At 39.2% G+C, this 122,562-nt stretch overlaps 1 protein-coding gene across 1 annotated transcript; it reads left to right on the top strand.

The window, feature by feature from the left end:
* Window positions 1–37,981: 37,981 nt before the first annotated feature.
* Window positions 37,982–90,271, top strand: LOC127573510 (actin-binding protein WASF3-like). The gene is made up of 9 exons (XM_052021798.1): window positions 37,982–38,126; window positions 65,744–65,902; window positions 68,647–68,781; window positions 72,993–73,146; window positions 75,587–75,704; window positions 83,790–83,965; window positions 85,964–86,218; window positions 87,678–88,060; window positions 90,006–90,271. The coding sequence occupies exons 2-9, from the start codon at window positions 65,770–65,772 to the stop codon at window positions 90,161–90,163; spliced, it is 1,512 nt and encodes a 503-aa protein (XP_051877758.1). The 5' UTR covers window positions 37,982–38,126; window positions 65,744–65,769; the 3' UTR covers window positions 90,164–90,271.
* Window positions 90,272–122,562: the final 32,291 nt, after the last annotated feature.

Below are 122,562 nucleotides of genomic sequence, written 5' to 3'. Positions count from 1 at the left end.
ACTGAATTCCAAAAAATATCTTTACCTTCTGTTGAAGATTTTTTTCTCATCTTTGCCCTGAATGGCTGATTCCTTATCTACACACAGTTACCCCTAGTTCTAGTCAACTCAGCTACAGGAAACATCAAATCTGCATCAGCCCTAGCAGAGCCTATAAGAACTTCAACGAGATCACCTCTCATATTTCTAAATTCAACAGGGTATAATTCTGTTCTGCTTAATCTCTCCTCATTTGACAAACCTGGCATCCCAGAACCTGGTGAGCCCTTATTTATCTGGTGAATTCTTGTCAATCTTCACTGCACTCCCCTAATTACAAATACTGTATATCCTTCTGTAGGTAGCAAAACCACATCTGCGTACAATGTTCCAGATGAAGCAGGGGATCTGCATAATTGGAGCAAGACATCTCTAATATTCAAATTCTCTTGTAATAAAGGCCAACATACTATTTAGCTTTCTAATTACCTGCTGACCTACATGTTAACTTGCAGTGATTTGTGCACAAAGACACTTAGGTTCCTCTGAATACTAATATCTTCCAATCTCTCACCATTTAAAATTATTCCACTGTTCTACTTATTTACCAAAGTGGATGACCTCACACTTTCCCACATTATATTCCATTTGTCAAGTCCTTGTCCATTCACATATCACATATTCATTCACGTATCCTGTCTATAGTCATCTGAAGTCTCTCTACATTCTTCCCACAACCTACTCTATCACTTAGCTTTGTATCGTCAACAAACTTGGATATGTTACACCTGATTCCCTCATCCAAATTATTTACATTTCAATTCAATTCAGAGCTCTCACTCAGAAAGAAGCTCCGATATTATCTAATGAATCTGTGAGGTCATACCATCTAGTAATGCATACTGGACAGCTGTGGTGTTCTGGACCTTTCATGTTTCATCCCCTCAGTTGGCTTCTGGTTTCTTCCCTATATCAGTATTAATAGAAAGCATCCTATCCGGATGCATCACAGCTTGGTATGGCAAATGCTCTGCCCAAGACTGCAAGAAACTGCTCAGCTCAGCACATCACAAAAACCAGCCTCTCCTCCATGCCTCAGTAAAGCAGCCAACATAATCAAAGACCCCTCTCATCCCAGATATTCTCTCTTCTCCCCCCTCCAAGTCAGGCAGAAGATATGAAAGCTTGAAAGCGCGTACCACCAGGCTCAAGGACAACTTCTATCCTGCTTTTTTAAGACTATTGAATGGACCTCTTGTACGATAGGATGGACTCTTGATCTCACAGTCTACCTTGTCATGGCCTTGCAACTTATTGTCTACCTGCACTGCACTTTTTCTGTAACTGTAACACTATATTCTGCATTCTGTTATTGCTTTTCCCTTGTACTGCCTCGATGTACTGATGTGATGAAATGATCTGTATGGATGGCATGCAAAACAGTTTTTCAATGTACCTTGGTACATTTGACAATAATAAACCAATTTACCAATTTACGTACATTGTCAATAGCATGGATCCCAGTACTAATCCCTGCAAGACAGCATTCCAGTCTGAAATTGAACTGTTCATTGAAACTCTGTTTCTCTGTCCATTAACATGTCCTCAATCCACACCAGTATATTACTGTCATTACCATGCACTTTAATTCAGTAATCTCTTGGGTGACACATTTGAAAGATATTCTGAAACCCAATACATCACATCAACTCATTTGTCCTTATTTATTATGCTGTTTAAAACCTCAAAAAACTCTGGCAGATTTGTTAAGCATGATTTCCTTTGTTGGCTCTGCCAAATCTTAATATAATTTTCCAAGTGCATTGTTACTATTTTCTTAATAATAGATTCTAGCATTCTCCTCTCTTTCCTTTCTTAAGCAGTGGGTTTACATTTGCTACCTTGCAATCTGAGTGAACTGTTCCAGAATCTATGAAATGTTGCAAGATGACAACCAGTATTTCCACTCCTAGGGTATTTTTCAGCCAGAACCATTATTTGTGTCATTCAGTCTGGTGTCCACTCCATAATGCGCTTTCTCATCTGCTCCCTCTGTCCTTCCTACCAGTTAAAACTTGTTTCATTTCAAACTTTTCCCAGTTATAATTCAAGGCCATTGAACTAAAATGCCATCTCTATTTCTATCTCTAGCTGCCTGCTGAATACCTCCAACATTTCTGTTTATGTTTCACAAATATTCTTCCCGATGGAGCTGCCAAACCTGCAGATATATAGTGACATTCAAGCATCCATTCATAAGAGAACAAACGCAACTCACCACTTCAAAATTTGTTATCTTCTTTATCTAATCAACAGCCTTAGGATTCTGATAGAATTATTGCTCAGTTTGAGGATAGATGTGGTTGTAATAGTTCTCCTTTCAAACACTCACGCCAATATACTCTATCCATGTAATGAATAGGGAAACTGTTGGGGACTGCTATTTTTTCAGGTTATCAAAACTATGCTGTTGGCTCAGCCCACTGACAATGGTTAAAACCATTTTCAATATACTCTGAGAAAAGACAAAATAATATTGAGTGTAAAGTTTATGCTAATCCCAGCAATATCTGATGCAAATTGATACAAATCCTCAAGTGATGCACTGATAGTAATGTTGTGATATGATTCTTGCACTGAGTCCAAATATTGCAAGCTTCTTCTGAATGATTCTGTTTGAACAAACACCACTTTTAAAAGGAGTGGCAGATAGTGAAACTTAATGCTTCAGCTTCTATAACTAGACAACACTGCCATCCACTTGTGTTTGTTTGTTCTTAGGTTTTATCAAGTGCAGAAAACAGCCTAGGATGATTACTAGTTGTTCAGAATATTGTACGGGCAATGAATTGATTGTGTACGTAAAAATAACCCATCAAATTTCCTATTGTACAACAAATGCTGCAAAACTGTGATGATAAAAGATGACTGTGGGAAGGAAGTGAAAGAAACTAAAAACCACAAGACCAAATAAATATCCATTGTTGTTGAAGCTAAGAGGGTCTGTCTTACTTTATAATTCATGCTATTTCTGAGTGTAATCCTTGGTCTCTTTGGAAAATGTCATGAAAGAGTTGAAGTGAAACTCTCCCAATACACAGGACAGAATTTTATAACAAGCTTTGAACGCTAGCACTTTCTGCTACACAGCAGAGACGTGGAGATCATTTCTTTTTTATCAGCTTTTTACAGTGTGTAGGTGTTGTGTCCTCCCCTGGATTTCTCAGAGGGATAAAGAACAAACCATAAATCATGGAATAGACATTACACAAATAATGGGATAGCATCATGTGTCAATAGCAGGTATGTTCAGAATATTTTATGAACAAAATCCAAGTTGTTTTATTTTGATACAATAACTTTTGCTTAATTTGCAGTGTGCTCTAAAAAGTAAGCAGATTCAAAACATATTTTTAAACAATAGAATCCTGATGCAGGGTCTCAAACTGAAATGTCGACCATCCCTTTGCCTCCACCGAGGCTGCTTGAACTGCTGAGTCTTTCCAGCAGTGTATTTTTTGCTCCACATTTTACAAATCTTTTATGTCTTCAAAATAGGAGAAATGAAATTTTAAGTCTTGTTCTGTATTGGATAGCCAATTGGAGATGGGTCATGGATTCTAAAATCAGCCAGGATTCCTGCTGCAGATTAAAACATTGCGACCTTTGCTCAAAAGTGCATGTCCTATCTTGATCGAACCAATAATGGGTTTGGCCATAATATTTCTCTCGTAAAGATTTTCTGCTCTATTGAATACAGTCCTATTTTTTAAATCCTCATCATAACTATAACCTATCATTCAGGTGTCATTCCAGTGAATCAGTATGCACCTTCTTTTATTGCTTTAATATTCCTTCTCCATTGCTCATCTCCAAACTGCTTAAAATAATCTAGCTGTGGACTAATCAATATGTTGCCATTTTCTCATTTCTACTTAACTCTTGTGGCGTTTTCTGTCTTCAATCCTGCTTTTAGTGAACAGTGTATGAACCTGCACTCCTTAATCTCTCTCTTTTCTTCCACTCAATTGGTAAATTTATCATTTAAAATATATTTATAATCCCTATTCCTTCACTGAAAATCCGACAGAAACAATTATCTAGATCACCATGTAATTACCATATGAATGAACCACATTGATTAGTCAATGTCCTCCTTGTATCTATCCATCATTGCCATGGCCATAATTTCCTATTATCAATAAATTTTGATTTTAGTTTCTCTGTGATGTTCATTTATGGAAAATTAGGGCACACAGGTATATTTTGTCAACCTTTGTATATCAACCTTGGTCAATCTTCCATCAATTTACCCTCCAGTCTCTCAGGGACAATCTCATTCTGTACATTTGTACATAGTACATTCTGTACTACCCCACGAAACAAGGCAGCCTATTGTTACTACAAGGTTCAATAACAGTCATGATGACCGGATTGGCTAGCAAAGCACATGGAACTGTAGAGATATTCTTAATCAGATAAAGCATGATTAATTAATACCACATCAACTGCCTCGTCTGGCAAACATATCCACTGCTCTACAGGAAAAAGTAATCTTGAGATTTGTCTTATGATTTTGAATTCTCTACTTATTTTTGGAAGTTCCATTCCATGAATAGAAGTTAAATAAGACCTTGCATATGCCATCTCAGCACACTAAAATGAGAATCCCATTGCTGTTCAATATTCTCTTTGGAACTTGCTGCAAAATAATACTCAATATGTCTTCAAAAGGTTTACACTGTAATGATCAAATTAGGTCAAGTGCAGCCTTTATTTAAGTCTCATTGTAATAGCGTCTAGCAATATCACTTACTTTTATGATATTATTTGCTGGAAATTTCCTGCTTGTAAATATTGGAACTCTCTGCTTAAGTTATAAACATGATAGCTCATGATATTGCGATATTCAGTGCCATAGAATACTAGAATGTAAATTCATAGCCAACTTCTTTTCAACACGGTGTTGAGCTAATGAACACACATTCTGTCAGAGGCACTGAAAATAGATGTTCCAATTTCTTAGAGGTAAAAATCTCTGAGGTAGAAATTGTCAGCAGCTCATTGGCTTAAAATGATTTCAAAGCATTAATTTTGCAGAAGAATTGCTTGTGCCAAATATATGTAGTTTTAGTCTCACTGCTAAAACTTGGAAGGCACCACCAATCTGGGCTAGCAATTAAAAGCGTGTATTAGGCTACTCTGAAAGGAAAAAGTTGTTGCAACAAAAACCCTAAAAAAAGTTGAAAGTGTTAGTGCATAAAATGAAAGGTTTCCAAAATAGTCACTTGAAAACTACATAACTCTAGCACAGGTGTGCATGTATGCTCCAGTGAAGCAAAGCCACTAAAGCAAGATAATCAGTCATAGAGTTATACAGCACGGAAACAGGCCCTTTGGCCCAACTCGTCCATGCCTACCAAGGTGTCTATCTGAGCTTGTCCCATTTGTCTGTGTTTGACCCATAGCCCTCTAGGCCTTTTCTATCCATGTACCTGTACAAATGTCTTTCAAACATGGTAATTGTACCTACCTCTAGTTAATTAATCCATGAGTATTCAAGTTCTTGGTCTAACTCCACAGTTTTACTGACAGTCAAACTATTGCCTATGAAACTAAGTACACTGGTACCCATCGCTTAGATCTCAGGATGCGTTCCAAGAAACAAGAGCAATAATGGAATCAGTGCTAAACAGGGTAATTATGGCATTATATAAAGGCAGCATGGTGGTGCAGCAGGTAGTATTGCTGCTTCACAGCTTCAATGATCCAGGTTCAATCCTGACCTCTGGTGCTATGGGTGTTGAATTTGCATGCTTTCCTTGTGACTATGTGGGTTGCCCCTGGTGGCTCCATTTTTCTTCCATGTCCCAAAGGCATAGTAAATTGGCTGCTATAAATTCCCCTTGTGTAGGTGAGTGGTAGGAGAATCAGGTGGACTTAATGGGCATATGAGAGAAAATAGGCTACAGGTAGATAAAAGTGGGATGATACTAATGGGAATGCTCAGCAAACTGGCATAAACTTGATGGGCAATATGGCCTCCTTTTAAGTCACGAAAAATACATTGTGAAGGAAGTGTTACTGACAGTGCTATGGTTCTGGGAATCTAGTGCAGACTCCTGCCCTCTCTGCTGTTCTGTGCTGTTGTACTGGGAGCCAGGAAAGTCCTTACCCTCTCTTGTGCCAGTAAAATCCTTATCCTCCCTTGTGCTTCTCCAGCAATGAATTGCCCCATGGCTTGGTCTGGAGAAGCTGCCTGTGAGTGTTAGTGTGGGTTAATTTCCAGACAATTCATCTCTCTCTTGAACACAGAAATTTCTCCTAGCAGTAATGAAGGGATTGCTCAGATCAAGTAGTTTTGATTAGCCTCCCTTGCGGGCTTTCATGCTTATTCATTTTATTCTGTTTTCTATCCTGAAGGCACTGATGCCTAGAAATGGGACCCATTTATGCATGGTTTTGTGGTAAATTGCATACGAAACCCATTTTGCACACATTAGATAATAAGAATGATCATTCACGAATTGTTTAAGTGACCATCAGGTAATTGGCCGGGGTACTTTTGGATATGATTCATCTTATAGCATCTAAATTTGCCTGGCATCAGTCACGCATCTAATGTCATCATCTGGTGTGCAGTGGCCATTTCATATTTACCAACAGTATTGGGCATTAACAGTGTGACCTGTGATCTGCATTAACTCACAAACAGAAAGTAACAAATCCTGCAAGAAGATGTGATCTAAGGGGCTCTCACTGTTCCTTCAATGTATTGCTCTCTGTATCAGTCAGCCTCAGTTTTTTAATCATTCAGCATATTTCTAACAGCATTGCTGAGTGTGCCAGGATTTTATAGCAGCCCTGCTACATAAGACACTACACAGATATATGCTGTAATCTCTTTGAGCTTTATCAGCCCATGACTTGCAGTGACTTGGGACCCACTTGTGACGCAGGATTCAGTCTGTGTAAGCAAGTACAGTGGGAGTAGTTTGGGGAGAACACAGTGTGGTCAAATGCACTGAAGATACATGTTTGTCCTTCCCAGCGATATTTTCTGCAGCTGCTCTGTGGGTGGCCTGAAGAGAGGTTCCTTAAGGCTCTGAATCAGTTTTCGTGTTTCATAGTAGTAATGTTGTTGTAACTGTGACCAAATAACTGATCGAGCCTTTAAAGTGATGAGCTGTAGAGTGACTTATAAGCATATGAGAGGGAGGGGTTCATTAGCTATTGGGAAAAGTGACAAATTTATATTATTTAACAAAGCCAGATACCACCAGTTTTGTAAAAATAATTTCTTCCCCATTTAATTACACAAATTTTTTACATAAAAAAGGGACTAACCTTCAAACTGTTCTATTGTCCAAAAATTGCTGTGAAGTTGTCAAAGGTGCTATTTCAAAGTCTTTCTTCCATTCACTCTTCCTTTCCTCAACCTGAGGTGAATGGATTTGTGAACCAGAAGCACTTGCATCAGAATGGGAGCAGCAGTCTCTGTGGCATGTGTTATGCCACCCTGACATATGCATTCATTCTCTCTGCAGTCCTCTAAACCTCTTTACTTGAAGTTTTCCCCCTGTCTCCTCTCTGACCTCTTCATGCCCTCTACAGACTACGTCCCTTCAGTCCTTACAGTCCCCTCATCACTGCTGCACCTTCCCATGCTCCAGCTCTTGGTTCCCTTCCACACACCTGGCCCTGTTTTCTATGGTGCTCATTTGACTCCTTTCTCAGCAAAGTTCCATCCATCTACCAAACCCAATTCCTGGCCATGTTCTGTTCCCAGCAGGAGCCGCCCTTAGGGTTAATAGGAAGCTAGCTCTTGTGATTTGCCTTGAAGAACATCGGCCTTAATGTGCTTTCTTCGTGTGGGAGTATACAGTACGTACTGAGAATGAGGCTGTCTAGTATTGCCTGGGGCATGTGGCTAACGACAATCTAACTTCTATATTCATGCATTTTCAGAATGTATTTATCGGAAATTCCACATCATTTGATTCCAGGACAGGAATTCTGGCTTTTATTCCTGAATTCATGCAGGAATTTTCTGACGCAGGTGCTTCTGGTTCACAAAATCTATTCATCTCATTCAGCTTTGAATATGTATTCACCGTGTAATGAATTGATCTGTACGAATGGTATGCAAGACAAGTTTTTCACTGTACCTCGGTATAAGTGACAATAATAAACCAATACCAATACCAACGTCAGAACTGCAGGTCAGTCAGAACTGAGCACAAAATTTCATTTGTATGCAGCATGTCCATGTCGCTCCCCATGCAGCGAGTTATTGACCAGTCTTTCACACTGACTGCAAATGGGTTAGTTGAGCAAACTCTGGATATGCTGCATACAAATGAAATTTTGTTCTTAGTTCTGACATTGGTATTGGTTTATTATTGTCACTTGTACCGAGGTACAGTGAAAAACTTGTCTTGCATACCGTTTGTACAGATCAATTCATTACACAGTGCAGTTACATTGAGTTAGTACAGAGTACATTGAGGTAGCACAGGTAAAAACAATAACAGAATACAGAGTAAAGTGTCACAGCTACAGGGACATACAGTTAGTTCTGTAAATTCAATCATTTAAATTAACTTCTTGCAAATTTTGCAGGAAGGACCAGGTGTGGAATTCCAAGCACTCCTCAGTCACTTCACCCCAGTACGACTATTAGTTTACAGCATCATTTTTAGTTGGAATATGACTCAATGTGCCACCAGTGTTTGCAGCCAGCCATTGCATCAACTAGGCTCACCTCATAAAAAATAAGCCTGGATGACCAGACTTAAGAACAGCTTCTTCCCCACTGCTATCAGACTTCTGAACCAATCACCTCTTTCACATGCCCTTCCCGGTGGTGCTGCCACATTCTCCAACTCTTAATTCCACCTCTCTTTGTTATTCAGTTATTGTCACTTTAATATTTCTTTTTGCACTGCTTCAGTTTGCAGTACAATCTTTGCACCATTCTGTTGTTTTGCACTTGTCACTGTATTCATTGTTGTATTTATTATTACCATGTATATAGTTTACTGTGTGAACTTCATGCGAGTGAGGAATTTCATTGCACTCTGGTGTACATGACAATAACCAATCTGAATCTGAAATATAAATTATAGATTATTAAAACATCCATTTAAGTGTGTATTCCTTTGTTTGTTTGATAGACCAAATGATTGAGATTATCCTGGCAAGAAGCAAAAATTAGTCATCCTATTCATAAGGCTGTACTGCAGATTCAGTGTGGAACCACTGTTGCAATGTTTAAGAAGTGCATAAAAGGGGAGAGTGTAAGAAACCAGAACTTGCCATAGTCTGGTTTACAGTAGTCTGGTATCTTCTGTACTGTATATACCAGCCTCTACTACCTGGACACTTATATAATTTAATTGCTTACAACCAGATACATTTTTAAAAAACAATCTCAGAACATTGGTGAAAGATGGATATATATATTTTTAATATCCTTGGAAGTTATGTTTTGATCTTGAATGTTTATGTAAAAAAAAATTTGTGTGTTTTCCAACCTGTGAGTAGTAGCAGGTTGAGCTGCTTGTGGAAACAGTCAAAATGTGCTGCTTGACAATTTATTTTGTTATTGGTATTGGTTTATTATTGTCACTTGTACAGAGGTACAGTGAAAAACTTGTCTTGCATACCGTTTGTACAGATCAATTCGTTACACAGTGCATTGAGGCACAGTGCAAAGTACACAGTAACGTATATATGTTATATAAAATACATCTCCATGTTATAAAGTTGTGCCTATGCCTCTGTTTGGTTCACTTGGGAGCACTCTGGACCTGAAAGGCGTGAGAAAACTCATTGCAGCAACAGAGAGGCCCAGGTTGCTTTAATAGGCTGGAAGTGGTGCAACTTTACACAGTCCAGAGGCTGCCCAATGAGAGGTAAGTACAAGGTTTGACTGCTTGACTTTCCTGGTTGGGTTCCCATAGCTGGGCAGAGCGATTACAGCATTAATCACAGATTTCCATTTGCAGTCCGGAGTCCCATTAACCTGACTGGCCCCACTCTGCATCTTGTCATTGTTTGCACATCCCTGGTAATAAAAAATAGGACTGGGTCCCAGTGATGTAATTGGGACCAGACAAGGATATATTGTGTGGTACTCCAGTGGCTTTAAGTAATTTTCCAATTGTTCCAGTTCTCCTTGTGTTTAACATAAGCAATGAAGCAGGAGTTTTAGATGCTAGAAACCCCAGAAAACCCAGAAGTGAATGATCACAAATACTGATTGAGCAATTTGATTATTTTTTGAGACGTAGGCTTTGTTAGCAAGGCACCATTTCTTGTCTTTCCAAAAATTACTTTGAGTAGGTGATTGTGAGTCACTTTCCTGAACTGCTGTAGTTCACATCGGTAGTCCAGAAACAGCAATTTATTTCCAAGTCTGGGCGGTGCATGTCTTGCACTTGGTAGACTACCCATCCTCTGTTGCATATGTCCTTCTAGGGTGCTTGACAGGTGCTGAGGAAGAAGGTTTAGTGACTAGCTACAGTGTACTTTGTACAGGCAGTCCCTGGGTTTGGTAAGGGTTCCATTCCTGAGAACTGTCCATAAGCCAAGTTCTCTGCAAGTCAGAAATGTCTGTTTTCCAGAGCAACCCATACTGTATTGCTTCACATACACTTGCTATAATTCTTTCATTTCATTGAATAACATTGAATTTCATTGGATCACCAGCCATAACTAAATTATGGATTAAATACTGGTCATTAACGAATATCATGAAACAATTTATTATTGTTGTTACAAGCTTGAAAAATGTTTTAAAAATGTATGGGAGAATTTGTATCTGTAAGTCAGGTTATTCATAACCCAGGGAGCCCCTGTATATAATACACACTATAAAAATATTGTGCTGCTAGTGCAGGGGAATGAATGGGTTAGATGTAAAATCTGTTTGTAATCCACCCTATTACCTTGTCTTGAATGGTGCCAAGCTTTTTGGGTATTATTGGAGCAACACTCATCTGGGCAATGTAGAGTATTCGATCTCATTTCAGCAAGTGGGATCTGGGTTTTATAAATAAAGACATTGAGTGCAAAAGCCATGAAGTTACATTGAAGCAGTATAAAATACTAGTTCAGCACCAGGTGTAGCATCATGTTTAATTCAGGAGACCACACTTTAGGAAGGATGTGAGGGCTTCAGAGAGATTAAATGGTAAATTGGTTAATTATTGTCACATGTACCGAAGTACAGTGAAAAACTTGTCTTGCATACCGTTCACACAGACCAACTCATTACACAGTGCATTGAGGTACTACAAGGAAAACAAGAACAGAATGCAGGATAAGGTGCTACAGTTCCAGAGAAAGTGTAGTCCAGGTAGACAATAAGGTGCAAGGTCATAAGATTGTGAGGTCAAAAGCCCATCTTATCTTACTAGAGAACCGTTCAACAGTCTTATAACAGCAGAATAGAAGCTGTCCTTGAGCCTGGTGGCACATGCTTTCAGGCTTTTGTATCTTCTGCCTGATGGGAGAGGGAGAAGAGAGAATGTCTGACGTGGGTGGGGGTCTTTGATTATGCTGATTGCTTTACCAAGGCAGCAAGAAGTGTAGACAGAGTCCATGGAGGGGAGGCTGGTTTCCGTGATGTGATGAGCTGTGTCCACAGCCCCCTGCAGTTTCTTGCGGTCACGGGCAGAGCAGTTGCCGTACCAAGCCGTGACGCATCCAGATAGGGTGCTTTCTATGGTGCATTGATAAAAATTGGTGAGGGTCAAAGAGGACACGCCAAATTTCTTTAGCCTCCTGAGGAAGTAGAGGCGCTGGTGAGCTTTCTTGGCTGTGGCATCTATGTGGTTGGATCAGGACAGGCTATTGGCGATGTTTACTCCTAGGAACTTGAAGCTTTCAACGCTCTTGACCTCAGCACCATTGATATAGACAGGTGCATGTGCACTGCACTGCTTCCTGAAATCAGTGACCAGCTCTTTTGTTTTGCTGACATTGAGGGAAAGGTTGTTGTCATGACACCTTGTCACCAGGCTCTCTATCTTCTTCCTGCACTCTGACTCATCATTATTTGAGATACGGCCCACTGTGGTGGTATCATCTACAAACATATAGATGGAGTTAGAGCAGGATCTGGCCACACAGTCATGAGTGTATAGGGAGTAGAGTAGAGGGCTGAGGACGCAGCCTTGTGTGGCACCGGTGTTGAGAGTAATTGTGGTGGAGGTGTTGCTGCCTATCCTTACTGATTGCGGTCTGTTGGTTAGAAAGTCAAGGATCAGGTTGCAGAGGGAGGTGTTGAGTCCCAGGTCTAGGAATTTTGAGATAAGTTTGCTTGGAATTATAGTATTGAAGGTGGAGCTGTAGTTACTAAACAATAGTCTAATGAAGGTATCTTTACTGTCCAGATGCTCCAGAGATGAGTGTAGGGCCAGGGAGATGGCATCCACTGTAGACCTGTTTTGGCGGTAGGCAGATTGCAGTGAGTCAAGGTTGTCTGGGAGGCTGGAGTTAATGCGTGCCATGATCAGCCTCTTGAAGCACTTCATGATGGTTGATGTCAGAGCCACCGGGCAGTAGTCATTAAGACACGTTACCTTGTTTTCCTTAAGTACCGGGATGATAGTGGCCTTCTTAAAGCAGGTGGAAACCTCAGATTGAAGCAGGGAGAGGTTAAAAATGTCTGCAAATATCCCCACCAGCTGATCTGCACAGGATCTAAGGATACGGCCAGGGACACCATCCAGGCCAGATGCTTTCCAATGGGTTGACTCTCCAGAAGACGGATCTTACTTCTGCCATGATGACTGTGGGTTCAGATGCATTGGAGGCCATTGGGGTGGGTGGTGACATTCCAATCGCCTTCTGTCTAAAATGTCCATAGAATGCCTTAAGCTTGTCGGGAAGGGATGCGCTGTTGTTGGAATGCTGCCCAACTTTATTTTGTAGCCTGTTATAGCACGTAAGCCCTGCCACAAATGACGGCTGGTCTGGGACTTGATTTTGGACTGGTATTGTCTCCTAGCTTTACAGAGGTTGTATTTCAATTTCTCGGATGGGTCAGGGTCACCGAATTGAATGCTGCAGTCCTAGACTTCAGTAGAGAATGGATCTCCCAGTTCAACCATGGTTTACGGTTTGGGAACACCTGGGTTCTCCTCTTTGGTACACAGACTTGCTGATAAAGTCCATGATGGTGGTGACATGAGGTGACTACAGTCAAATAGATCAGAGAAGCAGGGGTTATTCTTCCAGAGGTGGCTTTAAAGGAGGCATATACAATATAATCATGAATGGTTGAAATAAATAAAGGGAAATTGTTTCTAATGGCTGATGGATTACTGATAGGATAGCAGAGATTTGAGCCAAATGGTAAAAGAGTTAGAGATGATGAGAAAATATTTTTTACATGAATAACTGGAATTTGAAATGAAAGTTATTGATAAAGGTTCAATAGTAACCTTCAAAGGAATAAATAGATGAAGGGGAAAGGATTGCAGGTATATCAGAAAAGAACAATGGAATGGGACTAACTGAAAGAGCTAGTACAGATGTAATGGGTCAATTAACTTTCTTCAATGCTGCGCAGTTGTGTGATTCTACAATGCTAAGCAGTCGTTAGGTCCCAGATTTAGATTTGGAAAGATATAAATTTGTAGTTTAGCTGTGGGCAATGGATGCTTTTTGTTGTCCTAACTCAGTCATCTAAGACAATGGCCTGCCTTGAAGCCTTTAAGAATCAAATGATTGCAATTTGACAAAAATATTTACCCACGTCACGTTTTTTTTTAATATGTACGACAAGACCTGATTATGTCAACCTGGCTGTAAATTTAACTAAGCACTTCAGCAGAAAGTGAGTTAAAATCAGCCAGATCTCATTCTGTTGCAGGTAAGTAGGGAATTGACTCACTGCCATGGTTTCTTTCATCACAGTTAGAATCCATAAATAAGCTACATACACACACAGAGTAAAATGAAAACGGAACAGTGGAATGATGATTACAGCAGAATTGACTGTGTTAAGGAGGATGTCTACAATTGTAAAATCTGAAATAAATTGAGATATATACTTTCTGATTGTTTCTATTCCAGATTTACAACATCTGTACTCTTTTGCTTTCCAATTCCTATTGAATTCACTGCCACTGTTCTTTCAGGAAATTTTTATTTCAGATTTTCAGCATCTACGCATTTTGTTTGCTTTTTGAATGCAGTCTAATCTGTTGACTAATAGCAAAAACAAATCCTATTTTTCTAAAAGAGCATAGCACATTAAGCTGGAATTAACTTTAGGAAATCATTTACAGTGCCGAGAAATCATTGAACATATTTATTCCTCCCACTACCTTTCATTTCTCAATACTTTCTTTGTGGGGCAGGCAGCCCTTCAATACCTTGAGGATTGACTATTCTTGTGTGAGATTGTTTCCACTGGCAGAGGTGATATGCCTCAGCATGTGTCAATGATCAAAGCTGGGATCCATCTAGTTTGTAAAAAGATATAAAATATCTTTAGTCAGTTAGCACATCATCACATCAAAACATCTCACAACAATTTGCAAAAGCAGTTACTTCTGGAGTTTGTTTGGAGAGCTACATGGTTCAATCTCACATCTTTGCTGTTGGGCAGAGAATTGATGGCCTCTTGTGTTTGTGTGGGTTGTGAATATTATGATGGAATTAACACTGAACTTTTCAATTAAGTTGTTCTTATACATATAAACTGGTTGGGTCTTGCCAAACCTTGAAATGAAAAGATTACTGGAAGTGAAATGGTAACCGTATATTTAAAAAAAAGTATTCAGCTGTGCTTGCTTCTAGACAGACAATACACAAAGGTGTTTTGTAACTGAAATTGGGTGCTGCACCTGTCCCTTTCCAGTTCTGAAACCAGAGCTGGATTCATTGTCTGGAATTAGATAGGGAAATCTTTATAGTAACTGAGGGGTTTGAATTCTGGAATACTGTGAATGATAAGAGTTGCAACATGACTAATAGTGCAATAACACTGAGAGGAATTAATGTTGAATATATCTATCTTTCTAGAAGGCTGGATGAAAGTTCCACGGGCAGTGAGTAGAAATATTTATATTGTGTTTCCTTGTATCAATAGAGTTTACACAATATAATAAAATAGCATATATATAATATAACCTCTTTCTTGTTATAGTTTAAGACAAACTTTCTGGAGCCCTGCCTGATGTTTTTCCAGATTCACTAGCTGTCCATTGGAGTGAGCAGGTAAAGGAATTTTATTGCAGGAGACTACAGATGGGGGAAGATGGAAAAGATCTCAGCTCATCAGTGGGACAAGGAACCTTGAGAATGATCAAAGACTGAAGGGAAGCTGAGGCTGGGGCTTTTTGAGAATACTTGGCGATTAATAGAAGGTCAGGGTTCAGGAGGTATGAGGGCTCCTTAAGAGCTGGGTGTGTATCCATTGTCCACCAGAAATGGCAAAAGGGAAATTTGTTAAAGATGGCTGGTCAGAGCCTTTCTCCTGCAGGTTTAGGCAGTGCAGGATTCCCTGGATAACGTTGTTGTATCATGACTTCATGGGGCTACCACTTCTGAATATTAAGTTGGTTCCTGGATTCTTGTAATGGGAGTGTTATTTGTGGCAGCTCCTACTGTCTGTGTAGTGGATAGGAGCTATGCAATAAACTCATGCACCATGCTCACTGGATGTAGTAAAGGTGGGGCAGCTGGTGTTACTTAATATTCTGGGTTCACTAACTAGCCTCACACACAAAGGATAGCCACTTGTGGTAGGGGCTAGAGAGCATTCAGCACCCATGGACCATGTCACGTTTGAGCTCTTTTATGAGGAAAACAGGCAAGGAAAGGATTAATCGAAATTTGAAGAGAACTGATGCGGAACGTACAGAATCCAATGGATGCTCAGATACAACATGTATTTTTTTAAATAGATTTTAAAACTAAGTTCCCAATGGTTAGTATCTTCATTAATAAAAAATACCCTCTAAAAATAATTACAGCCATTAATGTGAGTACATTATTGTGTTAAATTTCGTTAGTTTGTTAAAATCACAGATTCAACATCCTATGAGCAAGCATTTCCTTGGAATTGAAATCTTGGCTATATTCCTTTCTATCGCCCACAATGGGTAAAAATCCCCTATTAGTTATTCTAGATGTATTATAATATCTCCACAAAAGAGCACCCCATTGCCTTACACTTTAAGTCACGAGGGACAGAAGTGTGAGTGATAAAACAATGAAATCTAGAAAAGCTTTCCCTGTTGCTAAAGCAACAGGATTATTGTCAAAGACACTTCCATTTGAAGACAACACTGTTTAAAACCTCTGAAAGAAATCCATTTTTAGGAAGAAAACAGCTGCTCGCTGTCCTCTGCCAGACAGAATGTTGATGAGAGACTTATTTATTTTGTTCTGGAACTGTATGCTTGCAAATGAGACATTCGTGACTACCTTTTTAAATGATCACATTAAATTAAGCAAAGAGTCAACCACTGGACTCGTAGTATCTGGCAGGTAATATAACTTGCCTAAATAATTGTATTAAACCAAAAAAAAACTTCAAACTTCAGACTTAAAATAGATTTATATTTTATAATTATTTAAATTAAATAAGATAGATTTCTTCTTACTGCAGTGATCTGACAAAATTGAGAAACGTCAGAATTCTAATTATTTTCAGGTGAGCAGAAAAGATATAATACAATGTTGGTGTGAAACAACAGGAACAAAGTCATTGTAGTGTGATTAGACAATTATGGCAAATGGGTTATGTTTTCCTCCACAACTCTGGTTGAGTTTTTCTCATTTCACACATACACATCAGCTATATAGACATTAGTTGTAGTATTGCACCAGGAAATTAAAAATAAAGTATTTTGTTGGCATTAAAATGCATTATTTTATCCTTCATTTCCTTCTAGTGTGTATTTAGAACACACGCCAAACACAAAGTAAAATACTATTGAAACAAACTTATGATTTATACTCGAATAAGGATCCAGACATTGTAAGTTTCAGCAAAAAATGTGTCTCCCCTACTTTGCCCACACTTGTAATGGGCTGGTAATTGAACTGCTGTCTCTTGTGCCAAAGTCCTGAAAAAAGAGAATTTAAAATTACAAGAGATCAGAACTTTTGAAATTTCTTATTTGCAATTTCTTAAAGCATGAATGTCAAAATTCACTGTATCTTCTTTGATACAAGCCATCCCCAGGTTAAGAATGCCTGACTTATGGACAAGCCCTACACATGAATGAGCTCCCCTAATGTTATTAAATTCAAAAGTCCAACATACATTCATTCGTATGAATGGCAGAACTCGTTTACTCTCTCTCTCTCAACTTTCAGTAATTTTCTTTTTTATCAGTCTTATGTGCTTTTGATAACATTCATTACAATACTGTGGAGGCACAGCTACCATATTGAGTGATTTTTGTGTACTTTCAAACTTATGAACAAAATTGACTTCGGGATATCTGTAAAAACGGAACATGTGATTATGTGTCTTTGCTTAAGGTTGAGAGATTGCAGTATCATTAATGGAACAGTAGGTGCCACAATACCCTGTCCTTTCTTTCCACCCTTTTATGCTATAAACTGACTCCTGTGTACTAACGTCTTTGGGTCAATCCACTAAAGATCCAAAGAAACGTGACTTCTGGTGAACTGGCCATGTCACCATTCTCTGACAGCAGTCTCTATCACGGTCATCCATCTGCCTATGTTTGTTGGTAATTGACCAGGTTGCCCATCCTCCAGCCTGAGCAAAGAGGAATCAGATTGGACTACCTTTCTCTTCTGCTGGGTAATGTGTCTGCTCTTTGATACAATCTCTCTCTCTCTCTCTCTCTCTCTCTCGCTCTCACGCTCTCTCTCTCTCTCTGTCTCTCTCTCTCTCTCTCCACACCGCTTGTACCCGTTCAGCACCCTTGGTCCTCTCATGACATACTGGGATATTAAACCTTGGACACAGTGCCTTTACTTTACAGCCCCCTGGTACCATTAACATAAATAGTTAGCCATGCTCTTACTGCAGCTATAGTTGTAGGGGTAAAGAAAAAAAGTACAAATATTATAAATCTGAAATAAAATTAGAAACAGATCCAACTGTTAAAATGTCAGAACCCCGAAACTCAACCAGCTAGCTACATTTTGGGAGCATCATACACTCCAGTGCTGGGGATTCTGAGGTGAATGTGGGATCCACAGACTCTGCCATAGAAGAGGCAGAGAGATGCTTAACAGAGCAGATAATTGGGTAGTTGGTGATGTGGTGCAGTTCTTCCATCATTTGCATTGGGCTTCTGTATCCACCTGATGAATGGATGGCTTTCTCAATGCCATCCCAACTGCTCTTTCATCACCTTCAGCAGCCGTAGGCCAGGATTTCCTATGAGTCTGTGGAGATGTTACACACTCTCAAGGAGGCTTTGAGGGCATCTTTGAAACATTTCCTCCTGATAATCTCTACCTGTGGTGGAGCTTGGAGTGTACTGTCAGTTCAGGGTGTCTAACGTCAGGCAAATGACATGGTATGGTCATTGAAGCTGACTTAGTATAATGAGGGCTTTGATTCAGGGGATATTACTTTGGGAGAGGCTGCTGACATTGATTTGTTTCTCCTGCTTGTATATTTGGAGGATTGCACGTTGTCTCTCTGGTGCTTTGAAATGCTTGCTGTAGGTAGACTCTGACCCAGAAGTGTGCAAGAGGGGAGGGATACAACTGTCTAGTAGACACTGAACTTTGTGCTAGATTTAACATCATGATTTTCAAACACTCTTTTCCTCAGAAAGGCAAAAGTTGCCCTGATACACTGAAGATGTTGATGAATTTCATGATCAATGTGTCCCTTCTTTGAGAGGTGGCTGTGGAGATATGGGAAATAGTTCTAGGGACTCATTATGAACCTTCATTGTTGTGGGATGGTGGAATAGAACAGAGGCAGGTTGGTAGAGTACTCTGTTTTATGAACATTAGATGTAAAGCACATTCTCTCATATGCCTTTGAAAATGAGTTGATAATGACTTGGTCCTCGGCCTTCAAAGGTGAGCATACACAAGTGATGTCTGTATATTACTGCTTGGTGACTGAATTGGGATGACTTTGGTTCTGGAGTGGAGCTGATGCAAATCTAGTGGGAAGCACGTTGGAGTTGAGGTGCAGCATTACTCTGGGATGTTTCCTTTAAGTAAGCACTCTCAGGCCCTTTACAATAATGCCATTTAGTTTAACCTATCCTTATCTTTGTTCTCAGCATTTAACATAGAACTTAGACTATAGAACAGTATAGCCAAAACGTTTGTGCTGAACATGATGCCAATTTAGACATCCCATCTGCCTGTTCATGGCCTATATTCCTTCATCTCCTGCCTGTTCATGTGCCTTGTATAATTTATGTATTCTTGTATAATTTATGTGTAATTTATATTCTGTGTGTTGTCTGTACCTATGTGCCTGTGATGCTGCTGCAAGCAAGTTTTTCATTGCATCTGTACATCACCATACTTGTGCACATGACAATAAATTCAACTTGACTTGACTGTCTAAATGTCTCTTAAATATTGCTTTCATATCTACTTCCACTACCTCCCCTGGCAGAGCATTCCAGGCAGCTGCCACTCTCTGTGTACAATAACTTCACTCGCAAATCTCCGTTAAACTTTTACCTTAAATTTATGCCCTCTAACACTTGACATTTCCATCCTGGGAAAAACACTTGGACTATCTACCATATCTATGCCTCTCATAATTTTATATGCTTCTATCAGGTCACCCCTCAGCCTCCAACGCTCCAGAGAAACAACCCAAGTTTATCTAACTTCTCCTTATAGCTAATGCTCTCTAATCCAGACAACATCCTGGTAAATCTCTTCTGCACCCTCTCCATAGCCTCCACATTCTTCTTGTAATGTGGCAAGCAAACTTTACACAATACTCCAAATATGGCCTAATCAAAGTTTTATACAGCTGCAACATAACTTCCTAACTTTTATACTCAATACTCCAACTGATGAAGGCAAGTATGCTGTATGCCTTCTTTACCACTCTGTCTACTTGTGTTGCCATTTTCAGGGAGCTATGGATTCGCACCCCAAGATTCCTTTGTACATCAATGCTTCTAAGGGCCCTGCCATTGACTGTATACTTTCCTCTTACATTTGACCTCCCAAAGTGCAATATGTCACACTTGTCTGGATTAAACTCTACCTGCCGTTTTCCATCCCACTGTTCTATCCCACTGTTATAAGACTCTTGAATGGACCTCTTGTGCCTCACAATCTACCTCGTCATGGCCCTTGCATCTTACTGTCTTCCCGCACTGCATTCTGTTATTGCTTTTCACTTATACTACCTCAATGTACTTATGTTTTGAAATGATCTGTATGGGTGGCATGCAAACTATGTTTTTCACTGTATCTCGGTACATGTGACAAAAATAAACTAATTCCAACGACACCCATATTTCCTGTTGCATCCTTTGACAACCTTCCTCACAATCCGCAACTCTGCCAACTTTTATGTCATCAGCAAACTTACTAAACAGGCCACCTACATTTATATATATCACAAACAATAGAGGTCCCAGCACTGATCCCTGCAGAACATCACTGGTCACAGATCTCCAGTCAGAATAACACTCCTCCACCACTACCCTCTGTTTTCTATGCCCAAGCCAATTCTGAACCCAATCTACCTAGTCTCCTTGGATCCCATGTGCCTTAGTCTTCTGACTAACCGAGGAGCCTTGTCAAATGCTTTATTAAAGTCCATGTATACAACATCCACTGCCCTACCTTCATTAGTCATCTTTGTCACTTCCTCAAAAAACTCAATCAAGTGTGTAAGACATGACCTCCCCCACACAAAGCTATGCTGACTATCCCTAATAAATCCATGCTTTTCCAGATGTGAATAAATCTCATCACCAGGAGTCTTCTCCAATAATTTTCCTACCACTAATGTAAGGCTCACCGGCCTATAATTTCTTCTTTGTCCCTATTGCCCTTCTTAAACAAAGGATCAACATTGGCTATTCTCCAGTCACCTGGGACCTTGCCGGTGGCTAAAGAAGATACAGAGGTCTCTATCAAAGCTCAAGCAATGTCTGCTCTTGCCTCTCTCAATAATTTAGATCCCAACAGGCCCCGGGGACTTATCCACTTTACTGTTCTTCAAGAGATCAAACATCTCCTCCTTTTTGATAGCGACATGCCTTAGAATATCGGCATACTCCTTCCTGATCTCACTGTCCTCCATGTCCTTCCCCTCGGTGTATATCGATATGAGGCGTCATTTAGTATCTCTCCCACTTCCTCTGGCTCCAGGCATAAATTCCCTCCTTTGCCCTTGAGTGGACCTACCCTCTCCCGAGTTACCCTCTTGTTTTTAACGTATGCATAAAATGCCTTGGGGTTCTCCTTAACCCTACTCACCAAGGAAATTTCATGGACCCTTTTAACCCTCTTGATTCCCTATTTAAGTTCTTTTCTGCTTTCTTTATATTATTTAAGGGGCCTGTCCGATTTCAGCATTTATATACTTCCTCTTTCTTTTTGACCAAATTTGCTAAATTAATGTCTCTCATCATTCAATGTTCCCGAACCTTGCCATCCTTATTTTTCTTCCTCACAGGAACTTATTGGTCCTGAATTCTGACCAGTTGGCCTTTAAGTGACTCCCACATGTCAGATGTGGATTTACCCAATTGTAGCTGCTCCCAATTTACGCTCCCCAGCTCCTGCCTAATACTGTTGTAATTAGCCTTCTGCAATTTCGCACTTTCCCCTTGGATCCAAAATCATCCTTGTGGTGATATGTTGACAGGTTGATTTTTCTCTAATAAAAATAATTTTCTTCTTTTCTTCTTTTTCACTAATAAAAAGATGCAGAACGTAGAAGTTATAACCTTGCCTGCTGATGCCAGTGCTGATCTAAGGTACAGGATGCCCTCTATTTTTCAAATTATGGGATTATATGGTGCAGGGGGAAGTTGTTCAATCCATTTTCTCTGGACCAGATCTTTGAAAGAGCTTTCTAATTAATCCCACTCTCTATATTCTTTCATATATTTTCTTTCTCGGTGTGGCACCATTATAGTGCTAATTGCAATAGATTTCTGATGGCAGTACAAAAATGGGCATTCATGACATACTGTGACCCATCATCATCAGCAGAATTGTATGCCATCACAATCTGTAATCACATGGTCTGGTATATACCTCATTCTACAATTACTACAAACCAGGCAATCACCCTCAGTTCAATGAGAAGGGCAGAAGGGTGTGTGAGTGCAGAACCACATGCACCTAAAAATGAGGTGAAGCTGCATCACAGGGCTAACTACATTCGAAACAACAGAAGTAGAATGCAATGGACATGCTTAATGATCTCACAACCAACAGAATAAATATAAACTCTGCAGTTTTACAATGCTTATTTGTGAATGTTAGTGGACCACAAAACAGAAAAGATCTCCAAGAATATCCTCAACCTCAGCAATGGTGGAGCCCAACATATGATGTTAAAAAATAATGCTGAAGCATTTGTAAGCATGTTCAACCAGAGTGGATGATCTATTTTGGCTTTCTCCAGTGGTTCCCACCATTACAGAAGAGAATCGATTTCATTCACCCCTTCAGATACAGCAAAAGCTAAATAATGAACTATCATTCTGGATGTAGTGCTGAATAATAGAACATAAAAATTAGGATTAGCTGTAGACCATATGATTCCCACGTGCCTGGTCTGGCATTCAATAAGCCCATGGTTGACATTGTCTGTGTCTCTGCTTCGCTTTCCTGCTTGCTTACTCTTCCTCTTTACTCCAGTGTTGACTAAAAGTCTGTCTATCTTGACCTTGAATATATGCAATGAACCAGCCTCCATTGTTCTCCAGGTAGATAATTTCTAAGATTCATGACCCTCTGAAGATAGGCTCCAGAACTAGCCAGATATCAAGCTATTCCAGTATAGTTACAACACCAGCATCTATTTGACAATGTGCAAATTGCCCAGGTATGTTTCATACATAAATCCAATCAAGCCAATTGTTGTGCTGTTGGCCTACTATCAATCATTAGCAAAGTGATAGACAGTGCCATTGACAGCTTCATCAATGACCATCCTTCCATCATGTCAGGAGTTGGAACGTTTGCTAACAATTGCACAACGTTTAATTCCATTTGCAATTCCACAGAAAATAAAACTATGTCTGCATACAGCAAGATCTAGATGCCTAATACCATATAGGACAGAGCAACCTGTTTGATAGGCATCCAATCTATCATCCTAAACATTTACATCTTCCACCACCAATATACTTTGGCTGGAGTCAGCCCTGTCCACAAAATGCACTGCAGATATTTGCCAATACTTCTTCAAGGACAAGCACAGCAGGTCCAAAAGAATATCACCAACTTCAGATTTCTCTCAAATTCACACATCATCTTGACTTTGAAATATTTGCCACTTTCAATGCAAAATAAAGCACATACTGGAAATTTGAAATAAGCAACAAAACACTGGAAGTAGTCAGCAGGTCAGGCATTATCTATGGCGAAAAAAAGATTGAATGTTTCAGGTTATGATCTTTCATCAATAAACTTTTTATGACCTTTGGTCTGATTGTTTACTCACAGAAAAAAGTAGACTGGTTCCAATCATCTTCCAGCCAGAGTGGTTTGCAAGCAACTGGGTCTCAAGTGGCAACTCCTTCAGTTCCTCCCCGACTGCCCTGAATGTCTTTTGATGGTCTGCTGCTGCCTTTGAACAACTTTAGATGTCTCTGATGATTGGAGACATTTACAACATATTTCAAAAGACTTAATTAGTTACAAAAATTATTTAAAAAGTAATGTATTTACTTAAAGCTCTTTTAAATGCGAGAAATAAATTAAAATCATTGATTAAACAAAATAAAGATTAAAAAATTGTATACTTATTCACACCTTCAATCAAGGGCGGAGACCCCATCCAAAACATAAAGCTGAGGGGACATTTGTGGAAAGTACCTGCTTCCTCAGTTTGGGATGTTGTAATACACAAGGGCAGAAGTCAGGAATGAGCTGACCTATGAGCTATAAGTTAGCCAATGGCTCACTATGAAACAGTTGGTTAAATATGAGTATATTCCAGCCCAATTAATAACACATTAGTTTGAAGCTCTATATTAATATTAGCTGAAAAATGCATTTTTAATCATGAATAGAAAATATGTAAAAGGCATAAAATTGGGAAGTATCATTTTAAAAATTTATAAATATTATCCTTTTTATTGCTTTTAATTAGGCCTCAAAAATAAAAATATCAACCAAAGGCTCCAGTTAGGATAAATAATTAGGGTTCTGTTCAGGATTATTCAGCCATTCTGCCTAAACAGGTATAGTTGTTGGAGTTGTTTTATTGGTGAAGATATCATACTATTCAGTTTTCTTTTACTCACACAGCCTGCAATTTACTGATGTTAGGAATCTCCCAGTCAGCAAATTTTAATGCTGTGATTGCTGAGTTGAAACAATATTATTCAAACCATAGGCTGTGTCGAATTTGTTTGATCTGACAGGGCCATGGTAGAACATTTACAATTCCCACATGGCCTTCTTACTTCTGGGTTTGGGAAGGTAACTTTGGCTAGAATTGTCTCCTCTGATCACTATTTAACCTCCCGAGATAAATTGGACTTAGGGAGGATGTAAGACAGAGTCACCAGATTTATCCTGTGTTTTAGAGGGTTATGAGGACAAGCAGGGCAAATGTGAGCTCCATTCTCTTGGGGATGGAGCTGGCAAGGTGTTTACATTGTTAAAACCATTTGATAACATGAGAGGAAGTGGTTGTTTTTCATGGGAGAAGCAAGAAGAAAATAAATAATTTTAAAATTACAGGGTGGCCACTATCATAAGACCATTCTCAGTGAGGAAGTGAATGCCATCAGCGGACAAAAAATGTCAGAAGGAAAATTTGATTTGTGATGCTCTTTGTGGATTTGTAGCACTGATATAAGTCTCCGAAAGTGATATAGGAATGGCAAAGCACTGTAATCACTTTGTTCAAGAAGAGTTCAGCTTTGTTTGAGCATGTATAAGACTGTTAAATGGTTGATTCTCTTTCACTGCTCAAGAATCACATCTTGAAGCTCCCAAGTTAAGCACAAACCCCCTTTGACTTCTCACCTTCTGGCTCTGGAAATGACACAACACACCCCAAAGGGATGAGGACCTCTATACCAAATATTTAGCAACATTAAACAAAGGACAGAAAAATTATCCCTGGAGAAAGTATAGCATAGGTTATCAGAACAAATCTGGGATTAAAAAGGTTATAAAGACTGGTTTGGTAAACTTGTCTTCTATTTCTTTTGTTTGAAAGGCAATCTGATTAAGGATTTAATATGTTAAAAATATTTGATTAAATAGATACAGAGGACCAGTTAGGTGCTGGGTATGAGTGCGTGTAAAATCAAAACAAGGGGAAATAATCCTAACATTGGAGCCAGGCCATACAGATTGGATGCCCATATGAGCAGCACATGACTTGCTTTTCCATACCTTTTTCACCTTCCACAGGGCTGCATTTTGTCAGAGGATTCCCACTGAGAAACTTAGTAATGCCTTTGAAAGAAGTAGAAAAAAAGGTAACAAAAATTTTAATTGACAACCGACAAAAGGCAAATTAATGCCAAAGTTACCACAGGAAGAAATGGAGACAAAACTAACCCAGAAATCACTTGTTTTTAAAATCTGGCTATTAAATTAAAAGTCCTCCCAAACAATGTCAGATTTTCTAGGCATGCATGAGATTTGGTGCTTAGTGCATTAACTGGCTGGGAAATCAAGCACTACGAGGACCATGTCCCTTTCATGTTTTAAACTGTAGCTCTCACCTGCTTTATACAGGAGCTTTCACCATCTGTTTAATTCCCACTTAGAAATTTGAAACATGGCTGAAAATAGATAAACACTGTAAGTAAAAATAGAAAACGTCAAAACTACTTAGCTGGTCAGATAGCCAGAGAGAGAGAGCATCTGAGTTAATGTTTCATGTTGATGACGTTTCATCAGGAATCATCTGGAGTGAATGATTTCAGGTAATGAGCATTTCATACTTTTTCTGCTTTTAAAGTCATGGAGTTAAAGAATCAAACACATGGACACAGAACCTTCATCCCACTGAATCTGTGCCAAACATCAACCACGTATTATTTCAGATTTATTACAGATTTTCAGTATTTGTAGCTATCTCAATTTGTAATCTGAGGTAATAATTCTCCCTCTTTCACTTCTCCTCCTCCTTTCCCATCACCATGCATCTGAGGTCAGGGGTGTTGGCATGCCATAGAATAGCAAGATGAGGTAAGTACCACCCACGTTTTCCAGGCCCCAGTCACATGTCAGATTTCCACATGTCAATTGTGATATGCAAGTAGGTCACTGGCTTAAAGGCCACAATACTGACCAGATAAGCTGGCCAAAGCATGGCTCAACTCTCAGTAGAAGTTTACATTGGCATGAGTGGCCAACATCATATGCAGACCTCAAGCACAGTGACTTCAAAATTAATTTGGACACGTGTATGTCACCTGTATGTAGCACTTTGGTTAAGGACCTGGTTGTATTCAGTTATTGGGCTTTAGAATAACTGCATTAGCATAGTGCACAAAAACATTGCATGACAGAAAAAGAAATTCTAACCCAATGACTGCTAAAACTTTTAAAATAAATGATCATTTGAGCCGTTAATACATAGACAAATAGTTGTACACATCTCCAAAAAAGGTCACATTGGCCTCGAAATTGTTCTAGATGTAAAATTGTGCAATGCATCATGCATGTTAACATTATCAATCCCAAGCCTTCTGCACACGATCACATTCACTGCTGTGCAAGAAATGAGATCTTTATTTCACAATTTCCTGCTTTTGTTGCATATTCTTGAATGGTTGTTGGATGATGGGAACATGCATTATTCTTCTCTGATTGGTGGTGGAACACTCTGCTATGAGTGGTGGGAGCCTGAAACAGGGACTGCTGTTATTAGTATTGGGTATTGGTTTATTATTATCACTTGTACCGAAGTACACTGAAAAGCTTGTCTTACAAACCGATTGTACAGGTCAATTCATTACACAGTGCAGTTACATTGAGTTAGTACAGAGTGCATTGATGTAGTACAGGTAAAAACAATAACCGTACAGAGTAAAGTGTCACAGCTACAGAGAAAGTGCAGTGCAATAAGGTGCGAGGTCACAACAAGGTAGATCGTGAGGTCAGAGTCCATCTCATTGTATAAGGGAACTGTTCAATAGTCTTATCACAGTGGGGTAGAAGCTGTCCTTAAGTATGGTGGTATGTGCCCTCAGGCTTCTGTATCTTCTACCCGATGGAGGAGGAGAGAAGTGAGAATGTCCTGGGTGGGTGGGTGGGGGACAATAAACAATGAAGAAGGACTTAGCTAGAGATGGCCAATGATGGACTATACTTGAAGATTGCAGATGTCACCTCATTGCCAAAAAGTGACTCAAATAGGAACAACCTTTCAATTATCACTGCAGCAGGTCTTCACTCTCCTGTGGTCTGTTGCTATAGGCAAGCCTACTCACTGTTTGTGATGAGTGTTTCCATCATTTTATGCTTTTATTTTATTTTAGATTTCCAGCATCTGCAGTTATTTTGTTTGTAATTCTCCTTCTTTCATTTTCCCCTCATAGGATCTGTCTTTAATTGTCCCATTACCAAACTCTTTAACATTCCACAATCATTCCTCTTGTCATTTAATTGCTCCAGCATTTCAGACTATCACAAATTTTCCTTTTTTGTTCTTTCTCCTCTCCCTTTCTTAGCATTTTACATCTTATTTCTCTTTATCACACTAGAACACTATAATCGTAACATCAGTTGTGCATTACATGCTGATTGACATCAGTACTGTGTGCCCAGTTATCTCTATTCATAGATGAAACATACACACTGAAAACTGTTATAATATCTTGAAGAGTGCTATGTATGCACTACTTTTCACATACAACCTGAGACATAAAAATGTTGTACTGTGCAATGAAAGTTTAGTCTATTACTTTTGAGAGAAATCCATTTCACCATTCTCACAATATGGATTTCTCCAATGTTAGATAATATGGTCTTACTTCCAGTCTATATAAGAACCATTTCTGTCTGCTTTTCCTTTTTTCTTTTCATCTCTGTGTATAGTCTGGCCTGCTGAGTATGTGCCAATCTGCCAGAAACATATTAGCAGCAAATCACACAGCTATAGACATTTAATCTGATCCCACCTGCCACATGACTTCACTCTATCAGAGAAATTCCGTTTGTTCCACCCATCGCCTTCCCACACTTTTGTTGCTACCTAGACTAACTTGCAGCTCTCTCTCTCAGGTCTGATGAGGGTTCATCATCTAAAACATTAACTGTTTCTCTTTCCACAGATGTTGGCTGACCTGCTTAATCTTTCCAGCATTTTCCAATTTCTGTTTTCATATTATATTTGCTCAGATTTTCTTACTCTACTTGTATAAGTCTGGCCCACCAGGTAGGTCCCACAACCATATCATTAACAACACGTAACCCAGACCAAGAAGCTGAATGCCTTGTGACTGTTGCCATTAAAGCCATTTTGACTTGTCCTATTGCAGTCATTCCCTTTTTTCTGCACATCTCCCCCCACCACCTTCCCTTTTACTGAAAAGTAACTTGCATCTCCCTCTTTACCAGTTCTGTTGAAGGGTCACAAACCTGGATCGTCATCTGTTTCTCTTTCCACAGATGCTGCCTGACTTTCCAAGTCATTCCAGCAATTCTTGGTTTTATTTCAGATTTGCAGCATCTGCAGTTTTTTTTTTGATTTTCACCTTTTCACTAATACAAACATGCAAGTGAGCATCTTTTTACCAGTTGGATTTGACTGCTATCTGGTTTCACTCTCTACACGGAGGCGATTTTACAACATTCCTATTTTATAACAAAGATGCTGAGGAATCTGCAAAACATACATTATATGTACTGGCAGCTTTAATTTGCTTATACTATATTGATATAACAACTCCCACTAAGGTACTTGGAAGCTTTATAGTATGAAATTTAAAAAGCTAATTTTCCCCTCTGTGCAGTATGTGTGTAGCAACCATTCTACAATGTTAATTAAAATACTAAATGCTTTTGTTGGGTAGAGCATCTGTGCACATCTTAGCATGGCAACTCAATGAGTTACTTAGAAGCAGCGAAGTGGTGACAATTACTCATAGATTGATAACAGAGCAGACATAAAACCTAGCAGCAGACTTATGAGCAAATTTGTGCAACAGGTAGTTTTGCTTGTTGTCCACAAGTATTGGGAAATTGCTGGTGTTCTCCCATGAATGGAAAATTGATGCATCACCACTCATGTCTGGTGGGCAGACTTTGCTGTCAATATCAGATTTTCAGATTTATTCTTAGTTGCTAAATTATTAGACTAATTAGGAAATGATTGGGACAATAAAAATTAAGGAAGTTTACTATGCTGTTGTAATGAGCTTAAATATTGTAAGTTTGAGATTGACTATTTGATGAAACCATTACCATCTTTAGGGTAAAGGTTTACTTTCTCTATATCGATAGCACATTTCCATTCTCCACATCAGCTTTCCTGTTGCTTCTCTGAGTGAGATTACCAATTTAGTTCTGGGAGTGCATGATTACTGAGAATTGCATCGAGACAGCTCAAACTCATTTGACAGAACATTCTATCAGACTGGGTGATATTTGAAGTAAGGCTCCATCATCCAGTTTCTACATCAATCACATTCCCTGCTTATGAAGTGCAACTGTCTCACTTTCATTTGATTCCTCTTTATCTTGAAGCATTCATATTGCATAATATCTGGTACAGAAAAATAACCAAGCATTAAATTAAATAAAATGTGACTGATTTTATTTATAATAATACAATAAGCTTCAGCATGTTTTTCTTTTTTCTCAAAAAACTGCCATGTCATTTGTATTATTTTTTAAACTAAGAAACTCATGAACTAAAGCAAAACATTCATTATCTACTATAATACAAGGAATTTCCAGGTTAGATAATAGAAATTGATGGATAACTGTATCCCTAAATATTGTTCTTACAGATGTGGAATAGCAAAAACCTAGGCAAGGAAATGAAGAAAAACACAGCACAAATACCATAAATTGAATGTGATCTATCTTCTGGAGTGAGGTGGATTTATATTGGACAGGATGAGATTAATGCTAGGATACACGACAGTAAGAGAATATCTTGCAGCAGACTCTGCCCCACAAAATTTCCAGTGGTTAAATGGAGCATGGATAATGGAGGCTCTACAATAATATATGTAATTATTTTAATTCCAGATATATTAACTCGAGCTGCCATATAACACAATTTTATCACCATAGTAGCACGTCAGAAAATAATATGATTTCGTTTCACTTATATTTCTCCATGTGAATCACAAAAATGCAATTATAGTGTATGTATAACAGATCAATTTTTTTCTCGTTAACAATGCTATCTTGCAGACAATGCATCAGTAATTTTAGAAAATGAGCATTCTGCAATCTAGTGTACAAAGAAACTCTTTTCTGCTCTGTGACTGCAACTGGAACACAGACCAGACAGTCTCAATACCCATGGAGTGGCTGTAACTTGTAATCTCAACAGTATTTAAATTATTAATAGATAACTGCTAAACTTAAACCTAAACTTGCTCACTGCTCCATTAGGAAAAAGCAGAAATAATGCTTTCAATGCAATTGATTTCACAAAAGTGAAAATGGAAGCCTGAAAATTAAAGGGGTTACAAAAATCCTGAGAAATAAAAATATGTTCAAAAATTGGTTCCAGGGAAATTTTAGAAATTGAAGTAAATATAAAATCTTTGAAAATTAATATATTTCATTAAGTTGAGGACGCTTCCCCCACTTGGAGTAGACAGTTTTGGTCACCTTGTTATACTGGAAAGAGTGCAGGAAAGATTTACGAGGATGTTGCCAGGTCTAGAAGGACTGATTTATAGGGAGAAGTTGGCCAGGCTAGGTCTTTATTCCTTGGAACGTAAGAGAATGAGGGGTGACCTTATAGAAATGTTTAAAATTATGAGAGGCATAGATAATGTTGATGGTATCAGTCTTTTCCCCAGGGTAGGGGAGTCCAGAACTAGTGGGCATGAATTTAGGGTGAGTGGGGAAAGATTTAAAAGGGACCTGAGGGGCAACTTTTTCACACAGAGGGTAGTGAGTATATGGAACGAGATGCCAGAGGATGTGGTTGAGGCAGGTACAATGTATCATTTAAGAAACACTTGGATAGGTACATGCAGGGGTGGGGCTTAGAGGGATATAGGCTGACCGCAGGAAATTGGAACTAGCTGGGTGGGCACCATGGTTGACATGGACCCATTGGGCTGAAGGGCCTGTATCCGTACTGTATTGCGCTATAACTCTATGACTCTGCTATTTCTTTTGCTTTTCATAAGTACTCCAAGATGTAGGCACGGTAGTGTAGTGGTTAGCATAACGCTTTACAGCACCAGCAACCCGGGTTCAAATCCAGCCAATGTCTGTAAGGAGTTTGTACATTCTCCCCGTGTTTGCATGGTTTTCCTCCGGGTGCTCTGGTTTCCTCCCACATTCCAAAGATGTACGGGTTAGGAAGTTGTGGGCATGCTATGTTGGTGCCAGAAGCATGGCGACACTTGCGGGCTGCCCTCAGAACACTCTACGCAAAAAGATGTATTTCGCTGTGTGTTTTGATGTACATGTGACTAATAAAGATAAAGATATCTTTAAGATGTCCACGACTGATTTGAAAGATCCATTAGAAAGCAAATTGGAAAAAAAAACCTTGTACAAGACAACTCATATTCAAAATGCCAGTCATTGAATAAACTTCAGTGTCTTAGGAATGCACTTAAGCATTCTAAAACTGAGGTTTGTTATTTACAATGTTTGGCCATGGAGTTTGATCACATGTCAGCTGATTTGTTCATTATTTCTACTGAAAATAAATAGAACGTAGAAGTAGAATTCATCTGGTCAACCAATTAGTCTGAATTAACCAAGGTCTTTGTTGTATTTGTTAAGACAGTCTCACAGCAAACAGATAGAGTAGACCTGCCTGGCCCAGGAGAGGAATTCCAGGAAATGGTGCTCCAAAGAATATTCCATCCTTGCCTCAGACATGAGTGGAAGTGAAAAATCTGAAATGGCTCCCAAGTAGCTTAGATCACTAGCATTGCATTGAAGATTAAACTCTGTCTTCTATGAGGCTGCCACCATTATGGGTGATGCCTTTGTACCTTGATAATGTCGCAGCCACAGTGCTGAATATTTGTACAGTAGAATTAGCCCATCTCCTTGGTAAGTTGTTGCGGCAGCTTTAATTACTGCCAGCTACATAAGATGATAGATGGTCCAGGAGTGTCAGTCACAAAATGGGAACAAATCTAACCTATCCGAATTTGCCAGTGTTCTGATGAAGTGTCAACAACCAAAAACATTTATTCTATTCCTCTCTGCTAAGCATGCTGCCTGATCTGCCGAGTATTTCCAGAATTTTCTGTCTCTAATTCAGACTTCCAGCACCTGCAATGTTTTGCTTTTGGATTGCCATTCTATCAGCTCCCTTGCAAACATTAATTTTGTGGAAAAACTCATCAATTGTGTCATCAAGCCACACTCTATAAAAATAATTTTCATAGATGCTTAGTTTCTGCCAAAATCATGACTCCAGATCTACTTTAGCCTTGATTCACATACAGAGAACTGAATCTCAGTGAGCCACTTGACAGAGTAAAAGTGGAATAAAGACTTGCATTTAGGAATTGCCTTTCATGTCCCTTTTAAGACAATTACAATCAAGTACAACTGAAGTATAATCATAGCTGTAATATTGGAAGTGTGATGGTTGATTTACACACAGCAAACTCCCATAAACAACAAAGTAATAATGAATAAAATAATCTGTATTTAGTTATGTTGATTGAGGCATAAACGGAGGGGGGGGGGGGGGGGGGAATCCTCCACCCCCCCTTCTCTTTTTTGAAGCAAGACTAGGGAATCTTTTACATTCACTTGGGAAGCAGTCAGGGCACTAATTTAGTCATTCATTAGAAAGACTGCACCTCCATACAAGTGCAGCAGGCAATTACATGTTGGCTTTTATTACTAGAGGGTTTGAGCACAGAAGTAAAGGTGTCTTGTTATGGTTATATGTGACCTTGATGAGACCATACCTGGAATATACAATTTTATCTAAGGAAGGCAATGAATATTCACTAGATTGATTCCTGACCAGGTCTATTATATAAGGAAAGATTGAGTTGGCTAAGCCCCTATTCTCTAATAAAAGAGTTTAAAGGAATTAAAGGTGATCTCATTGAAACATACAAAATTATCTGAGGGGTTTAATGCTGAACGTGGTATGGATGTTGCCCTAGGTAGCGAGTCTAGATCTAAGGGTCACTATCTCAAAATAAGTGGTAAGGTAGTTAGGACTGAAATAAGGAGTAATTTACTCACCCACAGCTTGGTGGATTTTTGGAATTCTTTACCATATCCTTGATCATTGATTATGTTCAAAACGGAGAATGAAAGATTTTTGGATGTTAAGAGGACATGGGGACAGAGTGAGTAAATAGCATATGAAGTAGAAAATGAGCCATGAGCTTGTTGAATGGAGGAGCAAGCTCAAGGGACCAAATGGTTTACTTAATGCTCCTGGTTCTTGCATCCAATAGTGTAGTATTTCCTCAGTACTGCACTAGAGTGTCAATCTAGATTTTTGTGCTTGTTTCTAGAGTGGACTTGAAAGCAGGTTGTTCCAACTCAGAGGCATGAGTGTTACCAACTGATACAATACCACAGAGCTTTAGCAAAATTATCAGTGAGTGTTTATACCTCAAAGTCATACACGATGCATTGCAAGGTACTTGTGGTTGATGGAAGGCCATCATCTCAGTTCCAACTTGTCAATGCAGAGGTTCTTCAGGAAGATGTTCCTTAAATTGCTGCCTCTCAACAACTATTCTTCCATAAAAGGCCAAAAGTAACACTAGAAGAAAAACAGAAAATGCTGTAAAGCACTTTGCAGGTCAAGCATCATGTGTGGAGAGAGAAACATAAATATTGTTTTCAGCATGATGACCTTTCATTTCAAGCTATTGGTTGATAACACCACAATGTTCAAGTCTATTCACAGCTCCTGTGATTATGGAGCTGTCATTCCAGTGTGCAGCATGGCCAGTGAAATAATTAGGATAGAGCTGGCAAGTATTGGGTACATTTGCACTATGTAAGTGGTAGATAGTGGCCATCTTGTACAAGATAAAAGCCTGGTCACTCTCCTATAGCCTTCAAAAATACCACAACTATTGAGTCCCAATGTCAACATCTTGATGGGGGAGGGCATCCACTGATCAAAGAGCTAACCATACTTATTGGATCATTACTGTAACTACAAGAGTGGGGTAGAAGCTGCATACTTTGTATAAAATGGTTTACCTCTTGAACATTGAAAGCCATTCAACAAATCCCCAGTCAGGATTACAATTAAATATTCATCACTCATAATCACAAATATTAATCTGGATGAATGCAGTTGTGACAACACATGAAACCTGACAATATGCAGGCAGGGCAGTTGGGCAGTTTGCTGAAATGTTGCACCTGACATTGGTCACAGTTCCCAAGCTTTCCATAACCAATACATTAGGGATACTCATGTATCATTAATTTCATTTCTGTTCTAATTTGGCGTTTTAATTTTCAAAAACAATGTTTCTGGATGAATCTGACTATTCAGATCCCATTTTGGAAATTGTGCTCTATGAAATCCTACTCATTGTTAATTGAAATGATGTTCCTGTATTCAATTTACTTGGGATCTTTACAAGCAGCCAATAGCATTTTCATTTGTCATTATCAACTAACATTTACTCAGCTGAATTTATACTTTTTTCATTTTCATAGCATTTGTTGGCATGATTATTATAACTGCATGGAGTGTCAGCTGTGGCTGAGTTTGTAGTACTATTGTCTGTCTCAGAAGGTTATGGGTTCAAGTCGCAGTGCAAGTACTTGAGCACAAAGTATTTGGCTAATGTTTTAGTGAAATACTGAGGGAGGGCTGTAGTCATTCTTAGATAGATGAAGAGGTTGCTATAGATAGTGGTGTTTTGAAGAAAAGTGGGAGAGGTATTTCTGTTATCCTGATCAATATTTATCTCCCAACTGTAAAGTAGATTCTCTGGTCAAGATCACTCTACTGATTGTAGAACTTTGTCGGGTGCAATGTATCCCACACTGTAACAGTGACTACAATTCAAACATGTGCATCATTGGCTGCATAACAATAAAGGGACATATTGAAAGAGATGGGAAAGAAATATATGTGAAATTCTTCTAAGTACCTTTTTGTATTTACCCCCAGGACAGACATGCATTTTCCATGATCTGTTAACACGTATAACAATAAACTACAATCACCTGATTTTAGGGTAGCAATCTTCCATTAAGCCACCAATTAGAAATGGGTGGGCACAACAGGATTTTACGCACTGACGCAAGCCATAGAGAAGGCTAAAGGATTTGATTCCTATTCATCATGTCCAACACTGACACACTGTGACTATAGTGTGTATTATCTACAAAATTCATCGTACTTACTTGCCTAGGCCACTGCAATAGCACCTCCTGAACCCCCAAGCTCTGACAAGAAGAGCAACAAGGACAGGTGGTACTTGGAAACACCATAATCCATCAGTTTTCCTACAAGTTACTCACCATTCTGACTTAGAAATACACTGTCATTCATTCATGCAAATCCTGGAAATGTCTGTCCAATAGCACCGTGGGAGTATATTTACCAGTAACTGCAGCAGTTCAAGAAGGTAGCTCACCACCATTTTCTCAAGTGCAATTAGGGCAATGAACTTTGGCTTTGCCAATGAAGCCTACGTCCTATGAATCAATTTAAACAATATTAAAGGAAAATATGATCCTAATTTTTTTTACAAACCTTTTTTTTACATGCAAGGACAAGCCAAAGAACCGCAGGCTGGTGAGCCTAACATCAGTGGTAGGAAAGTTACTGAAGGGGATTCTGAGACACAGGGTCTATTTGCATTTGGAGAGGCAAGGACTGATTAGGGATAGTCAGCATGGCTTTGTGCATGGGAAATCGTGTCTCATGAATTTGATTGAGTTTTTTGAAGAGGTGACCAAGAGGATTGACGAGGGCAGGGGAGTAGACATTGTCTACATAGACTTTAGCAAGGCCTTTGACAAGGTCCCACATGGTTGGTTGGTCTAGGAGGATAGATTGCATGGGATCGAGGGTGAGCTAGCCAATTGGATACAAAATTGGCTTGGTGGAAGAAGTCAGAGGGTGGTAGTGAAGGGCTGTTTATCAGATTGGCCTATGACCAGTGGTGTGCCACAGGGATCGGTGCTGGGTCAACTGTTGTTCATCATCCATTTTAACAATTTGGAAGAGAATGTAGTTGGCATGGTTAGTATGTTTGCAGATGACACCAAAATTGGTGGTATAGTGGACAAAGAAGAAGATTATTCAAGATTACAAAAGGATCTAGATCAACTTGGAAAGTGGGCCATGGAATGGCAGATGAAATTTAACTTGGACAAATACAAAGTGTTGTAATTTGGAGAGTTAAACCAGGGCAGGACGTATACAGTAAACTGCAGGGCCCTGGGGAGTGTTATAGAACAGAAAGAACAAGGGATACAAATACATAGTTCCCTGAAAGTGGCAACACAGGTAGACAGGATGGTGAAAAAGGCATTTGGCGCACTTGCCTTTATTGGTCAGGACACTGAGTTCAAGAGTTAGAACGTCATGTTACAATTGTACAAGATATTGTGTGGAGTATTGTGTACAATTCTGGTTGGATGTTATTAAGCTGGAAAAGGTGCAGAAAAGATTCACAAGTGTGTTACTATGACTGGAAAGCTTGAATTAAAAGGAGAGGCTGGATAGGCTGGAGCTTTTTCCCTTGGTGCGTAGGAGGGTGAGGGGTGACTTTAGAGAGATATATAAAATCATGAAGGGCATAGATAAGGTGAATGGTCATTGTCTTTTTCCCAGGGCAGAGGAGTCTAAAACTAGGGGGCATGGATTTAAGGTAAGGGGGGAAAAATTAAAGGGGACTGGAGGGCAACTTTTTCCACACAAAGGTTGGTGGGTATGTGGAATGAACTGCCAGAGAAAGTGGTAGAGGCGGGTACAATTACTTAGTTTAAAATATATTTAGACAGGTACATAGATAGGAAAGGTTTAGAGGGATCTGGGGGCAAATGCAGGCAAATGGGACTGGCTCAGGTAGACAACTTGTTCAGCATGGGCTGAAAGGCCTGTATAATTCTACGACTCTATGACTCTATAAAGGCTGTAGCAACACATTTCTGTGCTTTTCACAGGCTGAAAATAGGTGAGGAAAGAGTTAAGACTTAAGAGTTCACAATTTCTAAACTGTGGTGCAATAAATCATGGAGATGATGGGGGTTAAACAAGTCTGTTGAATGCTGCAAGATGTAATCATTCTGCAGAATATGTACCTTTTGTATTATATCTACAAAATTGATTGGTCATCAACAGTTATTGATTAAATGTATAAACCAACAAGTATTATCAAATTAAATGATTAAATGCATAAAGGATAATATCACAGAATACTGTATTGATTAAAAAAAATAACTGTAATGCTGGCTGTCACTTGTGTCTTTTAAGTAGGAATGAGTAGTGGAATCTGCTAATTCTAATCGCTGGCTGTAAATGCCAATACACTTGTTGCACTTAACCTTTTTTTCTAAATTAATGATAGAGTGGTTTGCAACCACCCGTTTTCCTTGGCGGAGCAGAGGGCGCGTTGCCCTTTTAAGCCTTGTGTGAACGGGTGGGTGGTGGTCCCGGGTTGTGAGCCGCATGCGCGCTGCCCACTGCGGGCAGCGAGCTGGTTCTCGCCGAGGACATGCGGCAGCTACAACTTCGCTTCCCTTGCCAGGAGCTCCAGGAAAGATGAAAGCTCTGGGAGGAAAAGACGTCTTTGTCGGCCAGGTACCGGGGCTTTAACACTTCCTACGTCTCCATCAGGCCCATGAAACAGCAAGAGCAGCAGGTAAAATAAACCCTACTGTTGTCTGTTTAATCACGGATCACAATGGCTGCAAGCACTTGCACCAAGAGATGGAGAAATTAATAAAATCAAATCCGACCATTGCAAAGGCATCAAAAACGTAGCAATTATGGGGGTAAAATAAAATCTGGGCGAGTATTCGCTCTGACCCGGGGAAGCCACCCAGAGCTTCCTTGTCTACTCGGAATCCTAATGACACATGAACTGGAGTGGTATTCCAGGCTGGTACTCAATATTTATTGGAATGCAACTACACTACAGTCAGATTGAGCAGAGGAAAGCTCAAGGTTCCAGCTTGACAGCAGAGAGGCTCGGCTGCAGCAGACACAGTGATTTATTGGGCGCTGTACTTAACAAACTTTAAAGCTTTGCCTCGCCATCGGAATTCTGCTTTTTTTTTGTCTCCCGTGCTGTAACAGGTTACATAGAGATAGTTTAGCATTTTCCTTCACGGTTAAGACTACTAGATTTCAGAATTTAAAGTTGGGGCGGGAATAATTTATTTTGTAAAAGGTCCATCATTCTTAAAACTGCAATGGAAACGAATTACTGGAGATGCTCAGCGGTTCAGACGGCAGGTGTAGGAAGAGAAACAGAGTTAATGTTTCAAATCGATGTCCTTTCACCAGAGATGGAAACAGAAGTGAAGTAAATTTTAAGTTGTTGAGAAAGGGGGATAGATAGAACAGAAGTGGAGGGAGGAGAGATGGAACGATACAAGTGGAGAAAAAAAGGACTGCAGATGAAAAACATGATGCTGGAGGAACTCAGCAGGCCAGGCAGCATCCGTGGAGAAAAGCAGGTGGTCAACGTTTGGGGTCAGGACCCTTCTTCAGGACTGAAGATAAGAAAAGGGGAAGCCCAATATATAGGAGGGAAAAGCAGAGCAGTGATAGGTGGCCAAAAGAGGGGAGGTGGGGTGGGCACAAGATGGTGATAGGTAGATGTAGGTAAGAGACAGTGATGGGCAGGTGTGGGGGAGGAGGGGAGAGCAGATCCACCGGGGGATGGGTCAAAGGTAAGGGTAGAAAAAAGAGGGAGAGGCTAGGAAAGGTATGAAAAGAAGCGTGGTGGTGGGATGGGGGTGTATTACTGGAATCTAGATGAAAAACACTACGATGCTGGAGGAACTCAGCAGGCCAGGCAGCATCTGTGGAGAAAATGCAAATGGTGCTGGTTGAGAGGAAGGTAAAGGATGGAGGTGTTAAAAGATGAAACCAGGAGAGGAGAGAGGGACTGTACTCAAATGTGAGCTGCGAGACTGGAAAGGTGGGTTGGCTGAAATTGTCAAATTCAATGTTGAGTCCTGCAATGTGCAGGGCAGAAGATAAGGTGCAGTCACTCAAAGCTTGCACTGAGCTTTTGAACAGTGTACGAGGCCAAAGAGAAAGAGGTCCTGGTGCAAGTGGGGTGGAGAACTAAAGTAGCGGCAACTGAAACAGAATTATAAAAGGCCATTTGGCCCCATTGTGTCAGTGTTGGTTGAAAAAGAGTTATCCAGCCTAATCCCAGCAGTTGTTTCCAGTTTATTTCCTCCCTGTTGTCCAGGTACTGAAATGCTTCTTCCAAGTGAAACAGCAAACTACCTCGACATACAATTTAGTATATTACATTTGGTGCTCATGATGTGGTGATCTCTACATTTGTGGAAATTAAACAAAACTTGGATGACCACTTTGCAGAATCCTTCCTTCTGGCTTCCGAATGCCTGCCAATTTAATTCTCTCTGCATTCTTACCCTGGCGTCAACTCTTTACGCTATCAAATAATCCAACAATATCAGATCAGCCATTCATTCCTTTATTTCTCATTTCCTGCATTCAGTTTTCTTTCCTATTTATGCACTCTCCAGACATATCTTTACCATTCTCTTTCTGTTAGTATCCCCATCAGTTGCTTCATTTGCTCACTCAAGACCCTTGAATACTCCCTAAAGTTGTGTTAAGCCACATTCTTAGGCTAAACCAATGTAGGGAATGTCAGAGGTGACTGAACGTGATGTTCTTTCAAGATTGCTACTGTTTTATTTTTGACACAAGCAACCTGGTCCTTGTATGGTATTTCTAGGAATCACTAAGATTAAAACTGAATGTCAAAAATCTGCCTTTTTAACTTGTGCATTTTCTATTTGGCTAATGTCAACTTCACGGATGTATTCACAACAGGCAGAACAAGAGTTATTAAGGCTTTAATTTCTTGTAAACCATCAAAAAAAACCTGAAATATGTTGGAGTTGTATCTCATACTATCCAGGTTTTATCTCCCATTTTGAATCTGATTAAAGATGGTTGTACTCAGCCCCTGTAGTGTCACTGAGTGTAATAGATTGAAATGCAACATGTTAACGACTTGCCCTTTGCCAGTGGTAATGTTATAAAGTTTTGTATTTTAGGTTTTTTAATATTTTAATTGATTATTGAAATCATGATATGTACTGAGCATGAATTGAAATTTATAATGCAAAATATTGTGATCTTAAACGTGTTTAATCTAGTCAATTGCTTTTGACAGAAACCTTACTGTTCTCTTAATTAAAGATGGATTTTACATTTCCTATCCTAAATTTTCCTTTTTGTTTTTTGTATTTAGAATAGTGCACCTTGAGGTTGGTACCATTTCTTGTCAGTGTCACAGTGAATAAGGTGCAGTGACTTATGGTAGAAAGCTTATTGGTGCTAGCTTCAGAATTGCTGCCATGGAAACTGGGTCAAGCTGCTGTATTGTAAGGAACGTACAGCTGGAACTACCCACATTAGCACAAGCCTAAAATGTATGCATTAGTCATCAGGAAGTTTTCGTATGTTTATTTCCCAGATAAAAAAGTCTTATATTTTGGGGTTGAAGAGTGAAAGTAGCAATATAACAATTCTGTAACTCCTAATATGGATGCAGATTTTGTAGGAGTAAGAAGGAACATGTCTGTCTCAAGTTATATAGAAAAAGCTGGATAATTGTCACTGATTTGCAAGGCAGTAATTTATGGGGTAGTGGGTGCTCAGATGTTGTGGAGTGTAACAATTCATGTCCTTGTTCGTTAGCTGGACTCTGCTTCTCCTGCTATGCAGTTGAAGAACACTTGTTATTTCATGGACACTTATCTTGAATTTATAATGAACCTATTTAATTTTTACCAACTTCAATAAATGCTAATGGCAGAAGCAATGTTGGTTTCACAAGTATTTCTATTAATGCAGTAACATGTTAGGTGTGATCTTGCAAGATATGACTTTAATAATATAGGAGCTCGTTGGCAACTGAATAATTTCCAAGAGAAAATGGCAGGAGGTATATTATTTTGGTTTGTAGCTTCCCCTAACTTGCATTTAGCAAAACAAAAATCAATGCTACAAACAGAATCTAAAATTAGTGTTTGTTTTGTGTTAATTGCACAAAAAGTGACTGCCTCTGAAGGCAATTGTGTCATTAATAATTTATTCAATTCATTAATTTTTCTTACCTTTTCATATTTGACAAATGAAAAGTAGGGTTTAATTACACTCTTAAGATTTGCATATGGAACAAACTCTTGTATTGCAGTTTACTAGGTGCCTTAACAATTTGTGGCATTGGCTATTTTTAAAGGATTCTGGAGGTAGAAAATTAAATACTTGAAAGCATTAAAGATAATAAAACACAGAACTTCCTAGCTTTTGCATAGTAATGCATTGCTGCCACTCCTTTTGAAATTAAATTTTATTGTCATTTTTCAGCCAATATGCACATGATTTGCCCACGAATAAACATATATACAGGTCTAAATTTCAGTTGAATTTGTGTACATATGGATGTCTCGGAGCATTTTATGGAAGGGAGAGGGAAATTAAATAGAGGCATTGAATACAGAGAAAGAAAGATAGGCTGAAAAGAATTTTTGGGTGCCAAACGAACATTGAGGCTTTTGAATGCTTCATATGTGAAAGGCACATGATTGCATCAATATCAAATTGACTGAATGCAGTGAGTTTCAATGGTAAATAAGTTTATTGATTATTCAAATTTCTGTTGTTTTAATTAATGACTCAAGTCATAATCAATTAACCTTTGATTTCAGCACATCCATAGATATTTTGATGTCTGTGAGAAATAGTCTCATTCTTTGCATTATTTATATTTTACTGAAAGCCTATTCTTGGAGCAGAAGGAGGTCTTCAGTTTGTTGTATCTGTGCCAAGTATTTGTTAGAGTAATAACACTATTCCCACTACCCAGCACACATCACAAAACCATTTATTTCTTTCGAGTGGCAATGGTGCTCTGTCCACAGAATGCACTAACACTACAAATGTACAGAACTGATAACACTGAACGTTTAGACCAAACTACACTATGAATGTAAAGAAAGCCAAGCACTTTTTTTCTGTCTATCTTGTTTATATTTTTATGAATAAAGTTTATTTTTGAAATTAAATAAGTCTTTTCTGTACCTGATTTGGGAGTATTTGACAGTGCAACTGGATGAAGAAACACTGACCCATACAAGGATTCACCGTGTGTAATGCAATCGATGTTTAGCAAGAAAATAGCTGATTAACTCTTGTTTATTCCTTTGAAAATTTTTAGAAAGATTTAATCTTCTTTGTAAATGCATCAGTTTAATTAAGCTGTTGGCTGTTTTGATTCAGTAGGAATACTGAAGTTGCAGAAGAAGCTGTACAGAAAGGTATAATGCTTATAGAATTCCAGGGGATGGGTAAGACAAATGGCAGGCAGATGCTTTTTTTTATTGGACCAAATGATTAGAACTGTGGTGTTCAGTGTTTGCCTTCAAAAATCATGTGCATATATACAATGCAACTTTAGGGGATCACACAAAAATTAAATCTATGTATCCAATAATTTTCAGATTTTGGAAGCTGACCATCTTAATTTGGTTGTTTTAACTTCAACATAAACAATCTTGTACAGAAGTTGTAACATTATTCCTTAAATGGCTATTAAAATAGTTTGTAAAGTACTGTAAATGATTTTCAAACCTATTCTGTTATTTTCCTGTTGAGGAAATAGCAGCAACACTTCCAAAAATCTATTTAATTGAACGGGCTGGTATGTAAACACAAAAAATTGAGCTGTCCACTAGCTTAGAAGCACTGTATTTTTCAGTAAATGTTGTACGCCTGATCAAATGCTGTTTGTGGCTAATACAATACAATACATTAACTATTTGATTAAGAAACGTGAAAATCTGTAATACTGGAAGGTAAGCTTTTTCTTGGAGTCAGCATATGGTGCCAACTGTGGCTCAGCTGGCAGATTCTTCCTCTGAATTGAGAGTCATGGGTTTGAGTCTCATACCATGGACACTCTAGTGCAGTACTAAGGGAGTTCTGTATTACCTGAGATGTCTTCTTTTGGAAGACTTAAAGATCTAGTGAAGAGGAGCAATTGAATTCTCTCTGGTGTTATGGCTGATATTTATGTTTCATCCAATGGTATTATAAACTTGAATGTTTGATCTTTATTGCATTGCTGTTTGTGAAATCATGCATGTGCAGATTGGCTGCATTATCAATTCTTATAATACAGTGGTGATTTTGTCTGAAGAGTTTTTTAGTTGTGATGTGCTTTAGGACTCCTTGATTTGTGAAAGGTGTTATATCAATGTACATATTACATTTTCTCTCCCTTTTACTTGGTGTTATATTAATGTACAAATTACATCTTCCCTCCCTTCTTCCATCTTGCCTGTTTTGATATTATCTAAACCACATATAATGAGCTGATGTGGTTTTATTTCAATAAGGAAGCAATTAGGCAAGAAAAAATCTTAGAAAAACTACACTAATACTTTATTCCCCACAGGAGGGTTCTTTGGAAGAAGTGCAGGTAGCATTGTAGAATTATAGATCCTCGAGCAAGACTCCCAGCTGGGGCTGTGAGACTGGTGCACTTAGCTTTTTATTTTTGATCAATGACAGTCTGGAGGTTATTGAGCTTCTGTACTTGGATTCGTTTGCTTTTTCTTTAAGTTGTGCAGATCTTTTTGGGGCTCAACCGTGTAACAGATTACTGAAGCAAATGCATGAATCTCTTTATTATTGATAAGACAAGCTGATATCCATATGGTGTTTGATAAAAGCAGTAGAACTGGATATTATTCCATGTAATTGTTTTCAAGACAATCATTAGTTTTCTTAATTTTAATCCAGGAAGAATGAAAGAATATCGGTAAATTCCCAAGTTGGAATGGTGTTTGACTTGGGAGAGGAACTTGGAAGTTACGTTGTTCCAAAATGCTTGCTTATCTTATTCACATTGGTGGTGGAGGACGTGGGTTTGGAAGATTCGGATGAAGAAAGTTTCTGCAGTGCTTTTTGTAAGTGGTACATTGTGTAGCCAATATTGGATGGAATTGATGTTTTAAGATGGTGGAGTTGGTTTTGACCAGGCAAACTGCTTTTTCCTGGATGCTATTGAGAATTTTGGGGTATTGTTGGAACTGCTCTCATTCCAGCAAGTGGGGTGTGTTCCATCACACTTTCAACTTGCATTTTGTGGTTGATGGAAAGGCTTTAAGTCACTCCTGCAGAATACCCAGCATCTAATTAGCCATTATATTTAAGTGACTGGTCCATTTAAGTTTCTGGCCAACAGTGAAACCACCATGCCCCTAAGGATTTGGATAGTGATGGATTTGCCAGTGGTAATGCAAGTGGTTGGTCTGTCACTTTTGATGGTATTCATAACCCTGGTGCTTGTAAGGTCCTGGTATTATTTGCCACTCATTAGTTCACATCTAAATGTTGTCTATGTCTGGCTATATAGATGTGAACTATTTAATTGACTAAGGAGCAATGAATGGAATTGAACAAACATCCTTGATTTTGATCTTTTGATGGAGGGAAGACTATTGAAAGATCAGCTGAAGCTGGCTTAGGTTTAGGACACAGCCTTGAGTAATGTCTGCTGTTCCCTGTTGCTCTGTTAAGATTCGTTTCTAATAACAGCCATCTTCCTTTGTGCTGGGTGTGACTTCAGATGGTGGAAAGTTTTCCCTTTGATTTTTATTGACTATCTTTATCAGCTTTCCTTAATGCTGCACTGTCACTTGCTGCCAGTGATAATCACTCTCACCTTTGAAATTTAGCTCTATTACTTTTGATTGGATTACACTGGGGTAATGCCATGTCAAAGTCAAAGTCAAAGTCAAGCCATGTCCTGGGAGATTCTCAATGTTGTTTTCCAAACCTATGGCTGAAGTTATGGTGCTGGAGGGCTTGGAGCCATGACGACATACTGTTATTTAAAATGGATAAAAGGATAGATTAGTTGATTTAAAAGCCAGTTAATCTGACTTTAGTGGAAAAATTATTTGAGGAAATTTCTGAGGGACACCATAAATTAGAAGATTGGCTGATTGGCCAAAGGCAAAGAGTGGGAATAAGTGGCTTTTTCTGGTTGGCTGCCGGTGACTAGTGGTATTCCGCAGGGGTCAATGTTGGGGCACGTTACATATTAATGATCAGGATGATGGAAATGATGGCTTTTTATCATCCGCAAACTTGGCCACAAAGATAGGTGGAGGGGCAGGTAGTGTTGAGGAAGCAGGTAGTATGCAGACGATTTGGACAGGTTGGGGGAATGGACAAAGAAGTGGCAGATGGAATACAGCGAAGGGAAGTGTATGGTTATGCACTTTGGTAGAAGGAATAAAAGAGTAGACTATTTTCTAAATGGGGAGCGAATTCAGAAATCGGAGGTGTAAAGGGACTTGGGAATCCTAGTGCAGGATTCCCTAAAGGTTAACTTGCAGGTTGAGTCGGTAGTAAGGAAGGCAAATGCAATGTTAGCATTCATTTCAACAGGACTAGAATATAAAAGCAGGGTGTTATAAGGCATTGGTCAGATGACATTTGGAATATTGTGAGCAGTTTTGGGCCCCACATCTAAGGAAGGATGTGCTGGCATTGGAGAAGGTCCAGAGGAGGTTTACAAGAATGAACCCGGGTATGAAAGGGTTAATGTAGAGGAGCGTTTGATGGCTCTGGGCCTGTACTCGCTGGAGTTTAGAAGGATGAGGGGGGATCTCATTGAAACGTACTGAATATTGAAAGACCTGGACAGAGTGGACGTGAAGAGGATGTTTCCAGTAGTGGGAGAGTCTAGGACCAGAGCGCACAACCCGAGATCAGAAGGACGTCCCTTTAGAACAGAGATGAGGAGGAATTTCTTTAACCAGAGGGTGGTGAATCTGTGGAAGTCATTGCCACAGACGACTGTGGAGGCCAAGTCAAAAAGTGGAGGTTGATAGATTCTTGATTAGTAAGGGCATCAAAAGTTACGGGGAGAAGGCAGGAGAATGGGGTTGAGAGGGAAAAGTAAATCAGCCATGATTGAATTGCAGACCAGACTAGGTGACTGTTTCACAGAATGCCTGCGCTCTGTCCGTAACCACGATCTGCATCTCTCCGTTGCCAGTCACTTCAACTCCCCCTCCCACACTATTACTGATATATCAATCCTTGGCCGCCTCCACTGCCAGGAGAATTCCAAGTGCAAACTGGAGGAACAGCACTTTGTTTTCCGTCTTGAAACCTTGCAGCCTAATGGCATGAATGTTGAATTCTCCCACTTTAGGTAATCGCCACTCCCTTCCCCACAAACCGCCCCCCCCCCCCCCATGCTTCTCTTCTTCCCTTTCCTAGCCTTTTTTTTGCTACGTTGATTTTTTTCCTCTCACTCCTTACCTTTGACCCATACCCCGGGGGATCTGCTTTCCCCTCCTCCCCCGCACCTGCCTATCACTATCTCTTACCTGCATCTACCTATCACCACCTTGGGCCCATCCCGCCTCCCCTCTTCTGTCCATCTATCACTGCTCTGCTTTTTCCCTCCTATATATTGGGCTTCCCCTTTTCCTGTCTTCAGTCCTGAAGAAGGGTCCTGACCTGAAACATTGACCGCCTGCTTTTCTCCACAGATGCTGCTTGGTCTGCTGAGTTCCTCCAGCATCATCGTGTTTTTCATCTAGATTCCAGTATCTGCAGTCCTTTATTTCTCTAGCAGAGCAGACCCGATGGGTTGAATAGCCTAATTCTGCTCCGATGTCTTATGGTCTATAAATTATCATATAGAAAGGCATGATTTAATTAAGCCTAGTCACCATTGTGGGTTTTGTAGAATAAATATAACTGAAATTATTGAAGTAACAAGACAGTTGTTGAGGGTAATGCATTTGATGAAGTTTCCATGGACTTGAAGATGTCTGTCAAGGTGCCACATGGTAAACGGTTATATCCCAAAGGATCCAAGGGAGAGTTGCATTGGCTCAGTGGCAGGAAGGAAAATATAAAGGTTTCATAGTGACTGGAACGCTATTTGCTGTTATGTTCCAAAGGGCTTAGAGCTTATTATGGTATATATGAATGATCTAGACAAATGCTGGAAGCAGTAAGAAGTTTGCAGATAGTGTAAAATCTGGCTTTGTGGTTAATAGTGAAGAAGAAAACAGTATACTACAAGAAGGTATCAATGGACAGGTTCTGTGAGTGGAGAAGAAGTAAGTGCAGAACAATATTACTTTTGAGTGGAGGTATAGAATGAGAGTTATACAGCAGAGATGGACAAAACAAACCCTTTGGCCCAACCCGTCCTGCCGACCAAGTTGCCTACCTGAGTTAGTCCCATTTGCCTGCTTTTGGCCTATATCCCCCTTACAAACAACAGTGGACCCAGCACTGATCCCTGGTCACAGGCCACCAAACTGAAAAACAATCCTCTACAACCACCCTCTGACTCCTTCCACCAAGCCAATTTTGTATCCAGTTGGCTAGCTTACCCTGGATCCCATGTGATCTAACCTTCTGGACGAGCCTACCATGTGGGACCTTGTCAAAAGCCTTGCTAAAGTCCATGTAGACAACGTCTACTCCCTTGCCCTTGTCAATCCTCTTGGTCACCTCCTCAAAAAATTTGTATTCAAATTCGTGAGACTCTATTTCCCATGCACACAGCTATTGCTGACTATCCCTGACCAGTCCTTACCTTTCCAAATGCAGATAGATCCTGTCTCTCAGAATCCTCTCCAGTAACCACCACTGCTGTTCATATCAAGGGCCCGTAGTTCCCTGGCTTGACCTTGCAACCCTTCTTAAATAGGGGCACCATATTAGCCATCCTCCAGTCTTGCAGTACCTCACCCATGGCCAGTGATGATACAAGTATCTCTGCCAGGGCCCCAGTAATTTCTTTCTTGGCTTCCCACAATGTCCAAGGACACACTTGGTCAGGCCCTGGGGATTTATTCACTTTTATGCCCTTTGAGACCTCCAACATACAGTATATGTCTCAAGACATCACTATTCCCATCCCTGAATTCCCTAGTGTCCATGACTTTCTCCAAGGTAAATACAGAAGAGAAATATTCATTTTAAGACCTCACCCACCTCTTGTACCTCCTCACATAGATGACCACATTGATCCTTAAGGGGGCCTATTCTCTCTCTAGTTACTCTCCTGCACTTAATATACTTATAGAAACACTTAGGATTCTCCTTTACCTTATCTGCCAAAGCTATCCCATGTCCTCTTTTTGCTCTCCTGATTTCTCTCTTAAGGACGCAAACAAGTGAAGGGAATAAATAAAAAAAGGGTGCTGAAACTTATAGAGGACATCACTGCATATTCATGAAGGTTACAGAATTGTTGGATAAGATGGCGAGGAAGGTGTACAAGGTACTTTCCTTTCTTGGTTGTGCCTTGGAATATAAGAGCAGTGGTGGGGTTGGGAGTCAGGGTAGAAATATATATGGAATTATTATGGTATTAGGTCACAGCTAGATTATTATAAACAGTTCTAATCAATATGTTAAAGGAAAGATGTGATAGCACTAAGGAGCTTACAAAGGTGATTTATTAGGATGTTCTAAGACCTAGAGAATCTTAGGTGAAGAATGATAGACTGAACTGGGATTGTTTCTCTTTGAAGACAGATGGGTGGTGGATGGAGTGAGGCAATTTTTTTTAAAAATTAAGTTGAGGTCTAGATGGGATGAATGGACAGATTTATCTTCCCTACTGAAGTGCTTAGTAATTAAGGGACTTAGATTTGTTAGTGGGAAGGAGTTGAGGAATCTTGTTTTCACCAAAAGAGGTTAGGGTCTGAACCTGTTGCTTGCAGTGATGGTTGAGCCATAAACACTCAAAATCTTGTTTCAAAAGCTATCTCATTTAGCTTTTGGTGCTGAAATCTACAGTGCTGCAGACAGAGAGCTGGAAAATAGGATTAGTGGGATCAGATTTTGCCTAATGTTTTGCAGTTAAGAAGGCAAGTTGTATTTTGGACTTCAAAACAAGAGGATTTCAGTACAGGAGTGAGTATGTCTTGTTGCAATTATATAAAGCCTTGCTGAGACCACACCAGGAGTATTGTGTGCAGAATTACTCTCCAACTGAGAAAGTACATACTTGCCATAGAGGAAGTGCAACAAAGGTTCACCAGTTTGAGTCCTGGGGTGACGAGACTATCAACTACGTTTGTGTTCACTAGAACTTAGAAGAATGAGATTCAATCAAAACTTGCAAAATTTTGACAGGACTTGATGGACTGGATGTGGGAAAGATGTTTCCCCTGGCTGGTATGTCGAAGAATGAGGCACCAAGTCTCAGGTTTATAAAGCAGGGGAATTATGACTGAAAAGAGGAAAAATTCCTTCACTCAGACTGGTGAATCCATAGTATTTGCTTCGGCAGAGTGCTGGGGAGGTCAAATGCTGAATATTTTAAGAAAGTAGATAGTTAAATTTCTGGAAGCAAAAAAAAATGGCTGGAGCATGGGTAAATGATATCTGGATGGATGATCAGTTATGATCATCGCACCATCATCATAAAACAGGCTTAAAGGGCTGAGTGGTCCACTCTTGCTCCTATTTTATTTGTTTCTTTGTTTCACTATATAGAAACTGAGCCACAGAGATAAGATGCAAAAGAGTACATATTCAGAAGGCAAGGGAAAGAGTGGGTTCGTTTGCAATCCTTCCACAGTTGAATAGCCCACCAACCATTGATGTCTAGTTCCACAAGTGACTTCACTACAGTTGCTTGGACTGATCAAGTCTTACTTTAGTGTTGCCTTGAAGAAATGAGGTAAGATTGAACGATTTGTAGAAAACAAATCTGATTTGGTGAATATGCCTGGGGGGAGTTCATTCTACTTGTCAGTCCTTTGGGCCAACCTCAATGCTAAATGAGGAAGAAACTTGTATATCAAAATCCAGTGAAATTTCCTACAGGTAATATAAACCTGTCAAGAAATAATTTGGACTCAGATTCCTGAAAAGTGTAACACTGTATAAAATTTGACGCTTTTACAAAAGGGTTACTGTATTATCCTAAAGAGTAGAAAAGATCTTCAAAACTGTTGTCGCAAGGAAAATAGAATGAGATAAGAGTTATATTAAAACTGAATTCTAATGGGATGTAAGTAGTAATAAAAAAGCATCAGATTTATTGCTGATAGTTTTTTTTTAATTGCCTCCTTTGGTCAAAGTTCCATCACAATGCCACAGCTCTTTACGCCTGAGCTGATCATGTGCATTCCTGGATATTGCATCACAACAGTTGGTGGAAAGACACAGGAACGATCCTTGTGTTCCTGATCTAAATATGCTCAAGCAATGATTTACCATCGAGATTTATTTTTAAATTTGTTTTTTTCGATATGAGGTTTCTACGTGGATGATTCCTGAGCACAAAAATGAAGGCTGTTAAAATTAATTCCAGGCATTTTGTGCATGAGACTAGAAGAATATGTAAAAAAAAGATGCGGAGGTTTCAAAATTTAATCATGTTTAATACACTTGTATCCATGTAATATATGTATAATATCGTTATCCATGGACTGAAATAGTAGCTATGATTTGCTGAATAAAAATAGTTTTTGCTGCATCTGTTTGAAAAATAATGAGCTAACACCAGTTTTTTTTTAGGTTATAAAACAATACACCGTTGGCCTGAGGTTACAAATACTAATATAATAGCCACAGGCTGCTATTATAATACTCTGTCATTTCTAAAGCATGGAGGTCAATAGTTCATACTCTACATTTCAACTGCACTCACAGTTTGCATAATTTATTTGAATATGTTAGAATATTAAATACATGGTAATAACTTAAAAGAAATCTAATTCAATTTAAAGCGATACAAGGGGGCAAAACATTTTTATATTATGTGCTTGGTATGACAAAGATGAAATGACAGAAAAATTAATAAGCTTTGAAGTGAGGAGCTTTACATATTTTCAATGCATTCTGTCTGGGTTTCTTTTACTAATGTTCAGAATACATTAACTACATATGACTAGGTGATTGGATAATGTGGCATTACAAATTTAACTGACTATCAGAAAGACATTTGTTTTTTTTTGTGTTTCTGCTTAATTTACAAAGCACTTTTGAACTATTTGGAAACAAAATATTTTGACTCTTCTTCACTTTGAACCAAAGACATTGAATAGATGGATTGAGTTTTATAGGCTAGTCAACCAGTACTAATATATTACATAAATAAAGCAGAAAATACTGGATTTGCTCAGCAGATTAGACAGCATTTATGGAGGGAAAAACAGAGCTAATGTTTTTGGTCAATGACCTTTCATCAGAACTCAGAAAGAGAGAAAATGAGCATATTTTATGTTGTAGATAGGGGAGAGAGGTGGTGAGAATAAAGGGAATGTGCTTGATAAGATGGAGACCAAGAGAATCCAGTTGGCACTATTGTTATTGGTGCCTTCTAAGAAAAGGTGGTTAAGTCCTGCTAATGTAGCTGATCTGACTGGAGAGAGAGAGAGAGAGAGAGATGAGTGAGCAGAGAGGAGAGAGGAAAAAAAAACTGCTGGAACTATGAGCAGCAGAACACAGCAGCCACAGGAAACTGAAATAAAAGAGAATGAGAGAAATATCCAGCGGATCATTTAGCATCTGTAGAGAGAGGAAAAACTGAGTCAATGTTACAGGTGGATGACCTTCTGTTAGAACTGGTTGGTTCTGACACAAGCAGAAAAAGCTAGTTATCTCAAATTGTTGAATTCAATAATGAAGTCGAATCAGGTTGAGTTTCTTGTCATGTGCACAAGTATGGTGAGGTACAGATGCAATGAAAAGCTTGCTTGCAGCAGCATCACAGGCACATGGGTACAGACAATACACAGAATATGAATTATACAGAAATTTTACAAGACAGTGAAGAGAGTGGGGGGAAAAAAATACTGAGTACTGATGGCTGCAACGTACCTAGATGTTGTTCCTTTTGAGATTGCATCGGCTATGTTGGCACAGGATAAGATGCCAAAGATGGAAATTCAGAGTGGGACTGGGATGGAAAATTAAAGTGACAGGCAGCTGGATTTCAGGATAACCAATGGCTGACTGGGTGGTGTTCTTTAAAATGGTCATCTAATCTGCATGTGGTTTCTCCATTACTGAGGAGACTATGTCATGAGCACTGAATACAGTGTGGTAAATAGGAAGAAGTTCAAGTCAACAACTGCTTCACCAGAAAGGAGTGCTTTGATTTGTGGATAGTTGAAAAAATAGAGGCAAAAGGGCAGATGTTGCATCTTCTGCATATCCATGGAACATACGGCAAGAAGGGAGTGGTGGGTGGCGAGATGGAAGAAGGAATTAGGCAGTACTGGAGAGACAAGTCTCATCAGAATGCTGAAAGAGGAGGGGAGGGGAAGTTGTCTTGGGATGGCATCTCATTGAAGGTGGTGAAAATTATGGAGGATGGTCCATTGGTTGTGGAGATTGGTAAAGACAAGAAGATTCCAAGGCTCATCCTCGGTAGGAGGAGAAGGGGATGAGAGCACAGATATGGGGAAATAGAAGAGACATTGGGGAGAGGCCTGTCAAAGTTGCACTCTTGAAAAGAGGATCCATAAGCAAAACAATTCTGATTCTTCAGGGAAAAATAAATTTGCTAAATGCATCAGCTGGAGCTAGGCTGCTTTTGAATATTTCTCATTGGAAAAATAAAAATTGAAATACTGTACTTGTACAGTATATTCCTAAATTAGATAAAAGGGAAAGAACTTTCTAAATATTAAAGGAACATAAATTCACCTAAGATAATGCTTATCAGTGATGCTTATGGCCCTTGTTTATTGGGGTGGGGTGGAGGAGCAAGCAGTTATGTTAATGAGACAAAGGGGATAAGGTCAGCTGCTCTCCATCTGAAGATGAAACTGTACCTCTTTCCAGTCTCTCAACCATTTCAATGACATTTTAAAAAAACCCAATAACATCTGAATAATTATCTTTCCTTTTTGTTGGTAAATCCTAGCAAGGACTAATGTCATCAGTGATTATCCTATTCACTTTTATGATATGGTGGACTCTTGACCTCACAATCTACCTTATTATGACCTTGCACCTTATTATCTACCTGCACTGTAGTTTCTCTGTAGCTGTTACACTTTATTTTTCATTCTGTATTGTTTTAGCTTATATTACCTCTGCACTTTGTAGTGAATTGATCTGTATGAACGGTATGCAAGACAAGTGTTTGGGTGACTGCTTCGTCGAGCACCTTCGCTCCGTCCGCCGCAACAGCCAGGACCTCCCGGTGGCCACCCACTTCAATTCCACATCCCACTCCTATTCTGACATGTCTATCCATGGCCTCCTCTACTGCCACATTGAGGCCAGACGCAGGTTGGAGGAACAACACCTCGTATTCCACCTTGGGAGTCTCCAACCTGATGGCCTCCACATCGATTTCTCTAACTTTGGGTAACCCCACCCATTCTTTTTCTACCTGCCCCCCCCCACTCCTTTGTCTTACCTTATTCCTATGGTTCCCTTTCCCCGCCTTGATGACCTGCCCATCTTCTCTTCTCCCCTCCCCTATCCTTTATTCCATGGTCTGCTGCCCTCTCCTAGTGAATTCCTTCTTCTTCAGCCCTTTGCCTCTTCTACCTATCAGCTCTCAGCTTATTACATTTTCTCCCCCTCCCCCTCCCACCTACTTTCCCCCCTCACCTGGTCTCGCCTATCACCTGAACTTACCCATCGCCTACCTGCATGTGCTCCTCCCCCTCCCCCCCACCTTCTTATTCTGGCTTTTGCCCTCATCCTTTCCAGTCCTGATGAAGGGTCTTGGCCCGAAACGTTGACTGTTTATTTCTCTCCATAGATGCTGCCTGACCTGCTGAGTTCCTCCAGCCCTTTTTGTGTATTGCTCCAGATTCCAGCATCTGCAGAATTTTTTGTCACAAGTTTTTCATTGTACCTCAGTACAACTGACAATAATATTCCAATTCCAACGCCAACTGCTTTCTCTCTTCAGTGGTAAAGAGCTCAAATGCTACTCCAATAAGTTGAAAAGGTTTTGATAGTCATTTTGTTAACATTTGAGGTGGAGTCGTTTCAAGTGTTTAATTTTTTTTCCAGTTGCATTAAATCCTCAATTGACAGTTCTCTGGAGGATTTGAGCAAATCCACCATGTCAGCTTCTTCCACTTCTTCAAAGCCAATCTCCTTAACTAAGTTGATGATTTTGCACAGAATCTTCGAGGACATCATCAACTCCTTTGAAGTCATTGACACACTCAGGCTTTTTGCCTTAAATCTTTCACGCATAGCAATGCATCTTCATCCTGTGAATCAGCAATATTTTTGATGTCATTGAATGTTGTAGTCATGCCATAATTCCTTGATTGTTGGCTTAATTTCACCACCTTATTTCCTTGATGAGTTAGGAGAAGTACAATGTAAATGATAAGATTTGAGCATTGCTGTGGCCCTCTGATCCATGGGTATTAGCACTGAACTCATGCTGGGGTGGTAGGAAAGCAACCTAAATATTTTCCGTTAAGACACCATGGTTGATAGAATGACCTGGGGTATTACCTGAGATGAGCAACATCTTGAGAATTTCTTTCCCACAATGTTCTTCCTAGCATGGATGAAATATAGAGAAAATAGATCTTGCATAATTGCCAAATAACATGCAGATGTTTTTTAAAATAACTTTCAAAGCCCTTGATGTCTGAGTGGTGTGACACTAAGAACTTAAACTTGAAATCCCCTGCAGCATTCCACTAAGCAAAAGCAGTTTAAATCCTGGTGCAGTCTTTTGCTATCTGGAAATGTGTATTTCTGATGGCATACCTCTCCAATAAAGCCACATTTCTTCGATATTAAAGATTTTTTTCTGTAAGTACCCACCTTCTTCGATAATTTGATATAGATGGGCAGGGAATTTTCTAGTATCAGAAATAGATACTTTAACCGTGTTATGCAAATTGCAACACCTTTCAATGTGTTTGAACAAATGACAATTACCACTAAAACTTTCTGACTGTGAACTCGTATCCTGTTCACACCTTAAGTTGTCATGCAAGCTTTTAGCTTTTGGCTTTTACTTGAATGACCATCATAAGCAAAGCACATTTTGTTGGTTTTGGTCTTCAATCCAGGTGGCACTTTGAGGTGTCATGGTTTATGCATTTTTGATTTTGTCACTATACCCATGAATTGTTCTTGCTATCATGGGAGAGCCTAAACATTGTCCCAACATCAACCACTTGGTTCCAGCATTACAATGCATTAAAAATTGTAATTTAATTCTAAAGTAATAGTTATCCTTGTTTACTTCCATCAGTTGTTGAGTGTTTTTTGACTCCTGCTTATAAGGGATTGAATCATGAAAGTAAGAAATAAAGTTGTCCATCATAAATGAAAACAGAAAAGATGAAGAACTGATGAAAAGTCACTGAGTTGAAACATTTAGTCTGTTTCTCTCTCCATAGATGCTGCTTGACCTGCTGAACATCTCCCACATTTTCTGCTTTACTTTCAGATTTCCAGCCTTTATTTTTATTTTTCAAGTTGTCTGTCACACAAAATGAAAACAGCATAGGGATACTAAGACTGAGGAGGGATGTGGGGGATGTGTTCTGATGCAGTGTCTACTGTGTGAAATAAAGTATGTACATCATTTGTTGTGGTGTGCTGGCAAACAATGAAAAGCAAACCTTGTGAGATTAGAAGGATTTATGTTTCCTATTATTGTCAGTGATGATATATTGAAACACTGTTAATCAAATTAATTTTAAGTGAAGAATTACTGTACAATATTCCTAAATACAGATATTAGAAGGATGATTTTAAACCTTTTTTGTTTTTTAAATTTTGCACACTGTTAATTGTAGTGTAATGTGCAGTGGGGCAGGGTCTCAGAATGGCAGTGGACCGATTCGTGTGAGTTTGTCACCAGGTAGGTTGGCGTAGAATTAGTCCACGAGTCGGCTTTTAAATTCATGATTAGTTTACAGTCAATAGAGGACTTAAGCATAATGTTGGACTCTGTCCAGCAAGCAGCTGTCGAGATGTCAATTTGATATCTATTGAAACAGAAGGAATTTAGATTTCTGTTGTACAGTAGCTTGTGCGTAGTGGAAAATGGCTAATGAGGTATCAGACTGACCTATTTAATAAACAAATAAAGATTAGTGTTCATAAAGGGGATGGGTTCAATAGAGTGCATGTGAAACAGGAATCAAGGTCATCCAAAACTGTTGTCCATAACCTAAATTGCACCATCCTTAATCAGCCATCACTGCCAGCTGACTACACTAGTTGCTGGCTAAGCAGTACCTCTTGTATATATCCCTTGTTTTCAAATCCTTGTATGTTCTCATTTTCCTATCTTTATAATATCCTCCAGGATGTCTGTCCTTCACTAATTCTGCCATCTTGATCATCACCATATTTAATTGCCCCACTATTAGCAACTGTGCTGTGAGCAATTAAGGGCCAAAGCTTTGGAATTCCCATCCATACCTCTTGGCCTTTCTACCTCACTTTCACCTTTCTAAGATGCTCTTTAAAACCTAATCTCTTTGAAGTCATTTACCATCTGTCTTAATATTTCCTTGTGTGCTTCAATAATAATGCACCTGTGAAATTCCTTGGCTTTTTTTTAAACTTTAAAATCTCATATGTCCTTAATTTTCTTTTGCATGTCAGGCTGAGTTTCTCTCTCTCTCTCGTATATGTTTCATGACTGCCAGAATATTTCTAAATGCTTTATCCAAGAAACAAATGTTCATGTGTATGCTTTGTTTGAATGCCAGTACCCTTTCCTACTAAAGAAGCAAAACAATTCAGTCAAATCAGAGAAACTGGTTTGTAAGTGGAATTGCAATCCTGATTTTTATTTTTCCTTTTCTGAGATGGAGCAATTGAAGGCAAAGGTAGTACTTCCCCTATTATAATACCAAGGATCAGAAATGGACTTGTAGGCCTCCTTAATCAGTACCTAGGGAGCTTGGGGGCAATTCTTCCTCTTGTATTTCCTCCTTTTGGGAAAATGTTTTGGACATTTTACTTTAATTCTAAACAAAGAAGAAATAAGCCATTTGTTCAGACTTTTAACAGAACAGTGCAATGAAATAATGAATCACTTTGTGTTATATCCTTCACAAGTGAGTAAGAGCTGGTGGTAGCAAGGAATGCCCATTTGAAGGAACACTTCAAAGACTTGCTAAATTGTGACTTTGTCCTTCATGTGAGCGCCCTGGATTCTGTCCCACAGGAGCCTATTCAGTTCAGCCCGGTTGCCATCGCTGACTAAGAATGCCATACGCCAATTAAAAAAAACAAAGCTCTGCGAGCAGACGGTATCCCTGCTGAAATTTTAAAGCTCCCTATTTCATTATGACATAGAAGTAGGCCACTGAGCACTCCCATCAATTCCATCCCCATATTTGGTTCCTGTAACCTATTTGATTGTGCATGCCCATCAACTCTTTCCCCCCATTACCCCTCTCCATCATTCTATAAGCCACCTGCACTGGGAGTAACTTACAGTGGTCATTAACCTACCAAATACAATTTTTTTTTGGGATGTGGGAGAAAACTGGAGAACCCTAGGAGCTTCTCAAGGAGAATGTGCAAGATATGAGACAGTGGAACGTACATGAGTTAGTTGGTTGTTTGAAGCACTGTTTGGCGTTGGGAGAATGGATTGAGAACAGTTGCAGCTGCATGTGGTCCTGACATTGTAACTGAATCTTGCATTAATACCCCATAAAGCAGTGTGAGCTGCCGATGTTGCATTATCTTCCTCCTCTTTTCTCTCCTTTTCCTTCCTTGATTCATCATATTCTCTGGTTCTCGTTCCTTGTGCAGGTCCAAGTCTCAGTTGAACAGTGCAGTGCATCCATATTCTTGACATCCTGCTTGATGCATACTGAAATGTGCTTCCTGACCCATGCAGGCTTCTAAAACATCTCTACAGCAGTGATGACATATTTGTGTGTCATAACAGCACCAGGAGTTTAATCATTACAGTACAGTTCATTTCTTGATTTTTTTTTAAACAGTGGTCCTCAACCAAGTTTGAAGTAGCTCTACTTTGTTTCCTAGAAATCATTTCTGGAGTGTTTATAAAGCTCTCAAATAGATTTGAAAGCTTGGAATGATGTGGGGTAAAGATATCGTGGCTGATCCATGGGTGTGCGTGTGTGTGTGTATATACACACACACACTGTCCATGCTGACCATCAAGCACCCATTTACACAAAATGTTGTTCTGTTATCACATACTGGCTGTACAGTTGATTGAGTGGAAATCTTTGCAGTTTGAGAATATATCTGTTCACTCTGGGTGCACACAGTTTGGCATTTGTGTGTTGACATCTGAGGCAGGTCCTTGGGATAAAGGATGGCTTGTTTCCACTCCAGTTTTGAGTTCTGAGTGATTAATGAGGCCATTGTGGGAACTGCAGACTCTTGCACAGATGGGGCAGGCAGTGGTTGATACGGTGGGCAGGTAGATAGTTCATGAGTTGGTGCCTCCTTTGCTGCTTGTAAAAGGCTTCTGCAAGAACATGAGAACGTAGGAGCAGGAATAGTCACCTGGCCCTCAAGACTGCCCCCTCATTCAATATGATCGTGGCTGATCTGCCTCTGACGTCACCTCTGCTGAGCCAGGTGTGAGTACTGACAATGTATTTGCAGTGTTTCAAAGAATCAGTTTCCTGAGTTGTCATTGTGTTCTCACCTTGCTTTTGCTGCCAAGTTTCAGGAAGCCTAGATGTGATGATAAAATGGCGATGAATTAATACATTAACATAATCATATCTACCTGCCAACTGTGTGGCATTCATTCAGCCATAAGATCAGAAGTGCATATGTTTGCTGATAGTACAGTATTCAAATCCACTTGCATCTCCTCAGACAATGAAGCATGCATGGGTAACATTTAGACTTGGCTGGAAGATCTTAATAACATTTGCAGTGTGCAATAACTGCACCAATGAGAGAGTCTAATCACCTCTCTTTTACATTCATTGATTGTTGAGTGATCGCCTTCAACTTTTTTTTAATATATTTATTCATTTTTCAGGAAGTGGGCATTGCGGACAAGGACAGCATTAATTGCTCATTCTTAGTTGCTCCTGTGAAGGTGGTAGCAAGCCACTTTCTTCAGGCACTGCAGTTCTTCAAGAGAAGGTCCTCCCACAATGTTGTTGGAGGGAATTCCAGGCTTTGGGCTCACCAGCAATGTAAGACTGGCGCCATATTTCCAAGTCAAGGTAGTGTGTGACTTAGAAGGGAACCTACGGGTGGTATTGAACCGATTTTTTTTTTTTCTTTTCCCTTCTGCCCTTGTCCTCCTTGCTGGTAGAGGATATGGACCAGTCGTGGAGTTGTTGGACAATTGTGGTGAACTTTTCAGGGCAACAATACATTGCCGAGATCTTCCATAGATCCTCAGGACAAACAGTGTCAAAAGCTTTAGTGAAATCAGTGAAGGTGGTGAACAAGCTGCAATTTTGTTCTTGGCACTTTTCTTGGAGTTGTCTTGCTGTGTAGATCATGTCTGCTGTTCCACACCCTTCCCGAAAACCACATTCCTCCCTCAAGGTGAGTGGTCAGTCTGTTTAACAGGACTAGTGAGGATTGTACTGGCAGTCAAGAGTAAAGAGATTCCTTTGTGATTATCACAGACTTGGCAGTTTCCCTTGCACTTGTATAGGCATGTAATAGAGGCATCCTTGAAGTCCAGGGTCTAGTCCTGGCTAAATAGGGATTAAAATCCAACACAAAAATGGAGGGGAAGTGTCATGAGTTTTTGTTTTGTGTCAGTGATAGCAGTTATGGTTACATCTATTTTGTGGAACTGCCTTAATGCTATTTGCTGAAAAGAACAATATTCTATAGTTATCATTTTATTAGTTAACATTGAGTAGCTGGAAGGGGGAAGCAACTAAAACACATTTTTATAAAGTTCATCAGAATTATGAAATACTGATAACTGTGGCTTGACTATGAATTACAGAAACAAAATACAAAAATACCAGAATTAATCTTTCAGACCAAAGATCATTTGTCAGAAAGTCAAATTTAACCTGAAACATTAACTTTGATTCTTTCTCCCAGAAAGTCTGAGTAATCCAGGATTTTCTGTTAATAATTATGTAGATCAACAAGATGAGTATGATTCCGATACAGCCAGAAAGGAAAATGACACAGAGGACACTAGCACTGAGGGGAGATGTGAATAATTAAAATTTAAAGGAATCTAGATAATTAATTAGAAGCATCAACACGGGAAAAGGATCCTTATGATCCATGTATAGGTCTGAGTTTATTACTGCAAGTTTTAAATTTATCCTCCCTTTTGCCAGTTGTTTTCACTCCTCCTTGCTGAGTTAGGGATCAATTTGACCATTACTCTTACAGCAGGCAGGAGACTTGACAGTTGTCTTACGTAGTGTTCACTTGGGTGTGCTTACAGTGGAGGAGCACAGTGTCCAAAAATTGCAATTGTAACCAATTTGCAGTTCTCTAATACAATGTGACAGAGGGTCTGAATGATTAGCTATGAGTGACTCCTGGGATGATGAAAGAAGAATTTTGCTATATTAGTATACTTATATATAATACAAACGCCATCTACAGCATAAATTCGCCGATGACACTGCTGTTGTTGCCAGGATCTCAGATGGCGATGAGGAGGCGTACAGGAGTGAGATAGATCGGCTGGTTGAGTGGTTTCGCAACAACAACCTCGCACTCAACATCAGTAAGACCAAGGAATTGATTGTGGACTTCAGGGAGGAAAAGTCGGGAGATCATACACCAGTCCTCATTGAGGACTCAGCGGTGGGAAGGGTGAGCAGCTTCAAGTTCCTGGGCATCAACATCTCTGAACATCTATCTTGGGCCCAGCACATTGATGCAATCATGAAGAAGGAATGCCAGCAGCTCTACTTCATTCGTCGTTTGAGGAGATTTGGTATGTCACCAAAGACTTCCAAATTTCTACAGCTGTATGGTGGAGAGCATTCTGACTGGTTGCATCACTGCCTGGTACGGAAGCTCCAATGCACAGGATCGCAAGAGGCTGCAGAGGGTTGTAGACTCAGCCAGATCCATCACGGGCACAACCCTCCCCACCATCGAGGACTTCTTCAAGAGGTGGTGCCTCAAGAAAGAGGCATCCATCATTAAGGACCCTCACCATCCGGAACATGCTCTCTTTGCATTACTACCTTCAGGGAGGAGGTACGGGAGCCTGAAGACCCACGCCCAATGTTTTAGGAACAGCTTCTTCCTCTCTGCCATCAGATTTCTGAACAGTCCCTGAACACTACCTCATTATTCTGCTTTAACATTATTTATTTATTTTTGTGACTTACAGTAATTTTTATGTCTTGCACTGGACTGCTACCGCAAAACAACAAACTTCATATGTGGCAGTGATGATAAACCTGATCCTGATATATGACATAAAGTATCCCCATATTAGGCAGTGTGCATTTAGCTGCCGCTCCTATTCTTGATCATTACCTCATGACCCTCTGCTGTAAGTAAATCTGCTTACCTCTCTTACTTGGAACCAAAGTTCTACAGTACTTCTCAAGATCACTTCTCCAATATCTTCTTTCTTTGCTAAAAAGCCCAAAGTTTCTCCTGTTACATAGACCTTGTCTCTGGTGATTAACTTCTCCAGTGCGTGACATTTCTTATTACTGGTATCAAAAATGGATGTAGTCCTTGGGGTCATATTTGATGAGGAAAATGGAAACGTTGATCATTATTTTGTCTGAAATACTTCACTGTCTTCAATTCACATTGTTGATTGCCATTTTGCATTAGTTGGAGATGTCTTGCACTGAGTTTGCTGGGCTCCCACGTCTTTCAGTCTCAACTACAGTTATATCAGCACCATTGTTTAAGTGCATGTATCAGCTATTTTCCCTTTATGTGAATAAGACATGACATAATAGTTCCTGTATCACATTTCACTTGTTGCTGCTCTGAACTCCCTCCTTTATTTTCAATGCTATTTATGGCTTGGGACCCTGTAGTGTGGTGGTTAACATCATAGAGTTGTATAGCATAGAAACAGGCCTTTGGTTTATTCTGTCTATGCAGGCCATCTTGTCTACCTATATTAATCCATTTGCCTGCATTAATTCCATATCCCTCCCTCTTGCTCATTCAAGTACCTGTCCACATGCCTCTTAAATGTTGTTTCTGTTCCTGCCTCTGCCACCACCTCTGGCAGCTCATTCCGGACACCAGCTACTCCCTGTGTGAAAAATTTACCCCTCAGATCCCCTTTAAACCTCCCCTCTCTCACTTTAAACTTTTGTCCTCTAGTTTTAGACACCCCTACCATGGGAAACAGACACTGGCTATCTACCCTATCTATGCCTCTCATAATTTCATAAATCTCCATGTCACCTTTTCAGCTTCTTTATTTTGGGAAAAACAGGTTCAGCCTATCTAATCTCTACTTATAACTCACTCCAGGCAACATCTTTATTAATCTTTTCTGCACCTTACTTAGCTTAATCACATCCTTCCTATTGTGTGGTGACCAGATCTGCAAACAATACTCCAAGTGCACCCTAACCAACATGTGTACAACTGTAACATGATGTCTCAACTCCTGTACCTCATGCCTTGAACTGATGAAGGCAAGCATACCATACACCTTCTTCACCACCCGATCTACCTGTGTTATTACTTCCAGGGATCTATATACTTGTACCCCTGGTGTCACTGTTTAGGGCCCTGCCATTCATTGTATATATCCTGACCTGGTTTAACTTCTCAATGTATCTCTTTGCACTTAGCTAAGATAAATTTCTTCTGTCATTCCCTTGCCCACTTTCCCATTTGATCTATATCCTGTTCTAACCTTTGACAACCTTTTTCACTGTCCACTTTACCACCAGTTTTGGTGTCATCCATTGAATAGACTTGTAAGCCAGAGGTGTGCATAATGACCTGCAGATATTTGTTTAAGTTGTACCAAGGCGGCTGGGAATTAAAATTGTTAATTAAAGATGTCAATAATTTTAATATTTTTAATAACACTCAAACAGACATGCACAAAAAAACTAAAAATAAAACGCTTTAGATGCTGTGCATTAGAAATTGAAACAGAAAAATTTGGAAATGCTCAGTAGGTGAGGCAGCATCTGTAGAGAGAGGAACAGAATTAACATTTCACATTGATGGCCTTTCTTCAGATTTGGGAAAAGTTGGAAATGAAACAACTTTTAGGTTGCAATAGGAAAGTGGGGAAGGGTGGAGAGGACAAAAAGGAAGATGCATGAATGGGTGGAGACCAGGAGAGAGTCACTGACACAAGTGGTGGTCGTGCTGCCTGAACGAGTGTTGTAAAGGTATGTCTGGGCTTTTACCATTCCTCTTACAGTCATGATTTCATTTGGATAGCAAATGATAGATTAAAGCTTAGCAGAGTTTATAATAAAGAGTAGGAACTACAGACATAAAAGAACTTGTGACTGAAACTGTAGCAAAATCTGCCATTGAGAGAAGAGACTGAGTATGTGTATTTGAGTGGTAGGTAGACATAGCTGAATATATTGGAACTAATGCACTCTGCTGAAATTTATTGGCATTTAATGGCCCTATCAGATTTAATTTAATTTTTCCAAAGTCAGTAATAAAATTGAATGTTTGTTATCAGGAAACATTCAGCAGAATAGCCATGGAAAGAACAAATAAAATATCTTAAATAACTGAATTCTTACATTTGTTTACAAAATATGTAATGCTTTTTAAAAAAAAAACCCAGATATTTCTCATTAGCTGTATTGTTTCTTCCCCATGGAACTCTGCTTAGTTGCCTCTCTGTGATTGCGGCACATTCCGCACCAATGGTGCCTGTCATTATAGAGAGATGAAGCAATGCCTGTGTGAAAACCTGCTGAGTTTAATCCTTTCACCACCCGGCTTTGTATCCACATAAAACAGGATTGCTTGATTACAGTTAGGAGAAGAAATAGATGAAGACTTTCTCGGTACCTGAGTGGTGGAAAGGTGAGTTGGGATGACGTTTCCATAGCTGCAGCTTAGATCGACTAACTCTGTGCAGAGTGGTGATCAGATCCAGGGATTTTCTCACCCAAATAATGCAGCTGTTCACTAGATGAGCTCCTTCAGCCAACAGGGAGTGCAGCAATGTTTTCTGTTGCCTTGGCAACTAACAATCACTCTGTAACAGGCTCCACTACTGGATAATTCCTACCCGTTTTATGCATTCGTGATTCAAAGCAGTCAAAATATTAAAGTTTGTGTTCTTTGATGCTAATGGTGTATTTGGATGGCAAAGCTGGTATTTTGCATCAGAAATGTGGAGGTAGTGAGAGGGGCAGATGCTGTGTAGTGGCAGCAGCTGCTCAAGGTTCTAATTGTACATTGCATCATTGGTTTATCAGTTCTTTGCATTTTCCATGGAGACTCAATGGTGCACAACTACTGAAGTGTGCAGACTGTGCACGTGGAGAATCAATGTCCTCCCCCTGAAGATCATTAGTAGTGTTCAATAAGTAGAGCTCTCCGTGGAACAATTAAATGTTTTAAAATTAGATAGATGATTGCAGGGAGAGACTTGGATCACAAACCTATTTAAACAAATGGAGCTGCAATTAGAGATTTGTGACAGCAGGCAGATAGGTTATATTTTTAAGCTGAATAATTTTTACTTCTAGTGTATGGCAGGTTTACTATCATAATGTGCAGAAGTTTGTGCCATTTGATAGTAATAGCAGCATCAAGTGGCCCTTGACAGGCTCTTCCAGAAACCCATTGAACGTAACAAGGAAACTGTGGTGGTTAATGGAGATGTTGGAATGTTAGGACCTGTGAAGAATTGGGTCTATGGCACTCTCAGAAGTGGCCTCAGACATGGCAAAAGTCTGACATGGAGGCCAAACCATCTTTCCTTGCAATGAATGAGAATTTCTCTTGTACATAGACATACCAAAACATCTATGACTGTTGCTAAGGATTTATATTGTTAGAATTTCTAGCATCATTTAAACACCTTTTTTAAAGATCTCCCGATGCTTAGAGGTGAACTTTTCAGTTTCTATTCTGGATATTATGGTCTCTCTGAGGATGTTAATTTATTTGATGAAACATGGGGAAATATGACCTAGAGATGTACCATAACTATGTCTTAAAAGCTGCTATCGATTGAAGTAATGCATGAGCTACCCTTGAAGGAAATTTTACAGGTTCAAAATGACTTAATCATTGAACTGAATGTAAACTACTTTTGCATGGTAATTGTTTGAGTTTCTTAAGTTTTGAATTCTGTTTCAGGAAATTGATGTCTATTTGAATTAAAGATGCCACTCATTAAGAGGATCATTGAACCACGGCATCTGTGTCATGGGGCCTTACCAGAAGGTGTCACCAGTGAGTTGGAATGTGTGACAAACAGCACATTAGCTGCCATTATAAAGCAGCTTGGCAGTCTCAGTAAGTAATCATTAATGCATGTTTATTCTGTTTTCTGTTGTAAACTTGGAGTGATAATTGCCTCCATTGTTCTCCTTTCATAAATGAGTCCTTTCAACCGCCTATCATTCATAAGAATTGTCCTTTCAACCGCCTATCATTCATAAGAATTGTGACAGATTGTGTTTGCATCCTTCACTCTTGAGGGAAACCACCCATTTCCAACTTGACCCATCTTCTAGTAAGCATTGGTTGATAGCAAGGGGCTGCCCATAATTTAGCATTGCCTTCACTCAAAGGCCAGAGCAATGTTTGGTGTAGGAATTGGAAATGTAACACTGGAGCATCTGGGCTTTTCTGAGGCAGGTCATTGGAAGAAAATGAAGAAAGTATCATCCTGCATGTATTATGCTTAGCCATGAAGTATGTAATTTTCCATTCTCTATTCCTAGATATTGTTCACTCTATTACCTGCCCACAATAAATCCAGCAGGAACTCCTCTTCATCTGTAGTTTGCAACAGAGCACTTGGAGGACTACCGATTTCACATTTTTACAACAATTGAATATATTACACAATTGTTTGTAATAAGTTTTAAATTATTTATTCTACCACAAGGCAATAGAAATTAGATTATGCTGAGCATTTAGAAAAGCAAAACACTGGAGATGTTGGAAATCTGAAGTAAAAAAAACAGAAAATGATGAAAGTTCATCATCCTGAAAGATTAACAATCCATAGATGCAAACTAACCTGCTAAGTATCTGGTAATTGGTTTATTATTGTCACATGTACTGAGATTTTCTGATTTTATTTCTGTTTATTAGAAAACTCTTTTAAATATCATGTTTAAAAATACAATAATAGAGCTGACCTAATGGTTTCATAGATAAATGCACCACTCTGTGTGAATTTGAGCCAAGAAGAATATAGTTTTGATTCCTGATCGGTGCTTAATTGATCATTCTCAGCTGGGTGATAATTGCTACAGAGGTGTAGTGTCGGATTGGGTCTTAAATATCAGTATTCAAGGAAGAAAAACTTGAAGTATTTAAGTACAGAATTGTAGAATTTCAATTGCATTTTTCCCTCCCAAACAAGACCTAATTGTATCTGGAACATTTTAGACGTGTGGAACAAAGTATGCAAAATCATCTAAGGATTCCATGGATCACCAGTGCACGAGCATGCCCTAGTAATGAATGTGAGATGGCTTTAGTAAATATTAAATGGATTTACCTGAGTAAGCTCAAGCCCATGGAATTCAGAGATTGTAACCACCCACTGGGATGTACCTTCTGGCTAGGGGTCTGCCTTGCTCTTTTTTATCAGTTTCTACTGAGCATCTGGCCAGTCTTCTCCTCTTCCGCCACCTCTAGCAACAATCTGCCATTTATGGTTTCAATTGGACCTCCATCTGGCCTTCCTCTTGAGATCCTTTGAACAAAGTAATTGCAATAATAGAGCTGGTGATCTTGCATGATTATTGATATTGTTTTGAGATCACTGGCAGAAAATGTGAATACCATGTAGAAAAGTGCATCATTCTGGTTGTGAGAGAATGCCCAACCTGCTGCTTTCATCAGTTTGCATGCTTTCATGAGGATTAAAAATATGTACTTGACCCATGTGCTCTCAATAGGATAGAATTGTTTTTGAAAGTGAGGCTCTTGGAAAGCATCAAGTCTTTCACAGGTGTATGGAATGCCTGCAAAGTTCCTTTTTAAGAAAATAATATACATGTTTTGTGCAAGCTGAAATTAATTAATTCTCAGCAGAAGTGGTGTAGTTACTAGTGTTTGGACCTGTTGAGACAATAAGCTTTTTCTTACTGCTACTCTTTGAGATACCATATGATGGGCATTGGCAGGCTCTGTAGACCTTGAAGCAACCATTCTTGTGAGTCTTGATTGTGTTATTTGGCACCTTTTCCATGGCTAGAATCAGGGCTAAACCTGATGCTACCCTAACTTAATGCCCACATATTTCCCAGTAGGGCCGAATGATGTCCAGTCTGACTTTCTGTTTCTTTTTAACCCAAAGGCACTTTGACTGCCACTTTAGATGAGATTTGATATCTCCACAAAGACTGGGAATCGGAAACACTCTGCTTCTCATCGAAAGACGACGGGATGTTGCCAGTTTGGCTGAGCTAGCATCCCAAGAGAAATACAAATAAATGCAAGTGTATAATTTATTTGTCACACCCTGTTTTCCTGTGAAGAAACTTTTGATCTCAACTTTTTCTGTACCTGTGCTGCCAATTTCAGGATTCATTCTGAAGTGCATTGGAGGCACCATGTTGTGTTCTACCATTTAATATACTCACCTTGAGAGACTCTGGCAGCCTTTCAGCCTACTATTACTATCCACTATGCATAGCTCTCCCAGTTTGTTTATCTGTGAAACATGATTAGATTTTCTCTGTTAAAAGCTGTGCTTTCAAACCTCCAAGCACTTAACTTAGTCTGTGTAATCACTTGCTTCAGAACAAGTGGCAGACTGTACTGTCACATTCATAATTGCAAGAATAAATTTCAACATTAATTATGTCAATTACTTGGATTTGACTTTTAATATTTATTACCATCAGTAATCCTTATGATTAAAACAAACCAAAGATTTTCATCACCTTCACTTTCTTCCTGCATGTAGGTTGAAGTTAAATGTCTGTTAAATTATCTGCTTCATTAAATTGAGAATGTCAAACTTGACCAAGCTGGCCAGTGGTTCTAATCAAAATGTTTTACCTTCTTTCTCACAGGTAGACATGCTGAAGATATATTTGGAGAGCTTTTTAATGAAGCTAACAATTTCTGTATGCGAGTTAATTGTCTCCAGGAGAGAATTGATTGCCTGGCAATTAAAGTCACCCAACTAGATTCCACTGTGGAAGAAGGTCAGTGAACAGTGAACTTGGCGGTAGAACAAGTGTGTGGGTAGAGGCAAGTTTGTGCAGATCAGAACAATCTGATGAACTGTTACATTGCATTGTGGGGATTTATCTGCAATGCAGTATAGTTGTGTATGTTGGGTAAGAATAACAGCATCATGACATCTTGGAAGGAGGCCATTTGGCCCATCTGTACTATGTTGGCTGTCTGCAAGCACAATTTAGTCAATCTCATTCCTTGCATCTTCCCCCAACTCTCTGCAGTCTTTTCTCATTCTTCAAGTATCAATCCAACTTCCTACTGACAGTGACATTTGAATCTGTTTTCCCCTGCTCTTTCAAGCAATGAATTTTGGATCCTGATAACTTTCTTTGAGAAAATGATTTTACTCATGTCTTTTGTGATTCTTATGCCAATCACTTGAAATCAACTTCCTCTGGCTTCAACCTTCCCAACAATGGGAAGAATTTCAATCCTATAACTTTTTTTTACTGAAAGGAGAATAGCCTCAGGTTTTCTACTCTATCCACACAACTAATGTTTTAAACACAAAGTTTAAAAGGCATTTGGACAGGTATCTAGACAGGAAAGGCATGGACAGATACAGGGCTAATGCAGGCAGATGAGAGGAGCATTGATAGGCATGGACAGTGTGAATGAGGTGGGCAGAAAGGCCCTGTTTATGTGCTATATGATTCTAAAATTCCTTATACTCTGGACCACTTCACCAAATCTTCCCTGCAACTTCTCTATTGCCTTCACATTGTTCCCAAAGTATGATGACCTGAATTAGACTCTGAATTCTAGTTGTGACAAATCAATGTTTTTTAGAATTTCACTTGGTTTGTACTTTGTATTTATAAAGCCCAGATTTCAAATACTTTCTAAACAAAAAAAAACTCCTTTCTCAAGCTGTTCTGTCACCTTCAAAGGTTTGTTCACACATGCAACAGATCTCTCTATACCTGTAGTCACTTGCCAACTGAACATTTTAAATTATATTGTCTATCCTCTCACTTCTTTTCAAACCATATCCTCGTGTTTTTCTACATTAAATTTCACCTTCCTCATGTCCCTCTTCAACCAGTATGCCTACATGCTCTTGAAATCATTTGCTATCGCCATTGTTTACCACACTTCTGAGTTATGGGCTATCTGCAAATTCTGAAGAAGTGGCTTGTACATCTGAGTTGAAATCATTAAAAATGTATGTGATAAGCACTAGTTCTGGTATTGATCCTTTGGGGAACAGCTGTTTGCATTCTTCCAGGCAGAAAACAACTGTTCATCCTAACTCTTGTTTCTTGTCCCTAAGTCAGATTTGAATCCATGCTACCATTGTCCCTTTTGTTTTATGGGCTTCAGCTATGTTGACAAGATGTGAAACCTTTTCAAATGCCTTTTGAAACTCAATACATAACGTCAACCACATTGCCCTTGTAGAACTTTTTAAAAATTTGTTTCCTGAAGGAAGCAATGGGACATCCAGAAAGGCTGTCACACCACACATTCAGTACAGGATTTCAGAGGGGGTGGTGGGCAGGTATGGCTGGGCACATTCAACATACATGAAGAGCCCTTGGGAGTGAAATCAGAAAACACTCACATAGTTGGTGGTGGAAACCTGAATCTGTCTCTCCACAAAAACTCTGAATCAATATAAACTTCTCAGACTGAGATTCATGCATTTTTCATTTGGGAAGGGTATCAAGAGCATGAATAAAGGCTGGTAAAATATGGTTGTGGTGTAGATCAATGATAATTGAACAGATTGAAGAGGCTAAAACTCTACTCCTGTTCCTATATGGCTATATTCTTTTGTGATTGTAACTCTGAGCATTGTTAATGACAATTCAAAAGGTGATGATTGCTCCAGCTGTTTTTTGCATTGACAATGGCACTAATGTAATGTCCGACCTTTGAGTGTCTCTCCACATCGCTGCATTGTGTTCCTCCACAATGGATGAGCCATAGATTTCAGACACTGTGGGGTTGGCTTTCATCTTAGTTTGTCAGTTTCAAAGCAGTCCTGTGTAGTTTTTGCTTGCTTTTAGAAAGAGCAGCTGGGCCTCCTCCAGTGACTGTGAGAATGAGTCTGCCCTCACCAGCTATGATTTATGCCTTGCAATAATGAGTAATATTGCTGTTGATCCCTCTACCTACCCACATACTTCAGCTTGCAGATTAATTTGTGCCTCCACACAAACACCCACAGTGTGATAACTCCTGATGGGAATTCTGTTGGAAAGCTATTGATCTTTAGCCGAGAAGGAAAGTACACAAAATTAACCCTACGAAAGGGGAAATATCGTGAACATTTCACCACAAATCTAAGTCTTAATCCTCCTCCATAGGGATGGGGGAAAACTGGTGGGAATAATTAAATCTTGTTATACAAACCTGCATTTTATATCTATACAGTAGCAGAGCAAACTATACATTTAGTATGTCCTGAGGCCTGCCCTTGCTGCTTTTGACACCCACGAGGTCTCCCCCACATCTTTACTTCCTTCCATTTTTATTAAGGCCTTGATTTAGGACCACAACATAGGGTGGTTGGATATATGGGAACAGAGCCTGGAAAGCAGGTTAGTCTTGGGCTGGAAGGTGATTCAACAGATATGACTGAAGGGTTTGTTGTTATCTCGAACAAAAATCATATTTTATTGTGTCTCATCATATTTTGTTGGAGGTGAGGGTGAAGGTTGGTGGAGCGTGTAGCATCATAACAGAAATTATCATTAATGTGAAAAGGGTTGTGATGGCCCTGCAGATTTTTTAATAATGTCAGAGAATAGACAAGAACAAGCAGTTAATTGATGTCCGTAAAGAGAAAGAACACATTGACCCTTCTGATTTAAAGCCTTCCTAAAAACTGAAAGGTGACCACTTTGGTAGGGTGGGTGACAATGAAAAGGGGAGAAAAGTGAAGGTGGAAATTAAAGGGTTTACAGTGTATATATAAAATTCTCATCTTGGTGAGGTAATGAATGTGAAATTTCACTACAGATGGAAATACATGAAAATGGAAAGAAGAGAGAGAAATCTGACGTCTGGATTGGAAATGCTGGAAGCATGCAAATAGATCTGCCAATAGAAGTGATTTGCCAATAGAAGTAGACTTGCCAATAGATTTGCAAATAGAAGTGGAATAGAATCCAGTTAAATTTGCTTTCTATTATAAAAACAGAAAATGCTAGAGGTATTCAGCAGCTCAGACAACTTTGAGCATTACCATTTCATCTGGATAACCTCTCGTCAGAACTGAAAAAGTGAGAAAGCAAGATTTTTTTAAGTTGCTGGGGTGGGGGGGGGGATGTGGTGGGAGGTGGAGAGAATGAAGGGAGTGTTTGTGATAGGGTGGTGCCCAAGACCATGCAGGTGTTACAAATGCTATTGGTGCTGTCTGAAGGAAGGTGATAAATGTTAATCATAGTTAATCTGTCAGTGAGACCTGGATATTTTCAGAATTTTCTGCTGCTTTCAGATATTCAGCTTTTGTGGGTTGTCTTTTATTTTTCTCATTTGATTTATTGTAACCTCTTCCTTTTCTGGAAGTTTTTTTCCGGTATTTCCCAGTTTACATTTTCAGCATCTGCATAGTCATACATCACAGAAGAGGGCTGTATGGCCATTGTATCCATGCTGACCATCAAGTACCCATCTGTACTAATACCATTTACTAGCACTTAGTCCGTAGCCTTCTAAGCCATGACATGGAGAGCATGCATGGTGTTTAATTGACCTGTTCCTACTTTTGTTTCTTTGTTCATTTGGGTTTCTATAGCACTGCAGTCTGTGAGAATTATTGTGAGAACAGTTTCAATTGATTGGAAGTGGGTGATTGGTGATGGGGGAGGTTGTTTGAGCCTCAGTTCAGAGAAGAGGGGATCAAGGGAGGAAGAGAAATTATTATAAAGAGAATTAGTGGTGATGTAGTTATATTTGTCATTTTATGTACTTAACATAACCTTTACTGTCACTGAATCACTGCAAAATCTGATGGCACTTAACTCTCAGTGGTAATGAGAAATGTTTATGGACACATGTCATTCAGTTAAAGCTGTTGCATAAACACAAACATTTGACAGTGCTGAAAAGGAGTATTTATGCAAGGGTTGAGGCTAAATAACTTACTCTAATTAAGTACTTATTGTTGCAACTTGAATATAAGTGAACTTGTTGTCTTAGCCATGTATTTTGTTTTTGTTTTCAGTCTCGCTGCAGGACATCAACATGAGGAAAGCATTTAAGAGTTCAACCACACAAAACCAGCAGGTGGTTTCACGGAATACTATTCCAAATCCAGTGTTGGAAATGTTCCAGCAATGTGACAAGCCTCCACCTCTCAATATCCTGACACCATACAGGTAAAGCTTATTTGGTTTGTAGAAATTTGCTCAAATCCATATAATACATTGAGGAGAGAATGTTATCATTGGTGGATCCAGTTTCTCGCACAGAATGCTTCTTAATTTTAAAATATAGTCATTCATAAAATTTGGAAATATATACAGTACACTGGTATGTTGCCAGTCTCAGTATATACTGTTCCATTAATAATAAGTCAGCATGACATTAACTTCCCTTATATAAGTTCATCAAGCAAACAGTCCAGGGTTTTTGTTTTTTAAACAATAATTCCATCCATTATCGTGCAATGTGAAGAAAATCTCCTGGTCTTTCCCTATAAAGCCTTTGCAGCAGCTGCACCAAGCATCAGTGTGTCCCTTAGCATCTCGTCCTGGACCATGGAATGTGCCGGTCTGCCACACTTATGAACATCTTGTTGCATTTCTTGCCAGACTGTCTTGGCAAATGCACATTCCAGAATTAGACGGATGACCATATTAACCCCAATACAGCTGCCTCTAGGGCAGCAGGTGATGGTGCTGAGACTCTGGTTGTGCAAAAAGGATCTGACGGGGAGGGCCCTTCTCTTCACCAGTCAAGCAAGGATTTGGTTCTTGTTTGAGCATTCTGGAGGTGTAGCCTTCTGTCAAATGTTCTTGACAGCCTGTTCAATGAACTACATGACAAAGTCCACCTTTTCCCACAGGTCCTTGAGGTCATCTCATGCAGACCACTGCCTGATTGAATTGTGGTCAAAGGTGTTATTCTGTGCACTTCTTTTCTACAGGGAATTGTTAAATGGCACTGTGCAGCTAAAAGCAATGTTCTGCACCAATGTGGCCATATCCTGATTTTTCAACACCGAGGGCATTTCATGTTAGCATGCAGTGACACTTAATATTTGTTGTTTGTATTCATGTAGGTGAACTTGTCAACTTGGATGTAACCTGGACTGGATGGCAACCAAAATACTTTCTACAAACAGTGGCCATCACTTTTAAGGGAAGGCAGGAAATTTTTAGTAGTTTGGAAAAGCAGGATACTAAATGGCTGCCAAATTTAGCGATGGAACCCCATTCGAATTTATTTTCTTCTCTTTCGCACTCAGCAGCCATGCAGAAAAGTGGCATGGTATGTGAAAGATCACACCTAGAGAATGCAGCAGGAGAAAGGGAGAGTGAAACTGCTGAGCAAACAGTGTTGGATTGAGGAGAATGATTCTCAGGTCTTGGAGTAAATTGTGGAGGGAGAGAGGCAGATTACAGCAGGTTATCTTGGGACCACTCCCAAGAGTGGAAGCGCTCCTGCACCTCCTGACCAAAAAGAGTGCTGGAACACCTGGCTGATCCCTCAGGTCCTGCCTTCTTTTAAGACGCCAAGGAATCCAATACCCAATGAATCTGGTCCAGAGTTTTAAAGTATTTCAAATTATCTTCATGCTACTTGAGACTAGATTTCTTTATGGATCCCCAGCCCACCTCCAACAATCCCCTACCATTTTGGAATAATTGTGGAGCTGTTAAGGTTTTAAAAAATGGGCTGGGCACTATTTTCCAAAGCTAATAATATTTTAGAAAGTCCATTCTATCACCAGAAATTCAAGCTGTTCTAAAATGGAAAATTATGTCCTGGAGGGATTGGACAGAGCGATTGAAGTTGTCAGTTCTACCAGAACTACTTGGAATACTGTGCTCAGTTCTGGTCACCTCACTACGGGAAGGATGTGGAAGCCATAGAAAGGGTGTAGAGGAGATTTACAAGGATGCTGCCTGGAATGTGGAGCATGCCTTATGAAAGCAGGTTGAGGGAACTTGGCCTTTTCTCCTTGGAGCGACGGAGGATGGGGGGGACCTGATAGAGGTATATAAGATGATGAGAGGCATTGATCGGGTAGATAGAGGCTTTTCCCCGGGGCTGAAATGGTGGCCACAAGAAGACATGGGTTTAAGGTGCTGGGGACTAGGTATAGAGGAGGTAAGTTTTTTTACTCAGAGTGGTGAATGCGTGGAATGGGCTGCTGGCAACAGTGGTGGAAGCAGATACGATAGGGTCTTTTAAGGGACTTTTGGATAGGTACATGGAGCTGAGAAAAATAGAGGGCTATGGGTAAGCCTAGTAATTTCTAAGGTAGGGACATGTTTGGCACAGCTTTGTGGGCCGAAGGGCCTGAATTGTGCTGTAGGTTTTCTATGGTTCTAGAATACTGGCAGGGAGGTTAACATGTTGGCAGGGAGGTTAACATGTTGGCAAGAAATTTATTGGTACTTGTACTGACATTTGATCTGAAGGGTCATGCATTCAAGTGAAATAATGTAATAGTTCTGCGTGGTAACACTTTTGAGTTCCAGAAGTTTCTGTGATGGGCTGCAGAAGTAATGTCATGGGGAATGTGTTGCTGGGGTATGCTATTATTCTCCTTTGTAAGAGCATCTTTTTTTCTTGAATTTTCTGTTGCAGGGATGACAGAAAAGATGGACTGAAATTTTACACAGATTCTTCCTATTTCTTCAATTTGTGGAAGGAGAAGATGCTGCAGGCCACAGAGGATAAAAGAAAGGAAAAACGAAGGCAAAAGGTATTGAAACTTTTTTTAATATTATCTATAATTAATGTCTTGTACATTATTCCATTCACTCTTATCTGAAGTATCTGTGTGAGCATCTATTTGCAATGGACCAAATCTCAAAATCTAAACTATTTTTTGGGAATTTGTCAATGAATATACTGCATGCAATAGATACCATTGAACAGATAGTACCCATTGAGCAGTGCTGATAAGGAACAAATGTATTTTCCAGTATATGTGTTTACAAATATGGTACAGCTGATTAAACCAAAGTAGGACAAATTTGCATCCTTTCTCTATTTATGTGGAAAGGGCAAGATGCTATCCTCAGTAGGAAAATGAGAGGGTGAAGAGTAAAAGAAGTGTAGAGAAAATACCTCTGTTTTGATCAGTGATGCTATCAAGTAGATTATTCTAATATGTCAAGGATTTGCTTTGAAACAATGAGTTTAATTTATGTGTATATTCTAATTGCTAAATAGGCATTATATTTATGAATCCAGTATAAATACTTCATAATGATTTGATTGACATCCACAATTGAGGAATTTGGGGTCAATTCTATCATGCAGGAGCTGGGGGTAATCTTTAATATGAGACATCTGGTGATCCTTATTGCTTAGCTGCAGCGTATAGAAGCATTGTACAAGATTTACAGTAAGAACTGAAACATCAGGATCTGCTGAAGTATTTCCTGTATTTGTAAGGTGGTGTATAACTGCACTAGATCACGATCACTGCAGCAGATCCTGGCACTTATTCACAGATTCCTTTGGGATAAATCAGACAGCTGCCTAAAATAGGTAAAACACAAATACACAAGCCAGATAATTAAAAGCTGTTTACACTGGATTCCAAAATATGAAGCCTGTTATTTCAATATCCAGCAATTAGAATAGACACCAGTCTCACTCATTTTTGCAAACCAAACTATTGACATATTAGAATCATCCATTTAATAGCATCACCCAGTGAAGCAATGTAATATGTTCAGTACACTTCTGTTATACTCCCCACCCCCCACCACCCTCATTTGTCTGCCTGGGGATAACAGATAACATCTTGCTCTCATTTACACCTTTCCACACAGGTGGAGAAGAAATGGGAAACTGTCCTACATTGGTTTGATCAGCTGAACCCATGCATAAGAAATACATTTGCTTCTTATTAGCACTGCATATCGTAATAGGAAAATGTATTTTCTATCATGATCTATTTTGTTCATGCAAATGCATTGATTCATCAAGGTTTGGTTCTGCTCAAAGGGTGAAAATGATTTTTTTTATATCTTGCCAAAAATAAAATTTGGAAACATCTGATAGCAAAGATAAAATTTCTATGCTTGAAAAGGATGGTCTCAAATTGACTTCAATTGGTTTAGCTGATGCCATCTCTGATAGGGGTTATAGGCTTTAATGTTTTTGGAAAAGAGAACATGATCTATGTTAAGGGTTCCATTTCTTGAATAAAGGCCGTGTATAGCAATCCAAAGGCAAGGATAGGTGCTGGCTGGAGGAAGAATCGGAATCGAATGTGACAGCTTTTATAACCTGCCAGTACTAACATATTCAAGGTTAGCATATGAACGATAGTCACTTGCACAAAGCCGTGGAGCTTAGTTGTCACATTTTCACTGTAAACAGACTTTTGCCTCTGATTAAAGTATATTATACCAGAACTAATACATTGCATTGGAAGCATACCAAACCCCTCCCCACTCCTTCTGAGTCAGTTTATTCATCAAACAAATGGAGAAATAAATGTGATTACTCTGCAATATAGACATTAATAATCTAAATAGCAAAAATAGTCTTTCATTGCTACATTAAAAGATGTTGCAGCTACTAATATAAAGAGCATTGCTTATTGAACCACAAATTTTCCGTGTTACACCATTGAAACCTTTTATATTGTTTTGTTACCTTTTTCTATTTAGGCGGCAATGCCATCGTAGCTCACTGCATTAATCTAATGGTGAAACTACTAAGGTAATTTAATGTAACCCTGGTGGGAAATAGATGGGTTAGGTTGAACCATAGTTCGATACCCTTCTTCAATTTAATTTCTTTTGAAGGTTAACAAGAATTTGCTCCAAAACATGTTGTTGAAGCTATTATATCAGAGGAAATGGATTTGGGCCATTTTAACTGCTTACCTACTCCTTTCTTAATAAATGGGCAGAGTCAGAACCATCCATTCAGAGTTCAGTTTATAATCCATCACTTGGACAAGATACTGGAGGTTGTATCACCAACTGACCCGCAGTTGAGCCAGAGTTACTGATAGTTAGACAAATCATAATGGATAAATGTAACTGATGAAGCAAGAATACAGTTTCATCTTAAGAAAATCATGAAATATCTCTATTTATGAGGCTATCTTGCAAGATCTTCTGGAAACAGTGGTGCTCCATGTGCAAAGGAAGCAAAAATGTGTGCATGCTCATGAGTCTGTGTGTGGAGGTAGGGGTCTCCTGAGGCTTTGTATTTCTTTTAATAGGTTTCATAGTTGGATTATTGCCTTTGCCCACTGCTGGTTGATTTTCATTACAATTGACAAACGCAGCCAGAAGTTGTTCAATGAGCTGTAACAGGAGTACATCCAATTAACAAACCAAATGGGAATAGATTGGGTAACTTGAGAAATGCTTAGCACAAGGGGGGTGGGGGTGAGGAAGGAGCAGGGACACCAACGTGGATCTAAATTCTACATAGTGAATTAGTTGTTTTTTAGAAAAAGAAAGTAGGTCTCATTGATAATGTTTGTAACTGAGAAGTAATGCTTATAATGGATAGTGATATTTCTCAGTAATCAGACAATAGAATTGGGAGATTCTCACCTTGACCTTTATACAACTTTTGCTGAGCACCAAGTCTGTGGTTTGTTGATTTTCTACCCTGTGGCTAAGTTTTGGTTCTTCCAAATTTTTAATTTATATTTTTCATATATTTTAATGTAAAAAAAATTGTAGTCCAACTGAAGTATTTTGAGTGCCTCCACTAAATACTCAACTATGTCACTATCAACAGCTATCTATGACATTTGTAACAATCTTTATTAAAATCAGGAAATAATCATATACTTAATGACAAGGTTGGGTTTAAAATCTTTTTGTCCCATTCTCCACTACCCCATCTTCTACTCACCCATGATGCATCTAGATTGTCTCTGAGGATACCATTTCTTTTATAAGCATTCTCTCATAATTCCTCCGGCCAGTTTAGCAGTCTTCTCAAACACTGAACCCAAAATACAACTAGATGCTTATAAACTTGAATTTGTTTGCAATGTTCATTCAATGAAGCACAGAGCATTGAAATAAATCAACAAGGGCTTGGAACTGGGCCTTTAAGCATAAGTAAATACAAGCATTGTCCACATATTGTAGTTCCATGACGGAGGTTCAGGTGATCTTGCTTTTGGAGTGCAGTTGGCAGAGACTGAATAGCTTCCCATTAATTCTGAAGATTAGCTCCACTCTTTTGGGAGGATTTTTAGAGGTGAGGTGCAGTATTATGTCAGGGAAGACTGAGAGGTTTTAGGGCAATGATGCAGCCTTGTTTGATGCTGGTCTTCACTGAGATTGGCTTTGTCTTAGATCTTTTGGTTAGGATCATGGCTTGTCTGTTGTCATGAAACAAATATAAAATGGAGGCAAATTTCTGTGGAATGTGGAATTCTGTGGATGAAGTTAGCCCAAAAAAAAGGGCATGCTTGGTGGCTTGTGCTGCTAGCTGTGACGACTCCTTTATTTAAGATTAAGATTTCTTTGTTAGTCACATGTATATCAAAACACAGTGAAATGCATCTTTTGCGTAGAGTGTTCTGGGGGCAGCCCGCAAGTGTCACCATGTTCCGGCGCCAACTTAGCATGCCCACAACTTCCTAACCCGTACATCTTTGGAATGTGGGAGGAAACCGGAACACCCGGAGGAAACCTACGCAGACACGGGGAGAATGTACAAACTCCTTACAGGCAGTGGCCGGAATTGAACCTCAGGATTGGCCTTGTACTTATTACCTGCAACACAGAGATGCTCTACCAATCTGCTCCCTCTGCACTATTCTGCCCTCTGACAATGGTCAACATGGACATGTGGGCCAAAGGGTTTTGAAATCATGGACCACTTCTTGTGTCTTGGCAATCACATCTCAGTGAGGGCGAGTATTAGTGATGAAATTCATCATTGCCTTCAGTGGCCAGCACAGCGTTTAACTGGTTGAGGAAAGGGGTATGTGAAGATCTAGACCCCATACCAGTCAAAACGTTCATGGTTTATTGGCCAGCTGTGATCCCTGCCCTCCTGTATCTTTCTAAGATCTGGACTACCTACAGCAGACACCCCACAGCACTGGAAAGATACCACGATCCTGTCTCTAAAGTCCTCCAAATTCATTGGTAGGATAAGTGAATAAACATCAGTGTCCTTTCCCAGGCCAACTTCACCAGCATTGAGGTTCTTGTTCCACCACGATCCTGTCTCTAAAGTCCTCCAAATTCATTGGTAGGATAAGTGAATAAACATCAGTGTCCTTTCCCAGGCCAACTTCACCAGCATTGAGGTTCTTGTTCCACTCGGTTATGTTGGGCAGGCCTTGTCATTCATATGCTTGACACCAACTCACAAAATGTTACTCTCTTCCAAGTTTTGTCACAGGAAGAGATTTCCAGATGGACAGAGGTAAAGGTTCAAGGATGTGCTCAAAGCCGCCTTGGAAAAATATGCAACTACCCCATTGACTCCCGAGGAATCATGTTGCATGACTAAAGTTGAGAAAGGGGATTTGGGGTGGTATTGAGAACCTAACTGGGAACACACAAAACCCTGCATAAGTACCTCAGACTATCCATCCACATGGTCAGTGAGGTACTTCCTACCACACCTGTGGATGAGAATGTTATTCTTATGTTGGTCTCCGCCACCTGAGAACCCACAAAACCAGACTGGAATCAAATTATTCTCAATTCTGAGGGACTGCCAAAGAAGAAGATTTCAACATGCACAGTTGAAAATGCACAGAGCACAGACTGGGCACTTCCCACCACCTTCCCATGTTTTGCATGATGTTCACGTCAGCTGTGCATCCCAGACCAACCAATGTGATAGAGCAGCATCATTGTACACTCCGCCTTGGTGGCACTGTTACAGACCAGAACCCTGTCTTTTGGCACCTGGATCCCCCACCCCTCCCCTTTAACAATCAGAGGCTCCAATCTCGCCTAGCTATTCTTTTTTAAAACTCCTCCTATTGCACTCCAATGATCCCAGGTCAGCAATCCCAATTCAGCAATTGTTTTCCCCAATCTCGGCCTCACCTTTCCATTTACCCAACTGAACCTGGACCTTGATCCTGATTGGCTAGCTATGGTTTGCACTCCCCCATCTTATCTAGCCTGATGGCCAATCTGACCCTAGACCTGAGCAGGCCTATGACCACAGTGTTTTCCATCCCATAACATGACTTCCAGTGTCCCAGTGCATGTGGAATGTGCTTATCCATTCTTCACTCCATTTCAACCAATATAAGGAGGATTTTGCTACAATTAATCTCATTTCCTTGACCTTTCCTAAGGATGGGATGAGAATGTACAAACAAACAGGTACATAATAAGTGGTAGGTTGCAGAGTGGAGGGGCTCTGGGAGTGCATGTTCTGAAGGCAGCAGGACAGGAGGCTAATTTGGGAAAGGAGAGCATAGAATGTAAGAGTCAGGAGCTTGGAAGAGTCAGAGTCAGACTTTTTCCCAGGGCGACAATGGTTAACATGAGGGGGCATAATTTTAAGGTGATTGGTATAAGGGGAATGTCAGAGGTCCTAAGTTTTTTTTACACAGAGAGTGGTGGGTGCGTGGAACGCAATTCCAGCAGAGGTTGTGGGGGCAGATACATTAGGGACATTTAAGAGACTCTTAGATAAACACATGAATGATAGAGAAATGGGGGGCTATGTGGGAGGGAAGGGTTAGATAGATCTTAGAGCAGGATAAAATGTCGGCACAATATTGTGGGCCGAAGGGCCTGTACTGTGTTGTAGTGTTCTATGTTATTCTACAACTGTATGAACCCTGATGAGGCTACTGTTCGAGTACTGATATAGTTCCTTTCATCACAAATCCAGTAAGGATGTAAATCTTGACAGAGAGGATGCAAATGGGATATATGGGAGCATTGCCAACACTGTAAATTTCTAGTGAGGAGAAAAGGTTTGGTTGGTTGGAGTTTTTACTTGGAACAGAGAGGCTCAGAGTAGATTTAAGAAAGATGGTTGAAACAACAAGGAAGTTAGAGATGATGGGAAAGATATTTTTCCTGTGGGAGAGAGGTGATTAACTAAGAATTTGTGGATTTAAAATTGTTAGTAGAGGGATTACAGGGGAGCTGAAGTGGAATCTGATCATTAGGTTGAGGTGTGGAACCCATTGCCTGGGAGGATGATAGCAACAGAATTCTTATAGTATTTGGAAGGTATTGGGATGTCTACCTGATCTGCCATAAGTAACAAGGTATAACCAGAGTTGGGAAGGGAATATAAGCTTCATTTTCAACTGGCTGGATACAATGAATCATCCTCTTGTGCTATAAAACTCCATGAATGATTGTCAGTGTTGTATTGATGGGCCATGTCCATCAGCCTTTATCAGAACAGATTTTTGTTAACTTTAGAGTTCTTTTAATGCCAAGAGAAAAACCTTTGTGAAAGATTTGCTCTTATTTCATTTACATCCCCTGATTTTTAAATTGATTCTTTTCAAAACACAAAGTTTAAATCTGCATAAACTATTTTAAAATTGATGGATGCTGTGCAACTGTTTGAAATACATTCAAATATTACCTTGTCTTCCCATCTTCCTGTGTTTTTATAAACTGTATCCCCCCGATCGATACACCTTTTGCTCTCTTCCAATGTTTCTGCCCCTTTGCTAGTCTCAGAAGTTGAAACCCAGGCCAATTTATCCCCTTGTTTAGTTCTGGGATGTTGAGACCGAATATTGGCCACCTGGCCAGGTCAGCTTTCCAACACGGAGCAGGGATTTAACCTGAGAGGAAGATTTGCTTTTCAAAAATACTGTGCTTTCATGGAGGTTGCCTTCCACATGTCTGGCCCCCAAGGTTGTCCTGATTCATTCCAATCTGAAATTGGTTTGCTTATCCAGACAGTAATACAAATGGATTTATCAACTCCAAAGTAACTGTATGGAGTAGAAGGGCTTCAAGTACTGAATCATACACTCAGTTACTGGAGGGTCTGCCTGGATTGATGCAGGCAGCTCAGTATTGAGAAAACTCCTAGCCTTTGTAGAGTGTTCTTTGAACTACATGTGCAAGTGACTGATGTGCTAGTAGCTGTTAATTTGAGAGTATTTATCAGGAAATGTAAGACTGGAAATCATCTTCAATGGAAAGTTATTTTATCACAAATGACTGGCAGCCTATTCAGTCTGTGCATAGGGAACAATAGACTAACCAGAAATGTAAGTACAATGAATGTGTAATGAAAGGAGAAACAAACAAGCATGGAGTACAGAAGAAAATCTTCCCTCATAATTTATCTTCAAGAGAGTGCCACCAGATTTTTTTAAAGGATGTTTCGTTGTTAGTATTTCTATTAAAATTCTGTCAACCTAGCTCCACAAAGAAGAACTGTTGCCCTATGACTGTTCACTACACATACTGTAGTAAGATGCAAGTTTATTATCTGCCACCTGCTGAACAGCTGGAGTACAGCACGCAAGTTATTATGTGGGTCTGCAATATAAATGCAGCAGATAATGCATAATCAAGCACACTTTCACTTGAACTAATCAGCACTTTTCATTTTAAATGGGATAAAGAATGCGTTTATTACAAATTCCTTATGGTCCAAAGACAATACCTGGATGCCCAGCAAATTTAGGTGCATCCTCTGCATCTTCACTTGGCTGAGTTTTCACCCTTACCACTTCCAACTGTAGAGAAAGTTCTGAAGTCTCTCTCCATCCATCTCCCTCCACATGTTTCTCTGCTCCTTCTCAACTGTGAAATGTTCTTCTGGCTTCCAGTTCGCAGATGGAGCCATGCACTGATTTCTGCAGTTCTTTTCTTCCCCTTTTTAGGAGCAGAAACTGGTAGAAGATGCCACTCGTGAGGTGAAGAAAGTCCGCAAAGCTCGAACCAGGCGGCCAGAGTGGGACATGATGGGACGTGATAAAGAATTTAGAGCTGATCACAGGTTCTCTCCATCACCATACCATGCTGCATCTTCTGAAGGATCAGTATCACCAGATACCAGGTACAGTTAACTGATGCACGACAAGAACTCTGCTGTCCCTGGATTTGGTTTGATGAAATTTTACAGCAATGATAACTATTTACACTGTTAACTGTAATATATTACAATATGATAGTCTTGTAAATATTTCCTCTCATCAGCAATTTTAATCACTAGTCAACATTCTTCTAAATTCAAGCCATTTATGTACATTAGAAATGGTGTGGTCCTAACTGAGCCAAGGGGCATGCACAGCTCCCACCACTCATGACTCCCCTGTCTAATTCCTCTAGTGAGTATTTGATAATTCCTTCAGCCACCTTGTTATTCATTAGTTATGCTAGATTTCTGCAGCTTTTGAATTTAACTAATTATCTTTTTGGGCACTTTATCAAAAAAAACCTTTGAAGCTGAGGTACACCAAATCACTGTGCTGCACCTTGAGTTGTCACTTCCTTAACGTAGTAGGTTCACGTAGGTAATGGCATCACCGATAAGCTGATAAAATGGAGAGGAATTGAAATCATGTGTTCACAAGATTTACAATGAAATAAAGGAAATTAGTGAATCGCTTTTTTAGTTGGAAGAAGTGATTCCTTGCATAAATATTATAGAATGAGATGCACACATCCTACAGTTATGTAGCTCCCATGTCATATGACAGCTGTTTGGTGATAGCAGTTGTCAGAAATTCAAATTGTTTCCACCATAAATAAATTTCTGGTAAGAAAGCTAGGTTTCATCTGACAAAGTACAGCTTCTTTCTTGATTTTTTAAAGACTTTTTAAAGGAGGGATGGGTCAAAATGCCCACATTTAATAACTTGAAATAAATAGATGTAGTTTATATAACTGAAAATAGGAACAAACGAAGGGCACCAGTTGATGGACTGATTGAGGTAAGTATTTGTTATGAATTGGAAGAGAAGAAAATTAAAATCAAGGGATATTAGCAGTGAATTAGTAGAAACTTAGAGAGGATCAGTCTACATATTTTGCCTTTAACAGTACATTGAGCATTAGGCCAGTCAGGATCATGAATGAAATTTGGAAAGATGTGTTATTACCTTGAAATATAAGGAGCTTTCTGCAAGGTGTACTTTCTTATCATTTTCCCACTCCCGTACTTACAGTGATTGCCCACCGTAGGTTGTACATTAGGAATTCACTATACAGATTTAGAGGGATTAAATTTTGTGAAAGGCTAAAAATCGGATTATTATAACCTTGACAAAGGCAAAGTTCACTGCTTCTGTCCTGATGCTTTCAGCATATACTTTGGGGGGGAGAAAAACAACCTGTGACCAGAGACAAGTACAATGTTGAAATGTGCTGGCACACAAATGTTGTAGCTGCTGGGATAGAACGATCCTTGGAGTTTCATGGAAGGAGAAGCAAAATTATCATGATAACATAGCTACAAATATAAAGTATTGGAGCAATGGAGAGAAAGTCTACCTAGGCAAGATGATTATACTGGAAGAAACAAAAACTAAAGACAAAGAAGTTGGCCAGATGTCAAGACAGTATGAAGGACAAAACTGAATGGCAATAGCTTAACACAAGGCGACCATCACAGATGAAGAATGGCCTCCCATAATTATCTATCCCTATACTTGAGGATGATTTCAAAGATGTCCTATGGTATTAGCACTTAAACATAAATCCTTACCATCTGTCATTAAGTTTACTGTGGTGTTAGACTTGTTCTGATGTGAGCCGTTAACTATGCCAGTCATGCCGAGCGAGAGGTGGAATATTTAACACCCTAATACATAAAATTTTGTTGTCTTTCTAGCTTGGACTGTTGAAGATCATTTAAATTTGCTCAGTTTGAATTTGACTGATTTTACTTGTGATTGTGGAGCTGTTGATGGCCCTGATTCTAGGTTCTAACCTCACAGCTTGTGAGAACATTAGGATATGCGGTTGAGAATTGTGGAAAGAAATTAAGAAAAGAAACTCTTATTCTCCAGCTACTTTTAAAATAAGTAACATTTTCTTGGATTTTTCTTGATAGGTCCTATGTATCTGATGTTGGAGAGCTTTCGTATCCTGCTAGTCCAAATCATCCTGTTCAGCAGTCTGCAGTTTCTTATGTACCTGATAATAAAGAGCTTTTAACAGCTGTAACCCAGGCACAGGATCGTGCATACAGATTACCTACCACAAATATTAGGCAAACCTCACTTACTAGAGCTCAGCAACCCCACCTGACGCAACCTGCTGAGGCTATCCTCAATGGGCCAAGACCTCAGCTTCTGAAAGACTACAGGTAATCAAGAAAATACTTGCAGTTGAAGTTTGAGAATGAATATAAGAGTAAATAGTTAAAAGTGTGGGTGAAGGAAAGACTACACTTTTGAATTTGATGTTCAGTTTGTATTTTTTCAATGAAAATGTACCTCTTTGGATCAGACTGGATGCTTTATGCTATTCAGCAAGTCTGGTGATGCCAAGATTAAATTCTGCTTCCCAAGAAACAGACATGGCATCCTCCCCAGTTAAACTAGAGTGCACACTGGGTAGAATGTGTTTGGGTCAGACAGAGAAATACTTTGATGTGTAAATTTGGATATTTATGCAGGTGCTCTTTACACTATGCCAATACATGGAACACCTTGAGCTCAGACATAACTATGCCTATTTTTGGATTCTAGATGGCATCTTTGGTAGGAAGCATAAATACTTAATGAACTGAAAGAATGATGCCCACCATTTTGATAAAGGCCAAAATAAATTGATGTACATTTCCCAAGTCCAGATGCAAAGAACAGGGTCACTGCAGCCATCATGACCACCATCGCCATTCCTCTCCAACCCCGGCCTCCTGTTGACACTTTAACCCTTTTCATGATGGATACCAATTTCCTGTAATATTCATTGCTGTAAAATGGAGGCCTACTTCTCCTCAAGATGGAAAGATGGACAGTTATGCTCCACTTCATTCTCTCTCCTTCATCTCCCATTCCAGCAACTGAGCCAATTTGCCCTCCCCATCTTTCCTCACTTAGTTCAGGATCAGTGTCTTGCTCTGAGCCATTGTGCTACCTCTTCCTCTCTGCAGTCTATCAGTTCCATGAAAATGAGGGGCAAGGCACAATTATACCATTCAGGCACTAGTGTGTAGCTGAACTTTTAGATCCCACTTACTTAGCTGCATAGGTGCCCTGTTGCTATTATTATAGATTAATCACGTAAGCTTTTTTTTATATATATTCCTCAAACCTTTTTCACCAAATTCGTCTCTTGAACCCATTTATGCTATTTTGTTTCATTGATCTTTCCTGCTTGTTTTCCATTTTGAAGGCATTACCCCCCCCCCCCCCAAAAACAGATATTTAAAGAACATCATTTTATTTTCAAAATTCAATTCTCTTAAAAAAAATCTTATCTGTAATCTGGCTGCTGTGCCTGAACAGCATTAAACACAATCGCAATAAGCCAAATGGTCTTCTCCTCTGTGGTAAATATGTATGGTTCTTCAGTGTTTTGAAGACCCCTTCACGTAAGTGGAGAATAATTGAGTTTTCCCTTTCAGATTGAAGATAATGTAAACATTTTTTAAGCAATAATATTTTTGTGCCATGTGTATGAAGAGAATAGGCAACTGAAACATCAAAGTACCTGTTTTATTTCTTTCATTGATTTCTTAAAAATGTTGGTTCTCTATCCCACTGTTTGATATTTAGCTATTAAGTACGTGTTGATTAATATTTTACTTTTTTTTACAGTGCACAGCCAGTGCAGTTGGCAGAGTACTACACACCACCTGTTCCTGCTCCTCCTCCTCCACCGCCTCCCCTCATTCCTTCAGCCCAAACTGCATTTGACAGTCCTATCTCTGCACCTCCCCCACTTGCACTTGGATCAGTGGCAGCTGCGGGCCGCACATACACCCCTTCACCACCTCCACCTGCGCCTCCATTGTCTTATACCCCACCTCCTCCTGGCCCTCCTGCTGCACCGCCGCCTCCTCCACCTGGCCCACCCCTGTTGGTCCCCTCTCCCTTGCACACTGCCTCACCACCATCTGCAACTGAAATAAAGAAAGTCCAAGCAACTCTAATGCCAATCAGTGATGCTCGAAGTGACTTGCTCGCTGCTATTCGAAGAGGTGAGTAGTATTCAGTTTAACTAAATTAAGATTGGCACTGACTAAATGGCATATGATCTCTAAGGTGTGTTGGAGAAGCTCCATCACCGTTTTATCTGTGCACTATAAACCAGGTTTATCAGCATCTAATGATTATGCTAAACCCCTTGCAGTTCAAAGTGAATGCTGAAAACCTAGCATTTAAAAAAAAACTTTATTCTAGTTAAAAAGCTAGGTATTGCTACATGTAGATAGTTCAAGACTATCCCTGGCATTCACTTTGTACAAATGTCCACACAGTCTCTTGATGAGTATCTAAAATGGAATGGTTTCACTACATGATTAAATCACCAGCATAAACCCTGTTGCAGTGGGGAATATAAGTTTGATTCCCCAATGGCTCTGAGTCACTGAATTGAGTTAACTGGTGCAAACCAGTTGTGTCGTACATCATTTCTTTCACACACAGGGAAATCCCAGGCTGCATATTGACCTTGGTTCTTTCTGTCCTGCAAGGGGTAGTATTGTACCACTTGGTGTCTTTACTCACTGAATCAGGTTATTGCATATTTTATTTTAAATTTAAAGCTCAAAGTATTTATTTATCATGACAGTTTCCATATAGTTTTGAAAACTTCAGTTTAAACAGTGAGCTAGAGTATCATCACCAGCGAAACCACTTCAGATTAGCAAATATAATTTGATTTTCTTAAAATTCATGACCCTAGAATATGCATGCAGGTAATTGTTGGCCATTGGATTGCTTCTCTCTTTTTCCACCATTGAGGCAATCAAGGTTTTTTTAGTTCACTCTTTTAACAAGTACTTCTCTGGCTCTGGGTTAAAGCGTTTCAAGCTAATAGAACAGAAAGAATGCAAATTCCTATTATCAGTGGTGAGAGAATGCCAAGTTTTAATGATCAAAGGGATCTGGGTGTCCTTGTACACAAGGCACTGAAAGCTAACTTGCAGGTACAGCAGGCAGTTAGGAAAACAAATGGTATGGTGGCCTTTATTGCTAGTGGATTTCCTTACAAGAGTAAAGATGTTTTACCACGATTAAGTAGGGTCTTGGTGAGACCACACCAAGAATACAATGTACAATTTTGATCTGTTTGTTTAAAAAAAAATGGATACACTTGCTATAGAGGGAAGGCAGTGAAGAACCGGGCTGGTTCCTGGGATGGCAAGTTGACCACGTGAAGAGAGGTGAGTATGCTTGACCTTTATATAGAGTTTAGAAGAAAGAGGTGTGACTTTATTGAAGTTTGCAAACTGGTGAATGATTTTTCTGGATATCAGAGGATTCAAGGGTCATGGGGATAGGGCAGGACGATGGTGAGATGATCTTATTGAATGGTGGAGCAGTCTTGAGGAGCTGAATGTCCTGCTATATCTACATTCTTACTCACTGAGCCTTATCTGGATTCAGCCAAGTTGAAGTTGAAGGGTCACAAATTAATAGGAGGAGTAATGTAGTTGCACTCTTATTTCAACAGACCAGCCCAACCAGTCTACCTGGGGTTGCTTCACATTAACTCCATTTACCTGCTTTTCACCATATCGGTCAATGTTCTGAAAACCTACTTTTTGAACCTATCTATACTATTTACTAAGGTGGCCTTTCCTAGTAATCTATTATACTCCTTGTATAAGACACAATTTCTATAACCTCCCTTTTGATAACCCAGAATCTTTAGTTATTATTTGTTAGCCATGGCATTTGAGTGCTTCATCACAATCAAATTTTTCCCAGATAAAGTTTATGACTCCATTTCTAAATTGTAAAATCAGCAACCTAAAGTTTCAACTCCAGAGAAAACAAATCTATCCTCCCTAATGTTGCCTCATAATACAATTCTGGAATAGTCTTCATTTGAGTCATATAAAGCCAAAAAGTTTCCTGAAAACTGCAAACTTACAAATTGTGAGCAGAAACCTTGTAACCAGGGCTTGTGTATTGCAGGAATTCAGCTTCGAAAAGTACAAGAACAAAGAGAGCAAGAAGCCAAAAAGGAACCCGTTGGGAATGATGTGGCGACCATATTATCTCGCAGAATTGCGGTAGAGTACAGTGAGTCTGACGATGACTCAGAACTGGATGAGAATGAGTGGTCTGATTAGCAAGCTCACTTAGGATATTTAAATCATGTTTGGAGTGACCCAGCCTTAGGGTTTTCTGTTTGTTTTTCAGGAGTGGGGTGCAGATACATTTACATAGTTAATGTAACCACACCCAGGTAAAGCACACAAAAAAATGTAAAATAAATCACATTGTTCATTGGCCTGCCTCTGGTGTAAAATGCCACGTTTTTTATAAGCATGGCTTCTATACATTTCTATGATTTAGAATGTGCTTTTGTGAACACTTAATGGATTGTATATTTCTAATGACTATATACATCCAGTGATGTTCAGTATATTTAAACAAATGTCTACAATTAATCACTGGCAGAAGTCTGAATTTAGGTATTCTTTTTGTTGAACAAATTCTATGTAATACCAAAAAAGGTGAAATTCCTCCTATATTTTGCATATACAAGATCTTGGCTGTCCAGATTCTCCTCCTCAAAGAAAATTAATAACATATACACAAAGGAAAATTTACTGTTGTTTATTACATAGAATAAGTGATAAATATTAGAGATCCTGTTCTATAAACTGATATTGCCTTGAAACTGTGGGTATTTATTGATAGCAAAAAACAAATGGCTGGAGGAACTCAGTCATTTGATCAACATCTGTGGGGTTGGGGGGAAGGAATTCTCAACGTTTCAGGTTGAGAACCTGCATCAGAATTGAGGGTAGAAAGAGAAGATGGCCAGTAAAAAGAGGAGAGACGGAGGGGTAAGACGGGGCAGTAGGTGATAGATGGACTGAGGAGGGGGTGAGGGATGATGGGCAGAGGGAGATGTGGGGGGGGGAGTGGTGGAGTTGGGAGACAGAAGCAGGTGGGTGAAAGAAATAAAACAATAAAGGAGGGGTGGGCGAAGGTGGAGGCAGAGGCGGGAGGGTGATAAGCGGGGACATGAAGGTCACAAGTGCTGGAATAAGATAAGTAAGGAAGTTGATAATGGGAACCATTAAGGGAAAGATGAAGGGCAGATGGACCCAGATGGGAGAGTAAATACGGTGGGCGACATGTGCGAGTTGTAGGTTGATAGAACCAGGAGGATGATGGGGACAAAAATGTGGTGATGGGGGAGCTGGAGGGGAGGTATGGGAAAGGGAACAAAAATGTGAGGGCCATAATTGGGGATGAGAGAGAGAGAGAAAGCGACTGTAAGGGTTACCTGAAACTAAAAAAATTCAATGTTCATACCAATTGATATCCTGAATTCCAGGATTGCTTTTTCCTGACATTAAAGGTCAACAACAATATGGGCACTGACAATCTAGTGGTAGGTTCATACCTCTGTATAATATGAATGATAACTAATTCTGTTCAGTTAATTTGAGAGCAATTCAGTAGACAGGATGAGGTATTTAACATAAGCCTCTTGAGTTGTGATGTGGGTTATTGTTTTTGCAGTCATAGAGAAGTGTGGTTCTTGGCAAATTTGAAAATCCCAGTTCAAGATAAATATTTGAAATACATCAAAAGAAAAAGATTTTGAAGCCATAACCCCAAATAACATCAGCCCCTGAACTCAACACCAAATACAGAAGTGTAATGTCATTCCATCTACCTTCTGTCTAGAAAACCTGTATTTTCAATCAGTGCACCAAATGCCTCTTAATGGACTCCAAAGTATTTGAATCACTTTTGTGTATCTACAATCACTCCTTTCATGGTACAAGTGCTGGTGCTCTATCTGTATACTTGCTTGTGGTACTTCCATGACATGATTTAAAATAGTGTTATGGCTATCCCATTTATTTGTCTTTTAATATCTGTGTACCTCCATTAGGCCACTTCTCATTTGGACTGAAGAGCCCAAATTCATTTCTTGTCAATCAGTACATTGTGGTCACTACATTTCCCTGGTAGAGAAGTAGCTATATATTCCTCAATGTCATGATCCTGGAAATGTAAAGGAATTAGGCCATGTGAAAAGTGGGAAGCAATCTGCCACAGTCTTCTGAATAAGCACTTCTAAGGCAGGGAAAGCTAATGTAACACAGAGAAAGGTAAAGTTCACTGTAAGCTGCCTATATAAAATAAGGAGGATAGAACACCAAAACAAAACTTGCTTATAAACTGGACTCACTTGCACGTGTTTCTTTTGTGTGAATCTTGTATAAAACAATATTGTGATATTTGTTGCATCTATTTCCTGTTGGGTTCCTGTCCATTGGGAAAATTGGAGTGGGCACATCTATTGTGATTCATCCTAACATGGACATCATTTCCCTATTGTCATTGATTCATCATCAGTGTGTCTGGTGCTCTTTACTTCCTCTCTGACAGAAATTGGATCAAAAGGTCACTAAGTTAGACCTTAATTTTTCACTCACATGCAGCATATGGACAGTCATATCTGAATTAAAGGTGCAGCATTTTTATATCCACTGACCCCTCCTCACCACAGTTAATTTTCTTTGCTGATTGTTTCAACACAGGCAGCACTGACTCTGACCATGGCTCCTCTACAATACACACAGTGGTATATGATGTGGTGATCTGTTGCTCACAGTATCTTGGGGCCACTTGTGATACAGGGCCTGGTCACACCACCCTATAATGTGGGAGGCATTCTCCATGAGGAGATTTTGATGCTATTCCACACTCTGTTTTCATTTCCACTCCCCCCCCACCCCCCCAACTCTCCGCAGCTTTCCACTCTATTTTCTCTTCTCTTCACTGCAGCTTGTGTGCTCCACTGTGTAACATGTAAAGGAATATGTAGGAAAAGTAGGTAAGTTAGGAAACAATGTGGCTGACTGTTAAATGCCTCCTGAACTGATCTAGTAAGTCACTCAGTTTGGAGCCCAATTGGCAGCATTTACTGCACATTTTTAATTGCCCTCAAACTCATAAAGGTATGTTAACATGGCAACCTAAACTAAAATATGAAGGGAAACGAACCATCTAAATAACAGTGAGAAAGCAAAAGGGAAGCATAGGTGCTGCTTGAAAGAAAACAGGAACCTCTGAAAGACGTCTTACAATGGTTATCAAAAGGTATGCAAGGAAAATAAAACAATACAATTACTGACACAAAACATAATGGTGAGAAATTCTTCCAGTACATTAATAGTGAGTTAGACATTCGGGGATGAGGAGCAGATCTTAAGGATGACAGTAGAGATGGAAATAAGGATGAACATGCTCTATATACCCTATTTGTCGAAGTAATTTAACTTGCTCGTCTTTAAGAGATTACAACAGTTCACAAAGGTGACCTGCCACCAATCTTTCAAAAAGGAGCAAATTTTAAAAAAGAGCAGACTTGAGCACCTCAATATCAACAAGATGAAGGCAGTAGATAGAATTAAATAAGGAGCATCCAATCTGCCAAGACATAAATAAGAAAAAAAATATTTTAATAGGATAAGCATTTTAAATTACAAATTACAAATTGGGTCTTGCAAGAGTGGCATCAGGTGGATCTATGCTGCAGACAGATGTAAAGGGAGAATTGCTGTTAGCATGAGAGAGCACAGCTGTACTGCAATATAGTAAATGTAATCAAATTAAAAAAAATGCTGGGAGGCATCCACATGGATAACTGCAGTATATTTTTCTTTTTAAGACATGCATTCTTACTGAAAAATAAGTTCTACAGTAAATTACACTTCATTCCCTAAAACAAATCTGATTAACTGGCACTTTGTGTCTCAATTTTGGCATTATTAAGATTGAAATCTCCAAGTCATTATCAGCAAAAGCTGTTCTTTCAAAGCTAAAACCATCTAGGCCTTTTATCCATAGGAAATTTGTGTAAATTCACTCGCCGCTTTGCTTTCAGCTGCTCTTCTCTGGATGCCATTACATTGATACCTATTTACCTCTCTGCTGTAAGGAAATTGTCAATCTTGTTGAAGTCTTGTTTGTGAATCTGGGGTCAAGCCATTACTAGCTACTGATTCTGTTTCTTGAAGTTTGTCTCACAGATAATGGTCTGCTCAGTGAATGCAGTTTCACTGAATGGGGCAGCTGATATTCCAAGACATAGCGCCACTAGCAATTATGTTGAAAAGCCAGAGATAGATTTAAACAACAGAAGGGCTGTACTTTGGTCATCAGTGGTTTAAGTGGAATAAATCTTCTGACTAGATGACTGGAACTAGAGGTGAAATTTGTGAAATGTTGGAATTATGAGCCATCAAGTACTCTATAAAATCCAACTAATACAATGTGTACATTTAAAAGGGGAGGTCAATCTAATTGGGCAAGTACCAATTCCATCAATTTTACACCAATAATTGATAAAACACTGAAATAATTTCTAACATTGATTTTTTGACTATTTATAGCCTGTATATTTTAGATTACTCAGGAGATGAGGTTGAATAAGTCTTCACTAATCGGCAAGCTTTCAGTAATGTGCTCCAGGATAAGGAATAGGGCAACGTTTCTGATAATTATTTTTAGCAACTCCTCTGAACTTTTCCTTCCATTAAAAAAAATCTCCTTCCTTCCATTAAAAAAAAATCTCCTTCCTTCCATTAAAAAAATCTCCTTCCAGTCTTTGATAACCAATGGACCCTCAAACTTTAGAGCTCCAGTTTAGATTTAGGTTATTATTTGTTGGGCAAAAAATGGGTAACTGTGACAGTAATAAGCTACATAAGTCTTTACAGTAAAAAATCTTTCCACTTTGCTTCTCATCCAGAAGATAATATAAATTTACAATTTACCACTATGCTGTTTTCTCCAGAATGCTATTCTATAATCGATGTTTCATCTATTTCCTATTACTATGTGTTTTGAAATTGGATTTACCTATTCTCTGGAAAACTTGAAATTGATTCAGATGCAAACAACTACAACTGTTTAAATGCATCCAGAATAGTTACCAGGACTTCTCTAGATAATAAGTATCATTGACCACATTTATAAATAACAGGTTGTCATGTGCATAAATGTCTTTTTTTTTTGTTTTTTGATTGCAGTTTGGCTTTTCTCCACTATACAGATGGGTGATTAAACATGAAACCTTTGTATTAAGTTAGGCATGGGAGAAGATTCTGCCTCCAGTCAACCTTTAAGTTGGTTATGTATTGCAACTGAGTTTAAAGGGACTTTAGCAAAACTATACCAAAAGAAAAATCACATTTAATCTTTAGGATTAATTAGAAAATAAGTAGCCAATCTGCTTCAGAAAGGGAATATTCTACCTGACCAATCTCTAATTTTCTTTTGACGAAATGTCATTTCAAATGGACTGAAATCAGATCTATGACAAGATGTAGATGTTTGTAAAATTTTTGATAATTGTTTTTGTGTGAAGCTGTGATTAAAATTTGAAAGCAATAGATATACAAAAAAAATCTGGATGTGATACAAAATAAAGAAGCAACAGTGAGATACGACTGTAGATGCTTTTGAACAACAGAAGACTTGTATTTTTTGGTTGCTATTAGGTTAAGTAAAGCAACTACTTCAGTCTGATGATAGAGTACTTTGGAATTAAAGTGGTCATTATTAACATACTGTGAATAGTTCAGAAGTGGTGAAGCTGACAGTAATATATGAGGGGTTTAAATGGATTCAACAAACCAAAGCAGTATAAGGGCTATACTCCCATTGATTGCAATGGAAAGGAATGCAGAGAGAGCCTTGGATAAGTGATCATTTAAAGAAAGATTTCAGATAGGTTATTTCTTTATTTTTTTTTCGAAACCTTCACCAGAACATTCATTCTTATGACTTGACAATTTAGATTTCAAAGTGTTTGAAGGTGTTTGAAAGTATTTGGAATCAGTTAAAAGTATTTAAATGTTTTTATAAGTGTCCTAAGTTTTTTGTTAAAGCTACTTAACTTAGTTTCCTTGTTAAGCTTCAATTGGTTTTGAATGTCTTGGGAACACTTGATTATGTTTAAAAGATTCAAGTCTTTGGCAGTTTTGGCTATGCTTGCAATTTCTTGTGACTTTCTGTGAAGACTGCCCCAAAAAACCTGTCACCTAACTTTTTAAAAAGCTGTGACTCTCCCAATGTGGAGTATGGCCAGTCACAGCATCATCATTCATCTTGGGAATCGGAGTACAGCTGTGTAACTTTTTAAAAAGCTGTGACTCTCCCAATGTGGAGTATGGCCAGTCACAGCATCATCATTCATCTTGGGAATCGGAGTACAGCTGTGTAATTTACAAAGATCAACTGCAAGCTTTACCAACAACAAGCTATAATCTTCTGTTGAATAACATGGACTGATTGACTAGAAATTTCAACTGCATAATTCTTTTTACAATGTTATGCAAATAACTTTTTTTTCATGAGTGAAATATGATAATGACCATTTTCAGATTATTCTGTGTTATTTGGTAAAGTCAAGCAAGCATTTTGTGTTGTGAGCCATCCTTTCAATCACAGCATGATTTTGCCTACAATCAGTGTGCCAACAGTGAGACCTGCAAGGTGAGTATAATACAGAAAAAGGCCTGTTTATCTAGCACATGCTGAACTGATTGTGTGCCAGTTAAACAAATATACAAGGAGATGATGGAAATTTAGCTTGCACTTTGTTCATATCTTGTTGCATTTATTCAGAATTCTATTTCTCAGGATCTTGTTGGATTTCCTTAAGATCGTTCTGCACTTCCCTCGGGCTGTCATCTTGACCACAATGGCAAGTCCTAGAAGGTTTCTTGGGTAAATAATGGATATTAGCCTGCTTACTTGACTCTTACAGTTTTTGCAAACACATTGTGTGCAAAATGTGCTGCTGCATAACTTCATGCTCTGGATAACCAGGCTGTGTTTCTACACATTGTAGGATTTTATTGAATGCTGAAACAGTGGTAATGCAAGTCACTTTATAATCTTCATGAAGTACATCTTAAGTCTTTGTCACTTTCAGCTTTCTAGCATCTCTACGTCAGTTAAAACGTGTGAAACCTTAAATTCTTTACTCTTCCATATCTTTAAAACTTAGATGTTGCACTGGGTTTGTAAAGGGAACATTCTTTACCAGGTTAACAGCTTCTGCTGTTGTTTACTTTTGGTGGCAATCATTAAAGACCTCATTCTTCTTTATCAGAAGGCCTTTCGGCAAACAATACAGTCAACCACAATTTTCTTTAAGCTCTTCTTAAAGCTTCACATTTAACTAAACCCCATGCACCAGCAACATCATAAATTATATTTTAATCCTCTAAAGTGTCTAGAAGTCTCAAATAGTGCCATCTTGATTTATCAGCTTCTTTAGAAAATACTCCCTATGACAACACCATGTTTTAAATGATGCCTTGGTCGATAAATTTTCAAAGATGTTATTGCAGGGGGTAAGAAAGTGGCAAATATATCTTATGGAGCAGAAGATGGAAATCTGAAACAAAAATAAAGTATGTCAGAGTACTAAACAGGTCAGCAGCATCAGTCAGAAGAGAAACATTTAATTTTTCAGTTCAAGAATTCTTCATTAAAACCATAAAAATGAGATGACAAGCTTGTGGAGAGGGAAAGGTGAAGCAAACACAGATAGGATCTGAAATGCCAATTCTATTACTTGCCTCATTGATATTGCCTGTCCCCAAAAACAAACTCTGATTGGCAAGGACATGTGGAATAGTTGTATTTCATTTTTTTTGGTATTTCTTGAAACTATTCTTTCACAACAGGCACAAATGTTTGATGGAACCAATAATGAAAAAAAATTCTCTGTCTATAATTCATTGCTTTGAACTTTGTATTTCACCCCTTTTGAAAGCTCTAGTGTGTTTATATGTGCTGACCACTGAAGTTTACTGTGAGTTCCTGTGGCATTAACACATAGTAGAACAGTCACTTGATCTTTGTTTGCTTAAATCCAGCAGGACTTATTTTACCAGCACCAGCAAGAATAGAAGTAGGGAGACATCGCTTCATTCTCAGTGTACAATTATCCTGGATACAAATCATGTTCTTTCATTAACTCATTGGAGAAATTGCAATATTCTGCTGTTTCATAAACTGCCGATTTTTGCTCTTGTGATACATCCAGTCATTAGAAAATACACTTGGTTCTTTTGGGCCCATTTCATCATAAAAACATTCTGGCCTTTTCAGTGAGGAGCACTGGCCTGTTGCGGTTGGATGCCCTCAGAATGTTTGTGCAAATCCTTTGTCTAAAACACTGTCTAGATAATCCAGTTTAGGTTTGTGCAGAGGACACTGTACGTCTATCTAGTTACTCGTCCCTGAACTTGTGATCCAGCCTGACCCTCTGACTTAATTATTTTACCCCAACTGATTTCCTGGTTCCTAGCCTCCAATCACTCCCTCAACCCCTCCATAAACAACATTGGAGGTGTAGTTCCCCAGCATGCCCCTCTCCACTACCCCTGCCCCTCAACTTAGCCATTACTGGTACATCGCAAAACCTTATTCCTTTCCTCTTGTGCCTTCTCCCCCCCCCCCCCCCCCCCCCCCCCCCCCGCCAACTCCTGAATATACACAGAACTACAATGCAGCATTCTAATCCCTCCATAACAAACATAACAATTTTAATCCGCATTGGATTGTCACCCTACAATAAAATAGACCCTGGCATTTGACCAGGCACCTGCACGGGTACTTAAGTGAGCAAGGCACAGAGAACTATGGAATTAATGCAGGCAACTGGGATTTGAATAGATAGGCATGACGGTTATGATATCCATTACAAATTGAATCAAGTAAGCAACAAGAACATCAACATTCACAAGCCACCTCAATAATCTCTCAATGTTGTCATCTGAAAGGGAACCATGGGGTTCACTGAACAACAGGCCTACTCAACAGCATGCTACAAAGACCTGTGATGTAGAGTGAAGAAGAGAGATGATGCCTGAAGATATTTGCCTAATTTATTAATACAATTTCATTAACTAGTTAATGGACAAACTTGTAGAAAGTGTATGGGATTTATGATTAATTATTACGAAATAGTCATTTTTTTGACTCGAAATTAACCTTTGTAGTATTTTCTGAATTATGCTAAACATGCATCAAAATGGTATGGGTTTGTATTACTACACTGGAGTTGTTTACTATTGTCCAGTGTAATCAGACAATAGAATTTTGAGACTAGCTAAGCGGGATGTAGCAGGTATAATCTGTGTTTGAAGCAAGGGTGATTGACCTGAAACATTAATTCTACTTTATTTGCTACAAAGAATGCTGCATGACCAGGTGAGTATTACCAGCACTTGCAATTTTTATTTCTGGACAGTTTGTGCCAACTCTTGTTAACCTCAAGCCCAACCAAAATAGCACTCCTGGCTATGACACTGGCGACAGGCAAAGGACTTTGTGTATGTGGTACAGATGTAAAAGGAATCCAATATTTATGGATGCAGTGGACTGAAGGGCCGGTGTCTGTGCTGTACAACGCTCCATGACTCTCAACAGGGAAGTTGATGACTAATTCAGTTGTAGCATCATTTGATGTGTTGAAGAATAGTAATTAGAAAGATAATATAACATAAAATGTTACAGCTGTGACTTAAAATGCAAGAATAATACAATTATTCTTTAAAAAAATGACCAAAAATATATTAAAATATCTAATTTTAAATATGATTTGAATCAGTGACAATTTGCAGAATGTCAATAGTGTAGAGTATGGTTACCCTTGAAATTTGTGAGGCAACTCCTTTGAATTTCTCAGTACCTCATGAATCTGTCTCTGTCCGAATACCATTCACTACTTGTGGCAAGCACAAACCTGTAACACTCATTACTGTTTCTACTGTATGACCTTTTTGATTGGAGAATTAAAATTACAGACATGGATTTGGTGATTACACAGTGATCGTTGGATTAGTAACCCAGAGGTCTAGACTAACAATCTGGAGATTAGAATTCAAATCCCAACACAGCAGTTGTGGAATTTAAATTCAGTTAATAATCTAGAATTCAAATAAAAACAAGTAGTTTTAGTCATGGTGACTACAAAGCTATTGAATTGTCAACAGATCCCATTTTGTTCAACAAGATCCTTCTGGAGAGGAAATTTGCCAGGCCTTCAGATGACTTCAGACTCGGAGCAGTGAATCTTTATTATTTTTTTCATATAGTATGAGACTTGTCTCTTTTTATTTGCTAATTAGGAATTCAGCTGCTGTACTCATAAGTTCTGTTGACATGCTTGGCCAATAGAGTCTGTCACAGACTCTACCAATCTGACATTCTACAGTGAATAGTCTTTATGCAGCACAGCTACTACTGTGACTAAGAAGTCTTTTAGACATTATTTAATGGCTAAGAGTTATTGATTCTTGTGAACAACAGTCTATTTCAATATTCATCACATCCTGGTCATAAATATAGACTTCAGAATTAACATGGTGAACATAAGTACTAAAAGTTCCTTTCTTTGTCTTAGTTGCTATTAATACGCTTGATGTCATGGGTGATTGTCTAGACTGAGATGCATTGCACTGTAGAGCTGGTTTCTTAGATTATGATGCATGTGATCTGACATGCTACTGACGACTACTTTGAATTGTTGCAGCACCACTTCTTGGACTCTGTCCAGAATCATTCCATCTTTCCATGTCAAATCTCTGAGTGGTTTCACTGTCTGACAGGTGTGGGATAAATTTACTCAAATATTGAGCAAGTCCAAGCAAATGCTGGATCCCTTTTACATCTGCATGACATACACAAAATCCTTTGCCTGTCACCAATGTCATAGCCAGGAGTGCTATTTTGGTTGGGCTTGAGATTAATGAGAACAGGCGCAAACTGTCCAGAAATAAAAACTGCAAGTGCTGGTAATACTCACCTGGTCATGCAGCATTTTTCATAGGGGGGACAAAAAAGCAGAATTAATGTTTCAGGTCAATCACACTTGATCAGAATACACTTGTACATGATAAATCCCGCTTAGTTTGTCTAGAAATTCTATTGTCTGATTACACTGGACAATAGTAAACAACTACAATATAGTGATAGTAACCCATACCATTTTGATCCATGTTTAACCTAAGATTAGTTTTAGTATATTTCCTTATCATGAACTGTAAACACTTAATAATGCTAAAATGCATTAAGTACTTTACAAAGCCATTAAACAACATAAGTTTTACTATGTGTAAATAGGCATTTGGACATGGGTATTCTGTAATGTAATTAATACATTTAGCACTTCTACACAAAGTTTAAAGTGACAGTGTGCATGTCTACCGTAAGATATGACAAACTGAATAAAACCTCAGCATGTGAACAGTTTACAGAACACTAGGAAGCATCATTCAGAAAATACTACAAAGATTAATTTTGTGCATCAAAAATTGATTATTTTATAATACTTAACCATAAATCCCATACATATTGTACAAGTTTGTCCATTAACTATTTAATTAACTTGTATTAATAAATCAGACGAATATCTTCAGGCATCCTCTTTCTCCTTCACTCTACGTCACAGGTCTTGCTATTGAGTAGTCCTGTTGTCCAGTGGACCCCATGGTTTCCTTTCAGATGACATCGTTGAGAGACTATTGAGGTGGCTTGTGAACATTGATGTTCTTTTTGCTTACTTCATTCAATTTGTAGTGGAGAAGAACTTTTCTATGGAAAATTGGAAAGGTGATCAGCACCTTTTAAAAGGGTGTTAACATGAGGAAAATGTCCACATTGCAGTTGTCTAACACATCACTCATGTTAGCTGTGTAAACAAATCCCACTGCTGTATCTCAGAGTACCCCTTATGTATTTATCTGACACACACTGCAGCAACCTCTTGTTTAGATATCTTGACATTTTATGTCCACATTTGCATAGTTCATTTTTGTGGCTTCATGCAATTCAGATTTGATTTTGTGTGGCAATAATGAGGCTTTAGCTTCTTGAAGCTGATACTGCTTATCTGTATTTTCAGTGAGTTTTAAAAGATAAATTTGGACTTAATTAAAAGTTTAAATAGCTCCAAAAAGTTTCCTATAGTTAGAGCTTTGTAGGAATCCTGGCTCTCTCTATAGAACCATACAGCACAAAACAGGCCCTTTGGCCCACCATGTTGTGCCGTCCATCAAACCACCCTCACACTACCTAACCCCTTCCTCCCGCATATCCCCCCATCCCACACTCCTCCATATGCCTATCCAACAAGCTCTTGAACCTGTTCAATGTATCTGCCTCCACCACCACCCCAGGCAGTGCATTCCATGCACCAACCACTCTCTGGGTGAAAAACCTCCCCCTGACATCTCCCCTGAACCTCCCACCCATAACCTTAAAGCCATGACCTCTCGTCTTGAGCATTGGTGCCCTGGGAAGGAGGCACTGACTGTCTACTCTATCTATTCCTCTCAGTATTTTATATACCTCTATCATGTCTCCTCTCATCCTCCTCCTTTCCAGTGAATAAAGCCCTAGCACCTTAAGCCTCTCCTCATATTCAATACTCTCCAATCCAGGCAGCATCCTGGTAAATCTCCTCTGCACCCTCTCCAACGCCTCCACATCCTTCCTATAATGAGGCGACCAGAACTGAACACAGTACTCTAAGTGTGGCCTAACTAGAGTTTTGTAAAGCTGCATCATCACCTCGCAGCTCTTAAACTCAATCCCGCGACTTATGAAAGCCAACATCCCATTGGCCTTCTTAACTGCTCTTTCCACCTGTGAGGCAACTTTCAACGAACTGTGAATATGAACCCCCAGATCCCTCTGCTCCTCCACACTGCCAAGTACCTTGCCATTCACCCAGTACTCTGCCCTGGAGTTTGTCCTTCCAAAGTGTACCACCTCACACTTCTCTGGATTGAACTCCATCTGCCACTTGTCAGCCCAGCTCTGCATCCTATCAATATCCCTCTGTAAGCTCCGACAGCCCTCCACACTATCCACAACACTGCCGATCTTAGTGTTGTCCGCAAACTTACTAACCTAGCCCTCCACCCCCTCATCTAAGTCATCTATAAATATCACAAAAGGTAGAGGTCCCAGAACCGATCCCTGCGGGACACCACTAGTCACTGCCTTCCAATCCGAGGGCACTCCTTCCACCACAACCCTCTGCTTTCTACATGCAAGCCAATTCCTAATCCACACAGCCAAGCTTCCTTGGATCCCTCGGCCTCTGACCTTCTGAAGAAGCCTACCATGAGGAACCTTATCAAATGCCTTACTAAAATCCATGTAAACCACATCCACCGCACTGCCCTCATCAATCTTCCTGGTCACCTCCTCAAAGAACTCTATCAGGCTTGTGAGGCAAGATCTTCCCTTCACAAAGCCATGCTGGCTGTCCCTAATCAGTCCATGATTCTCAAGGTGTTCATAAATCCTATCCCTTAGAATCCTTTCTAACAGCTTACCCACCACAGACGTGAGACTCACCTGTCTATAATTCCCTGGCCTATCCCTATTACCTTTTTTGAACAAGGGGACAACATTCGCAACCCTCCAATCCTCCGGCACCATCCCCGTGGACAACGAGGACTCAAAGAGCCTCACCAGCGGCTCAACAATCTCCTCCCTAGCCTCTCGAAGCAGCCTGGGGAAAATCCCGTCAGGCCCCGGAGATTTATCTGTCTTAATATTATTTAACAACTTCAACACATCCTCTCTCTTGATATCTACAACCTCGAGAACATCACCCCTACCAGCACTCCTTTCCGCATCATCAAGACCCCTCTCCCTGGTGAATACCGAAGAGAAGTACTCATTGAGAACTTCTCCCACTTCCGCCGCCTCCAGGCAAATTCTCCCACCTTTGTCCTTAATCGGACCTACCTTTACCCTAGCCATCCTCCTACCCTTCACGTACTTGAAAAAGGCCTTGGGATTTTCCTTAACCCTACTAGCCAAAGCCTTTTCATGTCCCCTTCTAGCTCTCCTCAGCCCTTTCTTAGGTTCCTTCCTCGCTACCCTATATTCCTCATGGGCCCTGTCTGAACCTTGCTGCTTATACCTCACGTATACTACCTTCTTCTCCCTAACAAGTCGTTCCACCTCTCTCGTCACCCACGGTTCCTTCACCCTGCCATTCCTTCTCTCCCTCACCGGGACATATTTATCCCTAACATCCTGCATAAGATCCCTGAACATCGACCACATCTCCATGGTACATTCTCCTTCAAAAAGGACATCCCAATTTCCACTCCCAAGTTCTCTCCTTATAGCCTCGTAGTTCGCCCTTCCCCAATTGAAAAACCTCTTGTCCTCTCTGCACCTGTCCCTGTCCATGACAATTTTAAAGGTTATGGAGCAATGGTCACTGTCCCCCAAATGCTCACCCACCAATAGATCCTTCACCTGTCCCGGTTCATTTCCTAAAACTAGATCTAACATATATCCTCATAATGGAATCCCCTGCTTTCTACAAAACATCACTATGTCAAGCAGTACTTTTATATGTTCACAGTTCTTCTCAAGTGAAGACGCATTCATGGCATCTCAATTTTAGCTGCCTATAATTTTCAGATTTTTCCTAGTGTAATGGACTGTGCCTTCTCATGAGTCATGTTTGAATCAAATGCTTTCAGTCCTTAACCCCAGTTTTCTTGAAGGTTTCTTCAAAGTGGGAATCAGACCAATGCCTGCACACTTCGCAAAATGCTGCATTTCTGCTTAAACTGTTTCTTTTTGCCAGAAATCAAGCTAAAGGGGTTTGCCTGCAATTCTGGTTGTGTAGGTGATTCATTTATACCTGATATATCTAAAGTGCAGTGGCCTGTGGATTCAAAATGTTTATGGTTTCAGATATTAATCTGATTGCTAGTGAGTCATCCTGCATTACATCTTCATTTGGGTTTGTTGCATGACACAGTTACTTACACATACAGATTTAAATTGAGAGCATGAAAACAGCAAAACAAATTCTTTACTGGACTAAAATATGCAATAGTATCAAATTTTCTACCTACTCTCTCTGTAGCATGATGCAGAAGAGAAGGATTACATTTGCCTAGAAATTCAATACATAGTGCGGTTTTTTCAGCAGTATGCAATTGTATTTTCTTTTTGTTTTGCTGGAGTTAAACTCGATAACAACTGTTTTGGGTGACTTTCCATCGCTCTGGAAATTCGACTAAGTGTTCCAAGTGGGAGTCACCCTTGTGCCTGAAGTGATTTCAGCATCAGTGGTACATATTCATTGTGCAATGTTCCTTATGGAGCAATGCAGTGGAACTTGGGCTAAGGGCTTTTGGGAGTGACTGTCATTGATCATTCTGGGAACAATTGGGTGGTCCCAATACAATAATGGATTGAGACCTCTATCAACTTAGAACCTTTTAATTGTTCTTCCCATTACCCCACACTGAATCAGCCCACCCCCGTGAAGGGCCTGATGGAGCCTTTATCTAACCCCTCTTCCCCAACCCCTGGAATTTATCTCATTGCTGTTACCAATTCCTTGATGCATTCCTAGGCTCTGCCACGTTGTCCTTGATCCTAGGCCTGGCAAAACTGAACTCTTTCTTCGCTTCCCCTCACCTCCCACTGATCGTGGCTCCACCCAGTCATTCTCTTCCTGTTCAGACCTCGGGCATTGTCAGAGTTCACAGTGGAGCCCATGACCATTGGTGCTCTGCTGCAGCACCTACCCGCTGCATCTGCTTGGATGCAATAAAATTTCCTGGCCCTTATTTTTGTAATTTCATTTTATCATTATTTAATGTCACTCTCTGCTCAGTCAAACAATGGAGGTGGTTGGTACTTCAAGCATTTCTGAAAAATCCAATTGCTGCAAATTCATCTGCGATGATTTCTGTCCTTTCTAGTCCTTCCACCAACTCCTGCATATTCTGTTGGAAAACTTCTGAAGCTGAACTTCAATGGTATTCACTCTCAGTGGTATCAACCAAAGGACACACTGAATTTGATCTGGGAAAATAAAAGCCCAGAAATTCTTGACAATGGAAAATATATTTTTGTTTTCATAGTGGAATGTGATTACAATCATTCCTGAGTCAAATTATCCCATGCTGGAAATTCAACTGGACATTTGAGCACGGATATGCACTTAAAGATGTTATTGCCTATCCGCATGCCTTTAGAATGAGAATGGAAATTAGAACTTGTGATTCTTAGCTGTACACTCACAGAATAACAATATGTTATTAGCACTGAATTCAAAGGGGGTCTTGCTTAGCCCAGAGAGTTCCATTTAATTTAATGATATACCTACTGTCCTTCAAAACGCCATCGTTGTTCTAGAAGACAGAGGGTGATGGTAGAGGGTTAGAACGTAGAAAATAACAGCACAGTACAGGCCCTTCGGCCCACAATGTTGTGCCGATATTTTATCCTGCTCTAAGATCTAACTAACTCTTCCCTCCCACGTAGCCCCCCTTTTCTCTATCATTCATGATAGGACATTATTTTTGCAATTAGATGCCTGTGACTATCAGTGTCCCTCAAGGATCAGTGCTGGGACCTTTTACTGTTTGTAATATATATGAATGACTTGGATGTGGATGTGGGAGGCATGATCAGTAAGTTTGCAGAGTTGTTGATAGTGTGGAATGTAGTCAGAGGTTTGAAAGAGATATCAATATGTTGGTGAAATGGATTGAAAAATAGCAGATGGAGTTTAATCCAGACAAACGTGAGGTGATGCATTTTGGGAGTACCAATGAAGCCTAGGACATACACCATGATTGATAAGGTCTTGAAGTATTGAGGAACAGAGGTACTTTGGTGTACATGTTCATAATCCTTGAAGGTGGCAGTGCACATAGATAATGTGGTTATGAAAGCATATGGTACACTGGCCTTGATTAGTCAGGGCTTTAAATAAAGGAGGAACTTGTGCTCCAACTTTGTAAAACCTTGGTTGGACCTCAGCTAGCACACTTGCCCCAACCCAATGGCCTGACATCTGATCACCAAATCTATGCCACGTGCCTTGCTATCCATGGCACACTTCACAATGATGCAGCACTCTAAGGAAAGTGTGTAAGCCCCATCTATTAGGCCTCGGGCATTACTGATTTTTTAAAAAAATTAAATTAGAAGGTTCATCATTGGTCTGAAGGTGATGATTGAGTAAAGTTATGTTCCTGTTGATTTTAATTGCAGGGAATGACTGTGACTGCCACAGTTAAAAATTTACTGTTTTAAAGAGAACTGCAGATGATTTATTAGTTTAAAAATACTCTTAAATCTTTCCTGTATTTTTACTTTACTTTCCTGTATGTTTGTTACTTTAGATTAAAAGTGTTTAAAATTTAAGTTTGTGTTTAACTTTTTTTGAATATTTTTAAGTCTCAGAAATATTCTGTTATTAAGAGGATAAACTTATTGGCAGTTCTGGCTAAGTATGGAAGTCTGACTTAGCTGACTTCATTTCTTTCCTCACTTTGTGAGCAAGACCGGGTTTGGCTGTTCCATGGGGTGCCCGTTTTACAAAGATTTTTCCCAGCATTTTCCATAAAATTCCATTATGGTGATAATCACAAGGGGGTCATAATATTTTCTCTTAATTATATCTGTCAACTTGGCACTGGCTGGAAATTCCAGCTGCATACTCCTCTAGACAGATGGAAATTAGAGAGTTGGAAGAAATAAAAGATCACAGGCCCAGAGGTAACTGGCCTGCTGGATATCCCTGCATATTCTGTTTCTCTTCACTATCCAGACAGATGTTCTGGCCAGTAGAGATCATGTAGCCATGTGAGGGCAAACATATATTCATAAATTGGAGCAACAGTTACTCCTGGCCTCTGACAGGGGAACTACCACCTTTTTAAGATCAATTGATAGCCCTAAGTTAAACCTTATTTGAAAACCAAACCACATGCATGGTGGTATCTTTAGGTGGTCTACCATTTTGTAACCAAGTCCCCATTTTTTTTTAAGCAAGATGAAACAGAATTGAACAAGCAGTTCCCTAGGATTCCCAATCTAATGACTACCTTGACTTTGACTGTGCATTGGTATATGGTAGTCAGAGGTAAGTTGGAGGTCAGATGCCCTTTGTATCTGTCCCCAGCTTCAGCAGGGATGGCTGGCGTAAGTAGAGTCAAAAAGACATAGCGTTAGCCCTAGAGCCCACCAAGCACGCTGACCATCAACCACCCATTCACACTAATCCTACAGTAATCCCATTTTCTATTTTTTTTTATTCGCTCCACAATTACCATCAACTACCACCAGCCCCCCAGATTCTATCACTCATCTACACACTAGGGGCAATTTACAGTGGCAACTTAACCCACCAATCTGCATGTCTTTGGGATGTGGGAGAAAACCAACCCAGTCACAGAGAATGTGCAAACTCCACACAGATAGCACCAGAGATCAGGATTGAACCCAGGTCTCTTGCACTGTGAGGCAGCAGCACTACTAGCTGCAACACTGGGCTGGCCCCATTCGTTTTAATGGGGTCCTTTTAATTTTAATGGTAAGAGCTTTGTTTACTCTTTGAATTGCCAGATTGTTATCAGACACCAGTGTGACTCACCCCTTGCCATCCAAACCAAAGCAGTGACCTCATTGATTGGAAAACTATTGTTGGCACAGATTCTAAATAAGTGTGTTCTGCTGTTTGTATGCACTTTGTTTTCTTCAGCCTTTCTTTTCAAAATAGTTGTTCTTCCTACACATACGACTTATTTAACCAGAAGCAGGATGTAGCTCTTTTGTTGATTTGGTGTTTCTACCAAAACCTGCATCTTTAGAGTTGTCCTGAAACATCCATCCATCATACCTTGGGGATCTGATCAAGATCAGTTGCCAAACTTGCTCAAATCTTTTCCACTTTCTTGATTTTATGTTATGGACCAAGAGCCTGAATTGGTGGTAGACCACCTAAAGATACCAACATGTATGTAGTTTGGTTTTCAAATAAGTTTTAACTTAGATTTTAAGCTCAATAGCCTGCTTCAAATTGTACTGTTAGGTAGTTATAGAACACCAATATATTTGAGTAGTCCAATGGAAAATGTTTATGATCCCCAATGTTGCAATTTAAAATTCTCATCCTTGAGTCTGGATCCATCCATGGGTGTGCTGCTCCTGGAAGTTCCATCAGGAAACCTCAGATCTTTGCTTTCTTCCAATTGAAACCTCTTGGGCTTCCTGACACCTTCATCTCACCATTGGTGGTCATGTAGTATATTATAGACATGTTAGATAGGTACATGGAGCTGAGTAAAATGGAGAACTATGGGTAAGCCTAGTAATTTCTAGGGTAGGGACATGTTCGGCACAGCTTTGTGGGCTGAAGGGCCTGAATTGTGCTGTAGTTTTTCTGTTTCTATTATCAAATAGCCTGATTACACACATTTACAGAGTCTCCAGCTTGTATTTCTTGGTTTCTGTGGTGTCATCCTCAATGTTAATGAAACTGGTTTATCCAATATTGGAACATGCAACGGGTTGTACAGAATAGGTTTGATTCAAATTATGATAGGCAGATGCAGTGCATGTGAGTACTGTTCACCCCAGGGGCATTCCTCCAAACTCCACAGAAAACTCCATTTGGAATAGCTACGTTGGCACAACATTGTGGGCCGAAGGGCCTGTTCTGTGCTGTACTGTTCTATGTTCTAAGTTCTAATATCAGTTGCCTACTCTGGAATTCCACCCAAAGACCTAGAGGTGAGTAAATCTGAGTGAATGAAAAATTCATCCAACAAGGTCATATACATGTAGATCAGTTGTTTAATTAATTGAAGAATTTCCAGTATGTCTTTAATTAAAGATGTTTTTTAATTTAGTTCTTCAATATGAATTTGTATTTCATGTCATTGTATTATGTCTGCCAAGTGATTTAAAAGATTAGCAATTAATTATATGATATTGAAGTTTTAATTGCACTGTTAAGCAAGGGAAGGTGTTTCTTTTTCAATGGTTCATTGAAGAGATCATGGGGTATTGGGTAGAGGGACTCTAGGCATGCAGCAGTTTTTTTTGGGAGGGCCGGTGGGAGGCCTGTAAACTCAGTTTTAACTCTAGTGTGTGTGATTATTTATTAAGATTTGCTGTTGAGTAGTATGTACACAATAGCTGCTTTCTTTATTGTTGCACCTGAAATAAAAGACATCCTCAGAACTAGACTTTTAAGGAGGAAATATAGACAGTGTTCTTGAAAGGAAAATATAACAACACAGCAATAACAACGTTAAAGGGCCCAACAGTGGTGGGCTTAGTAGAACCACGACAAGCTGTATCTGACTTGCAATAATTATTGAATTTTTTAAAGTTTTTTTTCCTCTGTTAAGGCATGTAGACCAGAGAGGTTCAGGCCACAGTATGGATGGGGTTTCCTTGATTAAAAATGGCAGGTGAGAGGAGGGAGAGACGTTTGACATATCATTCCAGAGAAACTTAAATTTGGCCCAGAGAGTATTGTACAAAACTGCTTTTTAAAAATCTGCATTCTTTTTGTTGAACAGGATGATTAACATTTATCACACTTGTTAACTGATTGGCAGCCCTACCTTTTCATACAAAAGCTGCACACTGCACTGAGATTCATTTTGACCCTGACACATTAAAGAAAATAAAGGCAGTTAACTTGGTGGAATTTAGATGACATGGAAGCCTCCAGGTGGGATTGTTGTTTAATTCTATTCTTTTAGGACCCTGTGGAGTCCTCATGAAGTGTGGCATTTCGTATTGCTTCTATGAATCTCTTGCTCTCTCCTTTCTGCGATTCTTCAATAGACCAAATCGAGCTGTACCTCATTATCTAACCAAGAGGGAGGAGGAGGCAAGTCCAGAGCTACTGACCCATGACTGAAACATTCATTGGTTCCTGTGCCACGAACCAAACTTCTTAAGCAGTCTCTTGCAATTGAGGATAACTTGCTTCCATTCTGGCTAATGAGGCCAATGTGGGAGCCACAGATTCTTCTGCAGATGGGACAGGAGTGGTGAATGGGGCAGGACGGTGGTAATTTGTGAAGCGGTGCATTCCTCTGCTGCTGTCTGCTCCCAATGCATCACCTCAAGGTTCGTAGAACTATCCCCGATGTTCCTGCAATGACTGGCCATGGTCCAGACATTACCAGGAGTCACTGGGGAAGTTTTGAATGTTTTTCTCTATCTGCCTGGTAATCTCCTCCCATGACAGAGCACAGAGTAGTGTGTCAATTTCAGGAGCCTGGTACTGGGCAAACAAACGATTGTGGTCTGCCCAATCTGGCCAATTCACAAGGGACTAGAGATTAGAGTGAATTTAAAACTTGTGAACACTTTATTTATGACATTGTTATTTTGTTAACTAACTTCTATTTTCTGGTACTAATGTACATGTAAAGAGAACCAGATAATTGGTTCAGTCTGTACATTTGGCTTTGGTGCCATCTGTTTCAGCTTAGCAATTCTAACTACAAAACAGTAAATACATTTAAAATAACTATTCATCTGGCATAATTCCTTCATTCAGTCTTACAATTCATGTAAAATTTAATGTAACTATTAATATTTAACCATTTCATGAGAGCCCTACAAGTGACAATAAGTCTTGTAGTTATATAATGTCAGATATAAAAACTGATCAGTGGACATACAACTGGGACTTAGGTTTTAAAGTTGAGAATTTTTGTGAAGATAACTAATACTAATAATATTTCCAAGTATGAAAAGAGTAGAGGACAGGATAAAGTAAATCAATTAGGTGAGATGTTGGGTTATAAATACCTGTCTATTTTAGGAAAAAGGGCAGTTCAAGGGAAGTGAATTCAAGATATTCTAAATACATTAGACTCCTTGCAGTATCTATTACCCTAAGTCAGTGCATTAAAAGTGAAATGGCAGATCATTATGAAGTATCACTTGGCTGACAGCTTGAGGATGGGAGAGAAGCAATTCACCTATAATCAGGTTACCTTCTTATTACTGATTAGTAATTGACCTAAAGTTTACAGTTGAAGATGTGGTCTGAAATTTGCCATTTCATGAACTTGTTCATTGATGGTCATCTGTGGTTTACAAAGGGAATGCCAGTTCTAGAAGAGAAGGAGAAAAGTAAGGTGCATATGAAAAAAAGCAAAATATGACTGCTGTCATTTCATCCAGCTGGTAATTTAAATAACAGCAACTTCAGCATCTAAGAACCTACTGAGGTGACATTTTAGAGAAATTAATAAGCCTCAAATGTCAAGGTGAGAAAAGCACCATCACCTTTAAATTTGAATATCCTCACTTTCCAAATGTCAGAAGGTAAATAACATGAAGTCAGACAATTGTTGATATTGCATTTATTACATTTTGACACCAGACTTGATATTAGTATTTATAGTTAACCTTCAATGATTGCATTCTGCCATAATTCTGTATGCACAATTATACCACCAATATGATTACACAGCTTGGAAAGAAAATGGTATTCTGAAGTGGATACTTGTGACTGTGAATCACACATTTACCTTTTAAGAGCAAAGCACTTTTGAGATGTCATTATCAGTTCTATTTTTATAGCCTGTAATTTTCAAAATGCTTTTGATATAAATTATTTTTCAAAGACTATTATTTATCTTTTGACCATTGATCTCAAAGTCAATGGCCTGAAGCAATTGGACAATGGCTACTAAGTGTTGTGTTGCAAGTGTATTCATGTGAGCGTGTTATTCAAGCACTTGATTGAAGTATTAAGCTGCAGGTCAGATTTTTCTATTGCTTGACTAATTTTCACTTTAGCACACTCGCACACACCATGTTGTTGCTGTTCAGTCATATTTGAGTAATATTTGAAAAATCACAGCCCAGGTTCAGAGAGAACCATATTTTGGTAGCTGGGTTTCCAAACATTCAAGAGACTGGGCTAGCTGGGTACCATAGTTCAACCAAGTTACCTTCAGTGAAATGTGAAAGGAAATAAATGAACTGCTTTCGTATAACGTCTCTGGTAACCTCCAGCCATCCCAAATTGTTTTACAACCAATTAAGTCATTTTGAAATATAGTCTCTGTTGCAACTAGTGCTGCACAGCAAACCTACAAATGACAATGAAATAAATGATAAGATCAACTGTTTCAGATGGTGGTTGAGAAATAAATATTGGCCAGGTTGAGAATTAAATATTGTTTTCAGATAATATTGTGATAGCTTTAACATCTTCTTGGGAGCAGATGGGCCCTAGCTTTACTATCTCATTGGCAAGGCAGAACATCCATTAATGTATTGCTCTCGTAACCAAAACTATGTCCGAGCTGTTGCACTGAGTTTTCTTGCTCAATATTGATAATGCTTCACAGCTTTTAAATATATTGGGAATTGTTTTATTTTCCTCAAGTTAAAACTAAAGAATTATACTTTGTTATCCTGCCTAACTATAATTGTAAAATCAATGAACCAATGTGTAAATAACTTTGTAGAACCTTGAACCAGAACTTGCCTTTTGGAAACCAGCACAGTTTCAATTGTGCTTGCTTCATATGCAGAATGCTGACAGAAATCAAAGCAGAAACTCTTCTTCACTATGTTTAATAAAACAGCTCTTTCATTGGCCAATTGTATCAATGACAGGATTGTTCCAAAGAAAAATAAATTAATAACTTCACTTAATTGTTTTGTATTGAGCAAGGAGTCAACTGCTTGCAAGGTGGGTGTTAACATAATGTGAATGACGTTACAGGTATATGCTGTTAAGTAGAACTTTCCCCTTGGGCAGGTGTGTCGATGTACAAAGTGACTGACTTCAGAGATAAGATCTTTATTAGTCACATGTACGTCGAAACACACAGTGAAATACATCTTTTGCGTAGAGTGTTCTGGGGGCAGCCCACAAATGTCACCACGCTTCCAGTGCCAACATAGTATGCCCACAACTTCCTAACCCGTACATCTTTGGAATGTGGGAGGAAACCCGAGCACCCAGAGGAAACACACACAGACACGAGAACATACAAATTCCTTACAGACAGCTGCCAGAATTGAACCCGGGTCACTGGCACTGTAGTAGCATTACACTAGCTGTTACACAGAGAGCCAGCATTGACTGTTATTCCATGTTGGCCTAGGACACATGGTTTTCAGTATTAGTCAGTCCAAGTAGCTTCAGGATTCAAACATGTGGAATATATATCTCGAGCCACACTTCTGGAGATATAATTTGCTTTACTTACAATCACTACAGAATTACATGCATGTATAGAGACACAGATTGCATAAACTTAAGATCAGCAATGGATTACAAGTAAGCATCTGAAAATATTATTAGTCACACCCTATTATTAAAAATACACACAAATCTATCAACTGCACTTTAAACTCAAGCTACAAAAAAATCTTTGTATCCTTTTTTGCCTTGGGCAAGACCTGGAGATTAGCTAACTTTGTTCCTTTTTACTTAAAAAGGACAATGGAGACAAACTAGGAAATTATAATGGGCAAGCCTTACACAGTGATAGGGAAATTATTGGAGAAAATACTTAGGAATAGGATCTGCTCACATCTAGGAAAATATGGTTTTATTGAGGGATAGTCAGCAGGGCTTTGTGTGGGGGGAGGTCTAGTTCCACAAATTTGATCAAGTTTTTTTTGAGGTGGTGACAAATGATTGTTGAGGGTAGGACGCTAGCTGTTGTCTGCATGGACTTTAAAGCACTTGACAGACAAAAGTATACAGTAAATAGCAGGACCCTTTGGAGCATTGATCTTGTGGTGCAAGTCCATAGCTCCCTGAATGTGGCAACACAAGTGGTAAAGATGATGTATGGCATGCTTGCTTCATTGATCAGGGCATTGAGTATAAATGCCAGAAAGTTATGTTGCAGCTGAATAAAACTTTGGTCAGACCACAGTTGGAGTCTTGTGTGCAGTTCTGGTCACCACACAATAGACAGGACGTGGATTGAAGTGTATTAGCTATAAGGACAGGTTGCACAAACTTGACAGAAGTATATAAACTTATGAGAGACGTAGGATGGATTGTGTGTGTTCCCTTCCCCACCCCACAGAGTGGAAATGTCAAATACTGGAGGGCATAGCTTTAAAGATGCGAGGGAGAAAGTTTAAAAGATCTGTGAGGCAAGTTTTTTTTAAACCATTATATATATATATATATATATATATACACACATACACACACACACACACAATGGTAGGTGCCTGAAATGCGTTCCCTGGGGAGGTGCTAGAAGCAGATACGACAGCAATGTTTAAGAGGCATTTAGACAGACACTTGAACAGGCAGAGAAAAGAAGATATGGACCATGCGCAGGCAAATAGATTAGTTTCATCTGGCTTCATGTTTGGTGCAGACACAGTGGGCTGAAGGGCCTGCTCCTGTGCTCTACTGTTCTATGCTCCATTAATCTCATTGCAAGTGACACACTTGAATGCCAGCAACATGGTCATTTTGGTTTGTGACCAGGGCATAGCCTTTAACTGGCAACTGATCAGTTTGCCTCCTGGACTGATCAACTTCAAATGTTGTTGTGCATTAAACTGATTAATCCCTTCCTATCCCTCCAATTTTTAAAATGTCTAATAAATGCATACTTTCGGTACTGTTATATTTCTACTTGTACACAATTCTCGTGCACCAACTTGTAAAAATTTAATTTTTCATGTTTGTTTCAGTCTGTGGAATAGTGGAGTTGTTTGTATTCCTTCCAGCCAAATATTTTGTAATTGTGGGTATCTACTTGCCTCCATTGGGAACTCAATCATGAAGGGTAATAGGTTGGCATTTGCACCTTAACATGTTAATCTGCTCCGCAATAAACTGGACTACTTTTTTTAAAATCTCATCTCCCCTGCACCCTTCCCAGAGTGGAAAAAAGGTGCAGCAGATGTTAGTATGGATACAGGGAAGGAACAGCAAAGACTGAGGAGAAGAAGCAATGAAGAGTGGCGGGGTTTGTTGGGGGGAGGGGGTGGGAATATTTCAGTGAGAGTACATACCAGCATCAAAGCTAATTTTACACCAAATTGACAGGTTTAAGTATAGAAGAACATTAAGTTCATTAAGCCAACTCTGGTCACAGACCATATACAATTTATTCTAATCACAGAATCTACTCTGCCATTTAATTCAAATTATTACTTGGCTCTATTACCTCAACTTACGTATACAAGATAGCTGTCTGAATTTCGTTGGATAATTGCTCACCTATTTGGCTTAGTGTTTGGCCAAATTTTAAGTTGCATTTACCAAATTTATTTCATTTTTGAAGATAACTGTCCTTTTGCCATGTTTCTATTTTCATGGAGGAATGAGTATCCAGTATTGAACAATTGTGAGCCACTTTTTCCAAAAATGTTTACTATTATCATTGACAACAAAGGTGGAGTTCTGCAGGTTTCTGCTGCAAAATGAGTTCATTTTACATTCTCTCTCTCCCCCCATCTAATCCAATGCTGCAAAGGAACATACAATGCAAATGTCATTTTGGTAATAATTTTACAAGCATGAACAGATGCTACAGAAAAAAATAATGTGCAGAATTGCCTCTTATTGACATAAAAATTTAGACCTTTGCAAATTTTTCAATTTAATTGTTGAAGCAGAATCTGTACATGTCATGAAAAAGTGCACTGCGTTTTAATTGCTCCAACATGAATCAATGTATAAGTAAGTGACACGGTAGATTAACACAATGTTTTGTACCTATTTGGCCAGGATGTGTCATTGCTTCAGTTTACATCAGTAGTTTATTATTGGAGTTTTAACAGTATTATGTATTTCATGAAATGGTCAATGATGATGTAAACCCTGGTGAATTTTAAACTTTACATTGTCTTTAAAAGTGAAATAAACAATCCCTGTGAGTGCATTAGAATGCTTTATCAATGCTAACTTGATATTTTGATGGAACTTGAATTTCATGTTCGATTCTCTTTCATTTCATCAGTTGATTGGATTCAAATATTTGAGGTGTACACTTGCTGAGGATTCTACCACTAGGGGATACATTGCCGAAATATGTAACAAAGTATATTAACTAATAACATGGAGAACTGAACCTAGTAAGGAGAATGAAATTGTGAAAATAATGAAAAAATATTAGGGATTATTTTACTGAATGATTCAAATTTATTGGAAAGTTAAGAGTCAGAAAATGTTGGGAAGACTTTTGTATGCTAGGATAGAAGAGTTAATGTTTAAGTAAATAATTGTAAATGTTAGAAATCTGAAATAAAAACATATCTAGAAATACACCAGTCAGCATCTGAGAAAAGATGATAAGTTAATGTTTCATTTGTGCACCCAAAATATTTGACTGACCTGTGTATTTCCACTAGTTCTATCACTTGAGTTAAAGAGATTTGGAATGGGCTAAATTGACATCTTCTATCACTCCAAAACAGAAGTCCACAAGAGGCTGAAAGTATCTCCAAGCTCAGTAATACACGAGGTACTTGGGTCCCATAAGGAACATAGGTGCAAGCAGGAGTACTATTTCTAATAGTAATATTTCTTACTATTACCATTACTATTAACCCTATGATTGTTTTCCTCTTTGGTGTAGTTTATAGAATACACTTCATCTGATGTTGCCAGCAAAGCTGAATATGGTGCACTTGGTTTGATTAGAAATTGAAAGTTGAGGCTGCTTAATTTAGGGTAATCTTTAATTGTAGTTTCCATCATGCCCATTTTACTGCTACCAGTAAGTCTTATTTAACTGTGAAGCCAGACTGCAGTTTAACAGAAAGGAAATATTTCCCTATGAACTTCTTAAAATATAGCAATTCACATAATCATATCTTCCTAATTATAATCTCTAATCATCACAATTACTCCATGGCAGACTCTACAGAAATGAGACCTCTGCCATTAACGAGGAGAGTGGTTATGATCGGGAACTTACTGCCCCTAAAGATGGAATCACAATCAATCAGAACTCTGCACTAGAGGGACAATTACATGCAAATCAATCCTAGTCCTTGTCCAGCAACTCTACAAAAAGCCAGCACATTCAATAATCACCTTTTCTGCTGTAATTATTGTTATTCTAAGTCGGTAGTGGAATTCCTGAATTGTACTGTTTTTCTGATTTATCAGCAATCCAAGTCCAGAGCCAACTTTATTGTTTGTGATAGAGAAAACTCCAACTCCCACTTTCTGAGAATATTTTATGTATGAATATTGAGGAAATCTAATCTCTCTCCAATCTACCAATGCATTGAGAACTATACAATAAAAAGGATCCTTACTAGGCAAGCTCCATTTTAATTTTTTTACATTTAAACAAACACTATTGTACTGAAGTCCTTTTGAATAGCTATAAATTAATCATAGCATAGTACTGTAGACAATAGATTTTTCACTGTAATAACATCAGGCTTCTTGTTCCTTTTCTCCAATTTTCCTTCCCCATTTGAAATTCATTTCCCCAAAGGTTAAGATTTCATAATGAGTAATCATTCAGAATCCAGACCTAATGTCTACTACCCATCTCTGGTGGTGAGAACTGATGAACCAGATTCTTATGGCATGAATGAGAAAACAAACACTGGGAAGAGTTGGAACTCTAGCCAATTTTCTCAAATCAAAGAATACAGTAGCATGCAAATTAACTACTAAACATACTAAATCATTAAGAGCTAAGGAATAGATAGATTTATCAAGCTATTCTGTGTGTGACAAGAGACACCAGTTAACAGGGCTATTTCAGCTGGTATAGAGGTTTTAAAAAAATTATAAAGCATTTGAGTCAAGCAAAAATATTTCCCCCAAGGAATCTGCTAGAAGGAATCACCAATTTCAAATTATTGCCAAGAAAAAGAAAGACTAAGATTCATATCTTTGCAAAACAATTATTGGATCAAGGAATGCTTTGCTCCAAGGAATGATTAAAGCTGAGACCATGACAACTTTCAAAAGTGAAAATCAGATACATTTAAATATTTGTAAGAGAGAGAAGTACAGGAGGTATGGGCAGAGATCAGAGGAATGAAATCAGTCTTGCTTTACTTAAGCAGAAAGTCAAGACGAACACAATTACCTAAAGTTCTGCTTCCGTGCTATAAATTTGTGTAGTTCTCTAAATAGCCCTATTTTTGATCAAGTTGTTGGTAAATTTCATTGATGCAAACCACAGTTCAATATAGTTTTAATAAGTCACAACAAAGGATATAGGAGGGAAACCACTGTTAGGCCTTTTGATCTTATTTTGCTATTTTATAAAGTCATTACTGATTTAGCTTCCTGAATTCCACTTTTCCTTCTGATTCCCTATTCTCCTCCGCCCCTTGCTCTAAATTTTCCAGATAAGGGAAATACTTGGTTAGCCCTGAATTTGGGACTCCAGCCAAGAGCCACACAGCCTATTAAACTTCTTCAGAATCCTGTACATTTTGCAATATTGCCTTTTATTCTTCTAAACTGCAATCAGCATAGGCCAATTCTACTCAGTCATTCCTCTTAGGATGCATATTCTCACAGCAATCAATCTTGTAAACTTTTTTGCACTGCCAAGAAAAATATATCCTTTCTGACAAAAGGAAACCAAAACTGTATTCAGTACTCCTGATGTGGTCTCATTCAAAGCCCTCAACAGCTCTAAAACTACCACACTTGTACTCCCAAACTAGTTACAATGAAGGCCAACAATCCAATTGCTTTCCTAATTACTTACTGTACCTCCACACTTAATGTGAAGACTGTCAAAACATTCACATTTAATAGTTGCCCTCAATATTAAGAATATTCTCATTCTACTATAGTGAACATGTTACATTTTCCATACAAATTTCATCATTTTGTCCACTGACAATCTGTCCATTTCTCTTTGCTATTTTTCCCTCACAATTACTTTCCCACCTGCTGTTGTATGATCAGTAAACTTGGATACATTACAACGGGTCGCTTTATTTAAGTAACTAATGTAGATTGTAATTAATTGCATCTCAAGCACTGATCCTTATGGGACCTCTCTTGTTACAACCTGAAAATACTCATTAATTCCTAATCTCTCTTTGTGGTTCCATAACCAAATTTACATGACTCCAACTCCATGAGCCCATCACTTATGTAACAGACCTTTAACTGACATCAAATGCCTCTCGAAAGTCTAAATATACAGTTCCCCTTTATCTACCCAACTAGACACAACCTAAAAATTTGCAAAAAAAAATCATACAGCAAATATCTTTCACAAAACCATGCTCACTCCGTCTAATTACCCTGTGCTTTTCTAACTGCCCCTCTCATCACTTCCTTGATTTTCCTGATAACTAACAGGCTGCAAATTCTTTCTTATTCTCTCCTTCCTTTCTTGAATAGCAACTTTATCTTTGAAATAAAGAAAGCATTAATTTTCTTGTCTTATAATATTAGGAGTTCCCTCCCCACCCCCGATCAGTGTTGCTCTGAATCTATTTCAGTATTGCCTGAAAGCCAGTACCTAACAGGGAAACTACACAATGACCTATGGTTACTTGAATTTAGATGATAGAATTTTAATGCATTATCACTTTTGATTAATACAAAATTACCCAAACTTAGATGTGATGTGTATTTCTGGCTGTATTGAATTAGTATCTTGGGTGTGACCCCTTCAAAACGCTATAAAGGATTTTGACCACTTGATGGCAATCTTCTACTTTTCTCCCTCTAAAGGAGACGAGAGTAAAAATTACTAGATGTTCCCAAACTTTTAGTGCACACACATTTTTCAGATTTACCAGCTTCCAGCATACCCCATTAACATTTGTTTTATATTTCACTCCTAAAATGCCAATTATTGTATTTAACATGCTTCTTAATAGGCCAAACTCAGCACGGTTTCCTTAAAGGAAAATCCTGCCTGACAAACCTATTGCAATATTTTTTGAGGAAATTACAAGCAGGCTAGACAAAGGAGATGCAGTGGATGTTGTGTATTTGGATTTTCAGAAGGCCTTTGACAAGGTGCCGCACATGAGGCTGCTAAACAAGATGAGAGCCCATGGAATTACAGGAAAGTTACTAGCAGGAATAGAGCATTGGCTGATTGGCAGGAAACAGAGTGGGAATAAAGGGATCCCATCTGGTTGGCTGCCGGTTATCAGTGGTGTTCCGCAGGGGTCCGTGTTGGGACCGCTTCTTTTTATGTTGTATATCAACGATTTGGATTATGGAATAAATGGCTTTGTGGCTAAGTTTGCTGATGATACAAAGATAGGTGGGGGGCAGGTAGTGTTGAGGAAATGGAGAGTCTGCAGAGAGACTTGGATAGACTAGGAGAATGGGCAAAGAAGTGGCAAATGAAATACAATGTTGGAAAGTGTATGGTCATGCACTTTGGTAGAAGAAATACATGGGCAGATTATTATTTAAATGTGAAGAAAATTCAAAATTCAGAGATGCAAAGGGACTTGGGAGTCCTCGTGCAGGATATGCTAAAAGTTAACCTCCAGGTTGAGTCGGTGGTGAAGAAGGCGAATGCAATGTTGGCATTCATTTCTAGAGGAATAGAATATAAGAGCAAGGATGTGATGTTGAGGTTCTATAAGGCATTGGTAAGACCTCACTTGGAGTACTGTGTGCAGTTTTGGGCTCCTTATTTAAGAAAGAATGTGCTGATGTTGGAGAGGGTTCAGAGAAGATTTACTAGAATGACTCCAGGAATGAGAGGGTTAACATATGAGGAACGTTTGATGGCTCTTGGGCTGTACTCCTTGGAGTTCAGAAGAATGAGGGGGGACCTCATAGAAACATTTCAAATGTTAAAAGGCCTGGACAGAGTAGATGTGGCAAAGTTGTTTCCCATGGTAGGGGAGTCTAGTACAAGAGGGCACGACATCAGGATTGAAGGGTGCCCATTCAGAACAGAGATGCGGAGGAATTTCTTTAGCTAGAGAGTGGTGAATCTGTGGAATTTGTTTCCGTGGGCAGCTGTGGAGGCAAAGTCATTGGGTGTATTTAAGGCAGAGATTGATAGGTATCTGAGTAGCCAGGGCATCGAAGGTTGTGAGAAGGCGGAGGAGTGGGGCTAAATAGGAGAATGGATCAGCTCATGATAGAATGGTGGAGCAGACTCGATGGACTGAATGGCCGACTTCTGCTCCTTTGTCTTATGGTCTTAATACTGCCCCAGTTCTCACTGATCATCATCCATGAATATTGAACCACTCCATCTTCTCATAAGTTGTCTTATCTAGGTTTAATTATATTAGTCCTGACAAACTTTACCTATGGACACCACATCCATTTCCTCTGTTAGTGTATCTAGTCAAATCATAAGATTTACTTTCAAAGGAAATAAAATTAAGTCCCTACAATAACCCTTCTGAGGCTTTAAGGTTTAAAATAACTTGCGTACAATTATTTCTATGGGCGTTTCTCCTTGTTCATAATCAAAGAATTGGCTACGCTCAATCATATTTGCAAGGACTTACTAGAATAAATTAATTAACTTATTAACTGTTATTTAAAGTATTAAAATTGGGAAGTGCTAATGGCAAAACCTAAAGGAGTAGTAAAATACCATAAAAATACTAAAGCCTAAAGATACGTAACAATGATAATATATACCATGCCCTTTGTTTTATTGTAGTTTTTTAACTAATTTAGTGACATACTTTAGTTATAGCTAAGTTGAACCCACACTCCTGT

Source organism: Pristis pectinata, chromosome 8 (assembly GCF_009764475.1).
Source record: "Pristis pectinata isolate sPriPec2 chromosome 8, sPriPec2.1.pri, whole genome shotgun sequence".
NCBI lineage: Eukaryota > Metazoa > Chordata > Chondrichthyes > Rhinopristiformes > Pristidae > Pristis > Pristis pectinata.
Note: the sequence above shows the minus strand (reverse complement) of the source record. Positions and strands in the feature narration are given on the sequence as shown.

Excerpts from the sequence above, each read along its gene's own strand:
- LOC127573510 (XM_052021798.1), top strand. The coding sequence starts at position 65,770 with ATGCCACTCATTAAGAGGATCATTGAACCACGGCATCTGTGTCATGGG. Across the intron at positions 65,903-68,646 it reads AAAGCAGCTTGGCAGTCTCA|GTAGACATGCTGAAGATATA; the intron begins GTAAGTAATCAT and ends TCTTTCTCACAG. Across the intron at positions 88,061-90,005 it reads GCTCGCTGCTATTCGAAGAG|GAATTCAGCTTCGAAAAGTA; the intron begins GTGAGTAGTATT and ends TGTGTATTGCAG.